The following is a 140,043-nucleotide window of genomic DNA, read 5'->3' as shown; positions in this document are numbered from 1 at the left end:
AAAAAAAAAATCTTTACTATGGTTATGAAAAATATAGCCAAAAAATCTTTACTTAAAAAAAGATATATGCACGCGCATATGTGTGTGTTCCACAGTGTACATGTGGCAGAGGACAGCTTGCAGGAGCTGGTCATCAGGGTTGGTGGCAGACAACTGTACTTGCTGGGCCATCTTATCAGCCCCAAAATTTACCCTCTTTTTCGTTTCGTTTTTTTGGCACTGAGGTCAAGCCTAGCACTTCATACATAGTAAACACACACAGACACACACACTATATAAAACCGAACTCAATGTTCATGCAAAACTGAAATTCTCTATCTATCAAATCTGTTTCTGCTCCTAGCCTCTTGGCAACCACCATTCTATCTTGTTTCCATGGTTTTGGCTATTTTAAATGTCTAAGTGGATTCATACAGCACTTGTCTCTCTGTGAGTAGCTTTGTTTCCCTCAGCAGAAGGGCCTCGAATCTCACCCGTGTGCCGCACAGGGGATTTCCTCTTTTAGAGCGGCATACGATTTCACTGTCTACACACAGTTTATGCATGAGGAGGGTGTGCTCACAGAGGTACATGAGTGTGGCAGCCAGAGCTCAGCCTCGGATGTGGGTTCCTCAGAGCCGACTGCTTTGCTTTGTGTTTCTACACAGGGTCTCTCAGTGTCCTGGACTTCATGAAACACACAGGCAATGGCCAGTGTCTCTGTCCCAGAGCTGGGGCTCTAAGTGAGCCACCATGCTGTCTTACGGGGGGGGGGGGACTTGGAATGGGAAGCTGGGCCCCTGAGCTTGTGAGGCGAGCACTTTTCCAAACGAGCGATCTCTTCAGTTCCTACATTCTTTTTTAACTTTGAATTATTTATTTGTGCGAGTGTGAGTATGTTTTTGTACACGCTTGTGTCAGATGCTCTGGAGATGGAGTTACAGGTAGTTGTGAGCAGCCCAGCAAGGGCGCTGGGAACCCAACTGCAGCCTCTGGAAGAGCAGAAGACTCTTAACCGCTGAGCCATCCCTCCAGCCCGACAGTTCATTCTGAATCCAGTCATTCCTCCAGGATATTTGGGCTGTTTGTGCATCTTAGTTTCTGGGAGGAATGCTACATATGGGTGTGCAAACAGCTTGTGGAGATCCTGTTTCAAATACTGCAGATACATTCCCTGAAGTGGGGTTGCTGAATTAAACGTGTCTGTCTGTCTGTCTGTCTGTCTATCTATCCATCTATCCCCCCATCTATTTATTTAGTTGTTTTTTGAGACAGGGCCTATGTAGCCTTGGCTGTCCTGAAACCTACTCTGTAGACCAGGCTGAACTCAAACGCACAGACATCAGCTTGCCTCTGCCCCCGAGTGTTGGGGTTAAAGGTATACACCACCACACCCAGTTTTTGGTTTTTGATTTTTTGCTTTTAAATGGGTTGCTGGTCTGAGTTTGAACTGACACAGTATTAAATTGTTACTGATAAAACTACAGAAGTAAAAATGCTTTCTACTCTGAAGGAGAACTGCTGGGACAGGAAAGAGCCACATGCTTTCCTGCCAACAGCGTAAAGCAGCTCAGATGCAGCAGATAGCTTACACTTAGAGCCAGTCTGCAATGATTGCAATCAATCAGTCCCTGCCTTCTGGGTCACCGCTTTCAGTCAAACGGAAATGTGCAGACTAGGTGGCATGTGCCTGTAATCCCAACAATTGAGAAGCAGAGGCAGGGGGGTAACTGCAAACTGAAGGACAGCTTGATCTACAAAGGGAGATCCAAGATAACAAGGACTACAGTGTAGAAGTATCTTAAAATTCCCGATCACCCCCCCCCCACATAGTGTAGACACACATATACTACCACCACCAGCAGCAGCAGCAGCAGCAGCAGCAGCAGCAGCAGCTGCTGCTGGGGAAATGGATCAGCAGTTAAGAGCACACTCTGCTCTTCCCGCCCATGTCTGGTGGCTCACATCTGCTTGCATCTCTAGCTCAAGGGGATAAAACGTCATCTGGCCTCCTCCGGTACCTGCATTCACATGTACAAACTTCCATATAGAGATGAATGCACACACAGTTTTAAAAATCAGCAAGTATCAACAATAACAATTTGCAGACTTTATTTATTTTAGGTCTTCTGACACAGGGTTTCTCTGTGCAGCCCTGGCTGCTCCGGAACTTACTCTGTAGACTAGGCTGGCCTCGAACTCAGAGATCCGCCTGTCTTTGCCTCCTTAGTGTTGGGACTAAAAGTGTGTACCACCATTCCTAGCTACCTTGGAGAATTTTTAGTATTATAAATTGCAAATCATTTAGCAAACAAAAACGCAGGCTACAGTTACATTTTAATTTCAGTTAACAATTTTTGAGGGGAAATGCTGGGGATTTTATTTTCAAAATTATTCATTGGTGAACTGAAATTCAAATATAACCTGGTATCTTGCATCTCATCTGGCAATTCTAACCAAGGGGAGTCTGTACATACTCATACATCAATTCTAGGCCAATTCTCTTACAGCACCTGATTCCACTATGGTATGAACACGGGCAGAGCTGCCCCCAACACCTTTAATTTATCCATGCTCAGTGGTCCACACTGCTGTCTGGCTATTTCCCAGGACTACTGACTACTCAGAAGACCCAGCTTCAACTGGCCACTTGCTGCATAAAGGGAATAAGTGAAAGTCCATTTCCAGTGTCGTGCCTGTCCTAGCTACATAAGCCCCCAGTATGGGCATAAAGGGAACACGGTTATCCCAGCACATAGGAAGCTGAGGCAGATGCTCAAGGCAAGCATGGACTAGAGTGATAATTCAGACTCAACAAAACAGGGGCTAAAGAGATGGTTCAGCAGTTAACAGTACTTGTTGCTCTTGTAGAGGAACTGGGTTCAGTTCCTAGCAACTACATGGGGTTTATATTACCCATAATTCTAGTTCAGGAGATCCTGACATCTTCAGACCTCCATGGACACCGGGCATGCAAGAAGTGCATGCCTATATGTACATACAAATGGTGCATGCATATACAGACATGTGGACAAAACACTCATACACATAAATCTTTAATCCTAGCACTCAGGAGCCAGAAGGTCTCTTGAGTTTGAGGCCAGCCTTGGTCTTCAGATCAAGTTCTAGGACAATCAGGGATACAAAAAACAAAAAACAAAAAACAAAAAACAAAAAAAAAACTGTTTGGAAAAAAACCATACAAATTAAATTTAAAAAACAGGCCTGAGGGATGGCTCAGCAGGTAAAGGCACTTGTCATTGTCCCCCGACCCACACCCCACCACAATGAACTGCATTGTTCCCTGGTCACTGGAAGTGTAAGGAAGAACCAAGCCTGACCTTCCCATGTGATGTGGTATATGTACACCCACAGACATACACAGCACCCACCCCTTAAAAAAGCAAATAAATTCAATATAGATAAACAGAAAAGGCAGGCTGGAGAGATGCCTCAGTGAACAAAGTGCTTGCCATGCGGATGTGAGGAGCAGAGTTAGGATCCCCAAAACATCCAGGAAAATACTAAGAGGCCACCCCTGGGGACCCAACTACAGTCCCAGTGCTCTGGAGGTATTACTGGATCTCTGAAACTAGCTAGTTTGAATTGGTGAGCTCTGGGTTCAAGTTAGAGAGCCTACCTCAAGATATATGAAGGTAAGCCATTGAGAAAGACACCAGGCATCCACTTCTGACCTTTGTGTGTGCATGCAAGTACACACGCATACGCAGATGTGATACATGTTTGTGAACATGCATACACATGCACACTATACACGTACAAAAATGAAAAAACTAATGCATCCAACGCAATGCCCCATCCCTAAACTGATCACTGGAACCCAAGGTTCTGCTGGTCCAAAAATTCTGCCTGGTCCAGACGCCATAAATCCAGGTCTATTTCAGGAGTCTTGCTTACTTTCACTAGCTAACAGGAATGTGCAATCTGGAGAGCCTGCACTTAGCCTGGCCAGACCTTCTCAGGCGCCGTGACATTAGGTACCTCAAACGTGATGCTGACCTCTCTGAAGAGGCTAAGGCCTGTCACTGCTCTAAACAGCACCTGGGTCCAGGACCCTAGGTGGCCACTGCCTGCTAGATAGAGAGTACAGCTGCACCATGCCTTCAGAAAGACAGGGCATGCCTCATCTGCATCCTGTCAGTGGTTTTTAATGTCCCTGGCACAAAGATAACATTTCACTTTCACAAGACTACACATACTAAAAATAAAATATTTTAAAAGCTATCCAGTTCTGTATGATTTTCCCCCCATGGTCAGGTCGCATTCAGGTCACTGGCCATGCGCTCAGTCGTTATGAACAGTTGCTTGGTTCTGCCTTGCCTCGGGTTCAGGGCTGCCAGCCTCCCTGGACCCCCAGGGACAGCAGAGCAGATAAAGACACTTGTTTGCCTGAGGTTCAACGAGGGAATCCAGTCCGTTTTCCCTCCAGACACTAGCTTCCTAAGGTTTTCTTTCACAGCTCCTTAATCTAGTTTAAAGATTGGTATAGCATGGCAAGGGCAGGGCAAGGAAATGCTGTCCCATTTCCCCAGGACTGAGGGAGCAGAGGCAATCAACTGGTACTGAGTGCTTCCCGGCATCTTTCCCCCTTGCTTTCCAACCAACTTGCTTCCTATGTCTCACTCCTCAGTGTTCAGTCCAGGGTGGAGAAATTCCTAGGTAATGACACCGACCCCACCAAGGAACAATCAAGGGATGATTTTTCTCCCATGGACCTAATTATGGTCACAAACCAGGAAGTCAACACTTCATGCTCTGAAAATTTAGGCCTAAGTAACTAATTGGAGATGGAACTCTATCCTGTGTACCCTCTGCCTGGCTTGCAAAGTCACTCTGGGCTTATTTGCTTTAATTCAGACAAGTCAGAGGCCTGGACAAAGTCTGCCCCTTCAGGTACACTCACTATGGCAGGTCTAAACCTCTGCAATGAAGATTTTAAATCACCGCTCGCCCTTTCACGATGGCCCACATTTCAAAATATTTTCTCTTAAGACTTCTGGCTCTCGAGCCATAATATAGCAGACTTGCTAGAGACTTATATATTTATTGCATGTGAAGCACGCCATGATTAAAGTTTTGGACTGAGCACAGTGCCACACATCCATGGTCCCAGCTACTGAGGAGGCTAAGGCAGGATAAGGCCGGGCATTGTAGGCTAAGTGAGAACGTCTCACAGTTAAATACACAGGGAGAGGAAGTCAGTGGTGGAAATTTGCTTATCATGTTTGAGGCCCCGGGTTTAATCTTTTTTGGAAACACACACGGTGTCTGTGTGTGTGTGTGTGTGTGTGTGTGTGTGTGTGTGTGTGTGTGTGTGTGTGGTCTCTGGGCAAACCTGGGGGCAAAATGTATTGCTGGCTTGACTGGCTTGACTCCAACCTTCTCTTCCACCCTTAGCACTAAAACCAAACTACTTAAAGTCAACCAAGCCAGGTGTGGTGGCGTGTTTGTAATCCCAGCACTTAGGAAGCAGAGACAGTCAATCTCTGAGTTTGAAGTCAGCCTGGTCTACAAACCAGTCCAGGACAGGCTTGTTACACAAAGAAACCTTGTCTCGAAAAACCAACCAATCAGTCAACCACCCAGGGAAGGAATCATTCTGACTGTATGGGACTGAAATAGGCCTAAGAAATTTGTTTAACAGGTGATCAATCTAAAGGCTACATTTTGGTTGGGGGTGGGAGGTGGGGTATGGGACACAAAATATCAGACACAGGTCTAGCAAAGCTGGCCCTGAACCCTTAAGAAAACCCACCTTACCTTTAATCCCAGTACTCAGGGGGCAGAGGCAAGCAAATCTGAGTTCAAGGCCAGTCTGGTCTACAGATCAAGTTCCAGGATGGCCAGGGATAGAAACCGTTTTGAAAGAGAGAGAGATTGAGAGAGAGAGAGAGAGAGAGAGAGAGAGAGAGAGAGAGAGAGAGAGAGAGAGAGGGGAGAGGGGAGAGGAGAGAGGGGAGAGGAGGGGAGAGGAGGGGAGAGGGGAGAGGGGAGAGGAGGGGAGAGGAGGGGAGAGGAGGGGAGAGGAGGGGAGAGGAGGGGAGAGGAGGGGAGAGGAGGGGAGAGGAGAGGAGAGGAGAGGAGAGGGGAGAGGAGGGGAGAGGAGGGGAGAGGAGGGGAGAGGAGGGGAGAGGAGGGGAGAGGAGGGGAGAGGAGGGGAGAGGAGGGGAGAGGGGGGAGAGGAGGGGAGAGGAGGGGAGAGGAGGGGAGAGGAGGGGAGAGGAGGGGAGAGGAGGGGAGAGGAGGGGAGAGGAGGGGAGAGGAGGGGAGAGGAGGGGAGAGGAGGGGAGAGGAGGGGAGAGGAGGGGAGAGGAGGGGAGAGGAGGGGAGAGGGGAGAGGGGAGAGGAGGGGAGAGGAGGGGAGAGGAGGGGAGAGGAGAGGGGAGAGGGGAGGGGAGGGGAGGAGAGGGGAGGAGAGGAGAGGAGGAGGGAATGAGAATATGAGAATGAATGACCCTGACTCAGGCTTCCTCTCAAACTCTATCTTGGAAATGAGCAAACACTGGCTGAGCCACCAGACAACCATCCCACAGGCCAGCCTAGATTCTGTTCTCAACTTCAGTTTCACCTTCTTCCTGCAGCTCTGAAACTGCTCCACCTTAGATGGCCAACAGTAGAAAGAATGAAAGGTATTGTACTGAGTGGGGACAAGGGAGACGGCTCAGTGGGTGAAGAGCTTGCTGGGTGAGCACAAGGACTTGTGTGTAGATCCCTAACGCAAAAGGCTAGGAGTGGCTGCGTATCTAACCTCTGTGCAGAGGGACTGACAGGCTGATCCCAGGACTCGCTGGCCTTCTGCCTAGTCAGACACTCGACAGTGACCAACAGCTTCTACTCCTAGGCTCACATACGTGCTTACGAACATAGCACATGTATACATACAGTGTGACATCACACGTAAGCTGTTTAAATCCTCAAAACGGCCTTAAAATACTCAGACTCACTGTGAATCCACTCACTACCTGACAGCAAATCTACTGAAGATTCACTTTCAAGGCAGAGTCAAGGCTTAACCGCTCCAGTGGCTTTAAATGGCTCACAAGTTTATTACCAAATATGGTTGGCTGACTAGTTTACAGTCTGTGCTGCTGAGGTCAGGCCCTGTGTGTGACCAGTCAACTCTCCTGCTTCTGCTCTCTGGGAACCAAGAGTATTGGAGATTAATGCTCCCCTCTCTGACTCTTCCCTTCCTCCTCTTACAAAGGTGTCTGTTCCCAGCTCTTGAGCTCAGGGTTATAGCTTCACCCTGCTTTCACAGGGCAACCTCTTCCTCCCAATTTGGGACACTTCAGAGTTGCAGAGGACCACTGGCTCTGCCATGAAAAAAAGCCTCATTTGAGTCCAACCTGTGTAGTGAGAAATTTCTTCACCCATGTATTCTTACACTTGGAGAATGCAGGAAGAGGGGTTTTGTTTACACATCATTTTCTGTGTTAGCCATTAAGCAATTTGGGAGCGATTTTCTACAAAGCGTGGGGGAACTGGCCCAGTGGTATCTCCTGACATCCTAGTTGCCAATAGGTTTGCATTCTGAGAAAGGAGGTGCAGATCAGAGGAATCTCCTATGCTGTATTTGGAACTGACACAACTGCTCCAGAGACCACACCCCTCATGTACAGTGCTTGCCTCCAACATAGGCAGTTGACATACTAGACACAACAAATTGCTAACTCTGTAACACTAACACAGGTAATTCCTTAGCGGTTCCAAGCACCACTCCACATGACCATGTGACATAAGATTGCTGGCTAAGAGTTGACTTTTACATTCAAATTTTCTTGGTTTTTCCGGACACGTTTTCTTTGTGTAGCCCTTGCTGACCTGGAACTTGTTCTGTAGACCAGGCTAGCCTTGAACTCAAGAGACCCACCTGGCCCTGCCTCCCAAGTGCTGGGTTCTGTGTGCAGCTATCACCCCTGGCTACATTTTCTGGAACCAATATGCTACCTGCAACAACACTTAGTGCCTGGGGTAGAGATTTTACTGAAAAAAAAAAATGGAGAAAACCATTTTAAAAAATTGTTTCAATTTTGGAAGAATGTATTATTAGCCAATACTCAATAAGCCAACCCTGAAAAGCAGAATTTAACCTAGAAAGCCATGCAAACACCTGGATTTATAGTGGTGGGTGCCCTCTAACAATGCAGGTGCATGGATCAAACCCACTAAACACTGTCATTATGACATCAGCACATAAAACCTTTTCAGTCTCCATGATGTGTGGCTGGACAGAGCTCAGCCCAGGGGTTTTCACAGTGGATGGTGTCTGTGAACAATCACCATCTGTCACATATAGACTAGGTGGGAATTCTTTCCAAGCTACACTGTGCAGATACAGAGGTTTTATTTCGAGGTGGTAAGACTTAAAGAGATTACATGATTGTACAGAGATGAAGTATCCTAATACTGGAACTTTTCATTCAAAATGACCAGGAAGGGACTATTAATACACATTTAAAATCTTAGTACTCTGGGTGAGGAGTTCAACGTCATTCTTGACTACAACATAGTCAGTCTGAGGCTACCTTTGTCTACACGAGAGCTTGCCTCATAAACCCAAACCAAAACGAGCAGTTGTGTGTTTAAAAGACTTATCTTTCATAACTGGAAACGACCTTTGATTTACAAAAGGGCATTAAAGGAGATAACATACTTGCCTTTTACTGAAAGCTGGCTGGCCTAAAATATACCAGCGTTCATACATGTTATTTTTAGAAGTAGACCATCTCTCAAAAAAAACAGATGCATAAAGCATACACACATTAAAACTGGACAAGTAAATCAGATGTCTGCCTAACTGAAATACATTCTTGGTATGAATGACTGGGTCTTCTAAACCCTTGACAAGAACCACCTAAACACCTCGACACCACAGTTAGTTTGACCATGCTTTTGAAGGTCCAAAATCAGACATACCCAGTTGATAATGGTTATTGTGGTTTGGGGCTCTGCTCTCCAAACCTGGGGACTGAATCCAGAGCCTCATGTATGCCAGGTAAGAACATTTCACCTCTGAGCTGGAACTCAAGTCCCAATAATTGGGTTTTTGTTTTGCTTTTCAAGACAGGGTTTCCTCTGTGTAACCCTGGCTGTCCTACAATTCACTCCATAGACCAGGCTGGCCTCAAACTCAAGAGATCTGCTTACCTCTTGACTCTTGAGCACTGGGATTCAAGGTGTGCGCCCCCACTGGCCAGCAAAGGCTGACTACAGGGCTTGGCAGGAAGAACCAGGTGTGAGCACACATTTGGCTCACTGCTGCAGACAGTGCTGCAGCAGACAGGGCACACAAGCTTGTAAGGACATCTACTCTGATGCTGCTTCTTGAAGGACTGAGAACTCAATTGCCATTTGATAAAAAGACATATTTACAGATTCTATGTAGGATCTGAACAGGTTAAAGCAGACACTGACAGGATCATTTTACTTTTTTTTTTGAGCGTGCCTTCTTTTTTAAATCATTTATTTATAAAGGTTTTTTTTTTTTTATGTGTACAGGTATTTTGTCTACATGCATGCCTGTGCACCACATGTGCAGTTTCCACAGAAGCTGAAAGATTCCTCAAACTGAAGTTACAGCCAGTTGTTAGCTGCCATGTGGTACTGGGGTTTGATCCCATCTTCTGCAAGAGCAGCCAGTGCTCTTAACTGCTGACCCTTCTTTCCAGCCCCGGGATCATTTTTCTTACTGTGGGTCCACAGAATGTCATAAGTGGTAAATAAATTTTTTTTTTTTTTTTTTTTTTTTTTTTTGCAAAAGTCTATGTTCAAAATCTGGAAGAAGTATGCTAAGGAGGCATGAGGAGTTGGGAAATGCTTGTCATGATTAAATCTTTAGCAAGAGGGTAAAAATAAACTTTACAGTGTATGAACATAAAGAGGTGACCTAGAATAACTTTCTATAGACTTTGAGAAGCTGAAGAATTAGCTAGACCAAAAAAAAAATACCATCCTCATCATTCTGGGTCAAGAAGCAGCACTGGGGGCATTGTCAGGAACCAATGGATGATCCTGGCATCAAATGCCTTTGCCTGGTTCTTTCTGGCATTTCTGCTCCAGTCCTTCCCTCTTCACCCCAATCTCTAACCATTCCGCTGGCAGGCCGCTCTGTTCTCCCCTCGGCTCTGGGAGATGGCTGAGAGTATATGTGCATTTTCTGTCCTTCAGTCAGGAAGTCTGCTGAATGAGCTAGCAATGCAAGAACTGGGGGTTGTCTTAGCTAGACTTAGGTGGTTAAAATCGTGCCTGTCTTATTAGAATTATATGCATTTACCTATTAGTGAACTGGCTTGGAAGGACTGTCCATCAATTACTCATGATATATAAAAATATACCATTTGTTTGAAGAGTCCCCGTTAGCTCCACCTGCTGAAAAGGTCAGGGGCAATGAGAATCTTCTCTGGGCTGAAGTTTAAAGATCTTTTCAAAAGCAAATGTAAACAAATGAGGTGGGTGTGGGGAAGAGAAGAGAGCAGCAAAGGCAAACGGACACGGTCCAAGGCTGCGAGCAACAGAGAACAGGCATTTCAGATTGTTTGTTTCAAGGCAGGGTTTCTCTGTGTAGCCCTGTGTAGCCCTGGCTGCCCTGGAACTCACTCTGTAGACCAGGCTGGCCTCGAACTCAGAGATCTGCCTGCCTCTGCCTCCTGGGATTAAAGGCGTGCGCCACTATTGCCTGGTAGTACTTCAGACTTAAAGAAACAAAACACAATCCTTTCAGAATTTCAAAATGAGAGGTGTCTTGCAAAAGCTTTCTAGTAGAAAGAGCAAGCCACCCACACAAAATGCTTGCTGTTGGACCTAAAGCGCTGCTTGTGGTAACAAGTCGTGAGCAGAGACTCAGCACTTCCAGACAAACATGAATTGATGGGAAGATAAAGCTTTCCAATGTGATGTAAGAGTAAGGATGGAAAGAAAACACCACACATTACTAGTTTCATGGATATCAATCCTTGCCATTAACAGACACATATGCTAACAGGGAATGAAGGCTGCACACATCAAAGACTGGCCACGCAGACTGAACCCACACTGGCAGACCTGGGCAACTCAGACCTGTTTTACAGCATACTGTTAAAACAAAGCATCTGGGTTTAGGCTTTTCGCCATTTTCAGTACAAGTAGCTTTGAGTATTCTGAGAAATTTTGTTTGTATTTCTAATGTTAACAAATACAGAAAATATTCATGACCAGCTTTTTCAGAAACCAGAGTCAGGTTTCTGCAGAGATTTTAGGGCAAGTGGAACAGTTTCACAACTTAAGTTCCTGTGGTTCATTCTCCAGGTGCCGGGTGTGCGTCTGCTTACTGGGAGAAGCAACTTAAACTTCAGCACTGTCAGACCCATCAGTGTGACACACTGCTATCTGACCAGGGGCATCCTTGTGTATGTTTAGCAAGGGGGTAAAAATAAAGTTTTGACCAGGCATCCTATGTCTTTTAAATCAGATACACACCATCAAAGCACACAGCAGCCATACTGAGTGATTAAAAGGAAATCTGCAGTAAATCACTGACTTCCTTTGCAAACATTTTCCAAGAATGGCCACAACTCTGGTCACAGGAAAGAGAGTCCAAGATCTCAACCTCTTTCTAACAGGGATCCTCTTCCAAACACTTCAAGACTGGTGTTTCTCCCTCAATTTCCCTACAGATCTTAAATCTTTCCTGAAACATGAGAGGCACTTTTATTAAGTGTACCATCTACTAAAACTCCAGTCACAAGATAATATTTGCTAAACAAAGTAATAACATTAGCTTTTAACAGACATTATTTACAAGGATTTTTTTCCTTTAATATAAAAAAGTGTAACTACAGCAGTCCAATGTACAAATACAAAAAAAAGTTATACTAAAAAAAAATGTACCATAATACTGTACATACAAAAACTGTTCAACAAGAATGATTTAAATATATCTGTTCTTCTCTGGATCTGGAAGACACAAACTTAAAGTTCTGCAACTGCATTATTGCTGAGAACGTGTGCCTGGGAACACTGTGTTTCCCTCTCCCGACTCATCCCAGCTCCACCTTCAGAGTCCCCTGAGTTTGGATCATGAGCCAACAGCATCCCTGAAGATAACCAGAGCCAAATGTTTACTCAATGGAAGTCATTATTCAGCAAGTTGCTGCTTACCATAAACTATGAAAACCCAAGTTCTAAGCCCAACCAAGATTAAATCCAGACGGAGGTCTTCCCATCCCCTGATTTGCTACTAATACTGCTTTTGTTGGACCCAGATTTGGACCCCACTTTGGCCTTCTTTTCCCGAGGACCATGGGGGTTGTTTTGGTGATGGTAGGCCTGGATTGCTAGATCCAAGCGTTCCTGAGCCATTCTGATCTCCCGCTGCAGTGTCTCCAGGTCAGCCGGGAGGTGCTCCTCGTGGCTGCTGTACTGCTGTTCCTGGGCGATATTGGCTTTGTTTTGCTTGTAGGCAATCTTAGCATTGGACAACTCAGTGTACTGGATCTGATCTGGTTTGACAGCAATGTTATAGCCAGGGGGAGCAGATGGTGTATTCCAAGTGAAGGGATAATTATAAGCACCCGGATCATCAAGTTCCCTCCTTTTACTGTTTAGTGAGTCTCGAATGGTCCCAAACCCTAAATGAAGCATCTCCCAAATGTTAAGCAATAGGCAGAGGCCTGTGACACCATACATTATCAGAAGGAAGATGGTCTTTTCAGTGGGTCTAGAAATAAAGCAGTCTATCTTATGAGGGCAAGGAAGTCTGCTGCACACATAAAATGGGTGGACTTGGAAGCCATACAGGAAATACTGCCCTATTAGAAAGCCCACCTCAAACACAGTCCTGGCCAGCAGCTGCAGCACATAGATTTTCATGAGCCCATCCTCTCGAATTCGTCGTCGGCCATCATGCTTAGGTTTTGGTTGGCTCTGCTCTTTATTTTCTTTTTCGCTTTCTAACTCCATCTCTGGATACATCATAGGATCCTCTTCATGGTCCTCTTCTGTTTCTTCCAGAGCCCGGTGCTGTTTCCAGCGCATGGCATAGGGCTTGCTCCGAGCTGCCTTCTTGTCTGCCTCACCATGCTCCATTTTGGCAATCTTATGAATAGCATATCCCAGGTACATCACAGAGGGAGTGGCTACCAGGATGATCTGGAACACCCAGAAGCGCACGTGGGAGAGCGGGGCAAAGGCGTCATAGCAGACATTCTCACAGCCTGGCTGCTCTGTGTTGCACACAAACTTGCTTTGCTCATCATAGTAGATGGACTCTCCTCCTACAGCAGTCAGGACAATTCGAAAGACAATCAGCACAGTGAGCCAGATCTTCCCTACAAATGTCGAGTGGTTGTGGATCTCCTCTAGCAGGCGGGTCAGGAAGCTCCAACTCATGGTGGTGGAATTGGTTTGCCCTGGTAGGTGGAAAGTACCAAGCAGGGGAAATCAACAAATGCTAAAAATAGTTTTCTATTTTTGGTGCCCAGTCCCAACAAATAATCCAACCCTAACAATGTAAATTCATAGTTATCTCTAAGGACATGTAACCTGACTTGTCCCACTTCAAGACCCACAGTAGCAGATATTAGAATCTCACTGCACCTTACAGAAACAGCTTTGGGTGAGACAGCACCCTACTCCGTGTCTGTACATACAAGGTCTTGTCTGCTCTCCTACTTCACTGATATTATTTCTTAGATGCAGCACATTGTGTTTTTATATACGTTAGTGTGTTCTGGGACATGCAGACACTGGAGTAGCCATCTGGTCCAGTCATAGAACTTACCATCATAAAACGGACCTTTAGACTGGATCCATTATGAAGAGGCAGTTTACTAGAAAGCTTAAGTTTTAAAGAAGGTAACAAAGTATTAAAGTAATTAAGGAAGCCAAGAGTGGTGACATGGGCCTTTAATCCCAACACTTGGGAAACAGAGACAAGGGAGTCTCTGAGTTCAATGCCAGCCTGGCCTACAAAGTTAGTTCCGGGACAGTCAGAGATACATAGAGAGCCCCTCTCCCAAGTTTTTTTCCAAAAGTAATTAGTGAATGGTGCAGCTGCAAACAAGTAATAAAGAGTCTAAAGAGAAAAGAACCAAGGGGCACTCCCTGCTAGGCCACAGAGCAGAACAGGCCCTGGTTTTGCTTAAAAGTTCACAATCGATTTCCTTACAACAAATACTTTTCCCTACACAGGGAAACCCTGTATCGACATATGCTAAACTGATCTGTGAAAGCAACAAATCCAACCAGTAGGCAAACCCACTAAAAAACAGCTTTTTGTTTGTTTGTTTTTGGAGAAAAGGTCTCTCTATGTACTTGTGTCTGTCCTAGAACTTGCTACATAGACCAGGCTAGCCTGGAATTCAGAGCTCTGCCTCCAGAGTGCTGGGATTAAACGTGTCTTAAGGATACCTTGCTCCTATTTTGTATTTTGTATTTTGTATTTTTCAAATAGTGGATCAACTGTTGCGTAGGCTGACCTTTGAAGTCAAGACCTTCCTACCTTACCCTTGAAATGCTGGAATTACAAGTGTTTGCTAACATACCCACCTTTTAAAACAGCATTTTAAGGGATACTTTTATTCCGGCATTCTTAGACCTAGGCCTAGAATCCAGGTCACAGGATGATCCCTATTGAAACATCTGACACAAAGCACGTGTAAGTTTCCAACTTCTCTCTCTGGCTGCACTGCAGACTATGGGAAATCACAAACCCCAAGTAAGTTCCAACACTTACCTGTTAAGCAGAACTCCTGTTACCCAAAGCCTTCTTTCAGATTCTGTACTTTGTTTGTTACTTTCCCAAATTCTTTCTGGAACAGAAAAAGAAAAGATCTGGTCATAAACTTCCTCCCACAGAAAACAGTGAGTCACTAACATGTCACTTTCAAGAAGAAACAAAGTTTTCTGTGTGCTACAGGAGTCACTCAGAATGAGATGGAAATAGGCTTGACTGTGAATACCCTCTTCTCTCCTCCAAAAACAAGCGACAAGAGAAATTAACAGTGACCTAAACGTTTTTAAGTCATCAGGCTCTAAAAAAACCTGACAGAGGCTGGACAGATGTCTCAGTAGTTAAGAGCACTGTCTGCTCATTCAAAGGACCTGAGATCAGTTCCCAGCATCCACTTAGAGGCTCACAACTCTCTCTCTCTCTCTCTCTCTCTCTCTGTTAACTCTAGTTCCAGGGGATCTGATACCCACTTTGGGCCTCTGCAGGCACCAGATATGCACAGAGTTCACATACATACACCCAGGCAAAATAAATAAACTTAACTTAAAAAGAAAACCTAGGAGTGAAAGCGAATCATCAGAACTGCTGGGCAGGGGCAGTGCAGCTTTAACAGCAGCATTTGGAAGAGCAAGGCAGAGGCAGGCAGATGTCTTAGAGCTCCAGGTCAGCCAGGTTAAAAGTGAAGTCCTGACTCAAAAGAAACCAACAAAGCCACCAATTAACTTTGAAGACTCCAGCAGAAAACAGAAGCAGCGGCCCTGCCTCCTCACAGCCAAGACTTCTCACAAGGGTTTGAGCAGCCCGGCAGGAGCAAGCTGTGCAGCTCAAACACCCAGCAGCTGGCTCTGTCACTGGGACACCACCCACAGGAGGTGATTTACAGATCCAATGCCTCACAAAGTCAGGGAAAGAAAACACCTGGACTGTGACTCAAAACATAAAAAATGAATTTGAGGCCAGATTCGTCTCCAGAGTTCCAGGCTGGCTGGCTGCATAGCGAGACTCTTGTCTCAAGACAACAAAACAAACCAATGAAAGAGAAATCAGTGTCCATTATTAAAGTCTGAAAAGCTAAGGCCAAATGTCATCCATAAGACACCAACTTTGTTCACTACTATCATTTTATTTAACAAAGAAACTTAAAACAATTCCTGAGGCAGGACCTGGTGGTGCAAAACCTTTAATCCCAGCACTCAGGAGGCAGAGGCAGGCAGATCTCTCTGAGTTTGAGGCCAGCTAGTTTATGTAATATAATAATATAGATCCTATCTCAAAACAAAAAGAACCCCTGAATATTCATGGTAATTTAACAGTAACTTGGAATTTTGTTGTTGTTTTACTATGGGGGGTGAGCGGGCAGGAAGGAGTTTCCAAAACACTTATGAAACAATAACTAAAAGATTCATAGACACAGCATATGTCGAAATTTATATGTGAAAAGCTGACACATGACCCTAAACCAGTGGGTGACAAGGCAGGGTGATCAGGAGGTCAGGACCAGGGGCTGGAGGGCTGGGGCAGTGGTTTAGAGCAGGTGCTGTTGCTTTTATGAGGACCCGGGTTTAATCTACAGCATTCACATGGCGGCTCACAACCATCTGTAACTCCAGTTCCAGGGGAATCAACATCCTCTTCTGGCCTCCCCTGGTGCCAGGTGTATAGACTGTACGGAGACATATTAGCAGGGGAAAAACTCATACACATTTAAAAGAAAAAAAGAGTTCAGAACCATGACTAGGCATGCCTTTAAACCCAGCACTCGGGAGGCAGAAGCAGGCAGGTCTCTGAGTTCAAGGACAGCCTGGTCAACAGAGTGAGTTCCAAGCCAGCCAAGGCTACATAGACCATGCCAGAAAAAGAAAGGGTGTGGAGAAGGAGGAGGACCAGCCTGGGCTATACAGGAAAACCCTCAAAGAACAAAGCAAGCAGGTGGCAATACAGTTATGAGCCAGCCTGCTGCCTGCCTTCTTGCAGCTCACTCAATAAACAGTTTTGGATTTTTTAAAGGGGAATTTCACCAAAATCAGATAATACCATAGGACTTTGAGTTAACTGGGCCCATCACTTCTTCTGTCATTGAATACACAAGTTATAAGCCACATGTGCTGGTTCCTATGAAAGCCAAAAGCAGTTGGATCTCCTTAGAGTAGTGTGACAGGAGTCTGGGAACCTAACTCGGGTCTCCTGTAAGACTAGCACACACTGGTAACTGCTGACCAATCCTCCAGCCCTCCATGTCCAGCTTTTTACATGGGTACTTGTATCTCCATGCTTCTGCAGCAAGGGCTTTGACCCACATGAGCCATCTCTGCAGCCTAACAAATGAGTAACCTTGAGGATTTATAGCTACAAAAATATTTCCCATCGGCTTTGCATTTCAGACAATAACCCAACTTTTTTGGTGGAAGAAACCACAAGGCATAAAACAGCCATTTTAACATGGCCAGAATTGAGTCTTGTGTACTATTTAAAACTGAAACCTTAGAAATGCTGAGCCAGGCCAAGGGCTGAGGCTGTAGCTCAGTTGGTAGACAGAGTGCTGGCCCAGAACACACAAAGCCCTGATCTGATCCCCATACCACACAAATGAGGCATGATGGCACATCACATGTTTAACTCAGCATTTGGGATATGGAAGCAGAAGAATCAGGGGTGTGTTTAAGTTCAAGGCCAGCCTGGGATACATGAGACCCAGGAAAGGACGTTGAGAGAAAAGGAGAGAGAGAGTGCTGAAACATCTGAGCCTTACTTTCTTTCCATGGGCTTTTATAGGATCCCAGCATCATGTGTCTACATCCTGAAGTTGATGCTCTTGACCACAAATGCCTGAGAGAAGAGAATCTTGATATTTGGTCCTATATATAAAATGCACACAAATAATTTCACCTTTTTTCTTAATTCTGTAGAGGTGAGATATACCAACAACATAAGAGAAACTACCGCACTAGTGCTCTGGAGAGATGGCTGAAAGGCTAAGAACACCTCCACAGGACAGCAGCTCCCACATGCTGGTGCAGCCTCTGTAAAGGTCCAGTTTCCAGGCGATCGGATGTCCTCTTCTGGCCTACATGGTCACATAGCACAGAGTACACACATGGAACACATACATGCATACACATACATACATAGCAACCATACATATGAAACAAAACTTTAAAATAAACCAACACACACACACTTAAAATGCTTTGGCTTCCCATTATTTCCTCCAGTCTTTATCATGTAAACCCCAAATGTAAGATGGCATTGCCTGGGCTGGAGAAATGGCTCAGTGGATAAGAATTGCTGGCCTTGTAAAGGACCCAGGTTCAGCTCCCATATAAGGTTCAGAACCCAAATAAGTTACACACAACCACCTGTAACTCTTGTTCTGGTGGAAACAATGTCTTCTTCTGACCTTCTCAGGTACCAGGTATGTACATGGTTCACATATATACAGCTGAACACTCTTATAAATAAATAAAATTAATGTCTAGGGGCTGGAGAGATAGCTCCTACTGGTTGCTATTACATAGGACCCAGGTTTGGTTTCCAGCACCCACACGGTGGCTCACAACTAGCTCCAATTCCAGGGGATCTAAGGCCTTCTTTTGACCTCTGGGGACACCAGGCACACATATGATATACATGTATACATTCAGGCAAAACACTTATGCATATAAAATAAAAATTTTTTAAAATTGTAAAAAATACCTTTCTACAATAAAAAAACGGCATTATCAGGGCTGGAGAGATGGCTCAGCAGTTAAGAGCACTGGCTGATCTTCCAGAAGTTCTGAGTTCAATTCCCAGCAACCACATGATGGCTCACAACCATCTATAATGGAATCTGATGCCCTCTTCTGGCACAGAGATGTACACGCAGATAGAGCACTGATATACATAAAATAAATCTTTATTTTTAAACGGCATTATCTTACAAAGAACCTTAAGAATAAATATATGTGTTTGAATATATGTTTTGAATTGTTGCCTCCTAAACTTCACGTGTTGGAGTCTTATAGTGGCCAAGTGGAAGCTCTATAGGGGTGCTGGCCTCAGAAGCAAATTCTGGGGAGAGGAAATTTTAACAGTCTGATCCTGAACCCCGAGTCTCTCCTGCTTCCTATCTGGTAAGATGACCTGCTGTCACAATCTCCTCCTCCTGCTGCTGCTGCGCTACCTACCCTCAGACGCTCACCAGAACCAACCAGAAACTAACACCATGTCCTTGAAGCCTAAAACTCTGTGCTAAATGAGCCAATTTTCTTTGTTTTTGGAAACCAGGATTCTCTGTTATAGTCCTGTCTTTCCTCCAATCCAGAGATCTGCCTGCTTCTGTCTCCTGAGTGCAGGGATTAAAGGTGTGGCTACCTTGCCTATCTTATAAACATGATTTTTGGGGTTTGGTTTGGTTTGTGTTGGGTTTTTCAAAAACAGGTTTCTCTGTGTAGCTGTCTGGAACTAGTCTGTCCTGGAACTAATTCCTGTAGACCAGGTTAGCCTCAAAATCAGAGATCCATTTGCCTCTGCTTCATGAGTGCTGGGATTAAAGGCATCCGCCACCACTGGCCTGATAGATAAACCTGATTTTAAAAAGCAGCCTGTTTCAGCATTTTACTCTCTTTCTATAGAAATGATGTGCTTATTAACTAATTCTAACATCTCATAAAGTGGGGGAAGGGCAATCTTTCTAAAGAACTTCCATGGGCTTCCAAAGGATTAGCAGAACCACCACTAATTTTTTTTAAAAAGACTAAAGTTCATGGTGGCCCATAAGTTAAAACAATTCACACACCCACATACATACTGAAAAAAGAATCATGTTTGCTTATATAACAATTATTGGACCAGAAACCAAATATACTATTTTTAGTCTGTTTTCCAAGTAACTTATGATATAAATCTACCTTGTTTTATACTTCTAGCAATCTACGAGTGAGTTACATTAGACCAAAATTCATAACATTTTTCTGTTATATACTATTAGAACCAAGCAAAATCTTAGTAAATTTTCCTGTTAAACAGAGTTCAAAGGATTTTTCAAAATTAAGTGTAAAGCACACATTTGGAGATTCTTAGGTCGTCTATTCCTGGGTCTCCATAACCTCGAGAGCAAGAGTTGGACAATGTGTGCAAGTTGTCCAAGATCATCTAATGACTGAGTGCCGTAAAGCCAGCATTTGAAGCCAGCCAGTGTTGCTCTACAGTTTGGCACTTCTTAGTGATGACCTGTGCTATTACAGCTGAAGTGCAGCTCGTAAGTAATGTTCACTGAGCATGCTCAAGGACCTGGTTGGATTCCCAGCATCACTCACAAACCCAGCACAAAAGGGACCACATACAGGTTTCATGTAGAAAGGACTTCAACCCAGTCCTTGGAATCTGATTTATAAAAGATAAACTCTCAGGGCTGGAGAGATGGCTCAGTGCTTAAGAACACTTGCTATTCTTGCAGAGGACCCAGGTTCAGTCCCCACTACCCTCATGGTAGTTCACAACCCTCTGGAACTGCAGTTCCAGGGGCTCTAACAACTTCTAATCTCCTTGGGCACCAGGCATGTAAGTGGTACATCATGCAAGTGATGAACAGATGTACATGCATGCATAACACTCATACACATACAATAAGATACATATGAAAAAAGGACACTGGCCTTTCTTAAAAGAAAAAAACATAAAAACACTTGCTAAGAACAGGAAATTTCAGAGTTTAAGATTTTAAATGTAGAATAAATCAACCTAAAGCTTAAGAACAAAATAAAAATTCTCCAAGACTCCTTGCAACCCATAGGGACAGAATTGCTAACTAGGGTAATGTCTGGCCATTGAGAAATTAGTACATTCACAGTTTGTGAACAGCAAGGCTGAGTCAACTGTTAAAGGGGAGATACAGACTGTTCATACCAAGTCCTGAGAGCTGTGTCTGGACTCAAGGCAAACTAAACATATTACCATGATTATTATGAGTGCCTCAACTTTTTATCTTGACACCTCAACTTGACTGGGCGCCCCTAAAAGACAAATGCCAGACCCTTACCTCAGCCAGACCCTTACCTCAGCATCTCAGACCAGGGAAAAATACATTTGAAGTGCTAACTACACTAATCAGTAAATAAACAGATTTCTCTAGTACCTGCCTTCATCCCCTTTGTTACAATTTTTTATTCTTTTCTTCTTGATTCCTATTTCATCAGTTTGTCTAAGAAAGAGAGGAAGTAAGCCTGGCAGTGGTAGCACAACATTCAGGGGTCAGAGGCAGAGGCAGGCAGATCTCTGTGAGTTCAAGGCCTTTGTGGTCTACAGAGCCAGTTCCAAGACAACCAGGGCCACACAGGGAGACCCTACCTCACTGTGTTCAAAATAATAAAACAAACAACAAAAACAAAAAAATGGAGGGAGCGAGGGAGAGAGAGAGGAGAGAGAGGAGAGAGGAGAGAGGAGAGAGGAGAGAGAGAGGAGAGAGAGGAGAGAGAGGGAGAGAGAGAGATAGAGAGAGAGAGAGAGAGAGAGAGAGAGAGAGAGAACACCCCCATGAGGCAGTGACCTCTGTGGCTGGCTTAGGCAGAACAAAATGCTGTATAGAATCTAGTGTCAGGCTAGACGTTAATTAAGCATTTTACTTTCAAGTTTCAGTTTCTTGTCTTTGTTCAATGTTTTTTCAGAAACCCGTTTGTTTGGTTCCCTGAGACGGTTCATTTTGGCAATGGCTCTTTAAAACCTGTATCTTAAGTTATCTGGCTCTCAAATTCTTTTTGAATGTGATTAGCCTTCTCTATTTACTACATGTTTGGTTGTTTGGATTTGCAGCCTCTCTGTGCTGCCCTTGGCTGGCCTAGAACCTGCTTGGCTTCCTCTTCCTACCCCAGAATAAACACAATCATTTACTGAAACAGTTCAAGGGAACTGTGGGGTGAGCAGTAACTATCGCACCATTTCATTCCTTTTCTTTCTTTCTTTCTTTCTTTTTCTTTTCTTTCTCTCTTTCTCTTTCTTTCTCTTGCATTAATTGATCTTCCAGAGAACCAAACAGGCTCATAACCACCTATTACTCCGGTCCTAGGAGAGATCCGATGCCTTCTTCTGGTCTCTGCAGGCATAAGACATGTATGTGGTACACAGACATACATGTAGGCAAAACACCTATACACACAAATTAAGTAAATTTAAAATTAATTTTTAAAAGCCAGATGAACCCAAAGTAGTTCAGCACTTAAGAGCAGTGAACAGTATATCCTGCTCTTAGAGAGGTCCAGAGTCCAATCCCCAGTACCCAATCAGATGACCTCAGCTCCAGATCTAGCACTCACACATACATACAACCCACCCAGAGATACACATGTATACACAGAATTACAGATAGAATCAATCTTTTTTAAGAGTCAGACAAGTTAGCTATGGTAGCAACGTTTATAATCACAGCACTCAGGCTGCTGGAACAGGACATCATTAGTTGGAGGCAAGCTTGGGATATAACACGATCCTATGTCTGTCTATGTGTCTTAATTGACACTGGGGGGAAATCTGTAAAACAGTAGTTTTTCACTCCTTAAATAATACACAGTACATGACAGAGAAGCCCGAGGAGGGAAACAACACAAGACCTCTGATTATCTAAGCTAACTAGAGGGTTTCTAGAGCAAGAAGGAAGAAATACACAAAGCATAGTAGCCTTTCCGAGTCGAGGAGACAGCCCAGAGAGGCAGAAGCAGGAGGAACTCATAGATCATGAAAAGTAGGCTGAAGGTGGGCACACCACACAATTCCGTTTATAAAAGCACCTTTCCTGGGATGAGTGTGGTGCACCTTTATCCCAGCACTGAGGAAACAAATACAGGTAGTTCTCTTAGCTCACAGTCAGCAAGAAACATGGTGAGACTGTTTCAAAACAAAATAAAAATACTTAAAAACCCTCACTCTTATTGATTTCCTTTGTTCTATCAAGTTAATTTTTTCCCTGACCATATCTGTCTTTGCCTCTCTCTCTCTCTCTCTCTCTCTCTCTCTCTCTCTCTCTCTCTCTCTCAAGACAGGGTCAAATGTATTCCAGGCTAGACCTGAGATTCAACGTAGAGCTAAGGTACCCCCCATCTCTACCTCCCAAGTACTGGAATTAATGATAACTTGTCAGCCAAGAGTTTTCTGTGTCACTGGGTACAGAACCCAAGGGCTTGGTGGATGTTATGTGAAAGATGGACTCATTAGGTGCCACACCCTTAGCCTGGCAGTCAATACTTTAAAATTCCAATTTCTTTTCTAAATAAAAACAAAATCTAACATGAACTAAGTGATTGACTCTTAACCACAAATTTTGTGAAATTGAGAAGGTTCTAGGTGCCAAGGACAGGGATTTCAGAATGTGAGCCAGGAGCTTCAGGGATCAGGTCTTTCTTGGTACTTACTCACTAAGACCAGAGGAGTCTCAAATGCCCCTGGAGCATTACAGGTGGCTGGGAACTGAGCTGAGGTACTCCGCAAGAGCAGAACACGCTCTTCACCACCAAGCCATCTCTCCAGGCCCTCTTTCCATAGTCCCAATTATGACATAAACAGAGAATATCAAACTAATTGATTCCTAAGGTTCTCAGTGCTTAATATTATCTTTGGCACAATAAAATTAATAAAATAAAAAAGTTAGATAAAATTCAGCACTCCAGAGTGAGGAAGGAAGCGATGTAACAGCGGTGACATTAACAATAACAAGATGTAAAATTTTCATAGAGATATTTCCCAAATAGGCATTTCAGAAAAGACTAAATTTAAAAAAAATTCAAGACGGGCTTGCCATGATCCCAAGGTATGGACCAACGATCTGGGCATCCCACAACAAGAGCTGAGCAATCCACTAAGAATGGAGCCAGTGACTCATCCCTGAATGACTATGCTTTATTGTGTAGACAAAGAATCAATTAAAGGGTTTACAATGAAGTTTTGTTTAACTGGAACATTTTAAGTGGAAGTTAATTGCACATCAGTGATAATAGATGCCTAATAACTAGCTGGTGACAATTTCTAAAAAAAAGAATTATGGCAGCTAACTGGCAAACAGTAATCTATGTGGCATAAACACGAAAAAAACTTGTTTTCTAAACTGTTCCTGGCTATGAACAACATTTGAGAAACACATAATATAATTTATTATGAATCAAATTATAAAACCTTCTGAAAAGAGAGGCATCTGAAATGTTGGCTCTATAAACCAACAAGGAAATAAAACACACCATTGTGGGCTGAAGTGCCAATTTACACTGGCAAAGAGCCATTCTGCTTGAATTCAAGAACATTCAGGAACCAGCTGGAAACGTATGGGATAGCACATTCATCCACGACGCCTCTTAAGTGGGGCATCTGCATTCAGAGAGGACAGTACTGGCTCCACGTCTAAAACAGCGAAGATCAGAGCAAGACTCTAAACAGTGTTCAGTCTTGGAAAATAAACATTTCCAATGTTAACTAAGCCTGTGGCCGTTCTCACATCATACAACAATGGCAACTGTCATCTGGTATACCTCTTGCAGATATCGGAGCAATCTTTATCAAGAACTGAAATAGTGCTGGGCACAGTGGAACACTCGAGGCAGAGGCAGGATAGTCCCTGTTCAGTCAAGGACACATGGTCTACACAGTCTCTCAAAAAGCTACTCTTCCCCAAGAAAAAACTCAAAAACACCATCTTTTGATCAGTAATACTACATTTGTAATTACTATAAGAATATTTTATATAACTTGTTATAAACCTCTATAATGAAATAATATACAATGACTTTGAGCTTTTGACTTTTTTACCCTTTGTGGTAAGGGTAGATTGAGAAAAAAGGTTTCACTACATCACTGTGTAGCCCTGGCTAGCCTTGACTCTCCTGCCTCTACTTCCTAAGTGCTAGGATTACAGCTATGTGTCAACCCACATCTACAACTTTTAAAATATATATATATATATATATATATATATATATATATATAATTATTTTTTGAGTTGCTACAGAGATAGCTCAGCAGTTAAGTGTTTGCTGCTCTTGCAGAGGATGATGGTTCAGTTCCCAGCACCCACACCACAGCTCAAAACCACCTGTAACTCAAGTTCCAAGGGATCTAATGACCTCTGAGGACTCCTGAGCACATGTGGTACACATAACATACACTGGGCACACATATACATAAAGTCAAATAAAGTTATTTTAAATACATTATCTGTAAGCCAGTAAGCAGAGCTCCTCCGTGGCTTCTGCTTTAGTTCCTGCTCTAGGTTCCTTTCCTTACTTCTTGCCATGACCTTCCTCAGTGATGAACTGTTACTAGGAAGTGTAAAATGAAATGCCACCCACTCCAGAAACATTATGCAATTTTGATTTTTTGGTAAATTTACTGAATAAAATATGGTAAGATGAAGAAATGGGGCTAAGGTGTAGCTCAGTGGTAGAGCACTTGCCTAACATGGGCAAGGCTTTATGTTTAATTCCAGCAACAGGGAGGGAAAAAGATGCACAAAAACAAGCACACTCCTTCATGATTTTCACAAACAGATTCATATAGCCAACATGGAGAGGAAGCAGAAACCCTACTAGGAAGTCAACTCAGCGAGTAGCACAGGCCTGACAACCTAACTTCAACCCTGAGGAAACTCATGGTGGCATGTATCAGTAATCCCAGCATGCCTACGTGGAGATGAGAAGTGGACAGAGAAGAGCCCAGAAGCTCAAAGGCAGTGAACCTGGGTATGTCGCACAGCAGAACATCAAGAAAGACCCTGCCTCAACAGGGTTAAGACAGAACTAACTCCCAAAACTTGTCCTATGACCTTCATCTGTGCATCATGCCATGAGCCTGTCTACATACATACATACATACATACATACTACACACACACACACAAATGCACAATTTAATTTTCTAATTTAAAAAAAAAGGAAATTATCACACCTAGTATTTGTTTTGTTTTTAAATTGCTGAGTTTTTGTAGACAGCATTTCACATAGTCCAGGCCTTAAACTTCCTATGCAGCCAAGAAGGGCTCAACTCCTCCTCGCCTGGCCTCTGTCTCTGTGTGCTGACATTACAGGTCTGTGCTGCCACAGTCAACCCAACAGTCCTGAAAACTCAGTCTCTACTGATTTTCATCCAGTATTTGGAAGGAATATACTTTTATTTGAAAAACTGATTAAAACATCCACCAGAGGTTAAGGATTAAGATCAGGAGAGTAGAGCACTTGCTTAGCACACAGGAGGTTCAGGGCTTAATCCCTCTACACATATACAGTTTTTTAAAAATCAGTTTCAAGTATGAGTTCCATTTAATGTTTATTTGCAACATGAATGTTATACGATTTTCATCTTCTAATCACTCTCTTTCATATCAAAGGCTCTCTTGTCGGAATATCCACATGCCATGAGATCCGGTTTAAGCTCAATGGACCTATTCTGTAGTATTAATATATGGTCTTAGACATGCTTCTAAAACCCAAAATGTTACTTTTACAGCTTTTACGATTAGCTATTAGAATTTAAGAACACTACTCTGTATACAGATCTCCTTTTTCTTTTTCCTATCTTAAGAAATTATGCTCATATATATGCAGTTTCAAACCTCCAGAGTGTGTGTGTGCAGGGGTAAGTTTCCCCATGAAAAACATACAGAGCAATTATAAACAAGGCCCCTAGTTGTTGAGAGCTCTGCTGTGGCTCAAATAATAAAACTATCTCTCTAAATACACACTGCAGGATGTGCTGCACACCGGGAACCCCAGGACCTGGGAGGTAGAGGCAGCAAAAGCAGGACTTCAGGGCTATGCTCAGCTACATGCTAAGTTTTATATTAGTCTGGGCTACATGAAACCCTGCCTCTAAATACCCAAAATGAAAAGAGAGAAAAGGCTTTGTAACCTGTGTGCATCATCAGCTTTCAACGACAAAGATAAACCAAAAAAAGGAGGATGGATGGGTTTTGCTTATGGTATTAGCTTCAGCCAGCATCATGTGGCACCATTTCTCGGGACATACATAGGAGAGTGTGTGTGTAAGAACAGGACAGCACCCACATAGCACCCAGGAAGCATAAAGACAGAGGAAGGGACCAGGGTCAAAGTACACCTCCAAAGGCATACTGTCACCTCCTAAAGCGTCCATAATTTCCCAACAGCACCATCAGCTACAGACCAAAGCCTTCAACTCATGCTTAGGGGAACACCTAAGATACAAACTATAAATCATACATACATACTTTTTCATAGACATATTGTTCACTTTAATATTCTAGGTTTAAGTACAATAGGACGCAAAGGCTTCAGATACATAAAACTCATTTTTTCCTGAGAGATCTCTGCCATTCCTGTCTTAGCGTTCTATTGTGAAGAGACACCATGACCACAGCAACTCCCTCTCCCTCTCTTTTTCCAGGCAGGATCTCACTGTGTAAGAGTAAGAGTCTTGGCTGTCCTAGACTCCGTTTGTAGGCCAGTTTGGCTTCGAACTCATGGGGATCTGCCTGACTCTGCCTCCTGAATGCTGGGATTAAAGGGGTGAGCCTCCACCAATCATCTCCATGGCAACTTTTTAAAAAAAGATTTATTTATTTTATTTATATGAGTACACTGTAGCTATCTTCAGACACACCAGAAGAGGGCATCAGACCTCATTACAGATGGTTGTGTGCCACCATGTGGTTGCTGGGAATTCAACTCAGGAACCCTGAAGAGCAGTCAGTGCTCTTAACCGCTGAGCCATCTCTCCAGCCCCCTCCATGACAACTCTTATGAAAGAAAGCATTTAATTGAGGCTTGCTTACAGTTTCAGAGGTTTAGTCCATTATCATCAACCAGTGTTCTCAACCCCTGAGCCATTTCTTTAGTCTTGTTCTGTTTTGTTGAGATAGGGTCCCACTATGTAGTCCCTGGGTGTCTTTGAACTCACAGAGATACACTTGCCTCTCCCTGCCAAAGTGCCAGAAGTGAAGGCAAGGGCCACACGCCCAATTAAAAAGAAATATTTAAACTGACCAACCACAACAAAACAGCACTATATTCATATATAAGACCACTAACATCAAAAAATAGTATATAAACAAGGTGTACACACCTATAATCCTTAGCACTTGAGGTTAAAGCATGTAGACCAGTTCTGAGATCAACTTGGGCTGTACAGGGGAGACTCTATCTTGGAAAAACAAAACAAAAACAAAAAACAAAACAAACAAACAAAAAAAAAAACAAGAAAAATACACAGAATGTAATAATAGCAAGGCTTCCAGGTAAATGCACTAAAGTTTTATCAGAAGTATTTTACTACACCAAACAACTATAAAGAAAAAAATTAGTGGGCATCAATGTGCCAAATACATAAATGAAGTAATTATAAGCTAGATGCCAAGGGTACTGAGAGCAAAAACAAGATATTACTCTAAATATTACAGAACACACTATACAATCTAATGGTGACATAAACACACAAATAAGCAATATTTCCTAGGAGAGTGTTGTATTTTTAGTCCCTGGGCTAAACTAGAAAGAGGAAATAGGTTTCTTTTTTCTATTTAATTTCACTTCTTAAGTATTTTACTCATGTGTATATCTGCAAAACACCTATGTGCTTGTTGCTTTCAAGGTCAGAAGACAGCACTAAGATACACTCAAGCTGGAGTTATGGATGGCTGTAAACTGCCATGTCAGTGTTGGGCACTGAACCTATGTCCTCTGCAAGAACAAGAGTTCTTAACCACTGAACCATGAGTCCAGCCCTCAACGGTTTCTTGACAGAGTAAAGGACAAAGAGTTGCTTCTGGAGGGAAGAAAACAGATGTAATACACACAAAGACTCTGACTGAGATTTGAACTCTCGGGAACTAGGGAAAAGACAAGTGAGACACAGATACACAGAATAAGAGAAAATGTGTAAGCAGGGCTGGGGGTGTAGCTCTGTGGCAGTGTTTGTCCATCATGCCCTGGGTTCAATCTCTAGTACAGAACAGAAGGAAAAGGAGACAAGTATATAGACAAGCTAGAGGTGTAGCTTCGTTAGTAGAGTGTTTCTTTAGCATGCAAGATGGTGTAGGCTGGATCTCCAGCACTGTCTACCAACGGGACACTGTAGCATATACCAGCAATTCTAATTCTATGAGCACATGGGAAAAAGGAGGCAGACTGCCACGAGTTTGCAGCCAACCTGGGCTAGAATAAGACCTTGTCTCAAAAAACAAACAAACAAACAAACAAACAAACAAAAAAACCCCATAAACCTCAGAATATATCCGGTAACAAAGACAGAGATAAACTAGGTTTAGACGGAGAAGACAGTAAGACCAAGATCCTCAGGTAAAGACATGGCCAACATCAGAGAGGGGACAACATCCTGAGGAGCTGGAGCAGAGGGTGGAATCTAAGTCCGCATAACTACCTACTCTGGATGGGCAATTAGGAATCCCAGGTCCAAGAATGAGCCCAAAGGAATTCCCTAAAAATAGAGTCTAACTCCACTTAACTCCAAGCATTCTCAAAAGGTATGTTACAAGTCATTGTGAGGTTACAATTAATTCAGTCACAACCAGTTAGATCCCACAAAGACACAGATAAAGCAAGCCACAGAAGAACGAGTTAGACACTGTTTACAGGTGAGAGGATAAGAATAGTATGTAAAATTTATTTCATTTCCATAGGGGAAACAAACTTATTCTAAAAAAGTTTGTGCATGTTTTTTTCAAGGATCTTAGATAATTTCCAGATTGCCGAACTTTTTTTTTTTTTTGCACATTAAAAGCACTGAGAGGGGGAAAAAAGGCTGGTCCTCATCTTTTGTCTCCTCAATTCCTAGCTCTGTCCCATACAAGTACTTAATGGGGAAGAAGATTGCTGGGGTACAGCTTAGTGACAGCACATACTTGGTACCGCCTTCAGGACCACAAAATTTGTTGAATGAACTACCTATAACACATCATTCTGGAGAGTCAAGCGGTAGGGAGTTCAAAGCCACCCTGGGCAGCATACCAAGTTCCAGATCAACCCATACCACACAATGATACCCTGCTTCAAAGAATAAAACTAAAAAGTAAAATGTAATCTTTAATGAGCTCATCCCATTGTTGTAGGAAACCCTTTGGGTAAACACATTCCACGGGTCTGTAAGCTAACCCTTTGCCAAGGTGTGCTGCCAGCCAACTCCAGACTTTGTAAAACAAGAATTTACTGCTGTATGTGAGCCAGTATTCAAAACCTCCTCATCCGTTCTTTAGTAGTATAGGGTTCTCCAAAGGAACAGAATAGGATGAGACCACTGTCTTGAGACCATAACAAATCAGAACACATCTGCAGACCTTATAATGCCAGTTTTCTCTCCAAAATGCCCTTTGCCCACAGTGTTCTGCAACAGAAGACCTGGTGTAACAAAGCTTTTTACCCTTTACCCAGAAGAATCCGTTCTAATTCCTTTCATTCTGCCATTACATGGCCCTAAAGAAACTCAAAGTAAATGCAAATAAATCCCTGCTGGCCCCAAACAAAACCTGCAATTTTAACAAAAACTCACAATTAATTTAGTTACAAGTTAAGCAACCAAATTTGTGGGGACTTTCTCTTTGTTTTGCATCCTTGCTCTGAAAAATACCCACAAACTGTTTACAGGGGAAAGGATTTGATTCCAAAATTACATTATTAATCCTCTTCTCACAGATACCCATGTACTACAGACAAACTGATTTCTGCTTAACAGAGAATTAAAATCTTTCGTTTACATGGCTTTGTGCAGCGCTTTCACATTTATCCACTTGTAAGGGTGCACAACAAAAACAATTACGTTTAGACTTAAGACACATACAAGATAACTTATCCAGAATTTGGTCTACCTTGAGTTCCTCGATTGCAACTAGTGTGGACCAGAACAAAATAAAGCCCGGGCACAATGAAATCTGTAGCGCTGCCAGTCCCCGAGGACCAAAAATGTCTTTCAATGACAAAACAAATAAACAAACTCATCCACTTCGCAAAAGAAAAGCAATTCCAAATAATCCGCAAAGCGGCGGCGGGGAGTGGGGAGAGGACCCCAAATTCTAAACACAAGTCACGTAAATCTTTTCAACTCGAAACTCCAAACGTAGCAGCCAGCCCAATCACAGCATTAGCGCCTCCTCTCTATTTTCAATCTGGAGAGTCAACGAAGAACAATTAAAAAAAAAAAAAAATCCACAGCAGAGCTCCAAAGTTTTACGAAGTGAGGATAAAGTCATCTCAAGTAAAGAAAAGGCGTCCAGCAAGAGACGACGGGCCGGGTCCTCCCGCCAGTCCCGCTCCCGCTCCGCAGCGCTCGAACCAAACCTCCAGTAAAAAAAGAAAATAAAAAAACCTCCAAGGGGGACGGAGGACCCGCCGGACCCCGCAGCACGCCGCCGAGGAGCGGCCGCGGCCGTCAGACAAAGGCTAGCCCGCCCAGCGCCTGCCCGCCCGGGGCCCCCAACCGCCCCGAGGAGTTGCGGGAGCGCCGCCGCCCGCTCCCGGCCCGCCCGAGCCGTTTCCCTCCCAATTTGGGAACCGCGCGCTCGGGGGACAAAGAGGGCGGGCGCGCCGGCGGCGGCGGCGGGACGCGGGTGGCGACGCCCCTCGGGGCTCGGCGGGCCCTCCTTCCCGCCCTGCCGTCCCTGGGAGCCCGGCCCGCCGCCGCCGCCGCTTTCGAGGCGCCTCAGAGTTCGCCCGGCCGCTCCCGGCCCGGAGCCCCTCAAGCCGCCGCTCACCCGGCGGTGGGCGCCCCCGAAGCCGCCTCCTCCGCCGGGCCTCGGCCCGTCCCGCCGGCCGCCGCCTCATGGGCCCCGCGTCGCCATCACCTTCGCCGCCTCGCCGCCACCGCCGCCGCCGCCGCCTTCTTCGCCTCAGCCCTCAAGCCGAGGCTGAAGCCGCTCCGGCCGCGCCCGCCGCCTCCCTCTCTCCCGCTCCCGCCGCCGGGACCCGCGGGGAGGCGCCTGCGCACTGCGTGCCGCGGTGGGGGTGGGGGCGTCCCGTCTCGGCCTGGGAGCGGGGGCGCGGCTGCACGTGCGCCTCGAGTGGGAGGGGGCGCCCGGGGCGCGCGGCCCCGCGCCGGCGCCAACTTTCCGTGGCCGGCCGCGCGCGTTCCCGGGCGGTCCCGTACGCGGTGGGGCGCGCGGTGGCGGGAGGACCCCTGCTCGGGGAGCCCGGGTGGGCAGCTGACTTCGAGCGCCGCGGGCTCATTTCCTGTGGCGTGATTCCCGGAGGAGCCGGCCACTGACGGCGTGATGGAGACACGCCTCACCTGAGTTTCCAGGGTCGGACCGTAGAGCTCCACCGTTATCTCGTGCGCTAGGTCAGGGCCTTGGTCCAGCGGATCTCGGGATGCTCATGGCCGTTCTAGGCTCTGCTCTGCAGTTACTCGAAGAACCTCCGGGGCTTCTCGGCCAACCATCCCCGCCTGGTGGAATCATGGTTTTTACAGGCGTTCTGCATAGTTTTGAGGTCCTGGATTTCTCGGATTAGGAAGACCCTAATAGGCCATTTCCTCTTAACCCCTTGCATCCCAGCAGGATCCCAATTACAAGACTTTTGAAATGCACATGGACAGGAATTCCCCTGGTCGAAACTGCCAGTAAGAAAAGGAAAACTGGAGCTGGAGAGATGGCTCAGCGGTTACGCAGTTTGTACTGCTGTTGCAGAGAATCTTCAACACCCACGTTTGGTGGTTCACAACCACCTGTAACTACAGCCTCTGGAGGATCCGACTCTCTCGGGGCACCAATATCTATGTGCACATACCTATACACAAACCCAGAGACAAATAATTAAAAATAATAAAAATTAAATCTTTTTTTTAAAGAAACGGGAAATTCCCCTAAATACTTTAAATAGATTGAGACTGGTTGATGAAAGGCAGCTTACCCAAGAGATGGGAGGGGAGGGCCATTCCTGAACTCTAGAATTACAAATGGATAGGCTTTTTAAAAAAGTTTTGCCCCTGGCCAGGGAAGAAATTAAGCACTAACAAGTAAGGCGACTTGCAGGTCAAATTTCTCCTGAAGCTAGGTGCTAAGGGCTAGTTCACAGGTTGGGAACCAAAAGGGATGGGCCGCACCCCACCCCCACCCTCTGAAATTTTGTTTGGCTGCTATGATGTGTTTCCAAAATATGGAAATTGCCCACATTTTTTAGATCCTGTCTTCTGGCTTCTCTCTAAAAATCAAAGAGTGTGCTCACTTTGAGCCTTAATCTTCCTTTTTGTTATTCTGTTTATGAAACAAGGTCCCATATAGCACAGGCTGGTCTTAAACTCAACAGACGGCTGAGAGCTAGCTTTGAACTCCTGATGCTCCTGCCTTTGTCTCTTGGGAGGTGAGATCTTAAGACAGACAGACATCACTAGGCCACACCTGTGCTTTGAACCATTATTTGTTTGCTTCTCTTTTTTTTGAGATGGGCTGTCTGGGTCACCTTGGCTGTCCCAGAGCTTGCTATGTAGACCAGGCTGGTCTAGAACTTAGAGAGATCCTCCAGCTTCTACCTCCTAAGTTCTAGGATTATAGGTAAGGGCTACCCATGGCCAACCGTGAGCCTCTGTCTTTATGTGATAGCCATTTCTGATCCACATTTGATTTATTGAGAACTAACACACCCCCACTCGGCTGCTTGAGCCTTTTTCATTCCTGAAATGGCTTGGCCTCTGAGTATCAAAGTTCTCCAGCCAGCCTTTCCCAACATTACTTCTCTAGAGATAGATTTCAAGTGGCAAGTGTGAAGAACTTTTAAATACATGTGAATATGAATGAAAAAAATATGTTGGGGGTGGGGGGGCTGGGGCATAGCTCAATGCTAGAGCTCTTACCCAGGATGCATATGGCCTTGGGTTTAATCTCGGGCCCCCTCTGCCCCCTCCTCTAGGGAAAAAATATATTAAACACAGAGGACATCATTTAATATGTTGACTAATATGTTAAAACCACAGCTTGTACACACATGTAAATTGGTATAAATCACTTTGGAGAGCACATATCCACTAAAGTGTCAACATATGAATACACTAGAACTGTGGCAATTCCATGGGACTTCTGCAGAAACACCTACAGGTGTTCACCAAAGTATTTGTGGAAGAGTGTAATAGCCAAAAGAAAAGAAAAAAGAAAGAGAGTAAGAAAGAAAAAGAATAGACTCAAAATACCCATCAACCACAGAACAGATAAATGCTACTATAATCATACATTGATACAATGTGCATCAATGGGAATCAACTAAACTGAATCATTTAACCTCATAGAAAGATTCCATTTATATATAGTTTGAAAACAGGCAAAAGGCATCTTTGCAGCTAAGTGAGAATTGAAGGACAGTGCCACAAAAGGGGCATGATGGGACTTTTTTTTTGGGGGGGGGCCTAATTGTTCTGTGCTTGATCTAGACTCAGAATACACAGGTGGATGGATCTAGTTGATACGTTGAGCTGTAAACAAGTTTTATTTTTCTTTCTTTCTTGGTGCTGAGACTCAAATTCAAGGCCCTTGCATGCTAGGCAGCTCTCTACCACTGAGCTATATGTACCCCAGACCCTGAACTATATACGTGTGTGTGTGTGTGTGTGTGTGCGTGTACATGTGTGTGTGTGAACTGCTCTCTGCTTTATATTTTGAGACTGAATCTCTCTCACTTAACCTGGAGCTTGTTGATTCAACTAGACAGACCTGCAACCAAGCACCAGTGTCTTAGTTAGGATTTTACTGCTGTGAACAGACACCATGACCAAGGCAACTCTTTTAAGGACACCATTTAATTGGGTCTGGTTTACAGGTTCAGAGGTTCAGTCCATTATCATCAAGGTGGGAGCATGGCAGCATCCAGGCAGACATGGTGCAGGAGGAGCTGAGAGTTCTACATCTTGTTCTGAAGGCAAACAGAAGACTGGCTTCCAGGCAGTTAGGATGAGGGTCTCAAAGCCCATGCCCACAATGACGAAGTTCCTCCAACAAGGCCACACCCTCTAATAGTGCCACCCCCTGGGCCGAGCATATCCAAACCACCACAGCCAGGGATCCTCTTTCTACCTCCAGGGCACTGAGATTACAAGCATATGCTGCCAGCCGGATGTGGTCGCACAAGCCTTTCATCCCAGCACGCAGGAGGCAGAGACAGGTGGATCTTTATGAGTGTGAGGCCAGCCTGGTCTACAGCGGGAGCTTCAGGACATTGAAGACTACATAAAGAGATCTTGTCTCAAAATACACACACACACACACACACACACACACACACACACATGCACGCGCACACACACATATATGCGCACACACAGCCACATCCCACTTTTTATGAAGGTGCTGGAGAGCCAAACTCAGGTTTTCTTGCTTTCCTGACAAGCACTTTACTGACAATCTTCTTCTCAGCTCTGTATAATTTTGATAGGATGCTATTTTACTGTGAACTGGAGAGATGGTTCAGTGGTTAAAAATCACTGGATGCTGTTCCAGAGGACTTGGGTTTGAGTTTCAGCACATACTTTAGAAAGTCATACATACACTTTAGAAATTCCGTGGGCGTGCTACAGAAATGTCTATAGATGTTCACCAAAACACTTGTGTCAAAGTGTTCACAGAAACACATAAATAAAGAAGAATTGAGAAAAATGCATTAGTGGTAGAGCATTTGCTTAATGTGCAAGGCTTGAGTTGCACGTGACAAAAATGGGTAAACAGGCTGCCACCAGGCCTGGTGCTCTGTGTTTAACCCATGATAGAACTGACTCCCTCAGGTTGTGCCCTGACCTCCATATGTGCTAGGTGCCATGCACTCAGGTGCAGAAGGAAAGAAAAAATGGCAGTGGCTCTTCACCAAGGCTTTCGTAGTTTGGAGACAGAGATTCATACTGTATCCCAGGCTAGCTGGAACTTTCTCTACCTCCCTGTGTGCCAGGATTCTAGGCACAAATCATGCCAGCTTGACTTCAATAAGTTTAATGCAGATGACTTTTTTTTTTTTTTTTTTGAGACGATCCCCCTTTATGTAGCTCCGGCTGTCCTGTAACTCCATATGTAGACCAGGCTGTCCTGTAACTCCATATATAGACTAGGCTAGCCTTGAAACTCGGAGACAGCTGCTTCCCTCTGCTCCTGACTGCTGGGATTAAAGGTAGGTGCCACTACATGCAGTTACAGATGAATGTAAAGATATGGTGGCTTACTGGCTGTTCATCCTGGATGGATGTAGTGTCAGATACACTCCCAACTATGGTCCCTTGGATGAGTGGTAGGTGCTGCACCCCACAGTTCCTCCACTGTGGAATCCTCATCTTACTAACTAATAAATCTTACAGCCTATTCTAAAAGGTTGATTGCATTTAATTATACATTTTACATAATTAAAGATGTATAATTATATACATGCAGAATCAAATACTCAGTAGGATCATGCTCCTATAAACAGATGAATAAACCTGCCAGGAAAGCCATCCTTTATCTCTGTTTCCTATGGAGACTGCGAACGATTGCTTCTAAACTCTTACCTTATTATCAAATATTGTCTCTAGACACATGCTGGCTAATTTCTTTTTAATTCGCTTGGGGAGAGGGAACCTTAACTGAGAAAAATGCCTCCATAAGATTGATCTGTAGGTGATCTCAGGTGGTGGCGGCGGCGGTGCGCACCTTAAATCCCAGCACTCAGGAGGCAGAGGCAGGTGGATCTTTGAGTTTCAGGGCAGCCTGGTCTACTTCCCTTTATTATGGACTATAAGCAGTAAGATAGAATAAACCCTTTCCTCCCCAAGTTGCTTTTGGTCATGGTGTTTATCACATCAATAGAAAGCACACTAAGACAAGATACAGTGTGTGTGTGTGTCTGTCTGTCTGTCTGTCTGTCTGTCTGTGTGTCTGTGTCAGTGTGCGTATCTGTGTGTGTACAGTGTGTGTGTGTATATATGTCTATGTGTGTGTGCCCATGTGTGTCTGTGTGTATGTATATGTCTATGTGTGTGTGTGTATGTCTGTGTGTGTGTATCTGTGCGTATGTCTGTGTGAGTGTGTGTATGTCTGTGTCAGTGTGTGTCTGTCTGAGTGTCTGTGTCAGTGTGCGTATCTGTGTGTGTACAGTGTGTGTGTGTGTATATGTCTATGTGTGTGTGCCCATGTGTGTCTGCGTGTATGTATATGTCTATGTGTGTGTGTCTATGTGTGTGTGTGTATCTGTGTGTATGTATATATCTATGTGTGCATGTGTCTGTGTGTGTGTGCCCATGTGTGTCTGTGTGTATGTATATGTCTATGTGTGTGTGTCTATGTCTATGTGTGTGTGTGTGTGTGTGTGTGTATCTGTGTGTATGTATATATCTATGTGTGCATGTGTCTGTGTTTGTGTCTGTATCTGTGTGTATATGTGTCTGGGTGTATGTGTGTGCCTATGTGTCTATATGTGTGTCTGTGTGCATGTGTGTGTGCTTGCGTGCGTGCGTGTGTGCATGTGTGTGTGTGTGTGTGTGTGTTTGAGGACTGAACCTAGATATCTACACATAAGCATATGACACTTGGTTTTAGTGTTGTTCTTTATTCTTTCTAAATTACTACATTTATTTATCTATTTATTGTTTATCACAGTACATATGAATGCGAAAGTCAGAGAAGGACATTTGAAAATTGGCTGACTCCTTCCTCCAAGTGGTTTCTGGGATCAAACTCAGGCCTCCCAGTCTCATGGCCAGTACCTTTTCCAGCTGAACCATCTTCCCGGCCCCCTCTTACATTTTGTCTTGTTGCTTTGTTTTGTTTAAAGAGGATTTCATGTAGTACAGACTAGCCTTGAGCTCACCATGTAGCTACAGATGATAACCTTGAGTTCTGGTCCTCCTGCCTCCATCTCCACAGTTCTGAGATGACAGGTTTATGGCTGGGCATCAAACCCAAGGCTTTGTGCATTCTAAGCACACACCCTACTAACTGATCTACATCCCCAGCCCACCCCTTGGTTCTGGAGAAAGGGCCTCACTATGAAGCCCCTTCAGCCTCTTGCCTACTAGAATCCCAAGAGTACCATGCCCGGCTCAGAGCAAATTTTTGAAGACAGAAAAATTGAGAGGCCAAGAAGGTAGACGTTTTTACTGTGCATAGTTTTAGAAAGCAGACATATACCTATGGTTCCTGTCTTCTAATTAAGATTTCTTTCACTCCCCAACCATCTTGCTGGCTGGTAGCATGTTTAGTCCCATGACAGATAGGGAAACTAGGCTGGAAGCTTTTGTTCCAGGCATTCCCCAAAGTCTGAAGAAGTGGCTAAGTAGCTAAGAACATTCACTGCCCTTACAGAGGATCTGGGTCCAATCCTAACACACAAACTCTCTGTCACTACAGTGCTGGGGGATCCAGTGCCCTCTCTGGTCTTCTTGGCATCAAGCACGCATGAGGTGCACATTCATACATGCAGGCAAAACACTCAAACGCATAAATCAATTTTAAAAATAAATCCTGGCATGGCTGGAGAGATGGCTCAGCAGTTAAGAGCACTGGCTCCTCTGGAAGAGGTTCAATTCCTACTCCCCACATAGTGGTTCACAACTGTCTGTAACCTTGGTTTCAGAGGACCTACCACCCTTGAACAGACATTTGGGCAGAACACCAATGCACATAAAAATAAATAAATTATAAAATTCCTGGACACTCAGTGGCTTTAAAAATATTAAACTACTTGCTAAAAAGAAAAGAGCTAAAGCAGGGCACAGTGGCACATACTTTTAATCCCAGCACTTAGGAGGCTGAGGCAGGTGGATCTCTGTAAGCTCAAGGCCAGCCTGGTCTACAAGGTGAGTTCTAGGACAGCCAGGGATGGGTAGAGAGACCTTATCTCAAAATGAACCAGACAAACAAAACACAACAATGTAAATTAAAAAAAGAAAGAGCAAACCAGACATTGTGGGGCACACTTTTTATATCAACACTTCTGAGGCAGAGGCAGGTGGATCTCTCAGTTGGAGACTGTCCCGATCTACCTAGTAAATTCCAGAACAGCCTGGGCTACATAAAGGAACCTACCAAAAAATAATAATAATAAATAAATGAATGAATGAATTAAAATTAACACCGAGGAGATGGGAACACTGAGCCCTACTGTGTGGAGCCCAGGTCAGTGCATAGCAGGTGCCTGGGAAGTTTGTGCTCTGTGCTTGGATAAAAGCTTACCATGCTCAGAACAAAAAGGACAGCTTGCTGAAGAGAAAAAAAGCAATCAAAGCAAAGCAACAACGACAGCTAAACAGCACGTTTCAAACCGGGAATCGGCTCTGGTTTCCAGGCTCTGGCAGGGAGTGGCTGGGACCCTGTGCTATGAGAACCACATTGTGTTTTATTCACATGGGGCTCAGGCAGGAAAAGATCAAAACCCAGTTTGAGAACTTGAGAGTCACCCTGGGGCTCTGCGGTTTGGGAACGGTAGGGTCAGCTTGAAGGCTGCATTGTGTCACTATTTCCATTACATACTTTCCAGGGTCCCCACTTGGCTGGTAAACTCCTGTCTCCAGGGGGAAAGGAGGGGGTGGCGTGGCACAGAGGCCTGGAGAGGTAGCATGGGAAGAGAACTCTCTGTTGCCAGCAAATAGCTGAGTCCTGCCTGGCCCAGCCTGGGTGGGAAGGTGGACTGCTCAGGATCCCGCCTTTCCCCGGGAGGTGGATATTAATAGAACAAACCTCCCTCCCTTCTGCTAATCCCGGCAGTTTCAGTCAATCTGCAGGATATACTGTGTACCACTCCTTCCTGCTTTTGCCTATAAGGATGTTAGCTGAGTCCAATTGCTGTTGTGGGAAACTTTCTGAGTAGGTAACACAAGTCATAGTATAGCAGGAAGGGTAAGCTGACTCCAGTCAGCTGTGTCCCAGGGCCCCTGTTTGTAGTTTCTCATGTATTGATGTTGGATTTTCAATGAAGATCAGTTTCCTTGGGAGACTGAGAGCTATCTGCAATATATCCAGAGGCTAAGCTTTGTAGGACTTAAGTCACCTGTCCTGGTGTCACAGGGTAGACAGACACAGAATCCAAGGCTCTGGCCCAGGCCTGCCCCAACTTTGGGTAAAGTACCTAGCTCCTGAATGCCTGGAAGGCCTAGGGTCCACTTGTCCACCCTGTTAACTGTTTGTTCTCTTGTTTCCAGGGCCCCATCTTTAGGTTTTTATAATAGGTTCTCAGAGATGGCTCAGCAGTTAACAGCTCTGGCTGCTCTTCGAGCTGTCACAGGTTGACTCCCAGCACCCACACAGTGGCTCATGACCATCTGTAATGGGATCTGATGCCCTCTTATAGTGTGTCTGAAGATGGCAACAGTGTACTCATGTACATTAAATAAATAAATAAATAAATAAATAAATAAATAAATAAATCTTTAAAAAATAAGTTCTTATGTAGCCTACTCTCACTTTGTATGCAAGGATGACCTTAAATTTCTGATTCTCCACCTCCTCCTGAGCGCAGGGATTACAGGTATCTGCCACCTCATGAGCCTGTTTTTGCCTCCTTCTTCTGGGGATTGAAGAACCCAGGAAGCTATGCATTAGGTATCAAGCAAAACATCTTCTGCCTCTGAGCTATATCCGCAGCTGTTTTATGTTCCTGCGTTCATGCGTGTGTGCACAGGTGTGCTTGTGTGTGTCTGTGTGGGCCTCAGGTGTCTGCTGTCACTTTCTGTCTTGTCTGGTGCAGGCTCTCTTTTGGTCTCTTGCTGTGCTGTGTACACCAGGCTACCTGGCTTTTGAGTTTCCAGGGTTGTTCTGCCTCTGTGTCTCATGGCTCCACATACATGCTAAGATCACAGACTTATGCTGTGAGATTCTAGGGATCCTGACAGTTCATGCATAGCAAGAAATTTTAGCTGATGAACCATCTCCCTACCTCTGTTCCTGTTTTTTTTTGGGGGGGGGGGTGTTTTGTTTTGTTTTAACTTTTAAAAGTAAAAAGAGATTCATTTGTATTTTATATGTATGTGTTTTGCTTGGATGTGTGTCTGCAAACCACATGCATCTATTGCCCGAGGAGGCCAGAAGAGGACATCGGATCCCTGGGACTGGAGTTGCAATATTTGTGAGCCATCAAGTGGATGCTAATAACTGAACCCAGGTCTTCAGGAAGAGCAGTCAGTGCTCTGAAGTGGAAACTTAACGGTTCTTTGGAAAGTCGGTTGGATGGTGTTTTGCTGGGGCAAACATGTAAAGGAATATTTCGTTAAAGTGGATACAGATGCAAAAGGCTCAGGCAGACACATGAAAGAACATTTAGCTGGAGCAGACACAGGTAAAAGGATGTTCTGCTAAAGCAAGCACGTGAAAGGGCACGTGATGAGGAATCCTGTGCTAACAACACACATGTTATTTGTCTACCTTATATTGTGTAGTTGAGCAACACTCGTTGGGTCTTCATAGAGAGAAACGCACCAAAAAACTTCTAGTGGTGTGCTGCAGTTTCTCGCTGCGTCTGCGGACTCGGGCAGATTGGCAGAGTGATGTCTGCTGAGACAGATGCACGTGCCTCAGCAAGACCTGAGGAGGACTCGTGATGTTTAGAGAGTATAAGAGGACTAGGGCTCAATGGACAGTGACAGAGGCTGAGCTTGGCTGTGCAAGATTCTGGGTCTCACATCTTAGCCAATCTTCGCTTCCCTGAGAGAGGCACAGCCAAGAACTTCTAGCATCCCTCCTTGACCCTCCTGCTGACTTGAATCGAGACCTGGCTGTCTCTGCTAGGTCGTGCCACCGCTGCTGATTCATCTTTGTTACCCCGACTCTACCAGACTGGACTGCTGGCACATCCCTGAGATGTCTGCAAGTGGATCTAGCTGCCGCTGCCTGCTAACCTGTGAACTGAACTGTCGATTTCCAGTTGCTCCAAAGAACCTTTCTAAACAGGCCCACTTCCCAGCATCCTTTCTTTTCCACTAGCTCTGGTGGGTGGTGGGCTATAGGGAGGTTAAAGCATTTAAGAACCATCATTAAAAATAAGGATTGAAAAACTTAGAGCTACAGTGCTCTTAATCACTAAGCTAGCCCATTCGTTGTTGTTTTTTAAACAGTTGTGGGTCACACCTGCCAGAGGAGTATAAAGGATTTAATAAAAAATATGTAAGGTGCCTAAATTTTCAAGGTTTTTGAAGAGTATCTTAGAGGGAGCTAGGTGATATGGGAATTCAAAAGCACTCAACAGGCTGGGCAGTGGTAGTACACGCCTTCCATCCCAGCACTCAAAAGGCAGATATCTGTGAGTTTGAGCCCAGCCTGGTCTACAGATTGACTTCTAAGACAGCCAAGGCTATACAGAAAAATCCTTTCTCAAAAAGACAAAACAATACAAAAAGGCACACAACACAGGGATTTTAATTTCTGGTGCACCCATTTCCTGTCTGAGATGGGAATCTCTGCCAGTATGTCCTACAGGGCAGAAGTGCTCCTTCACAAACAGGATTCTGTTCCAGTAATGTTACTCCAGCCTGATTCAACCTCCCAGTCACCATTACCCACACTGCTTCCCACTATGTTGCCCACGCTCCCTTTGAACTCATAGACTCAAATGACGCCCTGTCCCAATTCCTGAGTTGGGACTACAGGCATATGCACAGCCAGCTCTACCCATGTCCCCTTAAAATCTGTTTGAAATATGTCCAGTCTCCTCTGGAACATATCAAAGGCACTTTTCCTGGCTCCATGCCTGTGGCTCTTGGGGATGTCCTTGGACAGACGCTACAAGGTCCTTAGAACCCCTCGTCCTCTTTCTAACAGGAAATAGAGTGTTACAGCTTCCCAGGTTCAGGGATAACCTGCACCTACACACTTCAGACTCATGGTCACGTTACAGATGGTTGTGAGCCACCATGTGGTTGCTGGGAATTGAACTCAGGACCTCTGGAAGAGCAGTCAGTGCTGTTAACTACCGAGCCATCTCTCCAGCCCCCCATTCTCTCTCTCTTCTCTCTCTCTCTCTCTCTCTCTCTCTCTCTCTCTCTCTCTCTCCTTCCTTCCTTCTCTTCCTTCTTTCCTTCCTTCTTCTTTTTCTTTCATTCTTAAAGTAGGGTCTCACTCTGTTGCCCTGGACTGACCTAGAACTTGCTCTGTAGACCAGGCTGGCCCTGAACTCACAGAGCTCTTCCTGTCTCTGTCTCTCAAGTGCTGGTGAGCTGACACTCTGAGTCTTTTCTCTGCCTTGACATTTCAAATCTCAGGTACTTCTCTATGACCTAAATGTTTTCTTTCTCCCAGGACGCCCCCACCACCCCCAGTCCTTCTACTCTGATTTTCCCCTTCCTGTTTCATCCTGCTCCTTGTCTACTTTCCTCCCGTCTTCCCCTCACTCACAGCTCTCAATAGGTCCAGGAAGAAGCTGCATGCTGCTCTCTCATCCAGGGTGGCTGTTCAGCGGTCCTGGGTTATATATAGCACAGCTGTGCCTTAGATTATGTGAGAGCACTTCAAGACCTTGTCCCCTTCCCCCAACCCTTTTTACTTCAACATCCCAATGGGGACAATATCCACTAAGCTTCCAGTTAGGGGAGAGATACCCCAACAATCTGGGTGGGACCGGAGAAGGAAGAGTGTGCTGAACTGGGATCTCACAGCTGGGGCCAGCCTTCCTATTTGCTGTCTGGGACATTTTAGTCTGGGGCCCATTTCCTGCAACTTGTTTTTTGGAGAGGAAGAGGAGCAGACAGTGCCCCGGGGAGTACAACCTCTGGATGGAGCCTGTTTCTACTGGAGGAGGGCAGAGGCTCAGAGACCAAGTGGTATAACAAAACATTTAGAGTGATCGATGTGGTGTATGGGCAGATGGAGTCTGCATCCAGCACTGGCTGGTCCACTAAGTTTATCTATCTGTATATTTAATTTAGGCCTCTCAAAGCCAGAGTTTATTAATATGACCTGATTTGGAAGAAAGAGAAGGTTCGGTAAGCAAATCACTAACATAGAAGTGCTTACATGGAAACAGTTATTAAACACTTGGCATATTAACAAAAATGATGCTGTCACAACTTTTATCTTATCTGTTTACTAAAACAGGATGCTATGGAAACTCGTTGCTTCAAGTTTTGCTGTACACCCATCCTTCAGGGTGTCTCTACCCAGCTCCCCTTTTTTAGTGCTGGGGACTAAACCCAGTGCCTTGAAGTCTAGTTAAGTATGGTTTAACAGTTGTTCCCAATGCCTCCTCACATGTTTTTGAAGAGAAAAAACAACTTTATTTGTTCTATCTCCAAATTTCCTGTCTTATATTCTTTAAGTTAGTCCCAAGCAGTTAAAATTTGGTATGCAGGATGGTTAGAAGTTTGCTTGGCTTATTCTATTGTGTACTATAGCTTTGCAAAAGTCATTTAATGGAGCCTCAGTTTTTCCTTTTTTCTTTTTGCTTTTTTTTTTTTTTTTTTTTTTTTTTGAGACAGGTTTTCTCTGTGTAGGCCCTGGCTCTGTCTTGGAACTCGCTTGTAGATTAGATTGGCCTTGAACTCAAAATACCTGCCTGCCTCTACCGCCAATATGCCATGATTAAAGGTATGTACCATCACACCCAGCTCAGAGCCTCAGTTTTCCATCTGTGAAATAGGAATAATAATAATCTCTGTCCTAGAGTTTTTACGGTACCAGTCTGGGCTCCTGAAGCCCTAACAAGCTAGGCTCAGCCAATTGTTCTGACACTCTTATTACACAGATGGATAACGGCTAGGCATGATGGCACACGTCCTGACATGCCTATTACACAGACGAATAATGGTTAGGCATGATAGCACATGTCTTTAATCCCAGCACTGGAAAGAAAGACAGGGGCAAGCTGCTCTGTGAATTTATTTTATTTTATTTTATTTTGGTTTTTCGAGACAGGGTTTCCTCTGTGTAGCCCTGGCTGTCCAGGAACTCACTCTGTAGACCAGGCTGGCCTCGAACTCAGAAATCCGCCTGCCTCTGCCTCCCAAGTGCTGGGATTAAAGGCGTGCGCCACCACTGCCCGGCTGCTCTGTGAATTTTAAGCCAGCCTGGTCTAACAGCAAGTTCCAGGGTAGAGAAGAGAAGAGAAAGCACCTTGCCCCGGCACCACAGTAGTAGGGCACCTGGAGGTGAGGGCCTGGGTGAGCCTGCCTGAGGGCATGAGGAGGGGTAGGGAGCTGTCCCTGCCCCTTGCTGACTTTGGGACTTGGGTGAGCTAGCCAGGGCAGTGCAGGAGAACTGGTCTTGGTGGTGTGGGTGCAGGAGAGCTGGTGGGGACCCTTTCAGCTTTAAGTTGGCTCACCCCAACATCTACTCCAGCTGTGAACCACTAGAGTGTGTAAAGGGACCAGTCCTGCAGATCCAAAGCTGCAGGATCCGTTTCCATGACACAGGGCAAATGCACTGTACGATATCGAAGAAGAGATCGGGTGAGGCTCCAACATTTACAGTGTGGCGGAAGCCAGAGAGACCTGCAAGCAGACCATTGACTCACTGCAATGAGCTTTGCAAGTAAAGATGTTTGGACAAAAGGTTATACTGTGGGGCACAACTGCAGCTTTCACAGCCAGATATGTGTTTGTTCCTAGTGATTTTTATTTTTTGTTTTACTTGGGGGGGGTTGTAAAGGCAGAGGGGGGATATGAAGGGACAGGAAGATGAGTGGGATTGGGTGCATGATATGAAATTCACAAAGAATCCAAAAAAGTTAAGAAAAAGCCGAGCAGTAGTGGCGCACACCTTTAATCCCAGCACTTGGGAGGCAGAGGCAGGTGGATTTCTGAGTTTGAGGCCAGCCTGGTCTACAGAGGGAGTTCCAGGACAGCCAGGGCTACACAGAGAAACCCTGTCTCGAAAAAACAAAACAAAACAAAACAAAAGTTAAGAAAAAAATGAGAAAGGAAATTTATGCAATGTGGTCACCCTGAGAAAAGGGAATACAAAGGGGTCCAGTGACCCCCTACAGCCTTCTTGGTGCACTGAAATGAAGGTAAGAATTCTGCATCAGTTTTAAGCAGTCCTGGTCAAGTCCTGGCATGACATTCCCAGGTTCTTGTTTCAACACTGTCCTGCAAGGTGGTCATACAGTGTTGGAACTGGATAAAATTTCTTCCTAGTGGGCAGACGAGTTCCTCCTCTGAGACCCGAGCTGGGTCTTTCTCTCCCTCCACCATGGGACTTCTGAGAAATCTCACTTCTTTGGAGTCTATTGTTTCAACCCTCAATACTCAAATACTCAGTACTCAAAGGGAACAGCACTTCTGAGTGTGCATGTGCGTGTGTTAGAATGTGTGTGGATGCACACGTGCAGCTGTACACATATGTGTGCTTGTGTATGCAGAGGACAGAGGTTGACATCACATTTCCCAGGTACTAGTGGAGCTGAACTCTGAATTAAATAACCTTCATTGGCTGGCTCTCTACGTAGTGCACCTTTAATCCCAGCAGGCAGGGGGCAGAGCCCGATCTCTGGGCTCAAGGCCCACCTGATGTACATGGTAAAGTCCTGGTCAGCCAGGGCTATGTAGGAAGACCCTATCTCAAAACCCAAACACTCCTTTCAAGATATGACTCGCTGAGTAAAACTGCTTGCCACCAAGCCTGAAAGTTTGATCCCAGAACCTACATAAGAGTTGGAAAGAGCCGGGCAGTGGTGGCACACGCCTTTAATCCCAGCACTTGGGAAGCAGAGGCAGGTGGATTTCTGAGTTCGAGGCTAGCCTGGTCTACAGAGTGAGTTCCAGGACAGCCAGGACTACACAGAGAAACCCTGTCTTGAAAAAAAAAAAAAGAGTTGGAAAGAACCAAGTCTCTGACCATCAAACATGCGCCATGGCATTTACATGCCCACACGCATACATCATATATACACACAGTAGGTATTAAGTTTAAGTTTTAGGTTTCAGCAGGGGGTGGTGTAGTCTACAGAGCACATTCCAGGTCAGCAGAGTGCCATGGTGAGACTATCTCAAAAATAATTTATTTTTAGTTGTGTGTGTGCACACACACATACACATGAGTGGGCCTATGCCACTGGCACTGGATCTCCCAGAGTTGGAGTTTCAGGTAGTCTTCAGCTGCCAGACATGGGTGCTGGGAACCAAACCCAGGTCTTCTGAAGGAGCAGTACACAATCTTGGCCACTCTCCAGCTGAATAATTTTTTAAGTATGTGTATGTGAGGGGCTAGCATGTATGTGGACCATCTATGTAGGTTATACTTGTGGAGGCCAGAAGGCGGCATAGGGTCCTCTGGAACTGGAGTTACAGGGAGTTATGGGACACTATCTGGGAGCTGGGACTCCATCCCAGATTTTCTACAAGAGCAAGTTCTTTGAACGGCTGAGCCATGGCTCCAGCTCTCTGTCCCTGTTTTTATTATTATTATTTTACTTATTATTTGAATTTGATCCTGATCCCTGTCTACCTCACCCAGGCATTTCCATGTTCCCTCCTGTAGCCTACATCCCGTGTCTCTTGAGACCTGAGGCCAGGCCGGGGATCTGGAGAAGCAGCACAGGAGTGTGTGTGTGAACATCTGAGAGGAGAGTTCTCATGGACACTGGGGATATGGGCAGGCCCTGGGGATTTGGAGTGACCTTGAGCCTGTTCATAGAGCAATGAGTGTCAGAGAGAGAAGAGGGACGTCGGCTGCTGGACATACTTCCAGTGCCAAAAAGGCCCTTCTGGGGAACACACGCGTATATGCATGCGCAGAGAGGCTAAGTGATAGACGGAAGGGACTAAGGCCTGGGAGGGAGGGAGATCCTCCACAGTGCATACTGGTCTGTCCCCATGGGCTTAGCAATAGCTGCTGCTTCTAGTCAGGGATGGACCATCAGTCCCATACTTCAGTCTCAATAAAGGGTTTCTGATCAGAGTCCCCCAGAGGCAGCCAGAGATGGGACAGATCATGACAGCACTACTTATTACTATCTGTGCATCTTTGGACAAGTAATTTGCTCTCTCAGAAGCACAGTTCCTTCTTCTGTGACAGGCCTGAAACATAAATACCTGGTCTAGGCAGATTCATACCCGTGTCTGTCAGGTCATTGTCAGGAAGCCAGAGTGAGCAGCATTTCAGTTGTTTCAAACTCCTCAGAAAAGTCCCTGATCCTGGCTGGGTGTGGTGGCACAGCATTTGAGAGGCAGAGGTAAGTGGATCACTGTGAGTTGGAGGCCAACCTGGTCTACATAATGAGTTCCAAGCCAGTCAAGATTATATACTGAGACCCTGTCTTAGACAACAAAAAGATCCTTTGATTCCCCAAGCCCCTTCCAACTGTAGCTGAACCTCGGGCTGCCCACTTGCTAAGTACGTTACCACTAAGCTGTATCCTAAGCCCTCAACTCTTGTACACTTTTTTCCCCCTTAAGATAAAGTGTCTCTGTGTAGCCTTCACTGTCCTAGAACTCTCTCTGTAGATCAGGCTGGCCTTGAACTCACAGAGATCCACCTGCCTCTGCCTCTGAGTGTTGAAATTAAAAGCATGCACCACCACCTTCTGGGTTTTTTATTATTATTATTATTATTATTATTATTATTATTATTATTATTATTATTATTATATTGCCCTGGCTGGCCTGGAACTCACAGTAACTTACCTGCTTCTGCCTCCTGAGAGTTAGTATTAAGGTGTGTACCAACACACCTATTTCTTTTTTGAGACAGAGTCTCACAAACTGTCCAGGCTAGTCTTGAACTCACTCTGCAGCTCAGGCTACCTTTAACTTTGCAACCCTCTTATCTCAGCATCCTAACTAGCTGAGGTTCCAGGCACGGTTCCAAAGGGGACCAAGGCTAAGATCAGATAGTCCTACAACTGAAGCATCTTACACTCCACATTACTCATAAGAGTATTTGAAAGTTTAACTTTGGGGAGGACCCAGCGGCCTGTCCATCTTTGCTTCTCTAGTTCTCCACAGCAGTGTTCACATGTGCACCAACAGACTTAGAGCAGTTAAGGTCTCTCCTCTATCAGGTCTATCCTTATTTTGCTACCTCTGGAGCTCAGTGTGCGTGTGCGTGTGCGTGTGCGTGTGTGTGTGTGTGTGCACACACGCGTTTAAGACTGATGCTGTTCTCTCCTTCCTGCTGTCATAACTTCAAAGGCACTGCTCCCCTGACCCCATAGTGACAACTCTGGCATTGGCTTTTTACTGACTCAAAGCAGCAGACGCTGAACCTTGGTCTGGCTGTTCAGTCTCCACTTTCTTGCCATCTCTCGAGTACGGTAAGCATGGGCATGCTGAAAACTAAGGGGCTACCAGGAGGAGCTGGCTCAAGCAGTCTTTGTCTTGGGATTTGACTCAGAGGGCATCCTACTGAACCCCTCCTCTGAGGACTGGGACTCCTGCTGTGATCAGAACAGACATTAGGGCTTCACAAGGAGATCAGGAAGGAGGTTGGCAAACAGTCTGAGGACCAGAATTTGTTCCTTTGGTCTTAGGTGCAAAATGTATCAATGCCTTGCCATTTACACCTGCTCTAGTGGTCTGGTTAACCAGTGTTGCGTCTGTCTGGAACAGGTCGGGGTCCCTAAAACCAGATCCTGCTCTGTAGCTCCCTTAGGAACAACTGTCAACAGATCCATGACCAAGAGGGCCCCAAGATTCAAAGACTGTTCCAGTCTACTCTGGGTCTTTCCAGCTGTTTTTCTTGGCCAGAGGATCACACCCATTGGGATGCAAACAGGGAGCAGGAAGCTAGCGGAACAGTGAAGTCAGATGAACTAGAGAAGAGGCAGATGTTAAGGCCAGAGGAAAGTAGCCACAAGCAGCCCAAACTCCTGAGAAAGAACACCCAGAGGGGCATCTTTTCTAGTGCGGGTTGTGTTGGGCATGGTAAGGACCTGGCAAGTAATCATCTTCTCCCCTGAAGACTAAGAATCAGAGTCCTTACTGTGGGCTACCTTCTAGAGCTGGGCTAAAGCTTAGGCACACAGCTGTTAACATCTGGATCCAGGATCATGTCTGCTAACAAGGGCTGGTGGGTGCCACCCGAGGGTGAGGACAACCTGTCCGAGAAGTTCCTAAGGAAGACCAGGGAGTCTCCACTGGTGCCTATAGGTAAGTACGGGAAGAACAGGGTGGGGCAGATGCCTCCTCTCTGGGACTTTATGTCATCTCTTGGTCCTTTTAAAGAATGAGGCAATGGTCAGAGAACTCAAGTGGTCCACCCACTACACAAGGAATGTCTGCACAATGAAATCAGTCTGGATGGATAGTGGTGGCATCAGGAAACAGGGTGCTAACAGCAGCCTCAGGATAGGGGTCTTTATTGCAATCTTGGATTGCCTCGGTTTTCCTTCCAGGCTCTAGAAGAATATGAAAACCTATACAAAAAGCTGAAGCCAGGAGCGGGTGAAAAAGCTCAGGTGGCAGTGTAGTCATGACAACAAACTACCAGCATATAGGGAAGGGGCATCATGAGGGTCACAGGCACTTTAAAAATACCATTGAGAGGAAACTGAGTATCCCAATACCAGATGCATGAACCTACTTGGCGCCTGGTGCCCAACCTGCATTGCCCAGAGGGGAGACAAAGGACTTTGGACCTGGACACAGGCCCAGTGAGCTCATTCTCTGCCCACAGGTGTAGCAGGCTGCCTGGTGATAGCAGCATACAGGATTTACAGGCTGAAGGCTCGGGGTTCCACCAAGCTGTCCATCCATCTGATTCACACCAGAGTGGCAGCACAGGCGTGTGCTGTGGGGGCCATCATGCTGGGTAAGCAGCATGGTGGGGATCAGAGGGAGAGAAGGGACAAAGTAGACTGTCCCTGGTTAACTGGTCCATGGCTTAAGTCCCTGCTTCACAAACTAGGAAGTATTCACATCACTTCCTTGATGAGTCCCAAGGCTGAGGCCTTTTTCAGGGTTCCCCATTGGCCACTGTTGCTGGGCCATGGGACAGTATGAAGACAACCTGCCTCATGCATGTTCCCCAGAGATGAGAACCTGGGAGAAGCAGCAGTTACTTTCGAGCCATGACTGTGGGCTAGTCCCTTTCACTGGGCCTCAGTTTCCCCATATATAACAACTCCCTCTGGCTATTCCACTCAGCAGGCCACTTTGTGAGGAGCAGACATCAAAGGGCTCATGAACCATCAGAGTTGCTCCCCTAGTGGGCTGTGTGCCTGGATGTTTGGAGCAACTGTTGGGACCTGGGGCAGAAAGAGGAGCAGGAGACCTGGGTCTCAAGAGAAAGGCAGAAACAGAGCCCTGGGACCCCTTGATGGATCAGAGGCCAAGTGGCGCTTTTTCTTCTTCATGCAGGTGCCATGTATACAATGTACAGAGACTACATCAAGAGGGTGTCAGAGGATGCTGAGAAGTAGGACTCCTGAGACGGCAGGATGGCCAGTCCCCCCCGGCTGCCTGTATGTGCCTAATAAAGCTTTGTTGAGGAAAGTGAAATGCCTTACTCCTGAGCAGGACAGGGAACTGGTGGCTGGAGGGAGGGCCCAGTACAGTGGGGTGGGAACCAAAGGACTCTGGGTACAACTGTCTGTCTCCTAGGAGAACAGACCTCAGTTCCCAGGGTCCCAAAACTCCTATACCACTTCAGGCAGAAGCAGCCTGGAATGGGAAGGGGAAGGCAGGGGCAGGGAAGGGGCCCTGAGACTCATGGGAACACTGAACAGATACAGGCATTCCTTCCACATGGGCTGCTCCCCTAGGGACCCAGTTAGGAAGGCAGCTGCAGCTGGGAGCAGAGGCAGTAACGTCTCATGGGAAATCACATCCCCAGAATGTAAGTGCTCGGATTAGACAGGGTGGGGGTGGACAAAAGCAGCAAACCAAGGCAGAGGTCAGAATGTTCTGTTCATTTACAAACTGTGGCTAAGGTTGAACTTGTAAAAAATAAAATTCCATGTAAATCCTGAAGACAGGCCCCTTAGGGTTAAACATTTTCATCTTGTTCTCATTCTTCTCTGGGCTCAAGCTCCTTTCTGTTCCTTGGGAATGGGGCCAGACAGAGGCCACAGAAGGAACCAGAAGGCCAGATGACCCTTCCTTATTGGGATGGAGGTTTCTGGGTTGTTCAGACGGCCCCGTAGCAGTTCCCAGATGCTCAGAGCATGAAGGCCCAGTGCGCAGGTCTCGGCTTGAGTCTGGAGCGGCACAGCCCTGCACTCACATGGGGTAGTTGAGCACAACATCCTGTTTGGCGAGCTCCAGCAACATAGGATCGTCGAAGAACTTGCTGATGCTCACATCTTCACTCAGACCCTGTGGAGCACAGCCAGAAAGTAGGGGAAGCCCCAGGGCCATCCAGAAGCTGTGCTTCAGGGGAGGAAGGCTAGGAAGGCCTGCATGAGGACCTGTGCCTTTAGGGTGCTGCTACAGCTCCTCTGTTCCCTTTGGGCCCTAGGTCTGCTTATCTGAGGTATGCAGAGACTGATCTTTCCTCCAAGAGGAAGAAGACACACAACTCCTGTGGAGATCTTGGGGGCGGAGAGATGGCGATGGTTTAAAGAACACATACCTTCCTACGACGGGTTTTGATCATGAACTCCCGAGCCAGGTGGGGAGCTGGCTGTGGCTCCAGTGGGCGGATAACAATGCTCTTGTCCAGAGGGTCACCAGGGACAATCTGGAAGGCAAAGAGGTTTCAGGTGGATGAGGCAGCTTCCTGGTGGATTCAGAGCCAGAAGCAGAACTTCTCCAGGATTGTAGAACATCCTGGACAGAAGGGGAACTGGATGAAAGGAGGAAGTCTACCGAAGTGGGAGGCCAGGGTAGCCAGGTTTCCTCACCTGCCAATGGTGGAAGACAGACAGGGAAAAGGCCTGCCCCTGAGTATGAGTTCGGAGATCAGTCTCAAAGCCGAATGAGTCAATGGCTGGGATGAACGCTTTGATGGTATAGAGAGGGGAGCCTGGGATGGGTGCATCTTGAGTCACATGACCCCTGAGAAAGACAAAAGCCAAGGCCTGAGTTCTATACAGACCCAAAGGCAAGGGGCAATCTGACTTCTGCCCTTCTCTGTGTATCCTAGCCCAGCTACCATCAAGTAAAACGTAATGGAAGACGCTCTACAGAGGGAATGGGCTTGGGGCTCTTAGCAGAAGCCACAGGAGCAGCCACCTGTGGGAGGAGGCAAGAGCGGGGACACTGAAGAGCTGGGACCCGATGACAACCCCATCACTGCCTTACTTCCACACTTCTCCCAGGAATTGGGGGGTGGGGAGGCATGGCAGCAAGAAGGAAACTGTAGCCACTGCCTGTGGTAGAGGTAGGAGTGCCTCAGTTCTACTTCAATGGGTATGAGGTCCGCAGTCTGCTGAAGTGGAAAGGTGGGGAGAACAATGGCTGGGGCTACCCTCTCTCCCCCCTCCCTAGCAGCCAGGGGGCTTCTTGCTCCCAGAATCCTCCCCAACAACAGGCTGCTCACCTGCGCCTGGCCAGGACGGTGTAAACAGCAGACACACAATCGGCAGGAGCCTGGACTTCCACAAAGTAGTAAGGCTCCATCAGACGGGGAGTGGCCTGCAACAGAACAAAGGGCTCAGTTCAGGGATGGCTAAGAGCGAGAACGTACAGGTTCTTCAGACCTCTGGATCCTTCTGTGGCCTCTACCTCGGCCTGCATATAATTTTCTGTTCAGGGAACCACAACAGTCCCTCCAACTCCACTTACCATGAGGAAGGCAGAGTACACTACCCTCCTGGCTGTGGGGATGATCTGACCTCCGCCCCGGTGGAGGGGTTCCTGGGCAACCACCGCATCCAGGATCTTAAACTTGACATTCCGAATCACTGAAAAGGAGATGGAGGAGCTGGGGCTAGTCACAGGGGCATGGTAGAGCAGCAGGGTAATCTGCAGCACCAAGGCCATATTGCAGCCACCCAAGGATACGATACAAATCTCACATCCACATCAGCAAGGCCAGTAGCAAACAGTCAGTAGTTTTACATTCCTTAGCATTTGCTTCAGGCTGCACTGTGACACATGGAACATTTTTCCGCTTATGTGTTGGTCCTGAATAACTTTTTTCTGGACATAGACTGTGTTCCAGAAATTGTATTTGGTCCCACAGGAACTATTCTGCATCAATAAATCACTCCAACCTGATCACCCTCATGTTATCTGTCTTCAACATGCCCAAAGATGGGCTCTACCCAGAAATTAAGGTCAAGGTCAATCTAGAGATGCCTTCATTTCGGTGATGGGGAAGGAGTAGGGGGGACACTGGCCCAAGACTCGGGATAGCTCAGTATACTCCTTTCCTGCTGGGTCTGAAAGGCGGGAAGCACATCCCTGTGTCATCGCCTCCTGTGGCTAGGTGCAGGGTCCTGGGGAATGGAGCTGGGGGTTGAAAGTGGACTCACATTCATCACAGAGGGGTCCTTCCCTGGTTCCCCACTGGAAACCTTGAACAATGCTGTCCTTCACTGAGCCGAGAAGGGCCTTGTCTACCTGCACAGAAACATTAGGTCTCCTTAGCAGGCTACTGGCAGCAGCAGGGAGTGTTAGGAGGGGAATGTGCAGCTATGAAAACCCATCTTTCAACAGGGAAGAAGGCACTGCAGTTTCTTCATCTAGCGATAACACTTTGCCACAGGCATCCTATCCGTTTACCTCTGAAGGCAACGTATCATCCACTAGGATGTTGGGGCCTGTAGCATCAGGACCAAAGGCCCAGATGGAACGGGCAGCCAGCAGATCCCAGTCGTACTTTGTCTGGAAGAACTCTCCCAGCTTCTTTCTGGAGGAAAGAGAAGGAGAATCCTGGGGCCACATCTCCTGCCTTTCTGTAAGACAGTAACCCACTCCACCCACACCATGGCCAAGACAACAGGGAAGGAGGATGGTGTCAGGAGACCAGTCAAAGAGGCCGTAGTGTGAGCTCTCTTCCAACCTGTTCCAGGTGATCTGGACCACCTCATTCTCTATGTCCTCAGCAAGGCCCTTCTCCAGAGGCTCAGCTATCATGGTGATCTTGTTCCTGGTCAGAAAGGACAGGAGCAGTGAGATGGTCGTGGACAAGCAGGGGACACAGAATGAGCAGGGCCAACAGCACTGACTGCTGAGACGGCCAGAGAAATGGACTGTTGGAGCCAGGGCAGGAAAGGGTGCCTTGTCTTCTTCCATTTCTGTGGGGTGTATGAGTTACCTCACTTGCATTTTTTTTTTTTTTTTTTTTTTTTTTGGTTTTTCGAGACAGGGTTTCTCTGTGTAGTCCTGGCTGTCCTGGAACTCACTCTGTAGACCAGGCTAGCCTCAAACTCAGAAATCCACCTACCTCTGCCTCCCAAGTGCTGGGATTAAAGGCATGTGCCACCACTGCCTGGCACCAAGCCTGATTTTTGTTTCTGTTTTTTGTTTTTTTTTAAGACAGGAGCTCACTATGTAGCCCTGACCCTGGAACTCTTAATACAGAAATCTAGCTAAATGCCTCTTAAGTGATGGGACAGTGAGTGCATGTACCACCATGTCTGACTTTTTTTTTAAGTAAAGAATCTCACAGGCACTCAAACTTGTTATGTGGCTGAGGCTGGCCTAGAACTCCTGATCCTCATGCCTCTATCTCCCAGGTATTGAAATTACAGGTGTGTGCTGCCACACCCAGCTTCTTCCTTTGAGTGTGTGTGTACACGAGTGCGTGTATTTACATGTGCAGGCTGATGCTGGGTGTCTTCCTTTCTACATACACTCAACCCATCTACCCCTTTTGTGAGATAGACATATGAGTTCCAGGGCAGACTGTGCACAAAACAATAGGTTTCTTTGTGCCATTTCCCCGACACACATCACTGTATTTGTACCCTACTGCTCTCTGTAGCCCCACCTCCTGCTTACTTCTTATTGGGTGTTTCAGCAAAGCATTTGAGAGAGGATGTTTCTACCACTGTCTCACAAAACGTCACAACTGGGTCAGCCACCTAGGCAATGAAAAAAATTCAGGTAAAAATCAGTTTTGTTGGTAGGACAAAGTTCTCCTGAGGAATTCTGAAGCATCCCTGTTCTGTCTGTTAGAGCATCCTATGCAGTTCTGCAGCCATAGGCCAGAGAGCTGTCCACACCACCACCAAGGAGCCCAGGAGCAGAGTCAGGAGTAAGTGGGGGCTCTAGGCTCTAAAACTAGGGCTTTAATTACGGTCTTCCAAGAAAGCTTCCACCACCTGCCCCTCACTGAGAACCCCTCGGGGTACGACAACAAGAGTGCTGGAGAAACTGCAACTGCTCCGTCCTCAAGCCACAGCCCCAAAAGTATAGGAGTCTAAGAGGGTGGCTGCTCTGTAATGCAGGACCGTGGAGACAATGTCACACCATGCATGGTGCTTGGTCAGGACTTGGTGACGAGCCTGAGAGCCAGCTCCCACTCTTGGTGACACCATCCACTCTGAGCCAATTACCAGGTTCTTTTCCTAATGTAGGACAAGAATAACTGTGGCTTGGGAGCCCTGACTTTAAATATGACACTGAAAATGATTCAGTGAGTCAGGCAAGCCCATCTCTAGAACCTTCCCTGATGAAGAGCACCGAAAGCACTTTTCACAGAAGGGTCTCTAGTGGCTGTCCAGAAGGGTTAAGGGTTTGCCCACTCAGGCTATTCCTCTGGAGCTGGCAGCCAGGCTAAGGGAAGGGGCACCTTGATGTCGATCTCCGAGTACATCTTCCGAAGGTCATGCATCACGCAGTCCAGGTAGAGCTCCCCAGTGCCCAGGATCACATGCTCGCCAGACTCTTCCACCTGAAACAGCAGCCCAGCAGTCAGCTGTCCCGGTCACAGCAGATGTGAACAAAACTCAAGGCACCAGAGATGAAGGTTCCACAGCTCATTATCAGAAGCAGTGACTACCTCAGCTGGGGAGGGTAAGAGCTGGTTCCGTGCTCAAGCATTTCCTCTGCAGGACCGAGACCTTGGGTTCAATCCTCAGCACATTCTACATCCCACACCTCACCTCCCACCCCACAAAAGCTTAGTGTGGTGGTGTGCCTGTGTTCTGGCTGCTTTTGTTTGTCAACTTGACACCAGCTAGAGTAGTCAGAGAGAAAGGATTCTCAGTTAAAGGAAATGCCTCATGAGATCCAGCTGTAAGGCATTTTCTCAATTAGCAATTAATGGGGGAGGGCTCCGCCCATTGTGGGTGGTGCCAACCCTGGGCTTGATGGTCCAAGTTTCAGTAAGGAAGGTTGAGCATGAGGAGCAAGCCAGTAAGCAACACCCCTCCATGGCCTCTGCATTTGCCCTTGTCTCCAGGTTCCTGCCCTGACTTCCTTTGGTGCTGAACAGCACTGTGGAGGTGTAAGGCGAATAAACCCTTTCCTCCCCAACTTGCTTTCTGATCATGGTATTTTGTTACAGCAAAAGAAAACCTACCTAAGAGAGCTTATAATTCAGCTTCATGTGGCAGAGGCAGGAGATTCACCCAGAGCTTGAGGTCAACTTGATTTACAGAGCTAATTCTAGGCCAACCAATACTGTACTACACAATAATAGTCTGTCCCCAATGTAAGAACTTAGAGGACAATACTGCCCTAACCAGTAGGTCCCCAAGACAACAGGACCTACATTTAGCACAGCATTATTGAGTGGACTCCTACCTTGGCCAGCCCTATCCTTACAGCCACACACTCACGCTAGCCCTCTAACTCTCCCTCTGGCTACTCAGAAATGGCTTGGTGGCAGGCTCACGAGTCTGTGACACTCAGTCGCTTCTGCTTCTTTTCTCTTCTTTTTCCACTAATCTAAAGAACAGTGGAGGCCAAACGCTAGGCCCAAGTCTCTCTAACCAGAACTCTTATGTATTCCTCTTTCAAATCCTACTGTTTTTCTTTTTAAAGATTTATTTATTTATATGAGTATACTACTGATCTCTTCACACACACCAAAAAAGGGCTTTGGTTGTGAGCCACCATGTGGTTGCTGAGAATTGAACTCAGGACTTCTGGAAGGGCAGTTAGTGCTCTTAACCTCTGAGGCACCTCTCCAGCCCCGTTTGTCTTTTCTATTGCTTTATGTGTATGGGTGTTTTGCCTGCATTTATTTCTGTGCACCACATACATGCCTGGCACCTGTGGAGCCAGCAGAGAGCAGTTCAGATCCCCTGGAACTGGAGTTAGAGCAGCCCCCGGTGTTGGGAATTGAACCAGGGTCCTCTGGAACAACAGTTCTTAACTGCTGAGCCATCTCTCCAGCCCCATTTGTAACCCATAATGGCCTCCTAACTACGTAGCAGAGTTGATCCTGAGCTTTGGATTCTCCTGACTCAACCTCCCAAATGCTGGGATCACAGGTGTCTACCACCATGCCTGTTGCTCATTTCTCTGGAAAACCAATTCAAACCGTGTACCTATTGAAGAATATGGATGGCTATGTAAAGTCATCTGAGAAAACAAAGGTGCACATTCCAGTTCTGTCTGCCCTCAAATGGTAACAGGTGGGACTGCTCATGAACCAGGAACACCTCCTGAATGTCGTGGAATGCCAGCACAGGGCAGTTAGCGGGGAGTGTAGGGCTTGGCGGCCTTGGACATACCTTGGTGGTGAGAGACGGGTAGCTCTTGTTGACCTTGCGCAGGCCGTCAAGCATTTTGGGCAGCTCTGAGGGGTTAACTGGCTCCACAGCAATCTTGATAACAGATGTGGTATTGAATTTCAAGGGTCGGAAAATCTGAGCCTGAGAGCCAAAGAACAGAGGAGTGAGGGAGGGCCTAAGGGGTAGGCAAAAAGGCACAGGCCTAAGGGAAAACAGAAATCTTGACTCCCCAACCAAGAACCATGGTACAGCGGAGTCCGATTTAAAGGACCATTTGCTTCAGGCATTTTGGCAGAGCACTGGGCAAGAACAAGAGGCACTCCTAACTCCTAGTATCCAGGAGAACTCACCAGGTGAGGGAGGGAACATGCTAGGGCCGAGCCAAGAAGCAGCAGTGGCTCTGGATTAGGACCTTTTGAACTTCAAAGCTTGTTTGTTCACATGCCCATGGTTCCTTGTGCCTCTCTAGCTTAGTGTGCCCCTTCAAAACATTACCTCCTCATTGCCTCGGGGTTCAGTTATGGTTGCTGTCTTCACGATCGGCTGATCAACACCTTCAATTAGAACCCAGTTGCCAGCAGGAACACGATTCACCTCAATGTGGTACCTAGAGTAATATCCAATAAATAAGCAAGAACTGAGTCAGAGATTTACTCTGTAACAACGTACCAAGCATCTGCTACATGCTGGGCACAGCGCCAGGAGCAGAGGTGAGTTACACAGAGCAATTCCAGCAGGAGAGAGGTGTGATCAACAATCACATACGCACACATGAGGCGAGTGCAATGGAAGCATGTAATAGCGGATGAAGAGGCAACAGGAAAGCCTAACTCCATGTGGAAACTTCTGGTAAAAAGCCTGTGAACCCCCATGTGATAGGGGCCAACCTGGTCTACAGAGTGAGTTCCAGGATAGCCAGAGCTATATAGAGAGACCATGTATCACAAAACAAAAATAAAAAGTATCTGTTGCCTAAGATTTCTCTAACATAAGGGGACACTAAAACACAGATACTTCGATCTCTGAGCTCTTCACCTTCTCCAGCCTTCTAAAGCAAAGCGTGGCTTTGGAGGAGGAAGGGCGTCACTGAGGCCCAGCAGCCACACTGCTGACAGAACGGCTCTGGTTCTACTCATGACCAGAGATGAAAAACAGCCCAGAGGCCCAAGTCTGATTCAGCAGACTGGGATTCGCCAGGGGCTCAGCATAACCTTAGTCACAGACCAGGCAGCGCAGGTCTGCAAACAGCAGAAACATGAAGCAACAAGGAAAGAGGCTCAGAGGAGCTGAAACCGGGGAAGAGGAGAGGCGATGGTCCAGAAGTTAAGAGCTCTTGCAGAGGACCCGAGTTTGATTCCCAGCACCTACATGGAGGCTCACAACTGTCTGTGTTTCCTGTTCCAGGGGATCCAAAGCCTTCTTGTAGTCTCCTTGGACACCAAACATGCATGTGGTGCACAGACATACATGCATGCAAAATACTCAAGCACGTTAAAAAGAAGAAAAAAAGCAAAAGTAAAATCTTCCTAAAAAGGCTTCACCACAGGTACCCAAGGCTCAAAAGTGACATTCCAACTGCGTTACCTTTCAGTCCTGGCAACCTTAAGAACCAGATGCCAACAGATCTGCCAGGAGGGGTCATCTGACTGGACTGTACCATCCAGGTAGCTGTGTTTCCTAAGACCCCTCCTAACACCTTGGGGCACTCCCAGGATAGAAGGCTACATGTGACCTTGTAGGTTCTGGTCAGCAGCACAGTACCTGGCGACAGAGATCCAAAGGCGGCCCACAGTGCATATCTGGGAGTCTTCCTCGTCCTCCAGAGTGTAGTTCTCTCCCAGCACCTTCACAGGCTGCCCAGCATGGATGGTGCCACTCAGCACCCGGCCGAAGGCGTGAAACTGAACTCCGTCATCTGTGCTGTACATCTTAGTAGTGTGGCACATCAGGGGACCCTGGCAGAGGGGACAGGAAATAGCTTTAACCACAGACACTGTGAAGGTGATACCACCTCCCTTGACAGCAATGACATGAGCTGTGAGGAGAAAGGCTGATTAAGGAAGATGTGACTCCTGGAAAATTCCAAACCATGCTCTTCTACCTTCCCTCCCTCTACAGAGGGACAACAGGTGCACTCCCCCCGCCCCCACGGAGGGACAACAGGTGTACTGCCCTCCCTCTACAGAGGGACAACAGGTGCACTGCCCTCCCTCTACAGAGGGACAATAGGTGCATCACCCTCCCTCTACGGAGGGACAACAGGTGCACTGCCCTCTCTCTATGGAGGGATAACAGGAGATTCAGAAACAGAAATAAAAATAAGACGACGGAGGCAGACTTGATGGAACAGGCTAGCTTGAAGGGGTCTGAAGCAGGAGGACTCCTGAGAATTAAGGCCAGCTTAAGGCAAGGCGGAAACCTATGCCACAAAACACAAGAAGGGGTCCAGGCCTCAGCAGGTCAAGAGGCTTGCGGCCAAGCCTGCCAATCTGGGTTTGGTCCCTGGGACTCATACAGTGGAAGGAAAGTAACAACAAGGTTGTCTTTGGCTTCCACATGCATGCCACCTGTACAGACACCTGTACAGACAGACATACAAATAAATATATGTAACACACAGACACACATACAACCAACCAAAACCTCTTTTTCTGGGGGAGAGAAGGTTTAGGATCACAGACTAGCATTGACAAGACTCCTTGCTCTAAATTCCCCATGAACATGGAACTCGGTGCTTATGGCTACCTAAGAAAGAGCTGGGATGCCTGTGTATCTTTTCTTTTTGGTACCTGGAAACTGAAGTATATCCTACCAGTGATATATACTATCTAATATATATATATACACACATAAATAAAATAATTAATATAATTAATTATCATATTAATATATTATAACTAATAATATAATAATATATTATAATTAATATTAACAATACATTAATAATAATAGATTATATTATTACATATTATATCATTATGTTATTATATTATATATTAATAATATATTATATTATATTAATAATATATTAATAATAACAATAAACTAATAATATATATTATAACTAATAATAATATATAATAATATATATATATATTACTAGACGTTGCGCCCAGACTGATGCTTTCCGACAGCAGCTGCAAAGCCAGGCTGCCGTGCTTCTCTGCTCTCCTCCAGGCACACACCTGCTCCTTCCTCAGCCTTGCCTTGTTCTCATCACAGCCCCTGGCCCCCATAGCATCCTCAGGTCAGATTCAGCACAGGAATGGACTCAAGTCTCCCCACTACTTCTGGCAACCACCAAACTCTGACTGCAGGACTAACTCTGCTTACAGGGAGGGACAAGCAAAAAACCAATATGCTCGCAACACGTCCATGTGGACACAGAAGCAGCACTAAGGGCATGTTCCCTTACATCTGGGTCACAGTCACTCATGGCCTCTCCAAGGTCAGAGTCCACGCCACCAGTGTAGGTATGCTCAATCTTGGGTTTGGCGCCCACCTTTGGAGATGGAATGTGTTGTACACACATGTCCACAAAGCCTGTGGAGGAAGAAGAGGAAGCCATTACTATACCACTGGTACACGTTCTTAGTGGGTGAGCGGATAGAAGGAACACATCAACTCAACCTGGAAGCTAACACTTCGAGGGAAATCTATTTCCTATGAGGAGAAAACACACACTTTTGCAGTTAGACTGATGTCAGGAAAGTTTAAGATGCAGGTCATAGTGGGACACAATTCCTTAAAATCTAGCTCACAAAAATTTTAGACTCTACAACATCCTATGGCTACTGAGATCCATGCTTATGCTGAACTCTGACGACAGCCAGATAAGTTTCCCATCTGCACACTCCTTAGATTTGCTTAGGACAGTTCTCAACTGAGCAGCCTGCCCTGAGAAACTCTACATGTTTCATTCAGTAAGCTTCTCTGCTTCCCTAACCCATTAACATGCCTTGAGAGAGAGAGATTGCTCATTATGACAGTGGGATTGGTAAACCTTTTTCTTCTTCAGTCTGGAGATCAAACTCAGAGGTGTACAAATGAGACCCAATCCTAGTACCAAGCATATCTGTTTGACTAGTGTCCAGAATCTTCAGACTGAAGGCCAGTCGAGAGTTATTATGAGATTTAAAGATTCAGACACCAGATTCCCACCAGACTTAGAATCAATGACTGCTAAGAAGAGCCTTTCCTTGTCTTCCACTACTCACTTTTTGAGATAGGTTCTTACTATATAACCCTGGCTATCCTGGAACTCCATTTGTAGACTAGGCTAGCCTTGAACTCACAGAGATCCACCTTTCTTTGCCATCCGAGTGCTAGAATTAAAGGCGTGTGCCACCACTGTCAGCGTCACAGCTATTTTAAAGACAGTGCCTTGTTCTGTAATCCAGGCTGCCTATGAAGTGCTACATAGCCCATGCTGATCTTGAACTCATAACAAACCTGTATGAGTTATCAGGTGCTGAGGTCAAAGGGATGAGCCACCATTTATGGTCACTTGTTCTTATTTACAGATGAGAATTAGTCACAGAAGAAATAGAAGGCTGGCCTGGATACCTCTGAAAACTGCAGGCCAGAATAAAAACTCAGGTCTTGCCAGGTGGGTGGTGTATACCTTTGATGTCAGTACTCATGAGGCAGTGGCGGCCAGATCTGTGAGTTCCAGGACAGCCTGGTTTATATAGTGAGTTCCAGGCCAGTCAAGGCTGGATAGTGAGACCCTGTCTTCAAATCAACAAAAATAAGTTCGGGTCTATATAACCGAGACAAGAATGGGGCTCAGCAGGACAGGGAAAGGGGTTGACCGAATATGACATATCCCCACAGGCTCATGAACACTTGCTCCCCAGGTGGAGGTACAGTTTGAGGAGGCTGCAGAACCTTCAGGAGGTGGGCCTAGCTAGAGGCAGGTTTTGTGTTCCAGCCTGGCTCTATGTCTAGCTCAGGCTGTTTCCTGGTTTGTGAAGAAGTCAGGAGCCAGTTGCCCACTGTCACCATCTTGAATCCCACCACATTTTCCTCTTCATGATCAACTGTACCCTCTCAAAGCACAAGCTGAATAAATTTTGTCATCACAGTGATGAAGAAAACCAAGTATCTCCTGAGTCTTCACCTGCACCTTCCTGACTAGTACATAACCCTAGGGAACCATTTTCCTGCCTGACCCCAGTAAATGTACCAGAGCCCAAGGCCTGCCACCATCTGCTTCACCTGCAGGGGAAATCTAACTCCCTTTTCCCAACACAGAAACAACTAAAGAAAATCGTTGGGAAAATCCTGATGTTGGTTTAAATACTATCATGACTCTGCTGCCCCTGCAAGGAAGGGAGCTTCCAAGACTACCCATCGGAGGGCACACACGACACCATGTTTGTTGCTTTTCAAGATGAGGCATCATGTGCCCCACAGTGTCCTATGGACTCCTGATCTACCTGCCCAGTTGCAGGACTACAGCCGTAAACCACTTTGTCAGCCAAGAAGGGTAACGTCCAGGGTCTTGAGCTATTTTATTACCTGTGAACTCGCCAAAGAACTTTTTGCAGACCAGCCTGAGCAGGGGCCGGATGTTCAGCTTTAACTCTTCCTTGGTGAGGTGAATGCCAAGTTCATCCAGGGTCCTCGGCAGGCTGGTGTCCACATCGCCCACTACCTGTGCACACAGAAGGCACTGGGTCAGCTATGCAGTGACAGCCCTAGAGACATATTTCATACGGAGGTGGGCCAAAGACAAGTCTTACAAGGAGCCTTCTACGGGGAGGGCTGTGGGCAACAACAGTCTGATTTGGAGTCTACTCTACCTAGCCTTCAGCCAAACAGGGGTGGCGCTGACCTGGTCAGGTCTCCACACACTCTCAGTGCTGCCCCTGGCGTCTGAGCCATCCTACCTAAAGACTGCCCAGATTTAGAGGCTCATTCATTATACTGGAAGGAACCAAAAAAGGCCACCTGTCAGTACAGAGCTAAGTTAAATCATCCTCTGCAGACTTAAGGTCTCTACAGTGGCAGATTCTATAAATTTCTTTTATTAATCCATTCCAGTCTGACATGAGATACTAAGTGTTTTCTATTGCTGATAAAGTCTAGTCATTATTTTGTTCTACTGCTATGCTCTCGTCTTTGTTGGATGGATGGCCACACACAGTGTGTGCATGTGCCCATCTGTATGTGTGTATCCACTGACGGAACAGCCTGCATAGTCTATTTGTCTGCATGAAAGGACACTGGCACCTTCACAGCTTGGCACTGATTCATTGAAACACAACATTACACTCTACTCGGAGCTTCACAAAAGCTTAACCACAGCCTTACTCATTCCCTCCTCTCTTCTCTCCATCCCTCCCACCCTTTCTTGTGTGGCACTGAGGACTGACTCTAGGGACTCTCACACATGGGGCAAAGGCTTCAAAGTCACACCATGATTCACTCAACCAGGATCTCAGTAATATGAACATTTAACTTATTTGCAGCCCTGTCTTTACTTTTTGTTTTGAGACAGTGTTAAACAACTAAGTTGCCCAGGCTATCTTTGAACTGACTCTGTAACCCAGGCTTGCCTTTACCTTCTGACCCTCTTGCTCCAGCATCCTGACACCAGAGACAACAGGCTTCACAATCAGGCCACTACATCGTTACTACCCTTTCACCCTCACAAACACCACATGTGCAAACTGAAATGGTCATGATGAAGCTGTTACAACCATTCTGTCAAACAGACAACACAACATAAGCAAGTGCTGTTTGACACGGGGCCTTCTCACTGCTGTCTAAGTTGGTGACCTCCCTTTGGGTGCAGCCTCCCCAGCAGGCAGGACTGACCGCTGGTGTGCACCACAGCGCTCAGCAATAGGCATTCTTTTAGTGACTGCAAAATACTTCATTTTATGAGATACATCATGATTAACTTAATCGGGTTTCCAATGATATAAACATTTAACTTATTTCTAGACCTTTCTTTCTATGCAGTTATAGATAATAGTATAATAAACATCTTTCTTAGCTGGGTGTAATGACACACATACCTTTAATTCTAGCACTCAGGAAGCAGAGACAGATGGATTCCCGTGAGTTTCAAGCCAGCCATGGCTATATAATGAGACCATCTCCAAAACAAACAAACAAGCAAACAAACAAACAAGCAAATTTACTTCACTGTTTTTTGGAGACAGAGTTTCACATGGCCTACCCTGGCCTTGAACTCTTCATCTTCCTGCCACCATTTTTTCCCTAAGTGCTAGAATTATAGGAATGTACTACCACACTTGGCTTAAACATTACATGTATATTTTTTATTTCTGTGCATTTGTGTGTGACTTGGAGAACTTATGTGCACACCATATGTATCTAGGTGCCTACAGAACCAGAAGAGCATCAGATCCTCTGGAACTGAAGTATGAGCAACTGTGAACCTCCTGCTGTGGTGTAACGCAACTCAGTTCTCTGTAACAGCAGTGAGTGTTCTTAACTGCTGAACCAACCCTCCAGCTCCTTTGATTTTTGAGGCAAGGTCTCAAGTAGTCAAGGCTAGCCTCTAACTCTCGAAGTAGTTAAGGATATCCATGAAAGTCTGGTCCTCAGGTCTCTAATTCCTAAGTACTAGGATTACAGGCTTGTGCTCCCATACTTAGTTTTATGTAGAGCTAAGAACTGAACCCAGGGCTTGGTGTGTGACAGACAAGTACTCTACCATACTGAGCTCTATGTGCAGCCTCCAAAACTTTTTAAAATTTTAATTTAATTTTATGTGTGGTGGGTATGTGTACCATATGCATGCAGATGTCCAAGGAGACCAGAAGAGGGCACCATATACCCAGGAATTACAGGTGCTTACAGAATTTTGAACTACACTGTCCCAGGCAGATTATAATTGTGTGGCTGTGGCCACACACAACTGTGAAGTGCTGGGAAGTGAACTCAGGTGCCCTCAGATCAGCAAGTGTACTTAACCACGAAGTTGTCTCTTTAGCCCTCCAAAAGGTTTTGCAATTTTTGAGACAGGGTTTCTCTGTGAAGCCCTGGCAGTCCTAGAACTTCCTATGTAGATTGGGCTAGCCTTGAACTCAGATCTGCCTGCCTCTGCTTCCTCAATATTGGGATAAAAGTGTGTGACACCTGTATCAAAAGGTTTTTAATAAACAATTGGTGATGGGGTGGGGAAATGGTTTAGTGCATGCTGTGTGGGTGAGGCTGAGCTGGGAATGCTTGTGGACATGTCCTATCTCAGCACCGAGAGGAGACACACGGGCCATAGAGGCTCACTGGCCAAGCAATCCAGTCAAGTGGTGAGCTCCAGACTTAGTGAATGACCCTGTCTTAAAAAAACTAGGTAGAGTGCTAAAGAGAAGACAGCAGACATCAATCTCTGTGTGTGCATGAGCACAGATGCACACGCTCCACACAGACAGCCTTGCCCAACAAACACTAAGTAAGAACAAGGAAGCGATGACTGAGCAGGTTTGAAGCAGTGGCCCACACTCACCTGAGCCAGGATCTTATAGAGGGGCTCCAAGATGAACTCCACAAAGCTCCTCTGTGAGCTGCTACTTGGAGCCTTTTTTGTGAACTTTCTCCTAAAGAGAAAAGGAAGTATTGTGAGTGACCAAGGAGGGAGAATGTGGCTTATCCCAAGGGTACATTGCTTAAATTCTGAGTCCAAGTAGAGCCAAGCAGAGAGAGGACTCTGTGTGATCAGTTTCCAAATTGACTCCTGAGAGCAGTCTTGGTGTAGCTGTCCCACGTGCCTGCCCTGACCTGGAAGACCCCAGGGAAGACAGCCTCTCCCCCCACTACAGCCCAAGATGCGAAGCATTCAGAGTTGCAGAAGCATGGTGGTTCATTCGTAAGACAAAGTATGTTTTAGCCTCAGAAACTCAAGTATTGCTACTGGGAAAACATCACTAGTCCACAAGAGTGATGCCCCACATGCTACTTACGTCTTAGGATTGAAGTAGATGTCACCCCAGAGTCTTTTAGCAAATTCCTGGTAATTAATGTCACCTATACAAGAAGCCACACAATTACAATCTGCCTGGGACAGTGTCGTTCAAAATTCTGTTTTAGGTGCTACAAGTGATTTAAAGCTGAAGAGTTCTAGCACCTTCCTTCCCAAGGTCTAGACATCCCCTTCTGATAGGCACAAAGGAGGACAGGACTGGCCTAAAGCAAATTCTGTGAATTTGATCAGACTGAAGCAAGCAACCACTGCTTGCTCCTCTGAATCTGGGATGGAATATAAGCTAGCATCAGAGCTCCTAGCTAAGGTTCAATACTGAGTCTTACAAAACAACAAAAACTCCTGAGCACAGAGCTCCTGAAGCATTTAGCTAGAGAACTGAGAACACCAACAACCTCCTAGATAATTCTATCCAGATATCAGGCTGTCCTCTCTTACCTCAGACAGCATAAGGAAATGTAGCCCCTTTCCCAAAAACTCCATTTTCTTTCTAGATTTTTCTCTCTTGTTGCTGTATACCTACTTCTCCTTCCTATTCTCCAGACATTGCTTGCTTGTTTTTTAAAAGAGTATCATTCAGCCCAGGCTGGCTTGAACTCACTATGTAGTCAAGGATGACCTTGAACCTTGGGTCCTTCTGCCTCTCAAGTAAGATTATGTGTGTACCACCGTGCCCAGCTTTATTCAGTATCAAATCCCAGCCTCTTGTATGCTATATACTCTTTCTTCCAACTGAGTGCCATGCCTGCCCCTTCTTTCCTACTCCACCAGTTACTGAAACTTTCCTTCCACTGAGAACTGTTGCCCCCGGCCACACCCTTTACAGCTGCAGGACAATTGACACAGTCTGAACTTAGAGTGCAGAAGACTGTATTACAGACATGATGCATGTCTGCAATCCTACTTAAGAGGCATGAGGATTCCAAGTTTAAGGTCAGCTTAGGAAACCTGGTAAGACTGTCTCCCAGAGAAACAAACCCTCAGTACCTGCAACAAAGAACCTGTGACTCAAGGCTTAATTATTGTTAATCAAAGAATGAGAAAATGTCCTCCCTATCCCTCTCTTCCAACACCAGACAACAACAGACCATATTCACAACCCTACTTCTGAATATTGACAAAATTCCCAAACAGGCAGTCAATCATTCCTTAATGCCCTATCTTTCATCAGCACTGCAAACAACACTGCCGTCTTTAATAGATCCTAAATGCCAATGAAAACAAGTACCTGGAACCCCAAACCCTCTTCCATAGGGCCCCAATATTATCTGTCTGTTTTGTTATGCTAACATTGTACCAATGACATATACACTCAACTTCTTTTGTGGCTTTTGTGGCTTAACTGATCCCAGACTCACACGTCTCTTGCCTTCCTTGGCTGCTGGGACTTCAGGTGTGCACCATCCCACTGAGAATGGTCTGCCAGTGGCTTCCAGTGGAACTTTTCTACTGTTGTGTGCACAGGCCAAGGAGAATAATGATGCTGCTGTCACCTGCCCTCTTCTAATCCTGGAACCTTCAAGTGCTTGGCTCTATCATCTGCCCGGCAAGCCCTGTCATTTTCCTGTAGCCTGTCCTACTGGAAGGTCACAGGAAGTGGCCCCTGCCTCCCCTGCTTTTGTCACTGATACTTGACAATGACAGCTACTCAGCACCCAGCTTTCACTGAACCTTACAATGCTGCTCACCAGCATGTGACTGACTCCCCCATGGAGGAGGTTCTTACTCACCATGCCCTGTGCTGCTCTACTGCCCATAAGAGGACAAGCTGACCTGACAGCATAGTGCAAACAGGTTCCAGGGTCCCCACTCTTAGGAGGAAGTTCTGTGACCATGTGTAAGCAACTATGTGTAATAAAATGTAGTTTGTATCACATATGGAGAGTGAAGGCCTAGGAGCCCAGGATCTTGAATGCTGTCTTCAGTGAGGCCCTTCCTCATGTGCTACATGGCTTTTTATGACAATATCAGGAGGACACTAGAGCCATGGCTGCTTCTCCACTAATGGTGGGCCCACAGGATGAGCAACCATGTCTCCCGAGGTTCAGGGTCTTCTGCAAATATGGAATTGCTCCATTTCATCAAGCTATGATGAGGGAGAAATTTGAAGCTAGACTAGAACTAGGTCAACCTGGAGAAAGTAAAACTCTCAAAAATGAAACAAAACAAAAACAGACAGAACCTGAAGCACCTCTAACTTATAATTCTGGAAACCTTGATTTTGCTTTTCATGCTAATACAAAGGACAGAGAAGCCCAGACTTCTCTCAGAACTCTGCTCTTTCATTTCTGTTTGACTCACTGTCCGTCTGCCCATCCAGCCATCCATGTATCTATTTAGGTGCTAAGGATAAATAAAGCCCAGTGCCTCTTGCATGGTTAGCACATGGTACCCTTGGGTTCCACTGAGTCCCATCACCTCATAGTTTACAACTAAAAAACAACTGAAAACAAATGTTTAACAGCAAGAATGTGGTTGGAACAGCACGGTCACTGTTCCAACAAGGAGTGAGAATGTAGGTAACTATATATAATATCTTTTTTTTTTTTTTTTTTTTTGGTTTTTTGAGACAGGGTTTCTCTGTGTAGCCCTGGCTGTCCTGGAACTCACTCTGTAGTGAGTTGAACTCAGAAATCCGCCTGCCTCTGCCTCCCAAGTGCTGGGATTAAAGGCGTGCGCCACCACCGCCCGGCATATAATATCTTTTTAAAAAATGTCTTTTTATGTGTTTGTCTGCATGTATATGTGTGCACCATGTGCACACAGTACCCAAGGAAGGCAGAAGAGGGCACTATATCCTCTGGAGCTGGAATTACAATTGTCATGTGGGTGCCAGGAATTGTCCCAGGTTCCAGCCAGTGCTCTTAACTGCTTAACCATTTGTCTAGCCTTATATATGATATCTCATTCATGTACAGCAGTAAATATCAAGGCAGGACCCATAAGAAAACCATAACATTGGTTATGGAAAAAAAAAGCATAGGCTTGGTTTCCTAATTTTTTTTTTACAATGAGTCTGTCTATCTATTGATCTATCTACCGATCGATCGATCGATCAATCGATCGATCTATCTACCTACCTACCTACCTACCTATCTATCTGGTCTATCTTCAGGTTATAGTAGAATGCTTGCCTAGCTTTTGAATTTAATTCTAGGCTCTGGCAGGTGGAGGGATAAAAAATAAAAATAAAAAGCAAATAAACCAACCTAAACAGTAAAAAATAAAAAAGCACCAAGACCAGCCAGCACCCACAACAGGCAGGTGACAGGACTGAGGTGGCTTGCTACTGTCTACCAAGGGCCGGTTTCTTCAGCTTTAAAATCAGGGTAACAGTTCTCCTCTACAGCATCTCACACTGACACACAGGAGACTCGATGCTCAGCCCCTATGGGGATGAGAGTTCATCAGTGAGACAGAGATGGAAGCCAGAGCCTGCTAAGTGGGAAACTGCTCCCAGGATACGGTGTCAAGCTCGAGGAATCCATGAACTCATTCACCAGGGACTGCCAGCAAGGCTTGCAAAGGCTGACTGCAATCCAATATGAGTCCTCAATGAGGCCTATCACAGTTACAAGTGCCTAGAGATGTTTGGGAAGACAGCAAGAAGATCCATCCTGTCAAAGCTCCATCCATCTTGGAAAAGAACTGAAAAGGCTTTGTGGGCACATGTATCTCCTTGTCTACAGATGGTTTCTCTAGGAGGTGTGTTTATGTCTAAAGAGAGCTCTTTTTCAGTAAGGTACCTCTGTGTAGCCCTGACTGGCCTCAAACTCACAGAGATCTGCCTGCCTCTCCTTCTGAATGTTTGAATTAAAAGCTTGCACCTTAATACTAGGCTTCTTCCTAATCACTTAAAATCTCGGTTTTTATTTAGAGGGGTAGAAAGATGGCTCAGTTGCACAGAAATTACTACTCTTGCAGAGGACCTGGATTGAGTTGCCAGCACCCACACAAGATGGCTCACACCCACTTGTATTCCAGTTCCAAGGGATCTCATGCCAATGAGGGCACCTACATACATATGGCTGGTGCACATAGGTGTGCACACCAAACATAAAACTTTTTTATCTTAAAAACAAAACAAAGTTGTCTAGAAACAACTCAGTCTGAATAAAGATTCTGAGGCTTTTCAAAAGAAGCTTCAAATTCAACAATAAGAGGTAATGGAGTGCCTCTCCCCAAGCAGGGAATGTGACTGGAAGCCAATTTCTAAGCCATTCAGCAGGACAGAGGACACATGAAGAGGGAAGCAGGCAAGACAGCAGCAGGAAGAGCTTACCAAAGGTGTCAGCATAGATCTTGGCAAAGGAGCCCAGTGTGAAGCAGATGCTGTACTGGGAACTGGAGAAGCAGACGTTGCCCAGGAGCGGAGAAAGTATCAGGTTCTCGTCGGTGGAATACATGCTGAAACAAAGACTGTTGTGAGCCAGTGCCAGCCTGCGCAGCAGCCCTGATGCCAGGCTGCGTTGCATCACTGACTTGCTGCCAAGAGGAAGGCAACAACTCCCTGTCACTGTCTTCATTCTCCATCCTCAGGAGATGCTGGCATAAGATTCTTAGATTTGCCAAGAGCCTAGTCAAGAAAGCAACATGATAGACTTGTTCCCTCACTCACAATAGCAAGCTCACTTCCCAGAGCCACCACGATGTTCTGCAGTTTTGAAAAAGCTAACCAACCACACAGGACAGTTAAGAAGAAACCTGAAGGATAGAGAGAAAGACCTGGGAACACAAATTAATCTAATGTGATCAGAGTGATACATCTGGGAGATGTGTCAATCCAATACCAAGGGACATATAGAGAGACGGCAATGCTTGCCTAGCATGTACCAGGCCTTGGGTCTGATCCCTTGCATCATATCCTGGATGTGACAGCTTAGCCTGTTATCCCATCACTAAGAAAGGGAGGCAGGAAGATTGGTTCAAGGTCATCCTTGTCTATGTAGGAAGTTTCAGGATAGCCTGGGCTATAAGATATAAGAGGCCCTGTCTAGGGCTGAGAGTGTGTGGGTAGGACAGGACATAAAAGCAACACTGAGGAGAGAGGGACAGAGCAGCACCTCTCTCTCTGCTGTCACTCTCTGGATTCTATTTGGCCTCATTTCACAATTTTATGCTGAAACTCTCTCTGCTGCCTCTCTTTTGGGCTTTTTGAGACAGAACCCTGTCTCTGTGTAGCCCCAGCTGTCCTAGAACTCAGTCTATACACCAGGCTGGCTTCGAAGACATCCACCTGCCTCTGCCTCTGCCTCTGAGTGCTGGGATTAAAGGCCTGTGCCACCACCTGGCCTCATGCTGAAACTTTCATTTCACTATTTTGAAGAATGCAAAACCAGGCCCTGCACACAGTAAACAAGTGCTGTGACAAAGCTACACCCCAGGCCTAAACTTAAACGCCATTCAGAAAGCCAGGAGTGGAGGTGTATTCCTGTAATCACAACATTTGGGAGGCTGAGGCAGGGGCTCAGGGGCTCAAGGAGTAGGATGGCCTGTCAGGGCTCTACAGGCACCATCGAGTCCCAGCACCCCACAGCAAGACTGCTAACATGGGCCCACAATCGTCAATTTGAGTCTCAATCTTTCACCTTCTTATGAAGCACATATATGCAGAAAACACAGTAAAGTTTTTTCATTTACACAGCCAGTGTTAACAGTAAGACAACTGCACCAAGATCACCCAGTAGTCAGGTGTCATATGCCAAGTGAGTGATACCAAGTAGCTACTTTGTTGTTTTTTTTAATATCCCAATAGGCAATTCTTCTTCATTTACTTCGTTTTTAAAAAATTTACTGACTCATTTAATTTATTGACTGTGTGGGTGTATGGTGTGTGCACACATGCCAATTTGAGAGTGGTCAGAAAACAACTCTGTGCATCGTTCCCTCTCTCCATCTTTAGCTGGGCTCTAAGGATTGAACACAGACAGGCTTGTGCAAGTCCCTTATCTACGGAACCAGCCTGCCGACAAAAAAAACTTTGTGTTTTCTGATAGTGTCTCATTCTGCAGCCCATGTTAACCTCAAACTCACGGCAATTCTGCCCAGGCCTTCTGAGTGCCAGGACTGTAGGTGTGGACCACTATGACCATCTTATGCATTTAAGTCAAACGACTCTTTTGTGTGTATTTTGTGTATGTGGGTGCACACAGCCACAGAGACCAGGTTGACCCTTAGTGTCACCCTCTATTATTCTCCACTTTAATTTCTGAGGCTTTGTAGGCTTCAGACATGTACATGGTGCACAGGCAAAACACCCAGACACATAAAATAAACTAATGAGTGTTTGGGGCTGAAGAGATGCCTCAGAATGTAGAGCAGCATTATCCTCCTGCACAGAACCTAGGCTCAATTCCCAGTGCTTACATGGCTGCTCTCAACTCTCTGTACCTTTAGAGACTCTAACACCTTCTTATGACTTCTGTAAGCATCAGGCATTTACATGGTACACATACACACAATCCATTCACACACATAAAATCAACAAACAAACAAATAAAGCTTTATATACTCTGCCCAACTTAACACGGCTGGTATGTGGTGACGGTGAGACTTGTTTAGATCCTACTGACAACAAACCAGAGATGTGTTAAAATGCACTCTGGTTAAGACACTGAGCTAGTAAGACTAGGCTTGGAGTCAATCCTGTAGAGACCTGACATGTACTGTCGGACAAACTCATCTACACACACCAAAAAGTTACTCTCAGAAGACTTCAAGGGTAAAATTTAAGATTTATAAAAGCCAGACTCTTCTAAAGACAGGAAGGAAACCCTCAGGGCCTCTGCAGGGTCTTATACCTTATTAGTCCATTGACCTCATCCACAATGTGTCGCAGCTTGTAATAAGCATCTGTCGGAGGCAGCTTCAGCTCCAAGATCAGCCTGTCGATTTTGTTGATGCACACGGTGACTGCTAACCTTTCCTGCACTGCGTGCTTGATCAGCCGCTCTGTGTTCAGCATCACCTGACAAACACAAGGGTCTACAAGTGGTACGAACAGCAGAGAGCACAAAGTCTATAGCAGAGCCAAAGAGATCAGGCTCAGCACACACGGCAAAGGAGGAAAGGGACTGGGGAGGAAGTGTCAGCTGGAAGATCATCCCCACAGCAGATGCACAACTGTTAAGAGGGCACCTACACAGCGGGACAGAGACGCAAGTAAATACAATGATGATTGGGGACCCAGGCTTCTCAGCACCAGAGAAGGGACTTAGAAAGCTAGGAAGAACTTATTGGATTTAGAAGTATTAGGATGAATGATGTACAATCTTTGTTTTTATCTTTTTGCTGTTATCCTAAGGATTAAACCCAGAGCCTTGTCTGAGTTACATGCCCAAACCTTTTGTAGTCTATTCTGAAACAGGGTATTACTAAGTTATGCAAGCTAGTCTCAAATCTGCTGTCTTCCTGCCTTGGCCTCCAGAGCAGTTATGACAGGTATCCGCCCCGCGCCTGGATGAACAAGCCATTTGTTGCTTGTTGTCATTCTTATTATTTATTTATTTACTTAGACAAGGCCTTGGTTTGTAGCCACAGCTTGCCTCGGATTTGTAGTAATCTTCTTACTTCCCGAGTGCTGTGATTACAGGCACACAGAGTGATTACATCCACTTTGAACGCCTGATGCTTTCAATACTTGTGTGCAGAAAAGTGACAGCTGTGTGGGTGTGTATTAGCTAGCTGTGCTGGTGAGTGGGCCTGGAGGGGAAGGATCACAGCAGCAACGAGCACCTCAGATCTTTGTTTCTAAATAGTGGTCTCTCCTATTTAGGAGGCCAGAACTCACTGAAGAAATGGCTGGTGTTAGGACCAGAGCAGGGAAAGCATGGAAAAAATAAACAAGTACTAAAACCTGAGGTAGGTCAAAAGGATGACGAGTCAGCCACAACCAACTTCTGAGAGGCAAAGATGGGTCAGCCAGAGCATCAAGATGTAAGGATATGCTGGGTGGAGAGGTGCATATCTTTAATCCCAGCACCCAGGAGGCAGAGACATGTAGACCTCTTTGAGTTGAAGGCCAGCCTAGGCTATACAGTAAATTCTAGGCCAACCTGGGCTACACAATGAGATTTCTTTTTAACTTTTTTTTTCCCTTTTTGGTTTCTCGAGACAGAGTTTCTCTGTGTAGCCCTGGCTGTCCTGGAACTTGCTTTATAGATTAGGCTGGCCTCAAATTAAGAGATCCAACTGTCTCTGGCTCTCAAGTGCTGGGGTTAAAGGCGTGCACCACCACTGCCTGGCTCTTTTTAACTTTTAAAATGACATGTGTTTATTTTTGTGTGTGCTTATGCTCATGCAATGGTGTGGAACGGAGGCCGAAGACTTTGGAAGCTGGTTCTCTGGCTCTACCACGTAAGTTCTGGAGACTGAACTCAGCTAACCAGGTTTGGCAGCAAGTGCCTTAAGAACTAATCCACTTTGACAGTCCCAGAGTAAGAGCTCATCTCATTAAAAAACAAAAAACAAAGAAAGAAAACAATTTGTAAATACTTTCCTACAACTCACAGAAAAGACACACGAGAGCACGTTTCTAGTAGAGATAAATCATCAACAGACAAGAGGCGGTTCCTTGTACAATGTCTGACTAAATCTGAACTTTTTAAAATAAGATGCCTCTGGCTCCCTCTGCTGGTGTCTCAACAGTAATGGTATGAATGAGGTTTCTGGCGTATCCAATCTTTCAGTTTAGAAATATAAAGACTTTCAAGTACACTCTCCAACTTTAAACATCGCTTACCTCCCTAAATTTAGAGCAAACCTGAGCTTATGAACTGCATGTTCCCTGGCTCTCAGAGGAATTAATAGGGGCATGTTAACAGGGGATTAGCTTCTAAGAGCCCAGACTAACTTACCCCCTCAGCAGCATCAATGAAAAGGACCACTCCATCTGAGATGCGCAAGCCAGCTGTGACCTCATCAGAAAAATTCACATGACCTGAAAAGCAAATATCTAGCCATCACTTGGTGGAATGAGGCAGTTAGCTTCTAGGGTGACCCAAGGAACCAGTGCTATGAACTCCAAATACCCCTCTTCCTGCCCACAGCGTCTCAGTGTATAAATTTCTCCCGTTTGCATCCCATCCTGGGGTTAAGGTTGTATACAGAAGGTCTCCACATGGAGAAGGTAAGGCAGCTGACACACCAACTTAGTCTGACAGGTAACCAAGAGTACAGGAGCTATGATGATCTGGAGGCAGGGGAAATGGCAAAAAGAGGCATAGGAAGCATGGCAAGCTGCTCCAGGAAAACCGGTGCCTCTCCTGGGAAGGAGTGGTGGGGCTTCAGAGTATCAGGCATGGGGTACCTAATGGTGCACTGAAGGCAAGTCTCCCAGATCCCAAATTGCCTAGACTTTAAATAAAAACAATTATGCATCAAGTCAGCCCTTTCCACCAAAGAGACAGCTGGCAGCAGAACCACGGCACTCAGGCCTGACAAGCTCTGTCCACTTCTCCTGGGGTCAGGTTTGACTCACCTTCATTTCATCATGGCTAGGCCTGGGGCCTGACATAAACTGAAATCAGTAAACACACAAAGTCCCCCAAATTTAAAATTCCACAGGAAAGTAAAGGTGGAAGTGAAGTCAAAGGCCAGAAGACTGCTTTTATGTCAAAGAAAAGGGAATCCTTGAACATAAATACAAACACCAAGAACACTCTGTACTGCTCTGGGAAAAGGGCACAAACAGAAACTGGATGAGGCTGTACAGTAAAGGTCAAGGGGCCCACCTGGTGTGTCCATGATGTTGAAGAGGTAAGACTTCCCTTTGGTGTCCGGCAGCACCACCGTCACAGGAGTGCTCTTGATGCCGACGCCTCTCTGAAATCCAGACAGACGCTCAAGACTTCTACCCGAGCCAGAGGAGTCACTCAGCTCTCGGGGTTTATCAGTTGCTCAATGATTATACCAATGATTCTCCTTGTAGTGGATGTAACTCTTTTTATCTAGACCTATTTTCTCTCTCTCTCTCTCTCTCTCTCTCTCTCTCTCTCTCTCTCTCTCTCTTACGCACGCATGCACGCACCATTGGGGGGGGGAGAGGTGTTGTTTTTGGGGGGTTTGTTTTTTTTTTTTTTGGTTTTCTTTTTTTTGGTTTTTCGAGACAGGGTTTCTCTGTGTAGCCCTGGTTGTCCTGGAACTCACTCTGTAGACCAGGCTGGCCTCGAACTCAGAAATCCGCCTGCCTCTGCCTCCCAAGTGCTGACATTAAAGGCGTGCGCCACCACTGCCCGGCTGTTTTTTGTTTTTAAGACAGGGTTTCTCTGTATAGCCCTGGCTGTCCTGGAACTCACTCTGTAGACCATGCTGGCCTCCATCTCACAACTCACAGAGATCTACCTACCTGAGTGCTAGGATTAGAGGCCTGTGCACACACACCTCTTTTTTTTTATACACACTTTTTTTTTTTTACAGTGCTAGAGAATAAACTCAGAGCCTGTACATACTAAGCAAGTATTCTACCATAGAATTACATCTCCAACCCCCAAATTAATGGGGTTTTTTTGAGGGGCAGGGGAAGAAATATTAGAGATTAAACATGGGTCTCTCACATGCTAGGTGATCAACACCCTCAGCTCTAAGATTTTATTTTGAGACAAAGTCTCACTAAGTTGTTCAGGCTGACCTCATCCTCTTTCTGTAACCCTGGTAGGCTTTGAACAACTTCCTTTCTGGCTGGCCTCAAACAGAGATCCATCCACCTGCTCCTGCTCCAGTCCTGGGATTAAAGGTATGAGCCACTACACAAAGCTGGCTTTGAACTTCCGATGGAACCTTCTGAGTAGTTGGGATTGCAGGTCTGTTCTACCTGTACACCAGCAAGATGATGTGCCTTCAACAGTATTGAAGGGCAGGGCGATTAGTTAAAAAAAAAAAAAAAAAAAAAGGAAGAAAGGAAGGAAAAGGAAAAAGAAAAGAAAAATAAGAAGAGCGAAGCAACTGTGTGAGCTCAGAGGTCCCAGGCCCAGGCTCGCACCTCCTTCACTGGAAACAAAGCAGGTGAGCATCATAAAAATAGAAAGAAAGATCTGGGTTTAGGGCTTTTGTTTTTGTTTTTAAAGGGAAGAAAAGTAAGTTTTAATAGGAAATAAGTATTTTAAAGGGGGGAAAGCTGGGCACTCACACTGCCCACCTTTAATCCCAACACCCGTGAGGCAGAGGCAGGAGGATCTCTGTGAGTTCAAGGCCAGCCTGGTTTACATAGCAAATTCCAAGACAGTCCTAGCCAGGACTACATAGAGAGACCCTATCTTACCCACAACCTCCTAAAAAAAAAAAAAAAAAGTAAAAGAAAAAGGAAAACCCATGAGGCCCACAGTGAGCCCTCTAACAGCAGCACCGGCAAGTCTGAGGCCAGCATGAAACGATCGAAAAAAGCAAAACCCAAATAAAATCCTGCCACGCTCAAACAGTAACTGTTAAAACAGTTAACAACACTGTTGAGATGTCTTATCCCGTGGAGTACTGCCCTACATTCCTTTAGTTAACCCTGTGCACGTGTCAGAGCCTTTCACATAGTTCTCTTTTTAAAAAAAAAAAGATTTATTTATTTTATATATACGAGTGCACTGTGGCTGTCTCCAGACATACCAGAAGAGGGCATCAGATCCCATTATAGATGGTTGTGAGCCACCATGTGGTTGCTGGGAATTGAACTCAGGAACTCTGGAAGAGCAGTCAGTGCTCTTAACCACTGAGCCATCTCTCCAGCCCATCACACAGTTCTTTAGGGAAAAAACGGGACAGATGATAAAGGAGGAGACAGATCCAGGCTGAAAGAGACAAGCAGCACACTGGACCACAGCCCTTCAGAGAAGACCCTCCTGGAAGCAGATGGTCTCACAAGAGACATCTTTTTTTGTTTTTTTGTTTTTTTTGTTTTTGTTTTTTTGTTTTTCGAGACAGGGTTTCTCTGTATAGCCCTGGCTGTCCTGGAACTCACTCTGTAGACCAGGCTGGCCTCGAACTCAGAAATGCTGGGATTAAAGGCGTGCGCCACCACTGCCCGGCCACAGGAGACATCTTAGGGATTGTGGGATACTGTAAAGACCATGTGGAGTTTTACAAATATGAGCATCACCTCTCAGGATTTGTTAAATCTACTCAAGGACTGGGAGGCTCCACACCTGCACAGCCTGCCTTCCCAGTTCTCATTATGGGATGACTGAGAGCAGCAGGAGAGAAGTGTGGGGCAAGGTTAAAAGCGACTGCTCCATTAAAGGCCTCCCTTGTCTCTACAAAACTATGACTGGTGGGTTTGTACAGGCAGAGTCTGATTTCCCAAGACACACTCACTTACCTCTTGTTCTGTGAAGAGGATGTCAGTATAGCATAGCTGAAAAACATTTAGTGATGTTAGCACCTGAATTCAGACTTCTCTCCTGTACACAGACCATCAATCACCTCGCTCACCTCCTCCCAACTCCAGGAGCTTCCTTCCCTCAGGAGGAAAACTAGACTAAAGACAGTGGGTGTCCCCACAGCAATTCCAGTCAACGAGACCAGTGCCCTCCCAGATGGAAAAGGTTCCTGCACACGTGCAGGGTGGGAGTAAGCGGACACTACAATCACATGTGGCTGGAGAGCTAGGCTGTACACACTGCACTGGATCTTAGGAGTGGTAAAAGGAGCCATGTAGCAGCCTCCAAGTCTCACACATCAAAACAGTCAATCTGGCAGAGTCTGAACATTTATTGCACTGAGATTTGCCGCCACAGTTGGCCTTGTTCACAGGCATTTAAATTTACCATGAAAATAACAAGGCCCGAATGACTGTAGGATATTTATAGAGCAGGCTATTAATAAAATGATAGAAAAGAGGAGACTATAAAAGTCAGGATATATACTGAGGAGGGATCTCAAATGCAGAACAGATCACCTAAAAATACTGCAGGTTAACATTCTCCATGCTCTTGAGAAAGCTGAAATGATCTGCTTACGCCTATTAATAGATTCCAATCACACAGCAGCAGTCTGAGGACACCTCTGCTGATGAGTGCAGGTGAGGGACTGGGGGAAGCAAGGCATCCCGCTTCATTCCCAACAGTTCAGCCCAAGTTCTACTTACGTCTTGGTCATAGCGCTTTCTGATTTCCGGATGTGTCTGTTCTATTAAACAATCTACAAAACACGTCTGAAAAAGAAGAGATAGTTAAGACCTGCAATTGTGGAAGAAAATCTGTGCCTTTCCCCCCCAGCTCCCAATGCACCATGTAATTCAGGCATGAAGGAAGGTAGAGAAAAGCAAAGAGAATTATGGGACAGCAAAGGATTAACACAGAATCCACAAGATGAGTTTTCAATGAAAAACGAAATCTTTCTTGGAGAGTTCTCCCTCAGGAAATAAAAGGCTATAAAAGCCAGAGTAAGGTTCAATTTCCCTTTTTCTGTCTAGATGTAAACACACAGCTCAGGCATGTAAGTGACTGAGATGTCACAACGGTTCCATAAGAGCATGCAGGGAGCACATGTCCCTCACCCACCCTGCCAGACTTAGAACTTCATAAGGGCTCAGAAGATAAGCAGATACAAGGAGAAATCCCACTCCAAGAAGCAGAACAGCCTCTCACCTTGCCGTGGTGGAGATGGCCACACAAGGTCACATTTCGGATGAGCTCAGAGTTGTCCATCAGATCTGCTAAGAAACTAGAAGGAAAAAGGCAAAGAGAAAGGAAACTATGACAGGAGTTCCCCCAGTAGGGTGGCACAGAGGTCGTTCAGCTATGTCCAGCCAGAACAACTTTCAGTTCAACTGCAGAATACTCAGAGCCCTGGCTCAGGGTGCCCATGAGACAACACAGCCTGGAAACCAAGGTCATGAGACCAGTGCCCTCTGGATGAAAGCATACAGGAATGCACCACAGAGTTAATGGGGAGATTGGAAGACAACTTTTAGGAGTTGGTTCTCTGTCAGCTGGGTTTTAGGAATCAAACTTAGTTTGTCAGACTTGTCTTTGCCACTGGGCCTCATGTCTACCATCATACGAATTTCAACAGTAAAATGATTGAAAAAGGAAGGTTAAACTCAGACGAGGCTGGCATGGTAGGTCAAGTAGCAATCCTAGTGCTTATGTGGTGGAGGCAGCAGGATCAAAACTAGTCTGGGATGCATGAGACCTGGGACAGGGCATGGACAGGAGGATGCAGCTGGGCATGGTGGTTCAGGTTTCTAATCTCAACACCTTGTAGGTGAAAGCAGGGGAAGCAGGACTTTAATATCATCCTTGGCTATCTAGTAAATCTTTGTCTTAAAACAAAAAACAAATAAACAGCAACAACCCTACCACTACAGAGAAAGCGACAGACAGACAGAAAGAATAAAACAACTGTCAGTGAACACTTCCGGGAGCCGGTTCTCAGCTGCTGACCACAGATCCGAAGACTGATCAACAGAGCACAGAGCTCCATGCTGGTAATTGTAACACCCATTCTGTCTGAGACTGGCTTCAAGGACTGTTCTACTTTAGAGGCGGTGCTGGGATAGAGGAAGGGAGACAACTGACATCCAGATGAGATCTGGGAGAGAAATCTGAACCTAAACACCCCAGCAGCCACATCCTGACAGATTAGAAAGCACTGCTGTCATAATTCACTGGCTCTTTCAACCACAAACCACCTTTTCCTGCCTCTAAGAAAAGAACAGAGGGATCTTAAAACTTACTCCATCTCATACACCGTGACAGGTAATGTCTGCTCCATCAGAGTGAATTTCTTGGTTTTCACTGGCTTTATAATGGGCTCTGGGTGGAAGAAAAAAAGCAATGACATGTAGGAAGGTATGAAACAAAGGTTGGAGCTTGGCTCCACTGGATCAGTCTTCAGAGTGCATGATATATAACAGTAATTTATTTTATTCTCAGGGACCTGTCACTCAAGCTGATAAAGTCCAGAATGCTATTTCGGCCTGAGACAGTGAAGGGCTTCAGCTTAGTTGGTGGGATGTAGGGAAACAACGGACACAAAAAACCCCACCCTCTACATCTTACAACAGAACCCCTTTCCTGAATCACTGTTAGGAGGTGGACAATGAGCTCCACAGGGACTGCTCAGGACAAGGGAAGCCATCAGACCAAAGAGCGTGTGGTAGTCTATAAGCATCAGGAAGTGGATAGAGCACTGACTCCTTTTAAAATTACCAACATATTTAGTTATTTTATTTCATATGTATTTGTACATCATATGCTTGTTTGGTGGCCTCAGAGGTCAGAAGAGGGCACCAGGTCCTCTGGAGCTGTAGTTACAGGTGGTTGTGAGCTGTGTGACCTGCCATGTGGGTGCTCAGAATTGACCCTGGGTCTTCCGCAAGTGCAGCCAGCCAGTGCTCTTAGCTGCTGAACCATCGCCTCAGCCCCAAAATACTAACTCTTTTTGTTCACTAACAAGCTAAGAGTTTTGCTAAATATTGAGACAAAATAATTGACTCTTAGTCCAGAAATAATATGGAAAATTAAAGAAAAATTGCCCAATTCATTCACTGAACTTTGAGGATTCGCTGACAGCTAGGCAAGGTTTCCTCCAGCCATACCTGTGAGGGGCTGGGTGTCTTCCTCCTGGACTATGGTCTCTACCTCGGGGCCATACACCTCCTCGGCTGTGGGGTAGTACTTCTTGTCCTCATGCAGCACCACCTCCATCCCGGGATGATCGTCATCGTGCTCGCCCACGTCATCCTCGTCCTCATCCTCATCCATCTAAAGACAAGAGAGAGAGGGAGGACAGAGGGGTACCTTTTTCTGCTTGTCAGCCCACTGCCCCCTTCTGTGAGACAGCTGCATCTTCCTTCGAGTCCTGTGCTGGTGAGGGGGATCCCCAACCCTGGAAGACCCTCCCCTCAAGGGAATCTAGGAGCCTTGGCTACGGCCTGCGCTGCTGCATCAAACTTGTCCCACTCTTAATTCCCATTAAGACTGGCCACAGTGGATTGAGATTAAAAAGAACAAAGAGCTCATCACAGCATGGTCAACTAAGAAAAAAACAAACAAAAAAACCCACTTTCTCCAAGGACAAAAGTCAGAAGCCAGAGGTAGAAATTAGAAACAAACCCGTCTCATTAAACTTGACAAAACTGGTTTTGAAAAATCATCTTGATAATGGGCAATACCAGGGTTGGCAAGCGTGTGAAAAGCTAAAGCTCACACATGCTGAGTGGGGAATGATGGTGCTGCCCTGGAAAAGTCTGCACTTCTTCAACATGGTCAGTGTAACACAAAACACAACCAAGTCTAGTCCTCAACTGTCCTAGTCAGGCTTTCTACTGCTGTGACAAACAATATGCTTAGGAGGAAACTGAAGTCGCGCAGGAGGTAACTGCAGCGAACCTCCCAGATCACTTAAGGAATCTGATGACACCCCCTTGCTTTTAATGTGTATATGTGTGTGGAGGCTGGCAAGGCATTGGCCTCAGGAACACCATCTATCTCCTCTGAGACACTCTCTCACTGTGGCCCGGGGCTTGTGGATTAGCTAAAATTGGCTGGCTATCCAGCCCAGTCCCAGGATCACCCTGTTTCCACACTACCACACCTGGCATTTTTATGGGTTCAGGGGACTTAGGTCCTCATGCTTGTACAGCAACTGAGCTGTTGTCCTTGGTCCTGGCTTTATTTTTTTCTAGAAGAGTGGTTTCAACAGGCTAGTCTGCAGCAGCAGTTATAGCTCAGTGTCTTGGGTGTAAATCTCACTCCTGTCTGTGTGTGTAGGGGACGGGGGGACATGACCCCATCCTTTTCCACCTTGAGAACATACTGAGAGGAGGGCTGGTTACGAACCTTTTGCAGTAATTTGGGAAAGAGATGGTGAGTGCAACATGCATCTGTAAAGGTGGTATGAGGAGATTGTTCTAGAAATACTTTGTAGAATCAAGTGTTTTCTATACATGAAAGTATGCTTACAGAGAGAAAGGGAGCCTCTGACCTGAGCATTTAAAGCAAGGTACCGTATTACAGGGATGAGGAGGAGTGAGGGCAGTATGGGAAGGGACTTTGAATCTGGCAGATCCACTACTTCTGAGACCCCTATGTTAGGCACTAAGGAGAGATGCCAAGCCAGATGCAGGACACATGGAACTGTGGCTCAAAAGAAAAGTCTTTGAAGACAGAAACCCAAGAGTCTTTTGGACAAAGAAGTCCCCTGACAGACTGGATACGATGACCAGTGCAGTATGCAGGGGTGGAGGAGAGGTGTAAAATGGAACTCTAGGTTTGCTGGCATCTGAAGGCCTGGGAGAAGAAGCTAGCAGTAAAGACTAAGAAGGATGGGTCACGAGGGTGAAAGCCAGGGGCCTCCCTGGAAACCAAGGGAAAGAAAGACATGAGGAAACGATCAGCTCACCAGATGTGGCAGGCAAGTCATGTGAGACTGAGACTAACAGGCCAGGACCATAGTGACTTTAACAAGAGCAACGTCCAAGGAATAGGGTTAGAGTGGGCTGGAGAGCAAATGGGAGATTTAGAAACAGCTTCAACAACTCTTCTGAGGTGTGCATTCAGGGAAGAAAATAGGGAGGTAACTGAAGGGGGTGGGAAGGTGAGGGGGGCTAGAGTGGTACCAGAAATGGAACCCAGGCCCTCATACCCACTATTTTATTCTATTGGGACTGGGTGTCACTAAGTTGCCCAGGCTGGCACTGAACTACCTACCTAGCTAAAATTATGAGTAAAGGGTTTTGGGGAGGCTTTTTTTGTTTGTTTTTTTCAGGACAGGGTTTCTCTATGTAGCCCTTGCTAGCCTGGAACTCACTCTATAGACCAAGCTAGACGTGCACTCACAGAGATCCGCCTGCCTCTGCATTTGCCACCATGCCCAGAGTGAAGGTTTTAAGGTAAAATAACATGTTTGTACACTGCCTGGGATGACCAGCTAGTGAGGGACAGCTGCTGATGGAGCAGGAGAGGGAGGGAGAAGTACTAGGTGAAGGTCCTGAGTGGTGAGAAGGGATGGGGGATAGGAGTTGGTTGACGAGAAAACAATTTGTCCACAACAACAGAGCAGAAGGCACTGTGTGCAGTGAGCTGGGTAGATACAGTGGTGGGTGTTTGTTTTCTTTCACACAAATTCCAAAATGTCAACCTGTTTTTTAGAAAAGAATGCAAATACCTGTGATGGTGGGCTGGCTGGCCACCTCCTGCCATCTGTATGTTCTGCTTCTATTAAAGCGGCCTGAGATGACATCAGCGCTTTCAGCAGCCAAACATATCCTACTGGTAATGGCTCCAAAATAGCTACCAAGCCAGTCTTCTGTCCCATACAGCTGAATGCATTAGGAAGGGAACTGTGGGCTTTATATGATGAAGCCTGCCTCCTCTAGCCATCTCCCCTTGAGCACCATGCAGTGGCTCAAACGAGCCTGCGATAAAGCTACCAAGCAGCCTTCAGCAGTGCCCTGTCTGCGGACAGCACTGCTCAAGCTGCCTAGTGGCCTCATTCCCTCCTCTCCTCACAGTCAAGCAGTGGCCCAGCCCCTATCTTCACATGGATGCTGGCAGTACTGAGACGCAGCCCTGGCTAGTCGGCAGGCCTCCAACCCTCTTTCACTGAAGGAAGAACTCTAGCATTTTGCTTTGACTGTGTAGCCCTGGCTGTCCCGGACCTCACTGTATGGACCAGGCTGGCCATGGACTGCCTGTCTTGGTCTCTGCTGGAATTCAAGGCATGCATCATCTCATCTGGCTCTTACTGTTTTTTATTCAAGGTCTTCAACTCTCTGACTCCACCTCCTCTGCTTCACACCCACAGCTGTTCTCTAAGTACTGGACTTTGATGACATAGAGAAGAGGTGATTTACCAGTTAGTTATCTGTGGACCCTTCTCCCTGTACCCCTTCCCTCCAGAATGAACACTCTTCTTAGAAACTCCTATGCATTAGAGCTCCAAATAACTTTTTTTTTTTTTTTTTTAAACTTTCAAGACAGGATCTTCTCTGTTTAGAAAAACATCGATCACATAAAAAAATTTAATATAAAAAAATTTCAAGACTGTTTTCTCTGTGTGGTCCTGGCTGTCCTGGAACTCACACTGTACACCAGGCTGGCCTTGAACTCAGAGATCTGCCTGCCTCTGTTCTACCTCCCTAGTGCTGGGATCAAAGGTGTGCGCCACCACAGCCCAGCTCTAATTCCATTTTAAGAGAAATTACTTAATTCTTTTTTTTTGCTGGTGTTGTTTCATGGCCTCTCCTCTCCACCCTCCATCTTGGCAGTGCTAAGGACTAAATCTAGGGTACCTGTGCACACAGGGAAGTACCCTGCCACTGAAGTATATCACCACAGTGGTTCTCAGCTCACCTCAAGATTTCCCTAACACGCCACGAGGGTACAATTCGTCTGTACCTGCAGACATGAACGTACTGAAGATGCAAGCCAGTCTCCTTTCACAAGCCTACAGCAGCTCCAATGTCCTCTCCTAGGGCTCAGTTTTTTCTAGCTTGAGCAACATTCTCCTTTATGGAGACTGATGGCAGCCAGAACTCTGTTCCCATTCCTGTTGTCCGTGAATTTAAACCCCCTGCAAATCCAGACTAATCCACCACCAAGAAATGGGATGAGTCTGCTCTTCACTGTTTGACAGTTCTACACATTTACATAATAACGTATCTGTTCTCACCCCCATTCCCCTTTCATGCTCACTAAAATCATTGTGAGATCCTAATGCCATTAAATCTACATCTCACTCACTGAGTTCTGAATACTGCTATAAGATGAAAGCTGCTCTGGGTGCCTGCTGCTGTTTGAGTGTAAACTGTCTCTCACTTGCTCATGTTTGAACCTCTGGCCCCAGTTGGTAGTACTGTTCTGGGCTGTTGTGGAACACTGGAAGATGGAGTCTCCAGGCTGACAGTCTGTCTCCAGTTTCTGACCTCTCTGTGCTTCCTGGTACCCTGAGGTATGACTAAGTAGCCGCCACTGAGCCAACTGCTGTTATGTCTTCTCCACTATGAGCATCAGTCGTCCTTTATATTAAGTCATAAATCCTTCCTCCTATATCTGGTTCCTGTCAGGTATTTGCAATGACAAGAAACAGAATAGTATCCCTCCTTTTTATAAAATAATATTTTACTAATTCTTTGGTGCTGTTTTTCTGAGACAGGATCTCATTTAGCTCAGGCTTTCCTCAAACTCATTATAGAACCAAGACTGACTCTGAACTCCTTATTTCTGGCCTCCGTTTCTAAGTGCTGGGCTTACATACACCCCTGGCTTTATAGTGGAATGCCCTTTGAAAGCTATCTAAAATCATTCTGGACATTATCTCCCACTCCTAAACTGGACTAACAGGAACCACCCTCCACCCTCCACCCTCCACCGCTTCATATGCCTCTTTTTAAATCAGGGCTTAGGAAGGAGCTCTGAGTACAGACACACTAATACAGCTGTCTCCCCGTGATGAACTGGGATCATTCCTTTTTGTCAAAAGATACAGGCGGGAACACAAAGAGCTATTACAGAACCATTACTAGAGCTCAAATCAAACCCAACTCATGAACAAAACCCTCTTATACCCGCTTTTAAACTTTAGGAGCCAATATAAAATCCCAATACAAGTCATATAAACAATCCAGCAGTAGCCAGGCCGTGAGTCACAGCACTCGAGATGAAAGAAAGGCTGGTCTCTGTGAGTTCCAGGATAGCCAGGGCACACAGTATGTGTGCCTGCCTTGAAATCCACCCTTCACCGCCCAGGGAACATTAGAGATGCATGCAGGTCATTGTCTGTAACAAGAGAGGGATAAAGAAAACAGTGTTTGCTTTACCTCATCAAGATCTTTTGTCTCTCTTCCCAATTCATCATCATCTTCATCAGAATCAAGCTCTGGTCCAATATAATTCCCAAATTCATCATACAAGTCAGTATCCATGATGCTAAAATTCAAGGAGAGAAGAGTTAGGGTCTGGCAAGTAATGAGAGCCTGCACCACACACCCTTACCTTTCCCACCATGCGGGCAGGTGTCGACTAGTGACTGAGTGACTGACCAGTCTACTGAATAGTGTCCCCAGAGTGCAACCTGTCTCTACTTCTCTGCCCTCATCATTCTATCTACTTACAAACCACACCCTTTATTTAGGGACAGGCCTCTTTGTTAACCAAGCTGGCTTCAAACTCTAAATAGCTCATGTTAGTCTCGAACTCCCAATCCTCCTGCCTTAGCTTCCTAAGTGCTGGGATTACAAACATAGGCCCATGCCCAGCTTTATTGAAAATTATTTATTTATTTTTATTTTCTGTGTATGGGTGTTTTGCATATATGTATATCTGTGTACCATGCTCATAAGCAAGTGTTGCCCACAGAAGCCAGATCCCCTGGGACTGGAATTGCAGACAGTTGTAGGCTAACATGTGGATGATGAAAATTGAACCTGAGTCCTTTGAAAGAACAGTCAGTGTTTGTAACCACTGAGCAATCTTTCCAGTCCTACCTGGAAAGATATTTTTACTTTTAAAAATAGGTTCTCACTGTTACCCAAGCTGGCCATGAATTCTAGATCCTCTACCTCTTCCTCCTCCCCACACCCCGCCCCGTGCTGACATAACATTAGTTGCTGCTGTACAACTAATACCTAGTCCACCTCCCCTTTCTGCATTTATTTAATCAATTAAACGTGTGTGTGTGTGTGTGTGTGTGTGTGTGTGTGTGTGTGCGCGTAATCTTATGCACATGTATCAGAAGACAGCACTGGATCCTTTGGGAACATGAGGATTGTCACATGAGTGCTAGGATCTGACTGACTCCAAGTCTTCATGGCTGCCTAGCAGATACTCTTAAATGCAAAACCATCTTTCCAGCATTTCACTTTAAAAAAAAAAAATATTAACATTCTCAAAATAACACAACACAATCATAAAAATAAAAAATGAATACCATCAGGTTATTCTACTTAATACACAGGCTCCACCAAGTTTGAAAAACTGTTCTAGTCATAACTACACAGCCAAGGACATAAACCAGGATTGTACACTCGCCCTGAGGGGTCTTTGTTCTTTTAATCTAGAATTGTTTTCTAGTCTTGACTTTCACGACTTGACACTTCTTCAGATTACAAACCAATGATTTGAAGAATATCCCTCATGTAGATTTGCCTCTGCTCTGAGCGGTACACAAGTCCAACTCGTCCTCACTGCTGATTCTAACTTTGACCCTCAATTATGGTGACAGCGGACATGCTTGTCATTATAAAATTACTCATTTCCCCTTAGTGACAAGTGAGGACTCATTGTCCTTACTGCTCTTTAAAAAGACCCAGGTTCGAGTCTCATCATCCACACGTTAGCTTACAATTTGTAGTCTGCAATTCCAGTGGATTTTCCCCACTTCAATGACTGAAATTCTATCCAAAGGAACAGTTTAGATCCCACCCTTCAAGCTTTCCTAGCCCCCAGCCTCTCACTTCTCACTCTCCTCAGTACCTCCTGTCCCAAATGCTGGGTAACTATTTTTATTCTCAAAAACAACTCTACAGTTTACAGGCAACAAAAACTAGAAAAGAGGAAAAGCATCAGGTCCTTGGGGTTTAAGACCTTGATTCATTGTATCTTCACCTCTCTAGTGATAACCTCTAACTCACAGAGGTTAGTCTACCTCCCTAGAGTGAATTATCAAGGCCCAAAACCTTATAAAGGCAACGAATAAGTACCTAACTGTGCAGCAGCTGGATGACCTGAGTTCAATCCCAGAAACCCACAAAAGAGCCACATATGGTAGTGTGAGTACCTGTGATCCTAGACGGCCTGCAGGAAACGGGAGGCAGAGATTCTGAAGCTCAGAGCCAGTTAGCTCAATACTGGCAGTGAGGAGGAGACCCTATCTCAAAACAGATGAAGAGATGAGGACCAAACCCTGAAGGCTGTCCTCTGACCTCCATCTGCAAACCACAGCACACCCAGCCCTCACTCACTACACAGAAACAGCAAACATACACAGAGAAACGCACAAAGTATGATTAGCCAGGCATGGGATCTTATACCTGTGATCCTACATCTATCCTGAGATATGAGATGTCCTGTCTCAAAAAACAACAAATAACAAATGTGAGTTAACAGAAAACATAACCTTCTTGAGCATGAGAACCCCCTGTGCTCCTTTGTGTTCACATGCCAATACCACAGACAGCACCCAGCACAACTAGACACTTAGTAACCGTTAACTGAGTGGAATGTTTAGTTTTGAAATTCTGGTATTTCTTGCAGTAGATGGATACCTCTGTGAAATCTGCTGAGGACTGACTGTAAGTAAATCGAAGAATTAGAGTGCTAATCACTGGTAATTAAACGTACCTTGTTACGGAGACTCTGATATACCTACGGTTTTTATTTCTAAGAGGTTACCACAATTACGTTCATTGTATTCTCCCGACTCCCATCAGGTGATGGCACAAACTTTTAAAGAGAGGTCTTTACTGAACAAGCCAAGCTCTTCTCTGCCTCAAGACTACTGTCATTCCCATTGTCCTCTGGCTATTTATATTCTCTTAATTCATTTAACTCATCCCTCTCCTTTAATGTCACCTATCTGTCACTCTAAAAATCTCTCTACATGCACTTGTCAAGCTACCCTTACGTCAGTTTCTTAGTGTGTGGTTGGGTGCTTAAGATCAAATCCTGGGCCTCACACTCTACTAAACCCTTCTCCACCAAGTTACACCGCCAGCCCAAGTAAATCAAGGTTATGCCTGTGTAGTACTTAAGGAACATGTGTGTATACCTGGTACTGATAAACATTAATAATAAAATCGGAGCAAAATGACAACAGTGCCTGGGACAAAATAGGCCCTCAATACATTTTGCTAGTTTTGTTTTTGGCGGGTGGAGTGGGGTAGGGGGTGAATTAATGACATGCTTAGTTAAGTAAAGCTAGTCTCAAAATAGCCAAAATTGCAACTTCCCGCTACAACGCAGATTCTCAAAGGAATGCTGAAATCTTTTCTGTTTTAGCTTTTTGAACCAGACTCACGGCTTAGTCTTGAACCTGGACCAATATTCCTGCCTGCAGAGAGGAAGAATTAGGCACTAACCATCACAGCCAGCTCGGATGGAGACAGTTTGGTGGTGAAGCAGGCTTCGATGGAAGGGGGAGTGGCAGGGGTCTGGGTCTTTACAGCGCCACCTATTAAGGGACAGGATCTTAACTACGCCGGGGACCGTAGAAACCCCGGAATCGACGGTGTGTGCGTGTGTTGGGGGTTGGTGTCTTTCATTCCCTTTCCCACGCCAGAATTCAACGTATACGTTAGTTAAGCGAAAGGGATAAATTCTATATAAATCGCCTCTTCCCAAGCTCATTTCTCTCGTTCCCCAATTCCCGAGAGTACCCTTCCCGGCCAGCTCACCCGCAGACTGCTCAGCCGAGCGCCCCTACTCCGCCGCCTGAGCCCGCGCTTCCGCCGCACGCCGCGACAACGCGGGCGCCCGTCGCCAGGAAGGACCCCGAGCGCGTCGCCCGACCGCCTGACCTCGGAGGACAGCCCTCTGCCTGAGGAACAGCTTCGAAGAATGCTGGCCTCAGAGACAGAAAGGGTAAAGGCCAACTTGTTGGTTCTCAAAACGAAGCGTGAACTGTTCCAGAGGAAAAAGAGGCCGAAGGATTCACGGATCTGATCAGGCGCCTTGGGACAGCCTGAAGGGAGGGCTTTCGGGCAGGTCACATGGACAGGCTAGTGGAGCCGTTGCTAGGCAACAACCGCTGTTGGCAGGGCGAAGTTCTAAGGTGTTCTAACAAATCGGGGGCTTTCTCAAAAGAAAGCAAGAGGTCCAAAACTGGGGCTGCTGGGTGAGAGTTTAAGGACAGTAAAAGGGATTTCTCTACTCATCCTATAATTGGGGAAGGCTTAGAACTCGACGGTGAAGTGGGCGGGGTGGAGAGTCTGTAGTGTTTAGAGCTCCCGAGGCTGAGCCTAGAGGAATGACCATGAGCTCAGAAGTTTTGGAGAGAACAAACTAGGCTGCATAGCGAGATCTCCCCACCCCAAAATATTGCATAGGATCTGAGACACTTGAGGATAATTGTTGGCGGCCTAACACGGCTCACTTCTTGGCGTTCCATTTCCCATCGTTGGTGTCGGGGATGGCTGTGGTTTTGTTTGCGGACCAGCTTACTTCCTGCCCTAGGGCTGATTATGAGTGTACTACGGTATCTAGCTCCGGCTCACCAGGATTCTGAGGTGGAAAGAGGTATTATAAGTAAATGTCAGAACCCAGACGGGAACACATAGATTCCTGTAAAAACAGCCCCATCGGACACATGCCAGGAGGCGGAAGAACTTCAGTGGTCGGACTGGAGTTAATGCCTCACAGTACACATTTGCCTGCAGCCCTCCGCTGGTCAGGGATTTAGGGATGGAGGCCGTTGAGCTTTTCCCCTTCTGACACTTCCCAACTTCGTGCTTTGTCATTGCTTTTGGTTTATGTGAAAAGATTCTTTTGTTCTCCATTAAAAACATTTAGTGAACTGTAAAATTTTGTCCTTGAGCTGGAGTAGATAATAAAAGTCTCTCTCTCTCTCTCTCTCTCTCTCTCTCTCTCTCTCTCTCTCTCTCTCGTTCCATTATGGTAATAACCTGATAACCTGATATAGAGAAATCCTATGTGAAAGAATGAAGGATCAGAAACCTGGACTCCAAAGCTGAAACACCCGAATTAGTGTGTGTGTGTGTGTGTGTGTGTGTGTGTGTGTGGTGTGGTTTTGTGGTTTGCTGGGGAATCAACCTAAGGTCTGGAATTTGCAAGGCAAAGTCCTACCCTGAGCCAGCCCTTAGTGTCTAAAATATTGTTAGAAGCAGAGAACAAAGAATGAAGGATCAGAAACCTGGACTCCAAAGCTGAAACACCCGAATTAATGTGTGTGTGTGTGTGTGTGTGTGTGTGTGTGTGTGTGTGTGTGGTGTGGTTTTGTGGTTTGCTGGGGAATCAAACCTAAGGTCTGGAATTTGCAAGGCAAAGTCCTACCCTGAGCCAGCCCTTAGTGTCTAAAATATTGTTAGAAGCACAGAACAAAATCAAGACTTCAAACTGGAAATCTTTCTGTTCTCTTCTCAGTGAGATACCTTGAATACATTTTCATCACGCAATTCCATTTTATCTGTAAAGGAGGAAGCTAGATTTTTGTAACACTCCAGGATAAGTATCAGATTGCTTTGGGTCATTTCACATCCTGGCAAAAAATCCCAGGGCATCATCTTTACCTTGATTACTGAACCTCTGCTGACATGCATGCTTCTTGTCTTCCCAGGCCTTAGCCATGGAGAGAAACGATGTAATCAACTTCAAAGCTCTGGAGAAAGAGCTGCAGGCTGCCCTCGCTGCTGACGAGAAGTATAAAAGGGAGAACGCAGCCAAGTTAAGGGCAGTTGAGCAAAGGGTGCCTTCCTATGAGGAGTTCAGGTTGGCTTGCAACTGGTTTCCTCAGGCCCTCCTGTCATGGTGGGCTACAGAAGTTAAAAGCAAGCAGTCTAGATTCAGATCAGTCTGGGCTTCCATCATGCCCCACCCGCTGCTACCTGATGATCTTACCCAAGCTCCTTAACCTGTCTGAGACTCAGTTCTGTCTGTAAAAGAGAGGAACGGTTGCTATGGTTACATGAGTTATTGCATGTAAGATCCCGAGTACAGCAACTAACCCATTTGAAGTGCATGAGGACTTTCAGCTGTCTATGCTGCTGTTGTTGGAGTAGTTGCCCTATTTCCAGTCAACAAGTCCAGCCAAGTAGCTGCCCCACAGGCAGGGAATCATCAAGCTCATTTCCCACTCTCTCTCTTTGACCCAGAGGTATTGTTCTTGCATCACACCTGAAACCTCTGGAACGAAAGGACAAGATGGGAGGAAAGAGATTTGTGCCCTGGAACTGTCACACTACTCGGGAAAAGACTTCTCAAGATGTGGTCACTGAAATGCCCCAGGTAGGTGCGGGCCAGCCTCTTTAGCCCAGCAGGATTTCTTTGTGGTAAAGCTATGACCCACCCTGTCTTCTTTCAGCACATACCTCTTCTTATGAAAGCCAACAAAATCAGACACACACACACACACACACACACACACACACAGCCCAATCCCAGAATAGCAATCAGATGGTCGTACTGAGTTGAGCCGAGCTAAGGTTCCTTGCCAGGTCAGGTGGTAGACAGTGTAATGACCCTGGGGCAGTACTGGAGAGGGACTCAGCCTGCCAGACCCTCAACACTTAGTTTAGTTTCTTTTTTTCTTCCAGAGATTTATCACATACTATTTTATTTTTCTCAGAGAAAGCTCTGACTCACTCTAGAAGGCCAAGAGCTATGTTTCCTTTCTCAGGAGGAAACCCCAGTACAAAGGAGACCTTCAGATCCTAGCCTGGATTCCTTTGGCCTACCCTCCCTCTTTCCTCCTCCCTCCCCAGCTCCCTCTTCTGAAAATGAAGCCGCAGAGACCAGTCTGAGCTCAGAGAATGGTTGCAGTGCTAACATGAAAACTCATAGCCCCCCTCCCCCATCACAGCTGCAGAGCAGCAAGAAGAGCTCTGAGCCCCTTTCCCTTTGAAATGCAGGAGAAATCACCTTTCCAGCCCGCCACCTCTGCCGAATTTTACCGTGATTGGCGACGACACTTAAGAAGTGGGCCAGAGCGCTACCAAGCCCTGCTTCAGCTTGGGGGGCCCAAGCTGGGCCACCTCTTCCAAATGGACGTGGGATTTGGACTTCTCGGGGAGCTGCTGGTGGCACTGGCCGAGCATGTGAGGCTGAGCGACCGATCGGCCGTGCTAAGGATCCTGCACAACCTGGCTAACACTGGGCGGTTCGCCTTGAACCTGAGCCTGCTGAGCCATGCAGAGCGAGAGAGCTGTCAGCTCTTGTTTCAGAAGCTGCAGGCCATGGTCACCACCAGACCCATGCAGGAGGGCCTCAGCATGGAGGAGCCATCTGCTGGGCTGCAGGGAGAAGAAGGGCTCCTACAGGAGCTGCTAGGACTGTATGGGGTCCATTGATAGGACTGGATGCCCTCAGCATTTAAAAGTGGTCTCAGAAGAGACCACTTTTAAAAAGACATGTGTGAGTGTTTCTCCTACATGTATGTATGTATGTCCACCATGTGGGTACCCAGTGCCTGAGGAGGCCAGAAGTGAGTGTTGGAACCTCTGGAAATGTAATTATAAATGGTTGTGAGCTGCCATGTGGTTGCTGGAATCAAACCCAGGTCCCCTAAAAGAAGAACCAATGCTCTTAACCACTGAGCCATCTCTCTAGCCCCCTTGGAAGGAACCTTGCATTTTCTGAAGAATTGTTGAAAGAATGGTTGTGAGAAACCCATAGCACTTCCCTTTTCAAGTGGTGGGCTTTTCCACTTCCCCAACCCATAATTTAATGTATGTGGATCCCCAGGAGAGGCAACGGCTGTTTTGCTACCTACCCCTCAAGCCTGCCACGCCCCTAATGACAGATAAGCATTGATCATAACTCCTAACCAGAATATTTATAACCCAGAGCCAGTGAATGAACAGCTAATCAGCAAGGAACAAATGCTCCTTCATTTGAGATGCAGAACTTTCCCCCAGAGACTTAATTCTTCCACAGGTTGAGCCTGGGAAATCCTCAAGCCTTTGGCTCAGGTCTGGCTAGCATCCCAGATGACCAGCTGTGCGAAAGAGGGTTTCTTTTATCTCTCTGATTGATGAAAGGATGTTCTCTAAGGCAGGCAGGGCAGAGGGCACTTTCAGCTCATTCTAGATTCCCTTGGCCCATTTTTGGGTAAGTGCCGGTGTTCTAGAAAGGTGAGGATGCTAAGTTCTAGAATGATTTTCCCTCAAGATCGGTCCTGGCACATTAGAACAGCATCTTGTACTTCAGCTGGGAATAAATTGCCTTGGCTGTCTCCTCTGGAGTTTATTACTTCGTTTCCTGGCTGTTTGAGCCTTTCTCCTTCTAGTGGCCTCTCAGCAATGATTTTTAAAACGCCATAGGTCTTCGGTGCCTTGAGTTTTGCCCTGGCTCCCTCAAAAACCTCCTTCCTACAAGCATGAGGCTGGCTCACACCACCGTGCTCCTGTGGGCCTGGGGTAGTGTCCAGGCTTTTGAAATTGTGGGGAAGGAGAACATTTTTCAGAGGACACCTTGCCCTGCTTTTCTGATGTTTGAAAATGCTGCCTATCTGGCTGACATGAGCTTTGAGCTCCCCTGTCACTGCAAACCTGAGGATGTTTCTGCTGTGGTCTGGTATTACCAAAAGTATCTGGGGAGCAGCCACACCACAGTGCTTACAGACTTCGATGGCCGGTTGCTTACGGAGGCTGCTTTGGTTCGAGTCGGCAGTAGTATGCTGACACGCTTCAGTATCCGCATGTTCAGCCTGTTGGTTTTCCGGGCCCAGCCGGAGGACACAGGCCTGTATTTCTGTGGCACCCGAGACGGGGATTATTTTTATGCCTATGATGTGGACATCCAGAGCAATAAAGGAATTGTGGCCAGTTTCAAGGACATGGGCCAGGAGCCATTGGCAGATGAGTACTACGGGAGCCTCCATGTCTTTACCACCTTCTGGGAGTGGACCCCCTGTGACCGCTGTGGGGTGCATGGGGAACAGTGGCGCCTTGGACTCTGCTACTTGCAGAACCCTGGCCTCTCACCTCGATACATTAAGACTCTGCCAGATGTAGTGTCCTGTGGCTCTCGGGCTGTGCCATGGGAACTGCACATCAAGACCAAGTATCACACACCTGAGCTGCTGATTCAGAGCTGCCTAGTGTCCTGTAAGAAGAATAAAGTCCGGGAGGGTATGCAGGCAATCTACAACTACGTGTCCAAACTGGGCAGCCGGCCCCGGGTGCCTCAGGTTCCCATTCAATTCCATCAGCAGAGACTGGGTCACGGCCTCATCATCTCCTGTCCCGGGGCCCGACCAGAGCATGCTGTGGCCTGGGACAAGGACAGTCAGCCCCTCTACCGTAGCCAGTACCTAAAAGGTGTGAACAGATCCATGAGAGTTTTCATCGACCATGGCAACCATCTCCACATCCGATTCACCCAGCTGAGTGACCGGGGCATCTATTACTGCTGGCGGCAAGGGTTGAGAATTGCTGGCTTCCGGTTGGGTGTAACATCTCGAGGGCGCTACCCAGCCTCACTCTCAGACCCTGAGACTGGAACAGCCATAGAGCTCACCCTGATAGGCTATCTGCTCATCACCGTTGTCTTCGTCACCATTCACCTCTGTCGTTGCTGTTGCCAATCTCGCTGTTGTCCCAATTTCTCTGCCCAAACCCTTCTCCAGCTGTGACGACCAGTCGTGTTACAATATGTTTGTTAAATGATACCAGAGGCTTCTGGTGGGCACCTTGGGCTGGGACACGTGACAGTGTGATGAAGGAGTCTATTAGTTATAGCCTGCCTCCCAGTTTCTTGGGAGAAGCCTGGGTCTAATCTGGGAAGTAGAAGGAGCCTGAGGCAGGTCAGAGACTGGAGTCTGGAGGGAAGTGACCAAGTACATGAGTCTTCTCAGTTTACACTCGGGTCATGGGAAGAAGTGAACTGATCCGTCAGATCACCTGTAAGTGCTGTTGGCACGGGGTGGGGGGGGAGGCGGGTGCTTTGACTTTGAGACTACCACAGGGTCCTGGTTGAACTGGATGGGAGTGGGATGGAGAAGAAAGAAAAGTGGAGGGAGGGAGCTGGCCTGTGTCATCCTCTGCTTCCAATTGTTCTGGGACTAGCAGAGCAGCAGGGATGAAGATGATGGTAAGGGACCAGAGAGGGTGAAGAAAGTGGAGAGTGAGCACAGGAATTTCTTGAATGATGGCACCCAGGCTGGGGGATTGGGGCTGAGAAAAGGAGGTGAGCAAAGGCCCTGGACACCTGATCTCTGAATAAGGAGGATTTGACAGGCAGCTGCCGCTATGGAGGGTTAGGCTCTCAAGACATTCTGTGATAATGAACAAGTTGGGTCTTGTCTGTCTTCATCCCACCTTCTGAACAAATCAGACCCACTCTGTGGAAGCCTATGGCACATGTCTTTATTTCTTGCCCAGTAAGTAAAGGTGACAGTACTGTTCTGAAGGTTAGCAGAGGTGGTAAGGGGTGGGGTGGAGGTATGATGTCCTGGGAAGACAGAGGGACCTTGGAGGGGAGGAAAGGACACCTTCAGCTCGGTTTCTTCCCCACCTGGCCACCAATCAGCTTTGGAGAGGCTGCTCTAATAGGAAGGCACTTGGCTCCAGACTGCTTGAACACAACATGCCTCAGTTTCCCAAACTCTCAAATAGGATGATGCCTAAAATATAGGTGGTGGTATGCATACGCATAAGAAAGGGAATGGGCCAGGCAGTGGTGGCGCACGCCTTTAATCCCAGCACTTGGGAGGCAGAGGCAGGTGGATTTCTGAGTTCAAGGCCAGCCTGGTCTACAGAGTGAGTTCCAAGACAGCCTGGGCTATACAGAGAAACCCCATCTCAAAAAACCAAAAAAAAAAAAAAAAAAAAAAAAGGGTGGGGGGAGATGGACACTTGACTTGGAGAACAACAGCCTGTGGGGATACGGAGCCTTGGAAGGATGGTTGTGGATTCTTCCAGGTTGAGGAGCAGCAGTCACAGGGTGAGATGATGGAGCAGAGGGGGACCGTGCAGTCAGGCATAGACCTTCATAACTGAGGCACAGCTGTGTCCTGCCCAGTGGACAGAAGTCACTCTCTCCGGTCTCAGTGTCTTTGAGAGAACCGTTATTTCCTTGATTCCCAGGATTCAGGGCCAAGTGTAACTGGTTACCTACAACTTCCAACTCCAATGTCCAAATGACCTACACCGGTGCCTCTGCTGCTGGCACCCCTGCAGCCTGAGCAAGAGAGCCTTCCTGGGCTCCCCCTCTCTGCATCCACACGTAGGGGCCAGGGAGCTCTTCTCTCCACCGTCCAGTGCACCTTCCGTCTCCACCTATGCCATAGATCTTGCCAAGTGCTGAGAACCAAGTTTCCACATGCCTGTCAGAACTGCAGAACTGCTCAGTGGAGCTGACACACTTGGGTCATCACTCTGGAGAGCCCTTCAGGACTGCCTTAGTGGCCACGCCAGGTAGCAGGTCTGCCCTACTCACTCCTAGATCGTCAGGGTTATTCAGGATGCATAGGTCTCTGACTAGAGATACTTTGCCTCGGGGACTTTTCCTTTCTGTCTGAATCTTAGTCTTGCCCCAGCAGCCTGTGGAAACTCAAAATCCAGTTCCCAGAGACCCTCAGCTCTAGCAACAGTTTCCATAACAACAAGGATGAAGGAAGTGATTTATCTCCTTACCCTGCGCATCTTTCCTCTTTCCTTCCAGTTCTAACCCAGCTGGGGGTCCCCACCCCTCCTGATTGCCCCTTTGGGGTGAGTAACTTGTTAGTTGGAGGTGCAGGGTATGTGCCATCCATGGGGCTTGTCACTGACTGAGCCTTGGGCAGCACACAAGCATAAAAACAGAAGGAAGGGAAGTGCAGATGGGAATTGGGCCTGGCAAACAAGACCATCTGAGGAAGAGCTTTGGGCTCTCACACTGTCCTCCAAGGGCCGCCAGGCGCCTCACATCACATCCTTGTGCTCCTGCTTTGACTCCTTAATGACCTACAGGGACAGAGAAGGTGTACAGTGCAGGGTTAGGGGCTCAAATAATCCCAGACCCAGTTTGCTAGGCTGTGCATCCTGAGGCAAGCCTCCTACTGCCCTAGATCTGTCTTCCCTGGGCTGTCATCGTGATTGCCTCATGCTGTGGTCAAATTGGGTATGAAATGCCACTTGTAGGGCCGGTGAGATGGCTCAGTGGTGAAGAGCAAGCACTGCTCTTCCAGAGGTCCTGAGTTCAATTCCCAGCAACCACAGGGTGGCTCACCACCATCTATGAAGGGATCTGATGCCCTCTTCTGGCCTGAGGATGTATATGCAGCAGAGCAGTCATATTAAATTAAAAAAAAAAAAAAAGGCCACTTGTAGAGTTTTACCATGGTTTTAACCATGGTATAAGAGTAACCATTGCTGCTAATACCCCAACAAATGGAGAAGGCCATTCTATGTCTATCTATGGAACTTTGAAAGACGTTAACACCTCCCCCCCCACACTGTCCCAGTTAGAGCTGGTGGCCTCAGTACACAGGTTGCCCTTAGCACACTACTTGTGAAAAAGCTTGGAAAGGAGAATTACATTCAAGGTCTGCCCCTTCTGCCAGAGCTCTCCAGGTAGTTAATAGGGACCGTCAGTGAGCTCGTACCAGGCTTTCTCCAGTACAGCCTCAAGAACTCCTGAGGTGACTGGAACCTTTCCTCACCTCACCATCCCGCATCTCCACTGTCTTTACCACGATGTTCCTCTTGAGGTGGCCTTCTGACACGGATTTGGTGTCCAGGCTGGTTTCTGCAGGTATGAGGAGAGGAGGCCTCCATGGGCTCTTGGGATACTAGCTATCCTGTCCTGCTCCCAACTTCCCCATCATGCACATGGGATCATGAATACGGGGCTAGCTAGCTAGGCAGGGAAAAGCATGGCTCTTCTGAAGTGTCTGGAGGCTTCTTTCTGCCCCCCAACCCCAGCACCAAACACACCCTGCTGCTGTCCTGTAACCTGCTCTGCCTTCTGTTCTGGCACCTGGCTTACTGACAACCAAGGGCTTCACTGAGGAAGGAGCCTCAGTTTCCTCTCTTGCAAAATGGGATCACAGTGCCTACTTCCCTGGGACATGGTGGCATGGCGCAGATTAGTGATTAATACACATGGGACCCTTCCATATTCCTATTTCCCTGTCACTTATCTGGACTCTAGTGAACCTTGACTGCCTAGCATTTGGCACTATTACCTTTCCCTGGTCAGCATGATTAACTTTCTAGTGGTAAATTACACCCTGCAATATGCATGGCCAATATTCCTAAATGGAATTTCCCCCTGTGTCTAAGAATCATTTAAGGGCCACATACGAGTAAAACGTAATTTGGTCCACCACCACCCTCCCCCGCTCTTAGAGAGAAAAATATAGCAAGTCACACTCACTAATATTTAAAACAAAGAGCAGGGAAAAGAAAGCTTTATTCTCTACAAGAGCAGCTGTCCAGAGGGAACTAACCCTCTGGGCTGAATCAGCACTGAATGAAGCAACAGAACACTGGGGACACATGAATCAAACACAGAGCCTGCCCACAGGCACTGCAAGACCCAAGGGGACCACCTAGCAACAGGAAAGCGGTGAGGCAGGGCATTTGCTCAGAGGTTTCAGGGCCTCTGGTTTGAGCTCCCAGAGACTCTGCTAACACTGGCTAACTCTGTTAGTATAGCCTAACCTTTAACAGAGGCTAGCTCTGTTAGTATGACCTAACCTTTAGCATAGGCTAGCTCATTAGTATAACCTAACTTTTAGCATAGGCTAGCTCTGTTAGTATGACCTAACCTTTAGCATAGGCTAGCTCATTAGTATAACCTAACCTTTAGCATAGGCTAGCTCTGTCAGTATAACCTAATTACACAGGTCCAGAACCTAGGGTGGGCATTGAAGCTTCTGGACAAAGGACATGGTCCAGTCCCTTAGAGGAAGCCTGGGAGGAAGAAGGCAAGCTGGGAAAAGTGCATGGCTGCAGGGAAGGTGTCTATCTAATGGAGAGCTGGCAGGGCTCCATCTACAATCTGGTGAGCCTGTATTGGTATAACTTGTACTGTGAGCCTTTTGAGATGTCTTGTGACTTTGTGGCTTTCCCCTTCTTTAGTGCTTTTGCCCCCTGTAGTGACAAGCAGTTGAGAGAGAGAGAGAGAGAGAGAGAGAGAGAGAGAGAGAGAGAGAGAGAGAGAAAACAAGAACACAAGACACTCAGAAGGGCAGAGCTTGTTTGTGGACTGCAGACCTAGCATCAGTTGAGACCTTGTCAGGTTCTGCATGGGTACAGCAGCTAGGGGATGGGGACACAGGGCAGAGCAAGACAGGACCAGCTCCAAGCCCTAGGATGATGTGCTCTGTCCAGGATCTCAGTGGAGGATCATGAAGGCTCCCAAGGAAAACCTGGATCAATTTGCCCCCCCCCCCACAGTCCCCAAGAGCAGTCCACAGGATGGGGAGAGGAGGAGGGGGTTTATTACCCTTTCCCACAAAGCCCCACTATACTGACCTCGGATCTGGAGGTTGGAGAAAGTCTGTACAGGAATGGTGATGCTGAAAGAGAAGGGATAGGGATGATGAGGCCACCTTAGGACATCCCTGGGCTGGGCCGGTCCAGGGGCCGGTCCAGGGGCCAGAATGAAAAGGCTCTTTGCCCAGGCCTCTCCCTTTCTTCCCTCTCCCTCCCATTCCCCTCCCTCCCTCTTTCACTGTCATTTCCTCTCTCTTTCCTATATCTCCTTTCTTCTTCTGCTTCTCTGTCTCCTGTCTTCCTCTTCTGTCAACTCTTTCAGACAAAGTCTCTCTATGCAGCCTTGGCTGGCCTAGAATTCAATATATATACCAGGTTAGCCTCAAACTCATAGAGATCTGCCTGCCTCTTCCTCTCAAGTGCTGGGACTAAAGCATGCACCATAATGACTGATATATACATACATACACATCATATACATATACATTATACATATACAATGGCAGATGGAGTGTTACCACAAGCCATTGCAAGCCATAATCTGGATGTTGGTACCCAAACCCCTAACTACTGAGTTATCTCTCCAGCCCCCACCACCTAACTTTCATCCCAGCAGCCAACACTCTCCAGGAGTTGGAAAAGTCTGCACGACTGTGTTATCTGCTCCCATAGAATACCTCCAGGAAGGAGAATGGAGGCTTTGGAGATGGGAGGAATTTAAAAAAAAAAAAAAAAAAAGTCACAATAACATCGAAGAGGCAGAGCAAGCAGCAATCATGGGAAATTCCATTTTTGTTGGCCAGGCTTGTGGGTGAGTCCCTTAGTCTGGGAATAATTCAACTCCTCAGTCCTGGGAATTAACAGTGTTTGGATCCATCTATTCTTCAGACATTTCTTGAATCGTGCGTAGGCCGAACACTCCGGGAAGGAAGGGATACAAGGCTAACTCCTAAGTACTGAAAGGAACAAGAATTCTGGCGTTGAGGTGAGCTCACCGGTTTTCTTCGCCCTCCAGCAATTTCCTGTAGGTGGCGATCTCGATGTCCAGGGCTAGCTTAACGTTGAGTAGATCCTGGTACTCCTGCAGGTGGCGGGCCATCTCCTCCTTGAGGCTTTGGCCCTCCTCCTCCAGCCGAGCGAGTGCCTCCTGGTAACTCGCCGACTCCCGTGCATGGCGCTCGTCCTGTTCCCGCATTTGCCTCTCCAGGGACTCGTTCTGTGGGATGGAACGGACTGATCGCTTGGCCAGGAGATTCGGAGAAGCTTCGAGGCCCCAACCCCTGATCCCTTTCGTCTTCGCCTACGCCACCCTGCTCCCTCCACCCTGGTCCCCTTCCAACAACTTCTTGGGTGGCCACTGCCCCATCCAACCAGTGGTCCCTGTCCGTGCTTACAGTGCCGCGCAAGGACTCCAGGTCGCAGGTCAAGGCCTGCAGTTGGCGGCGGTAGTCATTAGCCTCGTGCTTGGCTTGGCGAAGCAGCTCGGCGTTGCGGGAAGCAGCGTCTGTGAGGTCTGCAAACTAAACCGAGAGAGGACCTAAAGTTGAGGGAAGGTGGACTGGAGCCTCCCAATAGCACAAGACATAGACCAGGGAGCTGCCTGGGCCGTGAAATACACACAATTTCTAGAAAACCAGGAAAGTGGGGTCGACCTCAGGGCTCCTCAGGGAGGAGCAACTGTCGCCCAAGGACTTGCCTTCATCCTGCACAGACTGTCACTGCATGTGAGGCTCAGCAGCTCATACTGGGCTTGGTGCCCTGAGTCGGAAGCATCTCTGGTCTCTGTCTGCGTTTTTTTCTGTCTCAGGCTTTCTCACAGCACCTGTTCTCCGCCTGAGATGCTCTTCCCTCTTCTGAGTCTCTAGGCTGCCTGTTTAGCACAAGTTCCACGCCCTCATCTTCCCTGCCTCCCACAGTCTGTATGAAGTCTGGCGTCCTCTGGACCAAAGTACCTGGCACACAGTAGATGTTCAGCAATGCAGGACAAGGACTGTCAGAGGCATCAGAAAGGCAGCCTCTTAAAGGAGATGGGTTAGGACAGGAAACGTTATCCCTTTATCAGTTAGGAGCTGTGACACTGGGCAAGCTAGTGAACCTTTTAGCTATTATTACAAGTAATAGCAGTAACAAAGAGAAATTATAATAATAATGCCTGCATGGTCCTGGGCAAGTCTTCTCTCTCTGGGCAAGACTGGTCACCTAGATAGGTTGTTTTCCAAGCTACTTTCCCTTATTCTCTAACATGAAGCAGGAAGTCTTCTTGGAAGAGGCAAGCTGGCCCACAGGTACCTTGGACCGATACCACTCCTCTGTCTCTTGCATGTTACTGGTGGCCACTGCCTCGTATTGAGTGCGAATCTCCCTCAGGGCTGCTGTGAGGTCTGGCTTGGCCACATCCAGCTCCACATGGACCTGCTGTTGGGCCAGCTGCTCCCGGAGTTCTCGAACTTCCTAATTAGGTAAAAGAAAGGGTATTGAGGCTCAAGTCTCAGGCTCTCCCAGACTCACACTTCTGTCTGACAGATACAGCAATGGCTCAGGGAAATGGGGCATCTGTTATTGGAGGAAGTGCATGGTCTAAGCTCATAGGCATATGCCAGGCTCGGTGACAGACACCTTTAATCCCAGCAACCGGGCACCTAGGGCAGGCAGATCTCCATGGTTCCGAGGCCAGCCTGGTCTATATAGCATGTTCCAGGCCAGCCAAGGCTACATAGTGAAACCTTGTCAAAAGGTAACACTAAAACCTCTAATGGACATGGGATGAGAGTTTGGGAGTATCTTCCTCCCAGGACTGGATAGTCAGGAACCAGGCATGAATAGGTCTTGCAGCCAGGCTCTGAGGTCAGAGAACAGAGGTTTGTGTGTGTGTGTGTGTGTGTGTGTGTGTGTGTGTGTGTGTGTGTGTGTATGTGTGAGTTTAGACACATGCACAAGTCTACACGAGTCTCTCCTGTAGACCAGGCTGGTCTCAGTTTTTCTGTGTAGCCGAACTTGATCTTGAACAGTTTGAATGGTCCGCTTCTACCTCTCACAGGCTGAGATGCATACCACCGTGACAGGCCCTCAGAGGGGTTTTCAGCTGTGTGACTTTGAGATGTGACTTCTCTGGGCTTCAATGTCCCTACCATTGTGAAAGGAAGTAATGATAAGGGCTCACAGAGCTGATGTGGAGGAGAAGCTAACGACCTGGTCCTGTGCTTCTCAGAACATGGCAGCGGAGGGTCTGCAGACATTTTTCAGGGATAGTGAATACTGGACACATCTCCCTTGGTCTCTCTATCTTCACTCTTTCTCTCATTTTTTTTTTTCTTCCTGACAATTGGTTTCTCCGTTTCCCTCTCTGAACATCTCTGTCTGTCTATCACTTGTAGTATCTTGTAAGGCCTCCCTCCCCCTCCCTGGCCTCACCTCATCATGGATCTTCCTCAAGAACTGGATCTCCTCCTCCAGAGATTCAACCTTCCTCTCCAGATCCACACGAGCCAGGGTGGCTTCATCTGCCTCCTGGAGTCCGGAGAGAGTCTCTTTGACCCCAGAGTCCTCCCTCCTACAATGTCCAGCTTTGTCCTCCCCCTTCTTGTGGGGATCTTGGAAGCAGCCAACTGCTGTGGAGGGCTAAGTTCAGGGGCTGTGTTTGGTGGGCTGCCACCAGCCTCCCTCCCCGAGCCCGCTCATCTCTCTGACCTGTCTATATGCAGCCAGGTTGTTCTCTGCCTCCAGCCTCAGGTTGGTTTCATCTTGGAGCCTGGGATAGGGGACACAGTATAGGCTTTAGGTTTTCCTGAGGACTCTTGGGTCCCTGCCTTAACCTCCAGAGGGCGGGGACTGTCACAAACTGATCCCACAGGACCAGTAGAGTGGCAGGAGGAGTAAGCAATGGCGTGTTCCTACACAGAGGCCTCAGCTGAGAGAGTGAACAGATAAGGGCTTCCGTCTTGACTAATTACTGAGGCGCCTTATCCGGGTTCATGCACCTGCTCCTGCTCCACCACCGTGCCCTCACTGTCACAGACACCAGTGCCCCTTCTGCACCAGAGGGACATGTGAATGCCCACCCACCACCCAGCAAATCACCATGTCCTGGAGTTTGACCCTTGGTTACGATCTTTTAGGACAGATTGTATCATGACCTCTACTTTGCAGCTACACCAATCAAAATGGCTTCAGCAGGGTCAAAAGCAGGTGATAGACAGTCGCCTGGGCCCTGCACCAGGCCTCCCTGCTCTTTCTTGCCTTTCCTATATTTCAGAGATCAGAGCCTTCTTGTGGACACAAACCTCTCTGGCCATTCATAGTGCCAAGTGAATGAAAAAAAAAAATAAAGCACCTGCTGGCTCATGCCCTGGCTACCCCTATGCCCCACAGCCTCCCTCAGCGTGGAGGTGCCCAGAGTGCCCAGCTCCCCTTGGCAATCAGATCCCTGAAGTTTTTAGTCTCTCCCTTGCTATTCCCATCATATTAGGGAACAAAGGTAGTTCTCCCTTTCCTAGACATGAGGAAATGGAGCAGCTGAGAGTCTCCCCTTGGGGGAGGCATTACCCTTCCTTCCAGGCACCCCTCTCAGCTCAGCCTCTGCTCACTAGCCCTTTTCCTGTTCCCCTTCTCACTTCTGCCTCAGGGTGCCGAGGTCCTGTGCGAGATTGTCCCTCTCCACTTCCAGCCGGGCACTGTTGGCAGTAAGCTGGTCCAGCCGCAGCCGCAGCTCCCGAAGCTCTGCCTGGTAGACGTCGCCCAGTTTGGTGGGCTCCTTGGCTCGAAGCTGGTTCAGCTCAGCTGCCAGCGCCTTGTTTTGCTGTTCTAGGAAGCGGACCTTCTCGATGTAGCTAGCAAAGCGGTCATTGAGTTCCATCATCTCTGCGCGCTCACTGGCCCGAGTCTCCTTGAAGCCAGCATTGAGCGCCCCGGCCAGGGAGAAGTCCACCCTGGCAGGGAGTGGGGGAGTCATTCGAGACAGGGAGAAGCGCGGCATGGTACCCAGGTGTCGACTAGGACCAAGGCCTCTGACCACCGTCTCGGAGGAGGCATAGGAGCGGCGCGCAGAGGTGATGCGTCTCCGCTCCATCCTGCCCTGCCTCTGCTGGCTCCTGGGATGTCAGGGCATTTATGGAGGAATGGGCTGGACTAAATCTGCCCCTGACTTCCTGGCAGCACCCCATTGAATAGCCTGAGGGGGTGGAGCTGGGCCCCAGCCCAGCTATGGGGAGAACTCCTCTCACCCCACCGAGGTCACTGTACCCAGAGTCAAGGCTTTCCTGGGAACACCAGCCTGGCTTCACCATTGATCAAGGAAACCCTCTTTCTGGTAAATGGGTCAAGAGAGGGCTGGGGGGAAAACTTAGTCCATAAATTTCTTGCCTGTCAAGCATGGAGACCCAAGTTCTAGCCACAGAATGAAAACAAAGGGCCTGGTTTGACAGTGCATACTTGGAAACTCCAGTGCTAGGCAATGAAAATCAGTAGGCTTCCAGGCTCTCACTAATTGGCGAGTTCCAGGTCCCAGGAAGAAATGCTGTCTCAGAAAACCAAGGCAACAGTGCCCGAGGTTGACCTCTGGGCTCAAACACATGTATGTACACACATATGAACATTTGTATGACAAACACACACACATACAGAGAGACAGAGACAGAGAAATAGACAAAGAGTCATAGAGACAGAGACAGAGAGACAAAAAAACGGAGTGCAGAGCTGGGTTGGGTGAGCTACCTCCAGTTCTTAGAGCCTGTAAGCCAGGGCTGCCCCCACTCTGCACTTCTCTGAGGGCCTGTGAGATTCTAGGAACTTGAAGAAACTATTCCCTTCCTCCCGGATCAGCCTATATTACAATTTCCCATGACCCCCATTCTCAACAGATGTACCGAGTCCTCTCCTCTGAAACCCTCCAATTTGATCTTATCCCTGGAGTTCAGGAGTGGAGGGCTGGGGTTGAAGCCCTCTCTGTGACTCCAGGGTCAACTTGAGCCTCTGGTTGTGTGTTTAGGGGGCAAGACAGAAGGAATACACGCAGATCCTAATAGGGTAAGACAGCAGGCTTCATTCCTGAGCCCCTCTTTGGCCTCTTATCCAGCCCAGTGGGCCATTTCTCCCTGGTCCAGCTTCCCTTTGCCCCTCCCAGAGCCTGGCCCCCGACAACCCCTGACGTGAGTTAGCTGTACATGCTGGAGTCTTTCTTTCTTTAACACCCTGTCTTCCTGGCCACCCCTTATTCTCTCAGGAGATATACCTCCTTTAAATCCCCACACACCAGGTCTCTGAGGGATATGTAGGTCCAGGAAACCAAACTCCACCCTCATCAATGGTGGGGAGGAGGCTGAGACTTCAGGCCCATCTATCCCCTCCACTCAGGTCCCTCCCAGGCGCCTTAGCCATCTGTGTCCTTGGGCTTCTGGAAAACAGACAATTCTGCCCCCCGCCCCAGCCCTGCCTTCCTCTGCCCATGCTTGGCATCTGATGTCTACTCCAGGGCACTTGCTGAATAGAGAGCCTTGTTCTCTGCCGCCAGTGAGGCATACGGCAAGGGCAGCCCCATGGGCTGCTTTTATCCCAGGATGCCAGGATGTCAGCTCTGGGTGCAGTACAAGCTCCTAGTTCAATGGACTTCTCGGAAAGCATAGAAAGGGGCCTGGAATACAGAGGGAAGCAGGCTGTGTGCCCGCCCCTGACCATTATGTCTGTGCCAAGGTGAGTCATTCAGTGGGCACAAGGAGGGGGTCCTGGGGGAGGCTAGCTCAGCACTGCCAGGTCTCCAGCTTACAGACAAGGTCTGGCTGCTTGCCCCCTCCCAAAGCTCAAGCCAGTTAAGACTCCTGAGTCCCTGTCATAGCAACATCCTATGTTCCATACCAGAGACATGGTATTCCTTTGAGCTTACAATGGGCTGCTTGCTGAAGTTTCCCTATTGAGTCCGACCACAGGGAAAGGACGAGGCCCTTAGGCTCCAGCCACATCTTCCCCAATCTTGAGCAATGGCAGAGTAAGGGAGATCTGGAGAGAGGTCCCCGGTGACCTTTGGACTGGACCAAAGGTGTGGAATTCCCAGAATTCCTTCGGGATTAAAGGCTTATGTGACCACTTTCTGCCCCAGTGACTTTTTTTTTTTTTTAAAGATTTATTTATTATGTTTATATGAGTACACTGTAGCTGTTCTTAAACACACCAGAAGAGGGCATCAAATCCTATGACAGATGGTTGTGAGCCACCATGTGGTTGCTAGGAATTGAACTCAGGACCTCTGGAAGAGCAGTCACTGCTCTTAACAGCTGAGCCATCTCTCCCCCCCTCCCCCAGTGACTTTTGATACTCCTATAAGTTGGGATGGTAAAGAGCGGGGGACTTTAAAGAAGGAGACTCACTAGAGGTTAGCCTTTAACTCAGGGCTCATCTCACAGCATAGGCGTGGCCTCTCCTTCCAGGTGTACACAGGTCTGAAGGGAAAAGATATGATGAGGGCAGGAGAGATTTGTCAACAAAGCTGGAAAATTCCTCCTGTATTAGTCGGGGTTCTCTAGAGTCACAGAACTTATGGAATGTCTCTCTACATTGAGGGAATTTATTGTGATGACTTACAGTCTGCAGTCCAACTAACTCAACAATGGGCAGCTGTGGATGTCCAAGAATCTAGTAGTTGCTCAGTCTCACAAGGTTAATTGTCTCAGCTGGTCTTCTGTCGAAGTAGATTCTAACAGATGTGCTGGCAGTCGAAGAGTGAACCTTCCCTCTCCCAATGTCTCCAGCAGAAGGTGTTGCCCAGATTAAGGTGTGTACCACCACGCCTGGATCTGGGACTTGCTTCTTCCAGGCTGACCTTGAACTCAGAGATCTCCTTGCTTCAGTCTCCTGGGATTAGAGGCATATATTCCCTTGCCTGGGCCTAAGCTTTTCCTGGACACTATACCTCAAGATTTTCATGTCAAGATCCAGGTCAGAAACTTGTGTCTTCCAGCCTTAAGATCTGGATCACAGGTGAGCCCTCCAATTCTGGATTGTAGTTCATTCCAGATATAGTTGACAGCCAGGAATAGCCACCTCACCTCCTGTGTATGTGAGTTTGTTTCAGTACCAGCCACGGAATTCTCCAGCCCGTGGCCTACAGCCCCCTCCCTGGGGTCGTGATCCAGTCCCAAGTCCCATACTAACCCCACTGGACTTTCAGACCCTTGCTATGCCTCTCAGAGGGTCTTTGTGCATAGAGACAAGAGAAAAACATTCCTGGTTGCAGTTGATGTACAAACTTTCATTATTAGTATTTTTATTACACATTCACTGTAGAGAAATCAGAAAACACATATAAACAATATAAATATTTAATTAGCCATAAATTTGCCACATGGAGATAAACACTGCCAGATTTTTCTACACATATAAATACAATTTTTTTCAAAACAAGCCCATACTGCACCAATTATTTTGTAATTTGCTTTTCTTTCAACAATATGTTGCGAACATCTTTCTAAATCAATAAACATTTACCTCTATCATCGTTTTAACAGCTGTATCGCTTTCCACTCTCTGCTTTCATTTAAGGAAGCCTGTTATTGCACAACCAACAACTGTAAGCCTCTAGCCAAATTCTCAGCCCACGCCTCACCATACCCATGCATATCTGCCCCAGACAGGCACTTGGTAGGAAGACAGGCAGGCCCTCTGCCCTCCCAGTCGCCACTGGCACTCCCATCCTCCCAGCCTGGCTCATGCCTCATCCTCTGTCTGACTACTTTTCAACTTTCCCAAGCAGAACTCTCCAACACCAACGCCTCAGGCCAAACTCCAGCAGACTTTTAGACTCCAAGGCAGGGTGCTGTTAACCATGGAGACAGATGCTAGGATACCTCACTACAGAGCCCACAGCTAAGTTGAGCTCCACTTCAAGCCAGAGTGGGGATAAGATGGCCTCCTTGTGTCCCTCTCTCTGTACTAAAGTCTGACAGATGATCCTTTGCTTACCAGGCAAAGCGTCAACCCCTCCTGGGACAATCCCAGGACTGGTCTCAGCTCATAGACACCGTTCTTATGTTTCCCACAGAGGACAGTCTCACAAGTAGCCATGCAATTTGAGTGTCACCTGCTGGCTCTGCTGCATACTTGTCCTGCCCAGGGCAAGTACAGCATGATGATAGGATCAAGACTGGCTGACCAGCCAGGCAGTGGTGGCGCACACCTTTAATCCCAGCCCTTGGGAGGCAGAGGCAGGCGAATATCTGAGTTCGAGGCCAGCCTGGTCTACAGAGTGAGTTCTAGGACAGCCAGGGCTACACAGAGAAACCCTGTCTCGAAAAACCAAAAAAAAAAAAAAAAAAAAAAAAAAAAAAAAAAAAAAAAAAAAAAAAAAACTAGTTGATTCCCCCATCCCATGGTGCTGTCTGAAGGAGGGGAATTGAGGCACATGGCCACTAGGCCACTAGATGGCAGTGTTCAGCTGCCCAGGTCTAGTCACGGAAGCTTGGTGGAAGGAACAGGTTTTCCTAGTGGTTGGTGGTTTTTCTAAGGTCCGCCTTTGTATCCCTCTAGACTCACCTCAGCTGTGGCAGTGCCCTATTGAAGAGAAAGCAACACTTTGTTTCCTCAGGGGCTCTGACGTTTTAGATGACACCATCTCTGATTTTCCATTTCCCTATCTGTGAAATGAGGACTCATCTTCCAAGAACATTGTGAGGACTGTGAGAGATAGCCACAGTGGGCACTGATGACAAACCATTGCATCCATTTCAATAACGCCTCCTACTTCCCAGATGTCAGTGTTTCTATGATGGCCAGGAGGGGCAGGGTAAGGGCTGCCAAGTCCTACTGCCTCCACTGGAAGGAAGTACGTGAGACCCTTCCAAGGAAGATCACATGGGTGTGTGGATAGGACCAAGGTACAATGCTGGGTAAAGAGAGAGGGAATTAGCGTCATTTTCTCCTAGACTTCTAGCTGTTGGTGGCTTCAGGTCCTACAGGGTCATAGTTGGGTTCTTGTTATTTCTTTGTTGTCACTGTTGTTTTGTGAAACATAGTCTTATACACCTCAGGCTGGCCTTAGACTTGCAATCCGCCTGCCTCTGCCTCCCAAGTGCTGGGATTAAAGGCGTGCGCTACCACTGGCCGGCCCCACGTTTTTTTCAAACTGTGTGGAGACTGAAGTAGATATTGCCCAACCTAAACAGCTTCCTTGCCTCCCTAATCCCCTGGTGGGCTCTGTTCTCACTTGTCTTCTCTAGACTTGAGGCTTTTTTTTTTTTTTTTTTTTTTTTTAAATAATGTGTAGCCCAGGCTGGCCTCGAACTCGTGATCCTCCTGCCTTGGCCTCCTTTAGCAAATCCTACTGGCGTGTGCCACCACAACCGGCGACTTGAGGCTCTTAAAACTTCATCTGATTCCAGCAACTTTTGGTGTGTTGATACCTTTCATGCCTGGATGCCCTGTGCTGCTCTGCCTGAGTTCTCCTGGGAGGATGAGCTGAGTCTTCCCCTACAAGTGGGAATTTCCTGATGCTAGAACCTACCATCCCCTTTAGATCAGGGTCTATTTCACCCAGATCAATACCCTACAGGACAGGATTAGCTTCTTACCCACTGAAGCTTCTGCAGGTAACAGCTGTCTCTGTCTTCACTTGGAGATGACTTGCCTCAGACTAGGGACCACTCATTCTCCCACCTATTATAGCCTGTGCCCCAGACAGGTTCTGCTGACTAGAAATCAGCTTCTGTGGCTGCAGAACGATCCTAGACTGGACCCCAGAATCCCTTCTTCTTCCTCCTTGAGCCCCGCCCCTTTCTCTTGTTGGCGCCATCAGCTCCTTTACTTCCACAGGTCCTGGGGCCAGGCAGCTGTGGCAGGGTTAATAAGCTCAGGCCCTTTCTCCCTCGCCTTTCCTGGCTCCAGTCAGACCCACTCCAGCTTGTCCTTTACCTCCTAGTCTCTTACCCTGAGATCTGCTTTTTAATTGCTTTCCCAGCCTGCTTTGCGCCTTCTCCCCACATTGCCTGGCCCCCTCCCTTGAGTACCTCAGGGAGGGTGAGAGGCAGGGATCAGATGTAGCCCTGATGGGAGAAAAGCTTAGCAGCCCTCCAAGGAGATAGGACAGACCAATGGATAGGGCTGTGCTGAGCAGAGGAGAGCCATGAGACTTAGTTGAAAACACACGGCTCTACCAAAGGACCCAAGTTCAATTCCCAGCATCCTCATAGCAGCTCACAACTGTCTATAACTCCTGTTCCAGGGGATCTGACATCCTGACACAGATATACATGTGGTCAAAACACCAATGCACATGAAATAAAAACAAATAATCAAAAAACACAGTTCTCAGACTCCTAGGGGGTGAATCTGGCCCCTTCCTCCCTCAACAACATTCATCCCCAGTTGTCCTGTGTCCCTCTTCACAGAACTATGGCAAGCCAACATGGCTGCACGTGTCTTTGGCCAGAGGATCACTATATGAGTTCTAGGCCAGCCTAGTCTACATAGTGAGTTCAAGGACAGACAGCACTACATAGAGAGACCCTGCCTCATACAAGCAAGCACACAAACAAATACAAAAAGAACTTATGGGAGACCAGACTGCATGACTTAGATTCTATCTGGAACCAGGATCCCTCAAGCAGAGTACAGAGCCATGAGGCCATTGCAGGAAGACTCTGGAGACAGGTGAGCGGGAATCCAGGACAGAACTCATGAATTAGCTGCCAAGGAGATTCCCAGGCATGGAAATCTGGGAAGGGAGCAAGCTGAAGGCTGCATGCAGGGAAAACACAAGGAGGATTCCATCACAGGGATAGGTGCCAGCCCTTCTTCCACCACAAAGGTTCTCTGCTCTTGGCCACAAACCTGATCTTATGACACTGGGTAGAAATGTATACTCCCATGGCAGGTCCAGATCTAAGACTCAGTGTGAGCGAGGGGGTGGTTATATGAGGAGTGGGGTGACAGGATTTCTAAATTAACAGGAGCAGGGCCAGGATGACGCAGGGAGAGACGGGTCTATGGTAGACAGGGAGGCATTGATTACCATGTCTTGTGAGTGACTCTATGAAAGAACAATCCAATTTCAGAGTCTCATCGCTCATGCAAGTCAGACGGAAGCTGGATGTCAGCTTGCTACCCTCCTGCAGTCCCAACTGCCTATGGCATGCAGGACACCACACGGCAAGCTCTCAGCCTGACCTCCTGTGATTGAGGGCAGGAGCTGCACGTGCTTAGTTCCATCAGCCCAAAGTCTTTGTACATTTTATGGGTCACCCGAGAGCACACTTTGTACCACAGAGCCACAAATGTTTGCCGAGCGAATGGCTAGCAGCTGAACATCCTTGTCGAGAGTGACCTCTCCCACTGTCAGGCCGCCCCCAGCCTGGGCAAACTCTACCTCATGCAAGGAGTTTATTGTGCAGAGCATGCCCTCTGGCCCTGGTTACTGGTTGCCTTGCCCCCATGCCGACTGCCTCTGCACCCAAAGGGCAGTAGTGATGATCCGAGGAGGTGATGTATGTGAAGACCCCAGGAAATGGAGAAGTTACTCCACTGGAATCTAGCTGTCACTCAGCAAGGCCTCCTGAAGGGAAAGCACTGTGCCAAGCTGCCAGGGGATGCAGATGTGCGTCTGTGATGGCTTCGAGGGAGCCATGGTACACAGGGGAACAAACTCATTAAGACTAATTGGAGAGGCGGGAACCCCATGCCTGCGAAAGAAAAATGAGGTCTGTTCACTTCTAAAAGGAAGCAGTCCTGTGTTATGTAAAAACCAGAATGTGTGCTGGATCCCGAACACTTGCTGTCCAATTCGGACAGGTTGGGCAGAGGTGGTTGATTTTGTCTCTCTTATCCATCTCACTGGGTCAGCATAAGCTCTGGGATACAGGCTGGCAGTGGCAGCACAGAGATGCTTAGCTACCTGCTTTTCCTCACTGTCCCAATAAAGGACAAATTGAGCAACAGGGGGGCCAGGCAGGCAGAGTGACTGCTCCCCAAAACAGCAAGAACTTCTCTGAGGCTGGCAGCATTATTTACACAATATTCACAATGTGCTAAATACCCTTAAAATGTTTGTTTTCAGGAGCAAGTTCAACACAAGCTCTTGTAATTTTGTTTACACTATTAATTCACTCAGCCAACCATGTCTTCATGGAAAGAACAGAGATAACCATGTTGAATCCCTGTGAGATCCAGTGAATGGAAAGGAAGGGGGGGGGGAGGAGCAGGCTGCACTGGACCCTAGCTGGGATTCACTTGGAGGTTTACCTCAGACTTTGGTACTTACTATTCAAAAGGCCATTCCTGACAGCAGAACAAGCCACCCCTAAGATTATAGCATGTACTAGACAGCCGAGTGAGATTCTTTTTAAATTCACAGGGGCAAAGACCCTGAAATGAGGGAAATATTTTGTGTGCAGGCAACATGTGTGTGTGCACGTGTGTGGTCAGAGGACAACTGTGGTGTGGGGCTCTGGGATTGAGTTCAGGTTGTCAGGTCAGCAAAACCAGAGCCTTTACCTGCAGAGCCATCTCCCAGGCCCAGGGAGAGGATTGTTACTGTAGGGGCCAGGCAGGTATGTTTTCTGGATTCTATGTTTTTTTTTTCTTTTTCTTTTTTTTTCCGGGACAGGGTTTCTCTGTATAGCCCTGGCTATCCAGGAACTCTGTAGACCAGGCTGGCCTCAAACTCAGAAATCCGCCTGCCTCTGCCTCCCAAGTGCTGGGATTAAATGTGTGTGCCACCACTGCCTGGCGGATTCTACGTTTCTTGAACCAGGGCTGCAAGCATTCTAAGCAAGCACCCTACCATTGAGCTACAGGCCTAGAAGTTCCTTGTTGATTTTTTTTTTCACCTTATGTAGCAAAAGTTGTCTTCTAACTCAAGATCCTCCTGCTTCAGCTTTTTCCCACGTGCTGGGATTACAGGCATGTGTCACCACACGCAGCTTGAAGTCTTAAAGATAAGAAAGAAAAATCAGCACCAACTTTTCAGAGAATAGAAGGAAGACACCACAGACAGAGATGTTTATTATTACAGCGAAAAATCTATACATCTATAGGCATACACCTATGTGAATACATATACATACATGTGAACATGGAGAAGCCAAAGACAAGAAGGATGCCTAAAAACTGACACAACCAGCTGGCATTTATACCTAAGGCTCTATCCTCTCTCCTTACATTCTGGATGTATACCATGTTTAGCACCAGGAGAGCTAAGCAGACACTTGTCAGCAACCCCTCTTGGCCCCATCCACCTTCACTATGCAGAGCCCTGTTGTCAGACATGAAGCTGAGGGGTAAGAACACAGCCTAAGAGTTCTCTGCTTGCCTGGAAGGATTTGGGAATGAGAAACCCTGACAGAGTCCTTGAATACAGCCACACGTTTATCACTCACAAAGGAGGATGTATATATGTAGACACATATGTGAGTGTGAATGAGATTAATGAAGACGGCACATAGGCGAATGGTTGGGGAGGGCATTACTAAAGCTAGGGCATGGTGGTGTTAATTGCTCCAAGGTGAGGACGGCAGGCCAGGGACTCTTGGCATTGGCAGCTCCAAGGACAAGAGAAGGCTATTGGCGGATCAGAACAAGCGTGGATGCCAGGACTCCCTCGTGGGCAGGATACCCAGTTAACAGCACTCTGTCTCCTCAATCAGTCCCTTAGGGGTCCTCTGGTCATCAAAGCAGTGGGTGCTCAAGGAGGGTTCTGCAGGCCAGTTAGACAGAAAGGGGTCCAGGAAGACGAAGTGAGGCTCTGTCCCACAGCTCTTGCCTCCTCCCTCATGAGGGTCCTGGAAGTGCCCTCCTTCCACCTGGGTCCCCATGCACCCTGCCCCACACCCCATTTTCATCTGCCCCCTTTGCTCAGCTATGCTTGTCCCCAGTTTCAGTTACCTGGGACTGTGAAGGGTCTGTCTGGCTTCTTCAAGGTGCTACTGTGGAGGCGGGCTATGCAGCTGCGGCCTTGGGAGACTGAGGGCCTGAAGGAGGGAAGGCAGAGAGACAAGAAGGTGGGTCGGTCACAGGCATGTTCTGGACCCAGGTGTGTGGTGAAAAGGGTTGGCTAGGCACTAAACCTCAAAGGCAGAAGCTAAACAAAACCTCGTGAGAATGGGACAAAGAGGGAAAGGCTTGTGGAATGAGGGCACTCAAGGAAGCGGAGGCTCGGGAAAGTTTCCAATCAGTGGTTAACCAATGAACGACGACTCTCTCTAGTGGGTAGGAGGCTAAGGCCCACATCATCTCTGGGAAAATCCTGTGATAAATAAAGACCAGAGAAATTCCAGCCAGAGAACTAAATACTGGCCCTGCTCACAAGCTCTTGGCTGCTTTCTCCAAGGTGAAAACCAGCGGGGACGTGCACCCAGTTGGTGGCCACCGCTTGTTAGAGCTCTCTCCCCATCGCCAGCCTCACCTCACAGTGCGCCTCTTCTTGCCGGCAGTAGTTGTAGGAAGAGAATCTGGCTTGCGGCCCTTCGTGAACATGAAGACAGGTGCACTGTGGGGGCGGGAGAGACAGGTCAGGAGGAAACCAGAAATGCCACTGACCAGTCTTCTCTCTCCAGCTGCTTCGAGCTTGCAGGCAGAAAGGTTGGACCAAATGACCTGAGGCTTCTTTCTGCTAAGAGGTGGTCTCTCTCCCTGCCTCTCTTAGCCCGGGCTGACAGCTGAGTGACAGCCCTGTTCTGGGAGAACATCCAGATGTCAGTTTCTCCTGCATCCTGGGAGCTGGAGTTCAAGCAATTTCACCCTTCCACCTGCCCAGCTCAGAGCTTGTTACTGAGAGCCAGCTCAGGGGGCATGGAAGGTGTGGGGCTGTGGGTGAACAGCCTATTGGCCACTGCCTTACATATCCAGGTCACTCTGCCCCTTGTTTAGTCCGGAGCAGATAGCTGGTCCCTTCCCCCATTGCATACTTAGAGGGCAAAGGTTACAGTTCTGTCTTTGCACTAGAAAATACTAAATTAAGTTTTCCTTCCATAGTGTCCTGCCTGACCCCTTTGGGTTTTTTGAGACAGGGTTTCACTGTGTAGCCAGCCCTGGCTGTCCTAGAACTCATTATATAGCCCAGGCTGGCCTTGAACTTACAGAGATCTACCTGCCTCTGCCTCCCGAGTGCTGGAATTAATGGTATGTGCCACCACACTACCTTCCTTTCCTATTCTCAACACTGGGATAGAGAGAAAAATCTGGTGTTCAAGTAGATGAAATAGGTATTTGTCTGTGGAATACAAACTCAGAACAGGTCACGGAACCAAAACAAAACATAAGAATAGATAGGTCTGGGACTGTTAATTCCTGATTTCCTGATGACCCTTCCTAAGTTAAGGTCCCATTAGCTACTCATGAGCATGCCACAAACCAGCAGAGTTGGAGGGATAAGGCACAGGTCCATGTTGCCTTACAACTGCACGCTCTGCTTTCCTGGGCCTGGGCACAAGACTGACGAGTGACCAAGAGGAGACAGATGGTAAGTGTCTCCACTCCGAGAGTCAGGCTACCTTCCATCTTCTGGCAGGTGTGGGAGATGACAGGAGACTCACCTGGGGAGAAAGGGCTGGTCTGTGTTGTTCAGCTCCTGGGAAACTTTTTCCCAGTCAAAAAGTTCATGGAAGCTGGGTTTGGAGGGGGATTCCTCAGAGACATTGAAGGTGGTGTTGAGGTCACGAGTGGGTAGGGCCAGAGGAGTGGAACAGTTCTGTAAGGCAGAAGGGCCCAGGGGTACCCGGCTTTTAATGACTGTGGCTGGGCAGACTCGGGAGGAGGGGGAAGAGGCCCTTTCTCCTTTGGGAGTTCTGGGCTCAGAGGACGGCTGGGCCTTAGGTAGAGAGCCCCTCCTTAGGCAGGGGAGGAAGGACTGGCGCTGGCGCTTCATCTCCAGATTTGGGGCTGGTAGGCTGCCTGGCTCTTCGGGGCTCAGCTTCCTTTTTTTCTCCTTGGCAGGCTTTTGGAATGTCTTATCTGAGGTGCAGTCAGGTGCCAGTGGGATCCCCAGAGTGTGTGTGAGACCATTCAGTTGCTTTGCCATGGTCCGGGTTACTGGACCACAGTACCCTGAAGACTCTGGACAGAGAGAAGGAAAACGCTGAGACAAGACTGGGGCTGGCCAGAGAGAAAGAGGGTGTATAGAACATAGGGGCAGACAGCAGAGGCACAAAGAGCCCCCAACCTCTCCGTTCTCTTTGGCCTGTTTGTGCATAGAAAACCATGACCTTAGTTAGGCTCCAGCCTCCCACAAGAGCATAAGACAGTATATGAGGTCCCAGTCCACACCTTAGCTACAGACAGGCCTTAGAGGTTATACTAATAGGCGACACTCACTAGACTCTGAACACAGCTCCTGAGCTAGCGGGTCCCCCCTGGCCAGACCAGGAGATCTGGGGTTCTCAGCCACGTGCTCAATGCTTTCCTTGAGCACTAGCTGCTGCACGGTCTCAAATTCTGAGATCATGTCAGGAGTCAGGAGGTTGGCTGCCTGCAGTAGGGAGTACTGTTGCTGGGCCAGGCGTAGCACCCGGAGGGCCAACCTGGAACAGAGGAGAGAGAATTTGCATATAACTTATTTAGATCAAGGCTGATCAAGAAGGCGACTGTGCTATACACTGTCCCATCACTCTAGATGTGACTGAGGGCACTCTGGCTCTGCTGCTAGTTCCCTCCTGCCTTGCCCCAGACTAGCTTACTTGCTTCACCCTCCTCCTGGCCTTGGGTCCTGCTCTGGCATACCCTTAATGAAGGCCAACACCCCTGCAGGCAATGGTGGGAGGTGTCACCTATATTATACACGCCCCACAACAGAGACAGTGACCTGGGAAATAGGAAAAAGATGGCAAGTGACCTTGAACTTGGGAGGTCTGAATTCCTCCTCAGGTCTGACACTTAATAATGCTGTGGTCTTTTGGTCTCCTGTGGCTCAGACTGGCCCTGAACATGCTATAGAGCTCAGAATGTCATTGAACTCCAGATCTACCCTCTGGTCTCCACCTCCCAAATGCTAGAGTTACAGATGTGTGCACTGCTCCTAGCTTAGTGCTGGGACTGAAGTTCATTTATCCTGAGGGTAAGATAACTTAAGAACGCAGATCCAGTCAGTTCTGCTCAAACCCCAGCTCTCAACATGGCCCAGCAGCAGGGTCCTGACTCGCTGGTTAACTCAGTCTCTACAACTCTAAAACAGCTGGTAACAAGTACAATCACCTCATAGAGCTGCTGGAAATATTAACTAAGGGCTTTTTATTTACTTATGTATTGGTTCTTTAAGACAGGGTCTCTCTGTGTAGCCCTGGCTGTCCTAGAACTAGCTCTGTAGACCAGGCTGGCCTCAAACTCAGGATCTGCCTTCCTGTTTCCCGAGTGCTGGGATTAAAGCTGTGTGCCACCACATCTGGCTTTATTGTTGGCTGAGACAGGGATTTGCCATATAACTCTGGTTGGTCAGAAACTCAGAGATGGCCTGTCGGGCCTTCTGAGTTCTAAGACTAAAGGTGTGTGCCATTGTGCCCTTAAGTGACTTACTTTACATGCAGGATATTTAAAGAATGCCCGTCACACTAAACTATTATTTCTGTAAAATGGTACCTACTTTGTTGGAATATGGGGAGATTAAATAAGATAGGCTACGTTGGCTGTGGCTTTGAGAAGACCCTTAAAAATGCATTTGGAGATGTGTTTTCTAGCAAATGGCAGGGATCCTGAAAAAGTGTGTGAAAACCAACACACATTTCACATGCGCCAGGGGACTATTTAAAGGAAATTCTGAGGGTAATGTGATTATTGATATTGTAAATTTAGATTCTCATAAAGAAAATTCCCTTCCTCTAAGGCACGCCTGTGACAGCAGAGCAAACACAATTACCTTGGTAAGGATTATTCACAGCAAAGATCTAGCCTCAAGTAACCACCTGTCTGGACTCTCTGGACCCCTTCACTGCCCTCGGTCAGTGTGTGCTCAAGAAACACAAACTCATTTGGAAAAGCAGCCTCAAGGCCTTTGTGAAAGCAGGCAGGACATTAATTAAGGAAGACACAGCAAAAAACTCTGTATCTTTTTGAGCCACTATTTATGAGGAAGATTTTCTGAACTCTTTGGAAAAGAGTGGGCATTGGGAGAAATACACCAGCCTAGATATCAGATGACCCGGGTCTGACTGTGTTTGCTGTGCCCTGGATAAAGGGCCCAGTTCTCTTTGTGGACATGGGCTTTCAAATTAGTTTGAAAGTTTTCAGCACATAATATAGAAGGTTTCCAGCACATAATATAGAACTTAAGATAGTTTCTCTGTTGTGTATGTCCTATGTATTAGACCTCAGCATAAGATTTCATGTGACACTTTAATCCCAGCATGTGGACCTTTGTGAAGTGAGGCCAGTGGAGTCTACACAGTGAGTTCCAGGACAGCCAGGAATATGTAGAGATACTCCTGTCTCAAAACAACAAAAAACTGACCAACCAACCGAACAAGATTTAAAACAAAAACAAAAACAAAACAAAACCGCTGAACTAGAAAAAAAAAATCTCAAATCTATTCAATGCCCTGATGGTCCAAGTTCTAATCAAGTCAAAGAGAAATTACTTTATCTGGTTGTCAGAGCTTTTCCAAATGCAAAGGACAGTAAGACAGCCTGCAACAACTGATCCTTGGACTTAGAGGGCACAAGAAGTGTGATTTTCAAATCACAGCCTAGATGGAGGTAACTTGTCGGAGGCCACAAAACCACAGGTGGAGCCAAAATGGTGACCAAGTGGCCTCTCTCTATATAATGGGGACACCAGGAAGCAAGGCACTGAGTCATCCATGGGAGGCAGTGGTTGGGAGGCCAATGGGACATCCCACCCATGTATCCCTGGCTCCTCAGGGTCCAGGGAGCTGGCAGCATGAGACTGATAATGAGCCTTTGATTATTCAGGCCACAGCATTTTTGCTGAGTCGGGAACAGACACTCCCGACAAGAAATAAAATTTAGCAGGCCCTTCTGTCCAGAAGCTTTAAATACACTGCCTAGTGTGAACCGTGCTGGGGAGGGAAGAGTGGGGCTGGTAGCAGCAACACTAAGTGGCCGGGGATTTGTGTACTGGGGCCATGGGAGAACTAGAGAAAATCCTCTCTGTGGCCCAGAAGAAATGGTCCAAATCTTTTCTTCTTTGGCTTGGGGTGCAGGCTCTTACTGACTTCTGGGAAGTATTAGCCACAGTCTGTTGTTAAGGATGCATAGGAAAATCTGACTCATGGTTACCCCTATTCCATGTGGGGCCCGGCTCCTCCTGGCTGTGGACAGCAGTTCTGCTATAGACTGGAAAGCCACCTGCCAGCCCCGGCAGCCTGCCCTCGAGTAGTGCTTGCTGACTGTCTGGGGTTTGGTAAGGTTTGGAGGGTGGAGTGGGGATGGAAGTGGGGGTGGGGTGGTATTGTTTGCTTTCCTTGCCAGTCTGATAGCTTGAAAACAGCATGGGATAAAGCCGATGAAAGGAGAGTTAAAGCAGGCAGTGGTGCACGCCTTTAATCCCAGCACTCCAGAGGCAGGAGGATCTGAGTTTGAGGGCAGCCTGATCTACAGAGCAAGTTCTAGGACAGCCAGGGCTACACAGAGAGACCCTGTCTCCAAACAACCAAAGAAAAGAGACTTGACTGTCAGCTAAGCACCAGAACTTTCATGACATTCTAAATATCAGCTGTCACCCCCGGAGGCTGACCTGCCACTTCCCACCTCAGACTCATTGGAGACAAGACACCTACTGTTTAGAGTGGTCCACATCCAGTTTCTGTGGTGAGTGTTGGCTCATGCCTGGCTTCGCCTGCACAGAAGGACTAGGGGACCCTGGCAGGGTTGGCTCTGACATCTGGGTTGGAAACTAAAGAAGGAGGAGACATTAATGGAGCAGCCAGGATGATCTCCTAAAATCCTTCCCCTGGGATGCTGACATGACTCAGCAGACCAAGGGCTTTGCCACTAAGCCTGGGTTCAATCCCTGGGACCCACATGGTAGAAGGAGAGAACCAACTGTCACAAATTATCCTCTGAGTTATACATATGCACTATGGCATGGACAGACAGACAGACAGACAGACACACACACACACACACAAACACACAAAACAAATAAACAAATGTTCAAAGATAAACAAATAAATAAAATCCTTCTCTCCTTTCTTCCAGCCACTTTCAAGCAAGTAAGAACCTGACAGATTCAAGACATGCATGTGGGCAGAGAAGGGGGACTGCCTTCCTGATATCCCACCAGCCCAAGTCTTTTTAAGGCCCAGGTTTCACTCTCTCCCCCTGGTCCTACCTGTTTGTCCTGGGGGGACTGCACCTGCTCTGAAGCATTTTCATCCACAGTCTCCTGCCCCTGGGCATTTATTTCCAGGCTCTCCTCTCGAGGAGCTTCACCCTTTGCACGGAACTCTGGGGTACAGGACTGGCTGGATTGCCCAGGCTGTAACGAGGAGCTAGAAAGGCTGAGGAAGAAATGAATTTTGAGAGGTTTAAGAGGGGGGTTGAACAAGGGGAGGCAGAAAATTTTGGTATCTGGGTGGCAGAGGCCCATTTGCAACAGGTGAGTGACAAATGGGTAGCCATTGGGAGTGGGAGCTGGCAGAGACTAACTGGTTTAAGACAATGAGACCCAGCCCCTATGCTGACCTTCTCCTGATAAAAAGACACTTGTTTGCTTATTTGGGCTGGGATGTTAGTTGTCCATCTAGGTAACTTTTAGTTGCTAGGTCCTGGTGAGGAACCCCTTGTTTCAGGTGTTGGATCATAGGCAAACATACCTAGCTCATCAAGTGGCAAAAAAAGAATGGGGGCTCATTCCTTCTGCAGCTGACCTGAAGGGTGGGATAGGAAAGGGCACCCAAGCTCACCTTTGTGGTATGCTCAACTTGGGGGGCTGTGGAGAGCGCTGTTGCAGGGCCTGTGCTCCAGCCTCATATGTCTGGAGCTTCTCCCTCAGGGCAGCCACCTGAAACAACAGTAGCCCAGTCTGCAGAGCCCCAGGTGACCACAAAGGCAGGGTACAGAACCCCAATAGGACTCCAAACTTCGGTGTCTTGCTCCCTGTCCCTGTCCTGAGTCTGGTTCCCAAAGGATGCCTCACCTCAGCCTGGAGCTGCTGGCAGATGGTGGCATACTGGCTAATGTGATGGTCCAGGCTGATCACATTGCTCTTCAGCTGAGATGGGGACACAGAAGAGATTTGTTTATTGAAACAAATAATAGCTATCCCCATGATAGGGATGGGGAAGCCCATTCCTGTTACTGAGACTCCCTCTCCCAAGTCAGTAACGTGCCTGGGACTACACCAAGGGGCGGAGGACTGTATGTGGCCTGAGCCCTGACTCTGACTGGAACACTCTAGCCAGGCAGAGGGCTGCTCTGTAGCAGCTCCAGGTAAGTGGAGCTCAGTGCAGAGACAGGCGACAGGCGGGGAAGACCAGTGTGCCTTTGGAGGAATCAGTGTGTGTGGCTACCTATGTCACTTTCTCAACATAGGCTTTGCTGCCTGTAGCATGCTCAGTCACGAGTACAGGGCACTTTCTGTGCCTGGGAACATTGAACAGGAATCTAAGGAGGCTGTCTAGGGCTTGTCCCCACCTCCTCTCAGGTTGGGGGCTCCCTGCCCGCTGGCACGCACCGTGAGTCTGATCTCCTTGGCACGGTCAGCATATTTGAGGGTGTTGTAAGTATCCTCGTAGGTCAGGCTGGAAGGGCTGATGGCAGCAATCATCACGGTACGGCAGTTGCCCCCGATGGAGTCCTTGAGCAGGCGGGTCAGTTTGCTGTCTCGGTAGGGTACATGAGACTTGCGGCCCTGGTAGCAGTAAGCGCATAGTTGGGTTAGATTGCCCTGTCCTGGAGGGAAGGATCACGGGGTTCAGGGGCTCATTTTCTCTTCTAAGGGTGCAGGGAGAGCTCCATAGTACCTTTGCGTCAGCCAGGGCATTGAGGACATTAATGAGCGCCAACAGAGAGCGGTTGATGTTGGCACCCTCCCGCAGCCGCTCTCCTTTGGCATGGGTGCTAGATGCCCGCTCTGAGCCAGCCAGGTCAATCAAACTCATCTTGGCTACTCGGAGGGCCTGAGTCAGTCCTGGAACCCGGTCCTGCTGCTTCACAAAGATCTGGGGAGCAGGGGGTAGGAGTGAGGGAGGAGTGTAGCTATCAGAACCCCCAGCTTCAGGCAGAGCTCACGCTGCTGCTCACCTGGAAGATGGCATGAGAGCGGGAAGACGTGGCATTGGCGTCCGTGGGGTGCTGCGTGCGGCTGCAGTTGCCTCTGGTCAGCATCTCAAGTAGCTGCTCCGCTGAGGCTGGCTACGGAAAAGGTCCCCAGGGCGGGGTCGTGTCTTACCACCAGGGCTTGTCTCCTGGCAGGAAGGCTGCTCTTCAGAACCTGTCACCGCCACCACCACTGCTACCACCATCCCCAATCACCTCCACAGTACCCAGGAGATCCCCAAACTGCATTTGAGGAAACCGTTGAGGACCAATGAAGTGGTGGCCACACCTGAGGCCCAGTGAATACCTGGTGGAAAGAAAGTCCCTGCACCACAACACCCTTATCAGGGTCCTCACGGATGGTGAGGGGTCCTTTGGGCTCCAGGAGGTCATGGATCTGCTCGTTATACACCTTAGGAAAAAGGACAAGAGGAAGAGACCTGAGGAAGATCATCCTCCCTGGGACAGCAACACAGAGAGCACGCACTGGGGTGAGGAGGGCCAGACTCAGTAGAACTGATGCTGAGCCACCGACCCTGCAGTGGCACTGAGCCACCAACCCTGCGGTGGCACTTTGTGGTGATGTCAAATGACAGGAGTAGAAGGGCAAGTTTCCTTTTCACATGGCCTCTCACTGGGCTGTATCTGTTTCCTTTTCACATGGCCTCTCACTGGGCTGTATCTGTTTCCTTTTCACATGGCCTCTCACTGGGCTATATCTGTTTCCTTTTCACATAGCCTCTCACTGGGCTGTATCTGTTCCCGGAGCCTCCCCCACCTTCCCCACTCCCCTTCAGGTGTTGAGAGTGAAGTATGATGTGAGCCAGAGCGGCAGCAGCCCTACCTCCAGGTAACTGATGAGCACATTGAATTGCTTTTCTTCCTGGCAGGCTTCAAGACGCCTATATAGTTCCATGGTGGTCAGGTACATGATGCCAGGCTCTCCCTCCCTTCCCAGCATAGTGTGTGTCTTCCCAGCCCCGGTGGCTCCATAGGCAAACACTATAAAGGACAAAATACGGAACAGGGTGGCAGTAGGGCCAAATCTTCCTCTCCTAGAACTGTCCCAGCACATGTCCCTCAGGCTGGACCTTCCCAAGTCCCTTTCCTCTGCTACCTATGACCACAGTCCCAAGGCTTCTGCCATTGGAACCCCTCAGTGCTCAAGGTTAGCCTGTGGATTTCTGGTCAGTAGGATCTGCACTGGAGTTGAGAACTATCTCTTCTTTCTCGATGCTACAGCTGCCTTCTGATGGAGGACCACAGTTCTTGTACACACACACACTCACACACCCATACACACACACACACACACACACACACACACACACACACACACTTTTTATGTGATTTTATGATCACTGTTTCCTCCCTCTAGAGTGTTATAAGCATCAAGAGTTCAAACTCAGCGTCTAACTAATTGGCTACTGTAGACTAGGACCCAGTGGAATGCCTTGCATGGTCAAGTGAGTGAATAGACCCCACTCCAAAGCAGAGAGATCAGAAGATAAGTAGAACCCTTTTCTCAGAAAGAAACAGAGAAGCAAGCCAGAAACTCCCCAGCAGGCAGTTCTCACCTGAGCAGTTGTAGCCCTGGAGGAAGCTGTCGAGGATGTTGTGTGTAGTGTGCTGGAACACTTCCTGTTGAGTGGCCGCCTCACCAAAGACCCGGTCAAAGACAAACGTCAGGTCCTTGCCCTTCTTCTTGGGGCCATTGTGGGAGCCACTCCATTTTAGGCCAGGAAATCCCCCCTCACACTCCTCAGGGTCAAACACCAGCATCCGGTCATCTACCACCTGAATCACAGGCCGCCGTTGACTCTCTAGCTCCTTAGGGGTGGGAGGCCTCACCCGCACGACCACCCGAACCACGCTGTCTTCCACAGCCATCACCATGGCAACACCTGTGCAAAAAGATGAGGACCACACCAACTCAGGAATATGCTTCAGTATTGAAGGGCCTTTCCTCCACCTTCCTAGGGGCGACGTCTACTTTGTCCTCTAGAGAGCAAGACATCAGTAGCAAAATCAATTATTAATACATATCTTTCTCACTTGAAATAGCATCTCTGTCATATTCAAATGGCTTTGTTTCCAAAGGTCTTTTACTGGACTTCCTATATTTTCCACTAAGACATTTGGTTATAGGGCCAGTGAGATGGCTCAGCAAGTAAAGGTGCTTGCTGCCAAGCCTAAGACATTAAATTCAATCACCAGGACTCCTGCGATTTTTGCCTGACTCAACACATGCTTTGTGGCATGGCCCCCTTATGAGAAATAAAATGCAATAAACAATTTGCCTATACTCACACTCCTTCCATACTTTTCCTATCATTAAACACTTTAATTCTAGTAGCAAGACATCCTCACTGGACTTTTCGTAACTTTGTTAGTTATTCCCGGGCATTTGCTGTGCTATTTGACTTTTTAAGAAATTGTATAGGCAATAGCCTGGTTATGAAAAAATATAATCCCAGTTACAGAAAAGGATGAAGCAGGAAGACCACGAGTTCAGGGCCTGCTTGAGCTACAGGGTTGGGTCCTGCCCCAGGTAAATAAGAATGTTGGAATCAAGTTTGTGTGAAGCTTTGGCTTCCATGGTAGTACCAAGAGGGAAATAAAAAAGAAATAAAATGGAAGTTGGAGTGTAGCTTAATGGAAAACTTATACTAGCATAATTGAGGCCTTAGGTTTGATCCCCAGCACCGCTAAATACATAGCTAAATACATAAGAAAAATTGTTCTTTTCCCTCAAAAAATAACCCTAATATTGTTACAGCTGAAATTATACCAAATTTACATACTTATTAAATATTTTAGGCTGAGTGTGGTGGTCACAGCTTTAATACTAGCACTTGAAAGCGGAGGAAGATTTCTATGAATTTCAGTACAGCCAAGGCTACCTACCTCCTTAGACTTAGTCTCAAAAATAAAAATCTCCTAAATAAACAAAACATTTTAGGGAAAAGTGTGGCTATTGATTATTTAGATACATTTTATATTCCTCAAGAAGATGTTTTCATTTTTTAAATAAAAAAATTTCCAGATGTAACTACACTCTCAAATATTTTATTATGTGTATGTACGTGTGTGGATACAGTATGAGAGGCCAGAAGATGGCATCAGATAATAATAGTTGTAAGTCCCTCTAGGTTGGTGTTGGGTATCAAATGCTAGTCCCCTGAGAAACAGTAAATGTTTTCAATTGATGATCTATCCCTCCAGCCCTGAAATTGCTGTTACTATATTACTAAACCATTTATTACTAAGCCATCTCTCTGGCTCATTCTATTATTTTAAATACAGTTGTTATTAGAAAGATCTAGAGCTTTTAGCACCTTCTGATAATGTTCCTGTGACTTCTCTCCCTGGGGTACATTTCTGCTATTAAAGTAACCATGGGGAAAACCTGCCTTAAATGTAGTGAAGCCTACAACATTTTTGTTTGTTTGAGACAGGGTCTCCTGTAGCTCAGTCTAGCTACAAACTTGCTATGTAGCAGCTCCCCTCTTACCTCCACCTCCCAAGTGCTAGGATGAGCTACCGGCCACTGACCCAGGCAGCATAGATGACTGCAGTTAGCAATTTTCAGGTTGCTTTGTTTTTCTTTATGTAGTGATTTTTATTTTATGATACATTTTTTGAGATAGGGTCCCAAGTAGCTCAGGCTGGTTTGTTTGTTTGTTTGTTTGTTTGTTTTTAAACTATGTAGCTGAGGCTAGCCTTGAACTCTTGATCTTCCTGCCTCTACTTCCCAAGTGCTGGGATTGATTACAGGAACGACCCACCACTCTGGCTTACATTTAAATGGTCAAATATGTCTGTTCTTTCCTTTTATGGCTTTTTTGTTTTGTTTTGTTTTGTTTTTTGGAGTGTCTCATGTCACGAATGCTGACCCTGAACTCAGGATGTTGAGGATGTTCCGGAACCCTGATCTTTGGCTTCTACTTCCCATATGCTGCAATTACAGGTGTGTACCACCATGACCAGGTATTTTTTTTTATGATTTCTATGTCATGTTTAAGATGACTTTTTTTTTTCTGGGCTGGAGAGGCAGAGGCAGGTTAGTCAATCTCTGAGTTGGAGGCCAACCTAGTCTACATAGTAAGTTCCAGGACATCCAAGGCTACATGGTAAAAAATTCTGCAAACAAACAAACAAACAAACAAACAAAAAGACATTTCTCTCCAAAGCAACACTCCCGTCCAATAACTTCCTTTCTTACATTTTGTTCTTTATGGAATTAAAATTGTTGTGGAGCCGGGCAGTGGTGTCAGCACTTGGGAGGCAGAGGCAGGTTGATTTCTGAGTTTGAGGCCAGCCTTGTCTACAGAGTGAGTTCCAGGACAGCCAGGGCTACACAGAGAAACCCTGTCTCAAAAAAAAAAAAAAAAAAAAAAAAAAAAATCTATTAAAAAAAATTGTTGTGGATAGTGAAGTTTTAAAAATATCTTTCTTAGCCGGGCGTTGGTGGCACACGCCTTTAATCCCTGCACTTGGGAGGCAAAGGCAGGAGGATTTCTGAGTTCGAGGCCAGCCTGGTCTACAGAGTGAGTTCCAGGACAGACAAGGCTATACAGAGAAACCCTGTCTCGAAAAACCAAAAAAATAAAAAATAAAAAATAAAAAAAAAAAATCTTTCCAACTGGCAAGCAATTATCTCAAGATCATTTACTGAAGACAATTTCTTTCCCACCTATCTCAAATGCAAAAGGAATTTCTTAGAGACATGGTCTTATGTGTGGACCTCCCTCGGCTGCTGCTGCTTCCCTGGTGCACCGCTGTCCTCGCACCTCCGTGGCGTCTCCTTGTGTTCTTGGTTACTCTTGGACATCTCGCCTTGCATATGAGTTTAGAATTCTCTGGTAAGTAAGCTCATGAAGAAAATCCTACTAAGATTTTAATTTGGATTATTTTTAATTTATAGGTTAATATGAGAAGACTTGGTGTCTTTATGATATGGAAGCTTCCCACCTAGGACCTGCTGTCTCTTTCCGTGTATTCACAACTTTATAATCTTCAGTAAAATTTCATAATTTTCCTCTCATGAGTATCGTACATTCTTGGTTAGGTTTATTACTAGCTATTATACAGTCTTTGTTATATTGTGAATAGACACCTTTTAAAATTGCATTTCCCAAACCATATCTTGCCAGAATATAGACAGGAAAGCTTTGAATATCTGATGCATAACCTGCATCTGCCCAGAATGCCAAATGTTCTTATTAGTTCTAATAGACCGCCATTGATTCTCTTAGGCCTTTCAATTAGATGATAATATAGTTTACAAACAATGACAGTTGCTTTCTATTTTCAGCTCGTCTTTATTTGGTTGCCTCCACTGCCCGGTAGGGATGGAGGAATGGGTACTTGGTGAAATGATTATACTGTGTCTCTCCCTGAATCTGCTTATGCACAGGGTAATACAACAGATTTCCCAGTGTTAATCTGGTAATAATTCCAGAGGCTTCCAGCCCGTAGCCATTTGTACTCCCTCACATCTCTGTGCCTGTCTATTTCTCCTTTGAGCAAGCTACCAACAGTAGGGGCAGAGTTTTTGGAATGTGTGCAGGAGTCAGTTCAAGCCAGCTCTAGGGACATATTAACATGCGGGAGGAACGGGAGCTGTTCGTGAGGGGTACAGACAGATGAATGCTTTGCCGATAAAGGTTATATCTGCTGATCAGTCATAATGAAGGTCATTCAGTAAAGGAAAGTGGGCCTTAAAGTGGGCCTTCTGCTGAATATTCCAGCCAACAGCTTGGGGTTTCCTTGGGGAATGAGGCAGAAGTGAGCCGATTTGAAACTCTGTTCTTTCATGAACTCCTTAACTTCTTCCCAGCACCGAACAAGGGAAAGATACCAACCAACAATAATCCTTTTATGTGTGTATAATTCAGTTTTCATCCCGGCAATCAGATTGTCATAATAAACATATTAGCGAAGTGCTCACTGTATCAAGGTCTGTTCAAAGCAGCTCACACCCATCATCTCCTTTATCTCCACTGCGACCCCACAAGATGGATAGTATTAGTACACTCATTTTTCAATGAGAAAATTGAGACAGAGAGGGTTAAGCAACTTGCCCAAGGTTCTAATACTAGTGAGTGATGGAGCGCCAGTTCCAGCTCAGGCAGTCTGACCGCAGAGCCTGCTGTCCTGTCTGATAATGATATTATATATTATGCTCTGATGGTCACATGACTTTAATAGTTCCTATGTTTATATAATGACTATGATTCCTTTTATGGGACTAAATTATATGTTTTGAAAGCACTTGCAGATATGAACTCTACCTCATTTTCAACACTCAAGAATTCCCTTTTCTTGTTTTTACACTCACACTCCCAGGAGACCGGCTTCTCTGTGGGAACATGCTTAGGTCCACACTGGCTGCCTCCTCAGCAGTCCCCGAGGCTGGGGAGAGTTCTGGCTGAGGAGGAGCCACAGAGGAGCCTAACATTCTAAGCAGGAAATTAAAAAGGGCACTGGCAAGGAGTACGCATAACCTTTACAGCGCTCTTCTCCCGCCTCCGAGGGCCAGAGAGGCCAGTCTGTTTGCCTAATGAGATGTTCTTTCTTCCCAAGACAGTGCTGGGGGGCACCAGGTGCAGAATGTAAGGTAACACTCGGCATGGGTGCCCCAAGGATGCCTGGGTCCTGGTCTGTGTTCTGCATCTGACTAGTGGGAAGGTCTCTCCCTGATCCACACAAGCCCATCAGTGTCAAATCAGCTCCTTGATTTGAAAGCCAGTGAGAGCGGCTACCAATCTGCTCCTACCCCAGGGGGATGGGGAGATTAATGAGAGAACGTTTGTCAAATTTGCTTTGATCCTCGCTTGGAAAGAGCATTTCAGCCCAAAGTACAAGCGAGATGATTCTTTAATAAGATCTTCAGGGTGCGCAGGCAGCTACATTCAAGTCCTGTTTCTAACCCTGGGCAGCTCATTAAAGCCCAGAGGCTAGTATGCTTGCTGAGCAGGGGCTGGGAAGCCAAGGTCCAGATGTTTTAGGGGCAGTTTCTCTTGCCCACCCTTGTAGGGATGAGATCAACCTCTGAAGGAGGTTGATTCCCTGGAGGAGAATTTGTGAGGACCTGTGGGGGATCCCCCTGCAGACAAGGAGAGCTAAGACAGAGGGGAAGGAAGAAGTTCAGCTCTCCCATGATACTGCTACAGGGGCAGCTAAAGTCGCTTCACTGATTCTCACCATTCCTTACACACTTGTGTCTTGTCTCACACACTCATCCCAAGTCTTTGGTGCCTTTCCCAGCAGGAAGCAGATGCTGACTAACCCTTGTCCTCCAAACGAAAAAGGGCTACAGAAGAACAGAGGCTTGACCTAGAAGCCTAAGAATAAACATCATCGCTAACATTTATGGAGTGCTTCACTGAGTGTATCTGCATAGTAAGCCCTCTAGAGTAAGTATTTTACAAATGGCTTCTTTTTAGCTTTTCCAACAATCCCATTCTGTGAGAATTGCTGCACAAGTCATGGAACAAAGATAACCCATCAAACAGATGGTAGGCCGGGCTAGAATCTAGGCTCACACTGAGACACTACTCCATCCTTACACTAGTTCTGCCTGTAGGTCATTTTAGTAGGTTTTTTTGCCCAGCTTCTGGGTTTTGTATGTCCCTCACCTTGGTATCCATAGAACAGTGTGTTACAATAACTCCTCTCTCCTGCGCATGCTTGCTTTTGAAGAAGAATATCACACATAGGCTAGGCTTTTTCTATCCAGGGCTGGGTGTTGCGCATGTCCAAACGCTGAGCTCTAACAGTTCTGTCAATTCCCTTCTTTTGTTTTTCATTTCCTTTGATTTGGATATCCAGCTCAGCTTGGCCTGGAGACCCCAGTGCCTCTGCCTCCTGAGTGCTAGGACTGATGCACAGGCCACCGCAATGTCTGCTTTGCTTATTCCCTATCCTCTAAATGGTGATTTTTCTTGTCTTACGTTGTGGCTGGGAATTCCAGGACAGTACTGACTGGAAGCAGAGAGAGTGAGCATTTTTGCATCTTTACTCATTCACAGGGAATGCTTTTTGCTATTTCATCCGTTGTTAGTCCATTCCCAGGTTACCTCGACATACACTGGCAGACACTTAACATTGGCCATGCAGAGGATTGGACTTAGGACCTTGAACATGCTACTTTCTGGTCCCTGAGGTTTTATTTGAAGTTTTTACAAGTACACCTCTAAAAAGGGTAGACTTGCAATTTTAATCGTGTTCAAAATAAAATCTAGACTCTTATGAGAGAATGAAAAGGTTTGCTTTTCTAACTGACTGTAAATATCTGGGAATTGATTGGCTTCATTTGTGTGAAGGTAAATTTTAAGCTAATTTAATCACCTCATTGGCCTTAGATCAACTAAAAAATTCTATAGCTTCTATTTTGGGAGGACTGTGGTAGGGGTGCTAAGAACTAAACTCAGGCCTCGGAGATGCTGGGGAAGCATTTGCCACTAGCTCACACCTCATCCCCATGCTAGCTCTCTTTTAATTATAATTAAGATGTTCTACTTAACTGACTTCAGTGTATTTATTTAAATTCCCAAATGTGAATTTAATTTTTTCATTTGTATTTGTGTGTATGTGTGTTTTGTGTGGTGGTGTGTGTGTGGGGGTGTGTGTGTTGAAACAGTCTAAGCTCAGAGATCTTTCTCTGCCTCTCAGGTGCTGGGATTATAGAAGTGTCTGTGTTACTATGCCTATCCTGTATTTATAACTTGACTGCTTGTGGAGACAGAATGTAGTTTATACAATATTACAATAATTACAGTTGGTGTGTCACTAGATAAAAGCTTTACAAATGTCTCTAATAATATACTTCTATACTTAAAAAAAAAAAAAAAAAAAAAAAAAAAGTATTAGGGCTGGGAACGTAACTCCCTGGTAGAGTGTTCAGAGTCTGGGTTTGGTCTCTAGACCGTGAAAAGAAAAAGAAAAAAAAAAAAAAAGGTACAAATGGAGCTAAATTAGATAAAATAAAAACGAAGTAATCAAGAACAAGATGCCTTAAAATCCTGACTCGGGTGGGATGTGGTTCCATAATGAAATAGGCAGAGAAGAAATAGGATAGGGACATGGAGAGAAGTGCTGTTAACAATGAGAAGCTCATTCACAAAAGTAAAATTATGTATGTTCCCCGGAGTCAAGCTTAACTACTCTGTGCCTCGGCTTGTCAATAATCAAGTTGTAATATTTTTACTATCTGTGTCAGCAGTTTTTGTTAAGCTTGAATGAGATTGGGTTTTTAAGTGCCCAACAAATATTAGACACTGCTAGCAAAGTTCTGTGATACAGCATTTCCCCAAGATGCACAGAACCAACGAAACCAACACAAACCAGTATTTTAAGTTCTTTGGCACACACCAGGCTCTACCTTGTACATGTCACGTCAGTAGCTCAAATGTTCAAAGCTAAAAGAATCGACCCTCCTGGTACTAATAGACGCCTGGTTTTCTTTCATGCACGCCAGTGTTTATGAATGCTCCAGTAACCAAGTTGCCTCCCTCTGTACACACACAGCAGCGTAATCCGCTTTGACAAGAGGAGTGGAGAGGAGCGTGGCTATCCCATGCTCTCCTGTAGGGCGTCCCAGCTTCTCCAGTTCTGATGTGTAGAAACCCAATTCCACCTCCCACGCGAGGAGGGGTAGCTGCTACGGAGCCGGGTGCACCTTTCAAAGGATCGGGTATACATGAGAGGGCTCAATAAGGGTCCCGGACCGTGGGACGGACGCAGGGATCGCAATCGGCTGTGCGCTCGGTGCAAAGGAAGTGCCCTCCTACTCGTCCCCAACCTGCCCAAACAAGTGCAGATTCAGGTTCCAGCCGATCGCAGCAGGCCCGCGCGTACCACAGCTCCGCACCGAGCCCGCCGGGCCGCCCCACCGTGAACCAAAGGTTACCTTTCGTCTGTTCCCGCCGCTGGTGTCACGGGTCGCTTACGCGTCCCTCCACCTCCGACAGGAGCCCTCGGACTCAGGAGAGAGCTCCCCCACGCCCGATTCCACCGAACAAACCTTCTTCCGGCGCGGGGCGTTCAAACTAGCCGGTCCGCTCATCCGCGCTTCCCATTGGTCACCGCCGAGCTCGCTGATTGGCTGTTTTCTAAGCAACAAAGACAGCCCGAGGTGCGCTTGCGCACTAGTTCTCCTGCTTGGAGGTTTCTTTGGCAGACTCAAACTATACTGAGCCGAATTGCCGCCAGAAACCAGTATCTAGTGGTGTAACGCGGAGCCCCGCCTCAGTGGTCTGTGTACCGAGTTCAGCATCGGTTACAGTAACCACACATTCGACAGAATTTTAAACCTGCTTTTGTGGCCCAAATAGGTACCCTCATATTTAGAGTGGTTCGCGCCTTTAATCCCATCACTCAGAAGACAAAGGTTGGCGGATCTATGTGAGTTCGAAGCCAGCCAGCCTCTACGTAGAGCGTTCCAGACCAGCCAGAGCTACATGAGGGCTTTACTTGATCTCTGTTTTCAGCAAACTGTCCTTACGGTGGCATTGTGAGCAGGTCTGGGGCATGTACGGGTGGTAAAATTTCCTCCTTCACAACTGTGAACAGGCTAGTAGAGTCATTAATCACTGGATAACTTGACTGAAATTCTTTTTTTTTTTTGGGGGGGGGGGTGTTTTTGTTTTTTCGAGACAGGATTTCTCTGTGTAGCCCTGGCTGTCCTGGAACTCACTCTGTAGACCAGGCTGGCCTTGAACTCAGAAATCCGCCTGCCTCTGCCTCCCAAGTGCTGGGATTAAAGGCGTGCGCCACCACTGCCCGGCTTGACTCAAATTCTTTATTCACCGCACTTAGCTTAGTGAAGACAAAACAACAAAATTACATTAAGTTTGGGTTAGTACAAAGCAACAAGAACACTGAATACTCTTGCCTTCTCCATCTCCAAAAGGAACCAGTTGTTTGATGATAGCTTTCTGGTTAAGGGTGCCCTCCCCTGTTACTGTGAACTGTATTTCAGCAGAGGTTCCAGGTATAATGGAGGGTTTAGGTTTAGAGCCTTCAAGTACCGACTCTGTTTGTTTGTTTGTTTGTTTGTTTGTTTGTTTTTTCTCCCTAGCCTCCCCCGACTCCAACCCCCAAACTGAGGACCAACCCAAGGCCTTTTCTTTACCACTGAGCTAAATCCCCATAATTAAAAATTTTAGAAAGACATAAGGTGAATAACACATCTTGTAGACATTCAGTGAAACCACATTAGCTGTTCTTAGATTCAATCAACAATTGTTATGACAGGTTCAGTGGTTACCGTGGTACGTGATACATAGAGCTCACGGTCGATAGGGAAAAAAAATAAATATTTATCACAGGTGGGGATTGTGATACATGCTAAGGCAAAACGAGAGGGGAAATGTTACAAGTTCAAAACCAGCTTCATGTACACAGTAAGTACTAGGCCAGCTTGAAATATAGGGCGTCCCTGGAAAGGGGTAGAAGTAGGGAGAAGAGAATGAATAACTAACAATAACATAAGATGATACAAGCTGTAGTAAAAACAGACTGGGTGTAGTGGTTTGAATATGTTTGGCCCAGGGAGTGGCACTATTTGGAGGTGTAGCCTTGGAGTAGGTGTGTCATTGTGGGCATGGGCTTTAAGACCCTCATCCTAGCTGCCTGGAAGCCAGTCTTCTCCCAGCCACCTTCAGATGAAGATGTAGAACTCTCAGCTGCTCCTGTACCATGCCTGCCTGGATGCTGCCATGCTCCTGCCTTGATGATAACGGACTGAACCTCTGAAGCTGTAAGCCAGCTCCAATTAAATGTTGTCCTTATAAGAGTTGCCTTGGTCATGGTGTCTCTGCACAGCAGTAAAACCCTAAGACACTGGGCAATAGTGGGTAGGTTAGCTTAGGTGTAATGGAAGATGGGAAGAAAGTCTGGCAAAGTGTCTGTTTCTTGGATCTCAGAAGCCAAGATAAAAGGTTTTTTGTTTGTTTGTTTTTGTTTTTATTTATTTATTTTTTTGTGTGTGAGAAGGTCAGTTGCTCTATAGTTAGCCCAACAAGAATTTCAAAGCCTAGTGGCTGGAGAGATGGTTCAGTGGATGAGAATACCTGATTCTCTTCTAGAGGACCTGAGTTCAGTTACCAGCACCTACACTGCAATGCTCACAACTGCCTATAACTCCAGCTCCAAGGGATCTGACATCCCCTTCTGGTCTCTGCCAGCAACCTTCCTATGCATGCATATACTTACTCACAGACACATACATGTACACATCATTTGAAAAGAAAGAAATCGCTGGGCAGTGGTGGCACACACCTTTAATCCCAGCACTTGGGAGGCAGAGGCAGGTGGATTTCTGAGTTCGAGGCCAGCCTGGTCTACAGAGTGAGTTCCAGGACAGCCAGAACTACACAGAGAAACCCTGTCTTGAAAAGAAAGAAACCTTTTTTTCTCCCTTCCCTTCTCCCACTCACTGTGGTCCTGCTTACTGCAGCCCATTTATTTATTTATTTATTTATTTGTTATATGTAAGTACACTATAGCTGTCCTCAAACATCCCATAAGAGGTCATCAGATCTCATTACAGATGGTTGTGAGCCACCATGTGGTTGCTGAGATTTGAACTCATGACCTCCAGAGGAGCAGTCAGTGTTTTCAACCACTGAGCCATCTCACCAGTCCTGAAAGAAATCTTTTTTAAAAAGATTTCATCTGGGTGCGGTGGTGCACTTCTTTAATCCCAGCACTCACGAGACACTCTGTGAGTTTGAGGCCAGACTGGTTTACATATCAAGCTCCAGGATAGAGTGCTTGCCCACCAATCAGGAGGCCATGTGTTTGATCCCCAACACTGAAAAAAAAAAAAAAAAACCCAACCAAGTATGTGTGTGCGTGTCTGTGTGTGTGTCTGTGTATGTGTCTGTGTATGTGTCTGTGTATGTGCGTGTGTGTCTGTGTATGTGCGTGTGTGTGTGTGTCTGTGTGTGTATGTGTGTGTGTCTGTGTATGTGCGTGTGTGTGTGTGTCTGTGTGTGTATGTGTGTGTGTCTGTGTATGTGTGTGTGCGTGTGTGTGTATGTGTGTGTGTGTGTGTGTGTGTGTACCCACAAGCTCAAGGCAGGGCTTGTATAGTAGCTCAGTGGTAAATGATGCTACGCCCACAATTGGAGTTTAACTCTAGAATTCACATGGCAGAGGAGAGAACTAGCCTTCACAGGTCGTCCTGTGTCTTCAATATGCCTATTGTGAAGTGGAAATTTCTGAGTTCTCTGTCACTTCCTGGAGTCCTATTTATACCCTCCAAACATCATGTATCCTCCACATGCCTTGCCTCAGCACGTGCATCCAATCAACCCAAGTCTGCAGAAGTGGCTAGAAACTACAGCACACCACCAGAAGTCTTTTGGTGCTTTTCTCTCTATGACGTCCTGACAAACACTGCTCTACTATGCAATGTAAGGTGGACCAATACACGTGTGTTGTTAGCAAAGAATCCTTCATCACATGTCCCTTCATGTGCTTGCCTTAACAGAACATCCTCTCTCTGTGTCTGCTTCAGCCAAACATCCCTTCATGAGTCAGCCTTAGTCTTTTACCTGTGTCCACTTCAGCTAAACTTTCCTTCACCTGTTTGCCCCAGCAAAACACCATCCAGCCCTCTTTCCCCAGAACCCTTAAGTGTCCACTTCCAAGCAGGATGAGGACTAAGAGTCCATCTGCTTTGTCATTGAGTAGTTCTTAAGTGACCTTGACTTGGACAGCTTCAAGGAAATGGCACCCCTAGATCAGGATGGGACAGAGGAAAGTTGAAACCATTCTTTGAGGACATTTAATTCTCAAGGGGAACAGAAGAATTGATAGGAGGTGGTGGAGTCAAAGGAGGTCTTTGTGTGTAAGAAACACTTAAATGTTGATGGGAAGGAGCTAAGAAAGAACGAGCAGTTGAACATTGATGCCAAATTATCAGGGCTGCCGAATTGGCTTAATCAGTAAAGTGCTTGCCATACAAGCAGGAGTCCCTGAGTTCCATCCCCATCACCCAGGTAAAAAGCTGAGCATTGTGGTGCCCACTTGTAATCGCCTGTGAAGAAGCAGAGACGGATGCATTCCTGAAGTTCTCTGGCCAGTTATCCTCGTCTAAGGAGAAATCCCTAGACCCCAGGAAGCAACTATGTTTCAAAAAACAAAGTAGAAGCCAGGTGTGCTGGTGCATAACTTTAATCCAAGCACTTGGGAGGCAGAGGTAAGTGGATCTCTGTGAGTTCTCTGCCAGCCTGGTCCACAGAGGGAGTTCCAAGCCAGCTAGGGCTTCAGGATGCAACTCTGTCTGGAAAAAAAAAAAGAAAAAAAAAAAAAAGGACTTAAAAAAAAAAAACAGGTACTCTGAAGAATAGGTTCTGGGAAACAGATCAGTGTGTCAAAAGTTCTGATTGATTGTCTGATTGATGATTGATTTCAGAGATAGTGCTTTTGGAGTTAGCACCTGTAGAAGAGAATGGTGGAGGATGGGGCCACGGGAGAAAGTGTGCTGAGATCTCTGAAGCTAGGATACTTTAGCGAGGTCCTTTATAGGGACAGGAAGCCTGGGCAGGGAGCCGAGTCCTTAAAGTCCAAAGCAAGTGAGCGGGCAAGGCACTCACATTGGCAGAGGTAAATCCCCTAGGAGAGGGATTTTTCAGGAAGCTGAATGCAGACTGTTGGCAGCACTCCCAGCAGTCAAGGGAACAGGTCTTTCAGTCCTGAAGGACACCTGGGTAGTGCCTCACAATGCCCATCTGACCATCCCAGGGTGAGGTGGGGGAGAGGAAAGTTTAAGGAGGACAAGAGACTTTTAAAATAG

General features: G+C 46.8%; 7 protein-coding genes across 24 annotated transcripts; 3 read left to right on the top strand and 4 right to left on the bottom strand.

Annotated features, from left to right (window-relative positions):
* Nucleotides 1–8,327: 8,327 nt before the first annotated feature.
* Nucleotides 8,328–32,455, bottom strand: Gjc1 (gap junction protein gamma 1). Of its 13 annotated transcripts, none has more exons than XM_076935710.1 (6): nt 31,395–31,441; nt 27,758–27,831; nt 17,648–17,771; nt 17,457–17,533; nt 14,711–14,786; nt 8,328–13,385 (listed from the first exon to the last, which is right to left on the bottom strand). In XM_076935710.1, exon 6 carries the CDS (start codon nt 13,363–13,365, stop codon nt 12,175–12,177), a length of 1,191 nt encoding a protein of 396 aa, XP_076791825.1. In that variant the 5' UTR covers nt 13,366–13,385; nt 14,711–14,786; nt 17,457–17,533; nt 17,648–17,771; nt 27,758–27,831; nt 31,395–31,441; the 3' UTR covers nt 8,328–12,174. The 13 variants fall into 13 exon arrangements, with proteins under 13 accessions (XP_076791825.1, XP_076791828.1, XP_076791826.1 ...); XM_076935713.1 differs by having other exon boundaries at nt 17,457–17,562; nt 17,653–17,771; XM_076935711.1 differs by lacking the exon at nt 31,395–31,441 and adding an exon at nt 30,513–31,025.
* A 16,274-nt stretch (nt 32,456–48,729) lies between these two features.
* On the top strand, nt 48,730–50,993 carry Higd1b (HIG1 hypoxia inducible domain family member 1B). The gene is made up of 4 exons (XM_034507177.3): nt 48,730–48,813; nt 49,499–49,648; nt 50,175–50,309; nt 50,858–50,993. Exons 2-4 carry the CDS (start codon nt 49,549–49,551, stop codon nt 50,917–50,919), a joined length of 297 nt encoding a protein of 98 aa, XP_034363068.1. The 5' UTR covers nt 48,730–48,813; nt 49,499–49,548; the 3' UTR covers nt 50,920–50,993.
* Nucleotides 50,994–51,393: 400 nt separating this feature from the next.
* Nucleotides 51,394–91,453, bottom strand: Eftud2 (elongation factor Tu GTP binding domain containing 2). 2 transcript variants are annotated; one of them, XM_076935707.1, is made up of 29 exons: nt 91,353–91,392; nt 89,738–89,827; nt 87,780–87,888; nt 82,557–82,722; nt 81,693–81,771; nt 80,602–80,677; nt 80,100–80,165; nt 79,332–79,367; nt 76,762–76,852; nt 75,886–75,968; nt 73,831–73,997; nt 71,313–71,437; nt 67,011–67,074; nt 66,557–66,647; nt 63,595–63,730; nt 61,487–61,614; nt 59,833–60,026; nt 58,567–58,678; nt 58,072–58,212; nt 56,181–56,282; nt 55,388–55,470; nt 54,447–54,533; nt 54,167–54,293; nt 53,917–54,004; nt 53,225–53,343; nt 52,980–53,074; nt 52,342–52,495; nt 52,071–52,178; nt 51,394–51,814 (listed from the first exon to the last, which is right to left on the bottom strand). In XM_076935707.1, exons 3-29 carry the CDS (start codon nt 87,882–87,884, stop codon nt 51,719–51,721), a joined length of 2,919 nt encoding a protein of 972 aa, XP_076791822.1. In that variant the 5' UTR covers nt 87,885–87,888; nt 89,738–89,827; nt 91,353–91,392; the 3' UTR covers nt 51,394–51,718. The 2 variants fall into 2 exon arrangements, with proteins under 2 accessions (XP_076791822.1, XP_034361366.1); XM_034505475.2 differs by lacking the exon at nt 89,738–89,827 and having other exon boundaries at nt 91,353–91,453.
* Nucleotides 91,454–91,684: 231 nt separating this feature from the next.
* On the top strand, nt 91,685–95,790 carry Dnaaf19 (dynein axonemal assembly factor 19). 3 transcript variants are annotated; one of them, XM_076935709.1, is made up of 4 exons: nt 91,685–91,729; nt 93,251–93,402; nt 93,786–93,918; nt 94,542–95,123. In XM_076935709.1, the coding sequence occupies exons 2-4, from the start codon at nt 93,260–93,262 to the stop codon at nt 94,977–94,979; spliced, it is 714 nt and encodes a 237-aa protein (XP_076791824.1). In that variant the 5' UTR covers nt 91,685–91,729; nt 93,251–93,259; the 3' UTR covers nt 94,980–95,123. The 3 variants fall into 3 exon arrangements, with proteins under 3 accessions (XP_076791824.1, XP_034362056.1, XP_076791823.1); XM_034506165.2 differs by having other exon boundaries at nt 91,694–91,792; nt 94,542–95,790; XM_076935708.1 differs by having other exon boundaries at nt 91,698–92,193; nt 94,542–95,790.
* A 56-nt stretch (nt 95,791–95,846) lies between these two features.
* Nucleotides 95,847–97,300, top strand: Fam187a (family with sequence similarity 187 member A). Its single transcript, XM_034506164.2, has one exon. It carries the CDS (start codon nt 96,008–96,010, stop codon nt 97,262–97,264), a length of 1,257 nt encoding a protein of 418 aa, XP_034362055.1. The 5' UTR covers nt 95,847–96,007; the 3' UTR covers nt 97,265–97,300.
* Nucleotides 97,301–97,975: 675 nt separating this feature from the next.
* Gfap (glial fibrillary acidic protein) lies at nt 97,976–107,151 on the bottom strand. 2 transcript variants are annotated; one of them, XR_013110989.1, is made up of 9 exons: nt 106,664–107,151; nt 105,741–105,801; nt 105,465–105,560; nt 104,343–104,504; nt 103,448–103,573; nt 103,049–103,269; nt 102,093–102,136; nt 100,274–101,708; nt 97,976–99,575 (listed from the first exon to the last, which is right to left on the bottom strand). XR_013110989.1 is itself a non-coding variant. In XM_034506162.2 (9 exons), the coding sequence occupies exons 1-9, from the start codon at nt 107,116–107,118 to the stop codon at nt 99,534–99,536; spliced, it is 1,293 nt and encodes a 430-aa protein (XP_034362053.1). In that variant the 5' UTR covers nt 107,119–107,150; the 3' UTR covers nt 97,976–99,533. The 2 variants fall into 2 exon arrangements, 1 of the variants encoding a protein (XP_034362053.1); XM_034506162.2 differs by having other exon boundaries at nt 100,274–100,359; nt 106,664–107,150.
* Nucleotides 107,152–115,988: 8,837 nt separating this feature from the next.
* Kif18b (kinesin family member 18B) lies at nt 115,989–135,275 on the bottom strand. 2 transcript variants are annotated; one of them, XM_034506161.2, is made up of 16 exons: nt 135,148–135,275; nt 126,809–127,135; nt 126,076–126,233; nt 125,539–125,643; nt 125,217–125,327; nt 124,937–125,134; nt 124,648–124,824; nt 124,111–124,185; nt 123,878–123,975; nt 123,304–123,472; nt 122,750–122,865; nt 119,337–119,542; nt 118,559–119,078; nt 117,430–117,513; nt 116,910–116,995; nt 115,989–116,721 (listed from the first exon to the last, which is right to left on the bottom strand). In XM_034506161.2, exons 2-16 carry the CDS (start codon nt 127,125–127,127, stop codon nt 116,645–116,647), a joined length of 2,499 nt encoding a protein of 832 aa, XP_034362052.1. In that variant the 5' UTR covers nt 127,128–127,135; nt 135,148–135,275; the 3' UTR covers nt 115,989–116,644. The 2 variants fall into 2 exon arrangements, with proteins under 2 accessions (XP_034362052.1, XP_076791821.1); XM_076935706.1 differs by having other exon boundaries at nt 116,490–116,721; nt 123,328–123,472; nt 135,148–135,271.
* Nucleotides 135,276–140,043: the final 4,768 nt, after the last annotated feature.

Source organism: Arvicanthis niloticus, chromosome 6 (genome assembly GCF_011762505.2).
Source record: "Arvicanthis niloticus isolate mArvNil1 chromosome 6, mArvNil1.pat.X, whole genome shotgun sequence".
NCBI lineage: Eukaryota > Metazoa > Chordata > Mammalia > Rodentia > Muridae > Arvicanthis > Arvicanthis niloticus.
Note: the sequence above shows the minus strand (reverse complement) of the source record. Positions and strands in the feature narration are given on the sequence as shown.

Bases quoted from the DNA above. Each gene is read 5' to 3' on its own strand.
- Gjc1 (XM_076935714.1), bottom strand. From the start codon at position 13,365: ATGAGTTGGAGCTTCCTGACCCGCCTGCTAGAGGAGATCCACAACCAC.
- Higd1b (XM_034507177.3), top strand. From the start codon at position 49,549: ATGTCTGCTAACAAGGGCTGGTGGGTGCCACCCGAGGGTGAGGACAAC. The intron at 49,649-50,174 runs GTAAGTACGGGA...CTCTGCCCACAG, and splicing joins GTCTCCACTGGTGCCTATAG to GTGTAGCAGGCTGCCTGGTG. The intron at 50,310-50,857 runs GTAAGCAGCATG...TTCTTCATGCAG, and splicing joins TGTGGGGGCCATCATGCTGG to GTGCCATGTATACAATGTAC.
- Eftud2 (XM_034505475.2), bottom strand. From the start codon at position 87,884: ATGGATACTGACTTGTATGATGAATTTGGGAATTATATTGGACCAGAG. The intron at 80,166-80,601 runs GTGAGAGGCTGT...CTTCTTTTTCAG, and splicing joins GCCATCTCCACCACGGCAAG to ACGTGTTTTGTAGATTGTTT. The intron at 53,344-53,916 runs GTGAGTCCACTT...TCTCCTTTTCAG, and splicing joins AGGACCCCTCTGTGATGAAT to TGATTCGGAATGTCAAGTTT.
- Dnaaf19 (XM_034506165.2), top strand. From the start codon at position 93,260: ATGGAGAGAAACGATGTAATCAACTTCAAAGCTCTGGAGAAAGAGCTG. The intron at 93,403-93,785 runs GTTGGCTTGCAA...TCTTTGACCCAG, and splicing joins CCTTCCTATGAGGAGTTCAG to AGGTATTGTTCTTGCATCAC. The intron at 93,919-94,541 runs GTAGGTGCGGGC...TTTGAAATGCAG, and splicing joins TGGTCACTGAAATGCCCCAG to GAGAAATCACCTTTCCAGCC.
- Fam187a (XM_034506164.2), top strand. From the start codon at position 96,008: ATGAGGCTGGCTCACACCACCGTGCTCCTGTGGGCCTGGGGTAGTGTC.
- Gfap (XM_034506162.2), bottom strand. From the start codon at position 107,118: ATGGAGCGGAGACGCATCACCTCTGCGCGCCGCTCCTATGCCTCCTCC. The intron at 103,270-103,447 runs GTAAGCACGGAC...TCCATCCCACAG, and splicing joins TGGAGTCCTTGCGCGGCACT to AACGAGTCCCTGGAGAGGCA. The intron at 99,576-100,273 runs GTGAGGAAAGGT...CTGTCCCTGTAG, and splicing joins TGGAGATGCGGGATGGTGAG to GTCATTAAGGAGTCAAAGCA.
- Kif18b (XM_034506161.2), bottom strand. From the start codon at position 127,127: ATGGTGATGGCTGTGGAAGACAGCGTGGTTCGGGTGGTCGTGCGGGTG. The intron at 125,135-125,216 runs GTGAGCAGCAGC...CCTGCTCCCCAG, and splicing joins GCTCTCATGCCATCTTCCAG to ATCTTTGTGAAGCAGCAGGA. The intron at 116,722-116,909 runs GTAACTGAAACT...ACTGGCCTGCAG, and splicing joins CAGACCCTTCACAGTCCCAG to AACCCTCCTTGAGCACCCAC.